Genomic DNA, 115,756 nt, shown 5'->3' with positions numbered 1-115,756 from the left:
GACTTTTGACCTTCACCAAACTATCCTCCAAAATTTCTTCCTTCCTGACTTTTGAAACACTACTTTTTATCAAGTTTTTCCCTAATCCATTGAAAAATCTTCCCTTGTTCCTTTTTTTGAACTCAAATGGGGCCCACTTTTCAAAATCTTTCCTCCATCTTTTTTCTCTATTTACTTTGTTCCTTGCAACAACGGCTCTGCAGGCTTTGATGATGAGCTCAAGTCTGACAACTTCCCTTCTAATTTCTCAATGTGGGGAAGAATTGTCCAAACACCCATCAGATAGAATTCAAGGCAATTTCATCTGATACTCAAAGGACAGGTACTCACGTAACACTTGGCCCTACACTTAATATAAATTAACACGGGTGCCCTGGTCATTTGGCTCAGTAGTAGAGCGTCCGCCTGGCGTGCAGGAGTCCCGGGTTCGATTTCCGGCCAGGGCACACAGGAGAAGCACCCATCTGCTTCTCCACCCCTTCCCCTCTCCTTCCTCTCTGTCTCTCTCTTCCCCTCCCTCAGCCAAGGCTCCATTGGAGCAAAGTTGGCCCGGGCACTGAGGATGGCTCCATGGCCTCTGCCTCAGGCGCTAGAATGGCTCTGGTTGTGACAGATCAACGCCCCAAATGGGCAGAGCATTGCCCCCTGGTGGGCATGCCGGGTGGATCCCAGTCGGGCGCATGCGGGAGTCTGACTGCCTCCCCATTTCCAGCTTCAGAAAAATACCAAAAAAAAAATTAACACTGGTACATTTCCTACCATGTTTGCCATTGTGCAGACCATGTTTTGCTCATTCACTTTTATTTAAGGGTCTACATTAAAATGTCCCTGGATACTAGGAACTTTTCTAGCTGAACAACAATGAACAAGACACAAGATTCCTGTTGCTATGGAACTTACCTTCCAGGAGTTGAGGGAAATAATATGTGTGGGAGGGAGTGTATGAGACATACTCTGCAAAATATTAGGGTGGCATGAGAGTACCTGGGTAGCTGCTTGAGATTGGGTAATCAGGGTATCTGAGGAAGTGACAGACATTAAGCTGATAACCAAATGCCAAGCAGACACACTGGCTTAAGTTGGTTAGAGCATTGGTTGGATATGCCATGGTTATGAATTCAATCCTCAGGGAACATACAGAAATCAATCAATAAATGCATGAAGAGGTGGAGCAACAGATCAATGTTTCTCTCTCTCTCTCCTCATAAATAAATTAAAAACAAAAACATGTCAAGCAGCCAGCTAGCCCAGGTAAAGGGCAGTCCAAGAATCTACAGCTAATACAAAAGGACTAACGCAGGAATAAGCTTGGGCATGATTGACTATCAGAAGGTCAGTATGACTGAAGCTGAATTGGCAAGGGGGAAATGGCACAAAAAGAGACAGACCGTCCAGATGATGCATTGATATTTCCTTTTAAGATGTTACAAGTCATTATTTTCCCTTACCTACACTAGATGTCTTCCTCTTCTAGTCCCCTTTTCATATTAATGGCCTCACTATCCATCTAATCATAGAAGTGGAAAAAAAAAAAGCAACCCACAAATAAAGTGACTGCTTCCTCTTGCTTAAACTACTTGACCACACTTTCTGTCTACCTCACAAACTAATAGCTACAAGACAGAAACTCCTTTCAGATTCCCAACACCAAATTTACAAACCTATCTGCATCTGAACACCTCTTCTACTTCCCTCCAGTTGTGCTCTGGATCCATCTCCTTGCAGCCTATTCAGGAATTTTAAGATTACATATTATCCCACTCTCTATTTCTTAAACCTTTACAAATACTTCCCATTCATATTGAAATACACAAATCTCTCCATTTTTAAAAAAGTCAAGAGGCAACCTCCTTTGGTCCCACCAGCTATTTATTATCTGATCTTTTCTCTTTTAAGGCTAACTTTAGCGTTATCTACATTAGCAAGCTTTAATTCCCTGCCTCCCATTCACTCTTCAATCACTTGCCTGGCTGCTCCATTCGACACACACTAAGGTAATTAAGGAAATCAGTGATCTATTGATACATGATGCTAATTTTAATAGACATCTCTTAGTCCTCATCTCAAACTCATTGCCATATAACAGTATCAATATTTCCTTTGGGAAATACTTTTGTCCCTTGTTTTTTTCTGACACCCACATTCTCCTGATGTTCTTATTTCATTCTCTTCAATACAACTTTTAAATGTTAGAGTTGAGTGTCTAGCTAAGTGCATAATCTCTCTAATAGAAATATTCTAAATAAAAGGAAAGTTCACTGAGGAATGGTCAGAATAAAAACAATCTTCATCCGTATGCATCATAGGTAGTGGCAAGCACTGTTTTGGTTAAAAAGAAAAAAAAAGATAGTGTTTCTGATCTCAGAGTTTACAGTGTAGTGGAAACAACAGACAAACAACTATAGAAAACAGTATCAGCCTGACCTGTGGTGGGCGCAGTGGATAAAGTGTCGACCTGGGAATGCTGAGGTTGCCAGTTCCAAATCCTGGGCTTGCCTGGCCAAGGCACATATGGGAGTTGATGCTTTCTGCTCCTCTCCCTTCTCTCTCTCTCTCTCTCTCTCTCTCTCTCTCAAAACTGAATAAAGTTAAAAAAAATAAAATATATAAAAAAATATCAGCCAGTGGTGAGTAATAGATACTATAAGGAAATATAAAGCAGAGTAAGTTATGGGAGTGATAGATATTTTAGAAAACCCAAGTCTGAGGAAGTGACATTAAGCAGGGACCTGAATGAAAGAGAAATAAGCCATACAAAGACCTAGACAAAGAACATTTCAGAGGAAACAGTAAGAGTAAAACCCCTTAGGTAGATAGGAGGCTGGCAGATTGAGAAATGACAAGAAATCCACTAGGTCTGTAGTTAAGTTAATGAGGTTGAATAGTAGTTGAAATAGTAGAGATAGCAGAGGCCATAACAGATAAGACCTTGTATAATATAAGCAGGGTAATGAGGCTTGACCTCTGGTGGCACAGTAGATAGATAAAGTGTTGACCTGGAATTTTGAGGTTGTTGGTTCAAAACCCTGGGCTTGCCTGGCCAAGGCACATAAGGGACTTGATGCTTCCTGCTCCTCTCCTCCTTTCTCTCTTTCTCCCTGTCTCTAAAAATAAATAAAATCTAAAAAAAAAAACAAACCCAGGATAGAGTGAGTTTGTTTTGAGGAATGCCAATGCCTAGGGTTTTGAAACAGCAACCTCAGCATTCCAGGTTGACGCTCTATCCACTGCGCCACCACAGGTCAGGCCAAGCAGAATTTATTTAAAAATCACTGAGTATTAAGTATAGAACACTTTCAAACACTTTCCAGGTTATCTTGTCAAACTAAAGTCTAAACAAAATAATCAAAACCTTTTACAATCCACAAAGGTTTTATTAAAGCAAATACTTCCCTTTCAAAGTTTAAGAATGTAGATGCTAAAATTAAAAGCTGTGGGAGTTAGATGATAATCAAAATACATCATCTACTTACAATATTGATTATCAATATTGCCTAGAACAGGAAATTCAAAGTTTTACTTTCTGCTTTTATAATACCACTGTGCATAATATTATGCCTAAAGATGAAAAATGAGAATACATATACCATTTTTGTCAATTTTTAAGTGAGTCTATATTTATCATTTACATTTTTATTATGAAAGTGATTTTCCCAATACTTTGTAATAGTACAAGTTATTTTACCTTAAATAAAACCATGAAACTGGCCTGACCTGTGGTGGCGCAGTGGATAAAGCGTCAACCTGGAAACACTGAGGTTGCCGGTTCAAAACCCTGGCTTGCCTGGTCAAGGCACATATGGGAGTTGATGCTTCCTGCTCCTCCCCCTTCTCTCTCTCTCTCTCTCTCTCTCTCTCTCTCTCCCTCCCTCCCTCTCTAAAATGAATTAAAAAAACCAAAAACCATGAAACTACTGTTTACTTAAATGTTCAACAAATGAAACACCTTTGCTATGCAATTTTCTTTTAAAGTCAAATTTCCCTCCTGGTGTTTATTAGAAAGTAAACCGAACCCACAGAATGAAATATACAAATGGTAGTAAAACCTCATTAATTGAAACTAAGGGAAGATCAATATGAATGGTAGAATGTTTAGAAAGAAATGCAATTTTGCTAACTTCTCAAACCTGGTAACTTCATTTAGCTTATTAAAATATTAAGAGTTAGTGCTTAGCACATAATCAGAGCTAAACAAATGTTCCTGCATTCATCAAAGTACAGAGGTACCTCGAGATACGAGCAGATCAAAATACAAATTTTTAAGATACGAGCTGAGACCCGGTCCATATTTTGTTCGAGATCTGAGCAAAATTCCAAGATACGAGTCGTGATTCGGGAAGCTGCCACTAGTTGGCGCATTGTCGCATGGGTACAGTATCGGCACCGCAACACCAGTATCTTGTTCTTTCTCACGTTACCCGCAGAATCACGCCAAATCTCGTGCGCTGTTCTCGTTCTTGCATCATTTTTGCATTTTTTACTAACTTTTTTTGTGTGCTATCATGGGGCCAAAGAAAGTGAGTGTAAAGGACAGTGGTGAGAAGAAGAGAATGATGTCGATAGAAGTAAAGCAAGAAATAATAGAAAAACATGAGCGTGGTATACGAGTGATTGAACTGGCAAGGCTGTATGACCGCAATACATCTATAATTTGTACCATCCTTAAAGGGATGCCATCAAAAGTGCAAATCCAGCAAAAGGAACTACAATTCTGTCCCAATTAAGGACAAATATCCATGAAGAAATGGAGAAGCTTCTGCTGGTGTGGGTGAAAGAGAAAGAGCTAGCAGGAGATACAGTGACAGAGACTGTAATATGTGAAAAGGCACGTATTATTTACGATGACTTGAAGAAGAGAGAACCATCAACCTCAAAAGAGGCAGCAGAAGATACATCTAAGGCAAGACACGGCTGGTTTGAAAATTTCAAGAGATCTGGCATCCACTCGGTGGTGAGGCATGGTGAAGCTGCGAGAGCTGACGTTAAGGCAGCTGAGGAGTACATTGCACATTTTGCTGCGCTTATCACAAAGGAAGGCTGCATCCCCCAACAAGTGTTCAACTGTGATGAAACAGGATTGTTTTGGGGAAAAAATGCCCCAGAGGACTTTCATCACTGCAGAGGAGAAGAAGCTGCCAGGCCATAAACCCATAAAGGACCATCTGACTCTTGCATTGTGTGCAAATGCTAGCTGTGACTGTAAAGTAAAGCCACTGCTACTATATCATTCCGAAAATCCTCGAGCCTTTAAGACTCACAAGATTCTTAAAGAAAAACTGCAGGTTATGTGGCACGCCAATGCTAGGGCATGGGTTACACAGCAGTTTTTTTATTAAATGGGTAAATCTCATCTTTGGTCCTGCAGTGAAGAAATATCTTCCAGAAAATAAACTCCCAATGAAAGCATTACTAATCCTTGATAATGCTACAGCCCACCCACCTGGTCTTAAGATGACATTCTCGGCCCTGGCCGGTTGGCTCAGCGGTAGAGTGTCGGCCTGGCGTGCAGGAGTCCCGGTTCGATTCCCGGCCAGGGCATACAGGAGAGGCGCCCATCTGCTTCTCCACCCCTCCCCCTCTCCTTCCTCTCTGTCTCTCTCTTCCCCTCCCGCAGTGAGGCTCCATTGGAGCAAAGATGGCCCGGGCGCTGGGGATGGCTCTGTAGCCTCTGCCTCAGGTGCTAGAATGGCTCTGGACGCAACAGAGCGACGCCCCAGAGGGGCAAAGCATTGCCCCCTGGTGGGCGTGCCGGGTGGATCCTGGTTGGGCGCATGCGGGAGTCTGTCTGACTTCCTCCCCGTTTCCAGCTTCGGAAAAATGAAAAAAAAAAAGAAAAAAAGATGACATTCTCGATGAGTTCAAATTCGTGAAAATCCTCTACCTCCCACCCAACACTACTTCAATCTTGCACCTATGGATCAGCAGGTTATTTCCAACTTTAAAAAGCTTTACACAAAGCACTTGTTCCGTCGCTGCTTTGAGGTGACTGAGAATATAAATCTAACCCTTCGAGAGTTTTGGAAAGATCACTACAATGTCGTGATATGTTTATGCATTATTGACTTGGCATGGCAAGAGGTTACAAGAAGAACCTTGAACTCGGCATGGAAAAAGTTATGGCCTGATATTGTTGCAGACAGGGACTTCAAAGGATTCGAACCAGACTGAGACCAAAGTAGAAGCGTTGGAGGAGATTGTGTCCCTCGGAAAGTCGATAGGTTTGGAGGTAGGTGAGGGTGATGTAAACAAGACATCGAGGAACATGAGGAGGAACTCTCAACTGAGGAGTTGAAGGAGCTACAGATGATGCAACATAGGAGCTTCTACAAGAGATTAGTAGTGAGGAGGAAGTCGAGTCGGAGGAAGTGATTTCTACAAGTGAAATTAAAGACATGCTGGGGCCCTGGCCGGTTGGCTCAGCGGTAGAGCGTCGGCCTGGCGTGCGGGGGACCTGGGTTCGGTTCCCGGCCAGGGCACATAGGAGAAGCTTCTCCATCCCCCCCTCCTTCCTCTCTGTCTCTCTCTTCCCCTCCTGCAGCCGAGGCTCCATTGAAGCAAAGATGGCCCGGGTGCTGGGAATGGCTCCTTGGCCTCTGCCCCAGGCGCTAGAGTGGCTCTGGTCACGGCAGAGCGATGCCCCGGAGGGGCAGAGCATCGCCCCCTGGTGGGCAGAGCGTCGCCCCTGGTGGGCGTGCCAGGTGGATCCTGGTCGGGCGCATGCAGGAGTCTGTCTGACTCTCTCCCCGTTTCCAGCTTCGGAAAAATACAATAAATAAATAAATAAATAAAAATAAAAAAGACCTGCTGGCAATGTGGGAGAAGCTTTCAAGTTTCATTGAAAAGAAACACCCAGAAAAAGTTTCAACTGGTCATGCTTCAGCACTTTTTTAAGATTTCTTTTTTTTTTTAATTTTTTTAAAAATTCATTTTAGAGAGGAAAGAGAAAGGGAGAGAGAGAAACAGAGAGGGAGAGAGAGGGGAGAGACAGAGAGAGAAGGTGGGGAAGAGCTGGAAGCATCAACTCCCATATGTGCCTTGATCAGGCAAGCCCAGGGTTTCGAACCGGCAACCTCAGCATTTCCAGGTCGACACTGTATCCACTGCACTTCAGCACTTTTTTTGTGTGTGTGTGTGTATTTTTCTGAAGCTGGAAACGGGGAGAGACAGTCAGACAGACTCCCGCATGCGCCTGACCAGGATCCACTCGGCACGCCCACCAGGGGCAACGCTCTACCCACCAGGGGGCGATGCTCTGCCCCTCCGGGGCGTCGCTCTGCCGCGACCAGAGCCACTCTAGCGCCTGGGGCAGAGGCCAAGGAGCCATCCCCAGCGTCCAGGCCATCTTTGCTCCAATGGAGCCTTGGCTGTGGGAGGGGAAGAGAGAGACAGAGAGGAAGGAGGGGGGGGTGGAGAAGCAAATGGGCGTTTCTCCTATGTGCCCTGGCCGGGAATCGAACCTGGGTCCCCCGCACGCCAGGCTGACGCTCTACCGCTGAGCCAACCGGCCAGGGCCACTTCAGCACTTTTTAATGACACTTGTCACATTTCCGTAACATTTTAAAACGCAGGCAAAAGCAAACCTCTTTGGATAGATTTTTATTCAAAAGTCCTGCAAGTGAAAGTGCCAAAAGTGCAGCCAAAAAGGCAAAAACAGGTGATGATTAAATGAAAAAATACATAATGTTATGCTTAGGTTAAGTTTAAAGTTAAGAAAGTGCACTTTTTTACAATTAAGTTTTTGTGGTTTCATTTTAAGTAAAGAAAGTGCAGTTTTAGTTTTGTTTAAAGAAAATGCAGTTTTAGTTTACGTTTAGTGTTAAGAAAGTGCAGTTTTAGTTTACGTGTCTACAGTGCCTGCATCCCTTCCTCCCTCTCTCCTCCTCCGCCATTCACCTCCGTTAGCCGCACTCGTCTGTCTCCAAGGTAAGAATACAGTACAGTACTAAATAACACTTTTTTCTTTTATTTCATATATTTTGTTATGCATTGGTAAAGTATCCATGTGTGTTTCTTACATCCACAGGATGGTCTGGGGATGTTTCACAGGGCTGGAATGGATTAAATCTATTTCAGTTATTTTAAATGGGAAAAATTTGTTTGATATACGAGTTGACTGACTTATGAGCTCGGTTACAGAGCGAATTAAACTTGTATTTCAAGGTACCACTTGTACCAAGTAAGCCTGACCAGGTGGTGATGCAGTGGATAGAGCACTGGACTGGGACACAGAAGACCCAGGTTTGAAACTCTGAGGTTGCTGGCTTCAGCGCAGGCTCATCTGGTTTGCTCACAGCTCACCAGCTTGAATCCAGGATTGCTGGCTTGAACAAGGGGTCACTTGCTCTGCTGTAGCCCCCCAGATCAAGGTGCATATGAGATGGCAATCAATGAACAACTAAGGTGCAGCAATGAAGAATTGATGCTTCTGATCTCTCTCCTTTCCTGTCTGTCTATCCCTATCTGTCCCTCTGACTCTCTGTCAAAAAGAAAAAAAAAGGTACCAAGTAATTAACTTCTATTGTAATTACACTGTTAGTAAGCAAACTACGTATTTTTTAAAGGCTTTCTTCTCTCTCTGAATTGGCTAGTTTCCCTGAAATCTTTTTTAAAACTATTTAATTTTTGTTTTTGCATGTTGTGAAACAGTGAAATGCTAATTAATGAAGTTTTGATTTTGGATACTGCTTTGACAACATCAAAATAATATGAATTCAAGCCCAACTAGGCAGTGGAGCAGTGGGTAGAGTGTCAGCGTGGGATGCAGAGGACTCAGGTTCAAAACCCAGAGGTCACCGGTTTGAGCGCGGGCTCACCAGTTTGAGCATGAGGTCACTGGCTTGAGCGTGGGCTTATACACATGACCCCAAGGTTGCTGGCTTGAAGCCCAAGGTCACTTGAGCAAGGAGTCACTGGCTTTGCTGGAGCCCCCCAGTTAAGGCACATATGAGAAAGCAATCAATGATAAGGTGCCGCAAACGAAGAATTCATACTTCTCTTCTCTCTCCCTTCCTGTCTGTCCCTCTCTCACGAAAATGTGTATATGTGTGTGTGTGTGTGTGTGTGTGTGTGTGTATATGAATTCAATACTAAAAACAGTATTTTCCCAGATATTTCCAGTTGATATTTCCAGATAAAATGTTCCCAAATTACAATGAAAGCTGTTATCTTGAAGTCAGAGGCTTTCAAAATTGCAATGCCCTTATTGTAAATGCTATCTAATTTTTGTAAAGTTAAATATACTCAAACCATTAACATTATATGAAGATCATCGAGGCAAAAGAAATCAGCAAAATCTATGACTATGTTTTGTGACTTCAGAAAACTATGTTAGTTATTGGAATCTTCTGATAGCACTTAAGTAAAACACAGAACTGGGATAAAAGGACTATAAAGTGAGAAATGTATATATTGATTAAAAATATATATATTTTTTTAGCAAGAGAGACAGAGAGAGGGACAGATAGGGACAGACAGGGAGAGAAATGAGAAGCATGAATTCTTTGTTGCGGCACCTTAATTCTTCACTGATTGCTTTCTCATATGTGCCTTGGGGTGGGGGGCTACAGCTGAGCCAGTGACCTCTTTCTCAAGGCTGCGACCTTGGGTTCAAGCTAGCAATCCTGGGGTCAAGCCAGCAACCTTTGGGGGTCATACCCATGAATCCACCCTCAAGCCACTGACTCCACGCTCAAGATGGTGACCAGTCAAGCCAGATGAGCCCACGCTCAAGCCAACGACCGCTGGGTTTCGAATCTGGGTCCTCAGCATCCCAGGTCAATGCTCTCTCTATCCACTATACCACTGCCTGGTCAGGCTGCTAAAGAAAAGAAAAGAAAAGAAAAAAAAAAAAAAAAAATATATATATATATAAAGTAGACAAAATGAAACACTATGTTAAATTTCACATTATGTTGAAGACTGTAGGAAAAGTTAATTTTTGAAAATATACTTGAACCAAAAGAAAAACTGTCTATACTGATTATGTGAATAACCCCATATTGTCTGTATAGAGTTTCAAGGGAAGATACAATATGATCTTTTAGCTGCCAGTACTGACAGTCATAAAGGGCTGAAGACCAAGTGCATACCTCAAAAGAGAAATTTGGCGAGGAAAAATTTATCACTTTTCTCTCCAAATGTGGTTAAATAAACCATATAACCCCAAAATAATGAAGATTCATTTTCAAGTAATTACTCTGTGTACAAGTTTTATTTACACAGTAATTGTTAATAGTGGTTTTTAGTAAATTTCTTGTATTTGCATTTTATATACACATTTATACTTGAAAAGTAAAGAAACTGTACAATAACAACAATGAGAAAAAGAAATACAGTAACTTACATCCAACTCAGGAAACAAATACACAAAAGGAAGATTAAACTCAGGCAGGTAGCTTAACCTCAATGAGATTACTACCAGGGTTTACATTTCCTCTATCGGGGTCACCTATATGAAGGAAGTAGTTACCAGAGTCAAAATGTTATTGTAAAACCTATTAAGACCCTGGGGGCTCCCTCAATATTTTATTATACTACTAGTTTTCACTAAGCAAGCTCCTGTAACAGGAGTTAACTTCTGAGAGTTCTACTAGTGGTCCCTAGGCTAGAATGACCCATGGGGTAAAAATTTATGGGCACATCTGGTCCCATAGTCTTAAAGAGGCAGTCACTACACTAACAAGGTTCTTAGGCTTGTTAGTTTGAAGACAATATACCACTAACAGAAAGAGTGTGTTTGAGTGTTGTTTCAAACCACACAGCAACATAAAAGCACATAATAAATCTAATTATTAATCAAATATTGTGTTATATAGATATCACTCATAATACTCAAGTGATTTATTTTAGGTTTAAGAATTAAACATATTATAATAAATTTAATGTCAATTTACCAATAACGAATAATTACTTTATCCTCTACCATCAAAGTTAGACTCATTAGAAAGTTCACTTTATCTTTTTCTTTTATTCTTATTTCCATTGATTAGAAAATTATGCACAGTATTTTACAAGTCATGGACTTGGCTGCACATTAAGGTTTAAAATTTCAAACAGAAATTAATAAATTTTATTTCTACAAACAGTGAAGGAATTTTAACTAAAAAATTTCAAGTCTTGCCAAGTAGCATGCTATTTAAGAACTGTCAGAATTCATACTTTTTACTCTTTACCAGTGAAAAACCTCATTTATATTTATGGACTTCCCAAATCAAGTCTTCAGTCCACTAAAGTGCAAAGAACTTTCCTTCTACCAGTTAGCTTTCTTAAATTATCAGATGAACAATTTTTTAAACTAGAAACAGAAAGGCTAAAATTCTTTTGAGTAACAGGAATTCCTTAAGGAGAAATAAATTTCCCTTCAGAAACAAATAGACATGATACTGTGGAAAAACACCTAAACATATGCAAATCAATTTCCCAAATATTTCCAGATAACCAAAATTTGCTTCAACCTGTGAATTGAAATAAATTCAGTAACTTAAATTTTACAACAAAGTTGCTAATTCTTGGTCTGTAATACCTTCAGAAGGACAAAACTAGCTATAGACAGTATCTGTACTAAGGTGTTTATTTAAAATAGTATTTTGGAAGTTAAAGTAGTATTTACAATCCTGCTCTGACCTCCAAAGTGTCTTTATGGTAACGGTTAAAAAAGAAAAGATGTTGTAAAAATTTGAAGTATCTTCAAAGCAGTTAAAAAATTTTATTGCATTACTGTTCACTCCAAATCGTGGAATTTAAACCTTTTCTTTTTTAAAATGACTTTCCCTACAAAATACTTTTTTATTAATACTGTCAATAGGTTCCTCATTTTACTTCAGCCATGGAATTCAAAATCAGCAGTTTTCCATGTCTTGATTCTTTTAGATTTCTTCATGCTTTTTATACAGGAAACAACTTTTATCAAAAAAAATTTATATTTCAATTAGCCTGTTAATTTTGAAGATTAGCTTTTCAGAGCAGGACTATTATTCTTCTCTCCTTCTTTAACATCCTTCATTACAGATGCAAAGACCTGAAATTATACGGAGTAAAGATTAAACCTCAAAAAACTATCACGCAGGTTAAAAAGATTTAACTAAGATATTTAAATAGTTTATTCACATGAAAAAGCTTTATATATGTTAAAACTCTGTCCCCAGAATTAAGTTTGAGACTGCCATTCTCAAATTCTTTTGTTCCAATCCAATTTTACAGTATATAATTAGACTCCAGTTTTTATCACTTGTTAAATATAAGGTAGGGCAAAAGCAGGTTCACAGTTATTCATATGGAAAATAATACAATAGTTAATAAATAATAAAATAAGAATAAACTCTGTGTTTTGAGAACTCAAAACTATAAATGTGCTTTTGCCCTACTCTGTATTCTTAAATTACTATTTGGTAACAGAACATTTTCTGGAACAATATTCTTACATTTCATTTTCATAAGCAATAAACCTATGAGCTTATTTATAATGCCTACTGCTTTTATTTCATGGAACAAATGATAATGCTATCTTTTATGTCAGTTAGACTGCCAATGTTTGCTTCCCTAATAAGACTAAGCATCTAAAAAGCCAGTGAGGCTCATATGTCATTGTCTTTCTATTACAAATCCTTAGTACACAGCACATGTTTAATATAATTGCTGTCTATTTGAAATACCAATGTAGACTATTCATCAGCTGAATATTCTAGGAAGGACCCAGCTCCTTTCCCTTGCCCCTCTTCTTCCCTTACAGGCATGCATCTCATAAACTCTAAGGCCCAAACTTTTTACACAGGTGACCAGTTCACTGTCTCTCAGACTGTTGGAGGGCCGGACTATAAAAAAAACTATGAACAAATCCCTATGCACACTGCACATCTTATTTTAAAGTAAAAAAACAAAACGGGAACAAATACAATATTTAAAATAAAGAACAAGTAAATTTAAATTAACAAACTGACCAATATTTCAATGGGAACTATGGGCCTGCTTTTGGCTAATGAGATGGTCAATATCCGGTTCCATATTTGTCACTGCTAGCCATAACAAGTGATATGACGCGCTTCCCGAGCCGTGATGGGTGCGTCCCACGTCACCGGAAGTAGTACTGTATGTGAGCGACACCACGCTTTGCTCCTCTCACTGACCACCAATGAAAGAGGTGCCCCTTCTGGAAGTGTGGCGGGGGCCGGATAAATGGCCGCAGGGGGGCGCATGCAGCCCACGGGCCGTAGTTTGGGGACCCCTGCTCTAAGGAACCCACCTAGACCTGCCACCAGGGGAGCAATGGGCAAGCGGCAGCTCATCCCAGGCTAAACCCCGAACCTGTTCTCAAGGACCCTTTTCTCTGCCTCTCCAGGGAGCTGACAGCAGCCCAGCCTTGGCTCACTTCTTCCTGTAACATCTCTGCTGAGCCAAAGCAGCCCGGCTAGGCTCTTATCAGGGTGCTTCTTCCATCTTAGGCCCTTCCTTGTTTCACTATCCCCAGCTTTAATAAACATATTCTAAAAAAAAAAAGGAAAAGGGAGGGAGTGAGGGAGGGAGGGAGGGAGGAAGAAGTACTAAAGTAATAATGTATTTGTTCTGGTTCACTATTACAGATTGTACTTCACTAAACTCATAAGGTATTAAAGAATTCACACAAAAATAAATCCATAGATTTGGATAGGTGGAAGAACAATTGATTTTAAACTCTTATTCTTTTAAAGAATTATTTTTAAAAGATTATTTTTAATTTAAGCACTAACATTTGAGAAATATGTAACTTTTTTTGAGATTATGCAACTTTTTAATAAAAAGTCAACAAATTGCTTTAACACATCTATTAGAAGTAGGAAAATGTCACCCTACCTGAGTCCATTTTTTGGTACTATTCTGCATCTGAATAGCTGCAATACAGCTGAACAGCTTTTCTGATGTTATATCTTCTGGTAATTTAGTTAGAAACTGTGCTATATGAATAAAATCCATCTGCAGGAGAATATCTTCATATAATCGAAGGATCCCCAATCCGGTCCTAAATAAAAATTCCTCCCCATCTCTGCAAAATACATCCCAGACTCGACATGCCAGATCAAGTGGTAGTGATTTGCTATACAAGGTGAAGATCCTAAAATCAGGGGAAAAAACAGTCATTGAAAATTTTCATTAAAAAAATAAATAAAGAAAGAAAGAAAGAAAGAAAGAAAATTTTCATTTATTTATTTATTCACTCATTAAACATTTCTATATAAAAATAGTGGTAAAAAGGAAAATTAGGGATTAAAGGCAAATAAAATATGGCCCCTTCCCTCAAAGAGCTAAAGTAATATAAAATTAAGTAATAAATAATGAAATTACATGAATCTACAACCTATGTAGAGACACGGTCCAACACAAACTAGAATGGTAGAACAGCCTAGTTTTTAAGGTATGACTCTGAAACCAAATGCCTGGGTTTGAACCTTAGATATGCAACTTATTACTGATGCTATTTTGAGCAAGATTATTTATTCTTGTTGTACCTCAGTTTCCTCATTAGTAAAGAATAGCTAATGCTACCTACCTCAGTATTGTTTGGAAAATAAAAGGCGTTAATAAACGTAAAGTGTTTTTAGAACAGTGACTGGCACATAAGAAATGATCAATAAAAGTTAGTTATTATTCTTACTATACATATAAGGAACCCAAGTATCATCTTTTAGTAATCTAAATACAAAATGATAGTCTTACTTTTCCCTTTTCTCTTCTCTTTCCACAAACATCCACTGTTTTTTTTTCCTTCCCCCTTAACCAAACTTTACTTGCTATTTCTTTTGGAGCATGTTAACACTCCAACAGAATCACCAAAATGGTTTATCCCCATCCTTGCTGACAATGTCTGATTAGATAATTCAATTTCCAGTGGTGCTTCAGGTGGTATTTGGTTGGGGAGGTTGCACTCGCAAAGAAAGTACCCAGTTTTTACATAGACTGTGTTTCTTTTAGGTTAGGGCTGATTTAAACTTGAGACAGGAAACTAAAAACTCTCCAACCAAAAAAAAAAAAAATACTCTTTAGCACTGCCACTTATTTATTCCTCTGTTTTCCTGCACAGTTGATTCTTGGATTTGTATATAATAATTCATAGAGGCAGTGAAACAAAAATCCATGTCTACTTTTTCGAGTAAAAACACATATTTAATGGCATAACAGAAAGAATACTCTTGGTGGTACAGAGAATACTAACATACTATTCAAAATGAGAAAGGGTAACAGCAGTGCCTAGGCAGTTTCTAATACACTGCTCACAAAAACTAGGGGATATTTCATAGCTTCATATTCATTTTGAAATATCCCCTAGTTTTTGTGAGCAGACATAGTAATCCCTCATTATCAGTTCTATCCTGCTCCATATATCAATTGTGATACTGATTTACCTCATGTTCACATTCCTCAAGACTGACAATTGAGTTATTTTACCCCCTTCTTTACATATTTAGTATTTGATGATATAATACTCATTACCTAGGGCCCTTCCCAGAGGAACTCGAGTGTTCCTAGTGGAAATGAAAGGAAAATACATTTAAAAATTACTTGTTTTTGCCCTGGTTGGTTAGCTCAGTGGTAGAACATCATCTTGGCATGTGGATGTCCTAGGTTCAATTCCGGATCAGGGCACATAGGAGAAGTGCCCATCTGCTTCTCCACTCTACCCCCTCTTGCTTCTCTCTCTCTCTTTGCTCCCACAACCATGGCTTAATTGGTTTGAGCACATCAGCCTCAGGCGCTGAGGATGACTCCATGAAGCCTCTGCCTCAGGCACTAAAAATAGCTCAGTTGTGAGCATGGCCCCAAATGGACAGAGTACTGGCACCAAATGGCACTGGGTGGATCCTGGTTGGGGCACATGCTGGAGTCTGTCTCTCTATCTCCCCTCCTCTCAATTGTAAAAGGAAAAAAAAAACTTGTTTTTTAAAATGCCTAAATAAAAGAGGCCCAAATTGGGAAGATCATATTTTACCAATGTCATTATTTATTTTTCTATATTAAAACTTACTAATGGATAAAGTATCAAACTGGAATGCTGAGGTCTCCAGTTCAAAACCCTGAACTTGCCTGGTAATGGCACATATGGGAGTTGATGTTTCCTGCTCCTCCCCCTTTTTCTCGTTCTCTCTCTCTCCTCTCTAAAATGAATAAATATAATCTTAAAAAAAACTTACATGAAACCCACTGATTTCAAATGATTAGGATTTAAGGTTTAAATGCTTCATATGTATTTTTATCCTACTCTTTCTGTTATGCCATGGAGATCAACTGCTCCATTCCTTTGGCAAAATTCACCTGCCACTCTATAATCAGTTGACTACTGCTTACCAGAGTCTTAGACAAGCCTTCCAAGTTAAAACATAAGAGCTAGAATTGTCAAGTTGTAAAAAGACATTAGCACCTAAATAAGGCATCATTCCTGTGTCAGAAAGCTGGACAAAGCCTTGAAAAAAAACAAAGCCCTTCATTAAAATAACTCTATCATAACTATCATAAGCCCTCATGTGTTAACTAAAGAAAGGGTTAGCAACTCTTTCTGAAAGCTTAGTATGTACAGGGCATTGAATGAGATAATTCATGTAAAATACCCTTACTAAAACTCAAAATATAGTAGTATTATTCCCATTTCATAGATAAGAAACTAAAACACAAATTGAGAGATTCTGATTTCAACCCAGAATCCATGCTCTTAACAAAATATCTCCTTACAAAAATGTGATTTACTTTATTTGAAAAGGAAGAGGATTTTATGTATATGTTCCCCATGCATGAGATTTAATCTAGTTCCAAAAAACACTCAAAAAGTTATATTCTGTTTCCTTCTAATTAGTATATTTTATGTTTGTTATGACTTACCAGTCTATCAAGTATATGTCTGGTGTAAGACTATAAGATTTGAAATGAAGAAATAGTTTGGAGAGATTTTCTTCAAAAAATACTTCAAATGTTGCAAAATATTTCAACATCTAAAGATAGAAATATCAACAAAATTATTAAAAAGTATGCTCTAGAAATAGAAAAATTAAATCTTCAATCAGGCCCTGGCCAAGTAGCTCAGTTGGTTAGAGCATCATCCCAATTTGCCAATGTTGTGGGTTTGATTCCTAGTCTGGGCACATATAAGAACCACCAATGAGGCCCTGGCCGGTTGGCTCAGTGGTAGAGCGTTGGCCTGGCGTGAAGGAGTCCCGGGTTTGATTCCCGGCCAGGGCACACAGGAGAAGCACCCATCTGCTTCTCCACCCCGCCCCCTCTCCTTCCTCTGTCTCTCTCTTCCCCTCCCGCAGCCAAGGCTCCATTGGCGCTGAGGATGGCTCTGTGGCCTCTGCCTCAGGCGCTAGAATGGCTCTGATTGCAGCAGAGCGATGCGCCAAGATGGGCAGAGCATCGCCCCCTGGTGGGCATGCCAGGTGGATCCCAGTTGGGCACATGCGGGAGTCTGTCTGACTGCCTCCCTGTTTCTAGCTTTGGAAAAATGCAAAAAAAAAAAAAAAAAAAAAAAAAAAGAACCACCAATGAATGCATAAATAAATGGAACAACAATCAGTATTTCTCTCTCTGTCTCAAATCAATCATTAAATAAAAAATTAAATCCTCAATCATTAGTTAACAGAAAATCTTGCTTAACACCTCTTTATGAGTCTTTTCATTAAGCATTATAAAAATATACTTAATCAATAAAAAGTTTATTTTAGATCAGATTAATTTAATCTTTTATTGTTTTCACTCTAAAAGGGCATTCAGACTACTGAAACTGACAGTCAATGAAAAACATGGTTCATTCCAAATGTCCATACCATGCTATGATCCACACGGAAGAAGGCCAATTGGCATGGCTTATTCAGTAGATTTGCAAATGCAATGAAAGCATCTGCCTCTTCCAAATTGAGAATGAGAACTGCTGCTATGAAGGACATCCCTTGCACCTTTTAAAGGGGAAAAAAAACAACAACAAAAATGGGCTTATAATAATAATTCTATATTTTATTGCATTCCTGAAAAATTACAAAGTGCTATTACAATGTAAAATTAACCAAAATTCACCCCCCCCCCGTCAGATACATATAGAGAACTCGATAATAATCTCCCTAATTTTAAATATCTTGATCACACAGTATGGTTTAAGAAGTATTAAGAGAACTTTTTGGAAAAAAGTATTAGCTTTTACTTGCTACACAATCTATCTCTCTGTGTACTACCTAGTTTATTTCCTCTTCATTTGAAGTTTTTCAGAGTACAGAATCACAGAATTTAATAAAAATCAGGTGATGTCTTGTTATAACACATTTGTCTGAGGTAGAAATTGAGGAGCAAAGAATAAAAGTGAACTATGGCCTGACCAGGCGGTGGTGCAGTGGATAGAGCATCAGCCTGGGATATTGAGAACCCAGGGTTGAAACCCCGACGTTGCCAGCTTGAGTGTGGGCTCACCGACTCGAGCATGGGATCACAGAAGTGACGCTATGGTCCTGACTTGAGCCCAAAGGTCGCTGGCCTGAGCAAGGGGTCAATGGCTTGGCTGCAGTACCCTCTCCTCCCATCAAGGCACATATGAGAAAGTAATCAATGAACAACTAAGGTGCCTCAATGAAGAACTGATGCTTCTCATTTCTCTCCCTTCCTGTCTCTGTTGTTGCTCCTCCTTTCTTTCTCTCTCTCTCAAAAAACAAAAAAAAGTACACCATGAGGCCCTGGCTAGGTAGTTCAGTTGGTTAGAGCATCATTCCAATATGCCTAGGTTGCAGGTTCGATCCCCGGTCAGGGTACATAGAAGAATCAACCAGTGAATGCCTAAGTGGAACAACAAATCAATCTCTCTCTCTCTCTCAAATCAATATATTAAAAGACAGAGAGACAGAGAACTATGAGAAGTGCTGATGAAACTCTAAAAAAAAAGTTGTAGAGGTTGAGATAGTAAGACCGGATATCTGAAAAGGAGGATAAAATAAAAATGCATTCTAAGACACATGAGTAAAGACATATAGAACCAGCCCAGTGGGAGCACAAGATTTATAATGGAAATAATGGGAGAAATTAGAAAAAGTAGGATATATTTACAAATAGGAAAAGACCTTAAGTAAAAGGCTATGCTATCTAATGTTTGCTTGTGAGTTATAAGGAACTACTGTACAGTCCTTAGCAGACAGATGATATGGAACTGCTATTATAAAAATACTCATTCTTTCATTTAAAAAGGTTTATCAAGCACTTCCTTCTGGCAGAGATTAGTATAACAGACTTACACAGAGAGGACACTAAGAAAATTTGAAATGCCTCTGTCTCTTTCAACTTTCTTAGCAACCTTTAAACTCTCTAGCCCACTTGAATCTGGATTCCCACTCCACTACTATACTATCTTGAAACTTCTCTTACCAGGGTGACCAATGATATTTATTATAAAAATGCCAATGGGCACTTTCCTACCCACTTAGCAGAATTCTCTTAGCTTCTGTGACCCAATATTTTTTTGTTCTCCTCCTACTTCTCTGGCTTCTTCTGTGACTGTTCTATATGCCATGTTTACCCAGAAGTCATAAAACCTTCATCTCCTTACTTTTGTTTTAAAATAAAGGAATTTTACAGCCTTCACAATAGGGTGGCTACCTGGAATAACTTACTGTATTTTGCTGCATGTTCATTTGCACATTAGTTCATTCATTTATTCATTTTCTTTCTTAAGTGAGAAGCAGGGAGGTAGAGAAACAGACTCCCGCATGCACCCCAACCCGGATCTACCCAGCAAGCCCCCTACTGGGTGATGCTCTGCCCATCTAGGGCCATTGCTCCATTGCTCGGCAATTGAGCTATTTTTAGCGCTTGAGGCCAGGCCAAGGAGCCATCCTCAGTGCCTAGGGCCAACTTGCTCCAACTAAGCCATGGCTGTGGGAGGAAATAAGAGACAGCTAAAGAGAGAAGGGGGAGGGGTAGAAAAGCAAATGGTTACTTCTGTGTGCTCTGAAAGGGAATCAAACTTAGGACATCCACACACTGGGCCAATGCTCTACCACTGAGCCAACCGTTCGTTCATTCATTCAACAAATATTATGTGCTTATTGCCATATGAAAGGCATTGTTCTATGTATTTGAGATACTTCAGTGAATAAAAGATTCTTACAGTTTAGAAGGAGACAGACAATAAACAACAAATTAAATCACATATTATATTAAAAGGTGATAAGCACTACGGAAAAAGTAAAGCAAGTAAAGAGAGAAAGTGCCAGATTTGGTGCTAGGGAAAGTTGTATCATGCCTTAATCTTTGTTTATGTATTCTCCCAGAGACCCCATCTTTCTCTCTCTACTCTCATCAACATTTTTCCTAATCAATTTGGAGAAAACAGAAACTTTTTTTTGCCTGTTATCGTAGTTTAGTAACTTTAGGTAAATTTATTCAACCAGCTCTGTTCTTTGAATGTAAAGCTGTTTGTCTCTTAGTCACTTTTCTTTCTATATTTGTTCTGCTTCTTAGAAAGCAAACAATTTTCTGTTGTCTGTAAGTAAAACTCTAAAAATAAACATGGCATTTTAGAGATTTTAATTTAACTAAACAGAGATTATTGAAATTAAAACATCTGCAGAGGAAAGAGCCAATAAGCAGTAAGCCAGGTCAGCTGCGAAATCTGGAAGACTCAGGAACTAAAGTTATCAGGTTTCTCTGAAACAGAGAGGTAGGACTAAAATTATAATTAGTTGAAATACTGTAAAAGGAGCAAATCCCCTTTCCTATCCTTCCCTCAACCTGGAGGCATAGTCAGGAAAACAAAGGTTAGGAAGAAGGTGGTAAGGCACTATATCAAAAGTAGTGGCAATAAATGAAAGTTTACAAAAAGAATGGTGAAATCCCCTGATGCTCCCCCAGAAAGATGGCAGCCAGTCTCATAACCCTCTAGTAGGAGACGGAAAGGTTCCTCTCTAGGTGAAGTTGATAGGCCCGAAGAAAAAAAGACATAGAGATACACACATTTGGGAGCTAATATATTTAGATGAGACAGATTAAATGTTTATATTAAAAAAAAAAACAGAAACAAATACTTACATAACCAACATCAGGTCTGTAACATGTATATGCCCCTAAAATACTATGTAAGACATCATGATATGGGCCACCCTTAGGAGAGAAAAATGAAATGTCAAACTATACAAATAATGGTCTCCAAGTTAATTCTCAAGTAACATATTAATAAACTTTAGCTCTTCCTAAATGCTACTTTGAGTACATTTATTCATTGTCAGAAACATTCTAAATGCACTCTGCCAAGATGTTTTCTAAAGAATTAATAAAAACAATTTGGGCCCTGGCCGGATAGCTCAGTTGGTTTAGAGCATCATTCCAATTCATCAGGTATGCAGGTTTGATCCCCAATCAGGGCACATACAAGAATCAACCAATGAATGTAGAAATAAATGAAACAACAAATAGTTGTTTCTCCCCCCCTCTCTCAAATCAGTAAATAAAAATTTAAAAATATTAATTCTGAACAACAAGACCATCTAACAAACTCACTCGAGGGATACAAGCTATATATACTCCTCACAAAAATTAGGGGTTATTTTATCACTTCATATTCAGCAATAAAATATCCCCTAATTTTTGTGAGCAGTACAGTTTATGTACAATTTTAAAGACTCCTGGATTTGGTACAATAAGATTACGAATAAAACCTTGTTTCATTTTATATAATACAATTTTAACAACAAAAAAAATACCATCAAGCCACACTAAGTTTACTAGTAATTTTTATCTTTTTTTGTGTGTGTGATAGAGACACAGAGAGAGAGACAAAGAAGAACAGATAGAGACCGACACACAGGAAGGGAGAGAGATGAGAAGCATCAATTCTTCCCCATGGCTCCTTAGTTGTTCATTGATTGCTTTCTCATATGTGCCTTGAACAGGGAGCTACAGCAGAGCAAGTGACCCCTTGCTCAAGCCAGCAACCATGGGGTCATGTCTATGATCCCACACTCAAGCCAGTGACCCTGAGCTTAAGCTGGATGGGTCCATGCTCAAGCTGGTGACTTCGGGGTTTCAAACCTGGGTCCTCTGCATCCCAAACCGACACTCTACCCACTGCACCACTGCCTGGTCAGGCAATTTTTATCTTAATAGTAAAAATTTTTATCACATTTTATAAATCTAAAGATGATAGAGAAAATTCAGTATGTAAGGATTTGAGTCAAATATAAAGTACCCATAAAATATAATACCTCTAAAATATAAGCAACTTAAATTTTTTTTTCTTTTCAATTACAGGTGACATTCAATATTATACTAGCTTCTGGTGTACAGCATAAGGGTTAGACATTTATATAACTTATAAAGTGATTCCTCACAATAAGTCTAGTACCCATCTGGTACCATACATAGTTATTACAATATTATTGACTATATTCCCTATGCTCTTCTTTATAGCTCTGTAAGAAACTTATTCTTAATAGCTTCTACACACAAAAAAATGTTTTTTTCTATTTAAATAGTAATTATTAAAAACTTTTAAGTTTGGGGACAAATTCCTTTATATTTAACAATTTTCTAGGCCAACTGTTAACATTTAAATATCTTACAGAATAAAAAGCAAAACAGGCCCTGACCGGTTGGCTCAGTGGTAGAGCATCAGCCTGGCGTGCGAAGTCCTGGGTTCGATTCCCGGCCAGGGCACACAGGAGAAGCGCCCATCTGCTTCTCCACCCCTCCCCCTCTCCTTCCTCTCTGTCTCTCTCTTCCCCTCCAGCAGCCAAGGCTCCATTGGAGCAAAGATGGCCCGGGCGCTGGGGATGGCTCCATGGCCTCTGCCTCAGGCGCTAGAGTGGCTCTGGTCACAACAGAGCGACACCCCAGATGGGCAGAGCATCCCCCCCTGGTGGGCGTGCTGGGTGGATCCCGGTAGGGCGCATGCGGGAGTCTGTCTGACTGCATCCCCATTTCCAGCTTCAGAAAAATACAAAAAACAAACAAACAGTCTGACTGCATCCCCGTTTCCAGCTTCAGAAAAATACAAAAAACAAACAAACAAAAAAAACAAAAAAAAAGCAAAACAAAAAAATCTACCTTAACAATAATTCATCAAGTAATTACTGCATAACATTATTATGTGCTATGCTAACTGCAGTGGAATAAAATAATAAATTTTTATACTAGTTTTACATTTCTTATATAAAATTCCCTGAGTTTTATAGTTTTGCCTTTTAATTAATAATAGCTATGAATTTAGAGGTTTGTTTACTTGGAATTTTTAAAAAATAGTAAAAACGGGTTAGAAACACTCACCTTCTGAAAAATGTAGAGAGAGGGAAATGTACGGGATATGTCCAACTTAATTAATTCCAGACTGGCCTCCCGATCAGCAACAGACACACCTGTAATTGCCAGGTAAATAAAGTTAATACAATTATTTGGCGATACCCAGATCAATCTTGTAAACACAGAATGATCATATAGCTTATATGTTTCTTAAGGAAAGCTAAATAATCAAGAAATTTAAAGAAAAACCACAAAGTTTCCATTGGAATGGAGCCTCTTCTGTGAAGAAAATACCTATAAATTTATCAGAAAGTTATATGGTGAAGGGTTTCTACTTCCAGTTTTCTTTTAGAAGGTATGGTTTTGTTTTTTCTTGTCCGCCCCCTATCCTCTGAGGTTGGGTAGATGATCACTCTCACAATAATAGAAAAAAACAAATAAATTTCAAGTATCAAAAAATTTTTAAAAGGCATAAGAGAGGCCCTGGCTGAATGGCTCAGTTGGCTGGGCATCATCCTTAAGCACAGAGGTTGCTGGTTCAATCTCTGGTCAGGGCACACACAGGAACAGATCGATGTTCTGTGTGTGTCTCTCTCTCCCTTTCTCTTGTTAAAATAAAAAAAAAACCAAAAAACATAATAGAGCTGTGTATACAGAAAGGTCCAGAGAATGTAAATCCCAGAAAGTGAAAAGCCTTTCCTAGGTGAGTGGATACCAGGGGTTGTTTTTCTTTCTATGGCCATCTGCCAAGTCTGGGAATGGGTTCAGGATTACACGTGCCATAGACAAAGGTACTTTGCTTGGGGAAAGAGAAACCAGAAAAGCTTTTCAAAGAATAAATAAGACTAATGTGATAAAGACTGAATGTCTGTTTGGTTTTTTCCAATGAGACTTTTGCTGAGTGCTAGCCTAGTATAGTGCAGAAAGCCAAGCTAGAAAGGCAGATTGAAATCACCCAAATGACATGGTCCTCGGGGAATATCTCATGTAGGGAGGAGCCTGTAATCAAAATAGGACAGTTCTTGCCATTAAGAAGTTGAAATCCAAGATGAACTACGTCTATCTAAAGCGGCAATTTTGCCCAAACCTAGCTCAGTTACCGAGTAAATGGAGGTGATAACCCAACTGCCTAACAACAACAAAAAAAGAACAAGCTCCTTTTGCAGAAGAAACATCAGCTTCAGTTTATACATTCTTTCTATATAAAACTGACATACAATTTAAAAATTTAAGATATGCATAGAAGCAGGAAAATATAACATAACTAAGGGGGAAACAAGTTAATATGTAGAAGCAGACCTGCTGATGATCTAGTATTAGAATTAACAAACAAAGACATTAATTGTTACATGTTAAAGAAAATAGATAAAAAAAAAAGATGGGGAGAACTGTATGAAATGAAAGGATAAAGAATTTTTTATTTTTTTTTTAATTTTTTTTTTTATTATTATTCATTTTTAGAGAGGAGAGGGAGAGACAGAGAGGAGAGACAGAGAGAGAGAAAGGGGGAGGAGCTGGAAGCATCAACTCCCATATGTGCCTTGACCAGGCAAGCCCAGGGTTTCGAACCGGCGACCTCAGCATTTCCAGGTCGACGCTTTATCCACTGCGCCACCACAGGTCAGGCAGGATAAAGAATTTTAACAGAGAAATAGAATAAGCAACAACAACAACAAAAAAAGCCCAAAAACATGTGAACAGTCTGACTGGTGGTAGTGCAGTGGATACAGCATCCACCTGAGATGCTAAGGTCCCAGGTTTGAAAACCTGAGGTTGCCAGATTGAGCACAGGGTCACTCACTGGCTTGGGTGAAGGATCATCAACGTGATTCCAAGGTCACTGGTTTGAGCCCAAGAAGATTGCTGCTTGAGTAAGGGGTCACTGGCTCAGTTTGAGTCCCCCAGTCAAGATACATATAAGAAGCAATGAGGCCCTGGCCGGTTGGCTCAGTGGTACAGCATCAGCCTGGCATGCAGGAGTCCCGGGTTCGATTCCCGGCCAGGGCACATAGGAGAGGCACCCACCTGCTTCTCCACCCCTCCCCCTCTCCTTCCTCTCTGTCTCTCTCTTCCCCTCCAGCAGCCAAGGCTCCATTGGAGCAAAGTTGGCCTGGGTGCTGAGGATGGTTCTGTGGTCTCTGCCTCAGGCGCTAGAATGGCTCTGGTTGCAACAGAGCAACACCCTAGATGGGCAGAGCATCGCCCCCTGGTGGGCATGCCGGGTGGATCCCGGTGGGTGCATGTGGGAGTCTGTCTGACTGCCTCCCCGCTTCCAACTTCAGAAAAATACAAAAGAAAAAAAGAAGCAATGAACAACTCAAGTGACACAACTACAAGTTGATACTTGTCTTTCTCCCTTCCTGTCTCTGTCTCTTTTGCGAAAACAAACAAAACAGGTGAGCATTCTAGAATTACAAAGTATAGTATCTGAAATTGAACAAATTTAAGAGAATAGATTTAGAAAAAAAGGTTAGAAAACAATTACATAGATCAATAAAATAATCTAAATTAACTCACAGAAAACAATTTTTTTAAGCATAAGAGACTTGTAGGATACTATAAAATTTTGACATACATGTAACTGAAGTCTTAGAAGGAAAGGAGAGATGGGCCAGAGGTAATATTTGAAAACATAATGGTTAAAAAAGTTTAATGACAACTGAAAATGATAAACACCAAGGAAATAAATCAGAAGTTTAAATAGAACATTGTTTCTCCTTGGTACAATCATTCATTTACATTCAATTAATTTCTACTAAAGTACAACTTTTCCCACTTTTTCATGACAAAATATCTCAGAAGCAAATGCTTAAAATTTTAGTTCTTACACTTTTAATACTTTATAAAAATAAGTATAAAAAGAATGATCAAACACCTGTATCTTGCATTTCTAGTTTCCCACAAATAGCTGATATAGCTAACAGGTCTCAAGACGATACTTACACAAACCCTTCTCAAAATCAAGTTTTGTCTAACTTTGTTTAGTCAATTTTCCCCTCCTTACTGTTTACTTTTTTTTTCTAATTACAGTTTACATTCAATATTATTTTGCATTAGTTTCAGGTATATTGTTCACTATTCTACAACGGAAAAAAAGGAATATTCAAGGAATTTAAGAGAGTTGTTTACACGTTAATACAAAACCACTATAAAATATACACCATCTCTCTATTCTAAGCCATGATTCATTTTTAGAGTTTTACTTATAAGTAAAAGAAGAAAATTTGCTTTTTACTAAGTAGGACAAATATAGAAAGAAAAGTGACTGGCAGACAAATGACTTCTCATTATTGAAGGACAAGAAGATGGTTGAATAAATTTACCTAAATTTAATAAACTATGATAACAGAAAAAATGATTTTCTCTAAAATGATTAGAAAAAAAATTGACAGTGGAAGAAAAGAAGGGGTGTTTGAGCAAAGTAAATGAACAAAGATTAGGTACAGTAAGAATTATAAATAATATATTAGGGAGAGAAAGTCAGCGAGAAGGAAGACAGGAGGCCACAAGTGAGGTGTGAAGATCATCTATTGTCAAGACTTAGCCTAAAAACACTTTCACCCCATTAGTCTTACTGTTGTGATTAAATCCTGGGCTCTGGAGTCCAAAAACCTAGATTACATCATGGCTTCACTGCTTAAAAGTTATTAATACTTTGAGTTTCTCCTTATATTATCCAGGATAATATAACCTAAAGGGTTATGCACATTAAAGGTGATAATATATGTAAAGCAATTACTATATAGTTCCTGACACATAGTAAAAATCACCTTCAGTGACTGCATTTTCATCTAGAAACTTTTTTTTTTTTACAGAGACAGAGAGAGAGTCAAGAGAGAGGGATAGACAGGGACAGACAGACAGGAACGGAGAGATGAGAAGCATCAATCATTAGTTTTCCATTGCTCATTGCGACACCTTAGTTGTTCATTGATTGCTTTCTCATATATGCCTTGACCACGGGCCTTCAGCAGACCAAGTAACCCCTTGCTCGAGCCAGCGACCTTGGGTCCAAGCTGGTGAGCTTTGCTCAAACCAGATGAGCTCGAGCTCAAGCTGGCGACCTCGGTGTCTCGAACCTGGGTCCTCGGCATCCCAGTCCGACGCTCTGTCACTGTGCCACTGCCTGGTCAGGGCTAGAAACTTTTGTTAACAAAAAATAATCACCCCCTTCCTCTTCATCAAGGCGGTGGAGCAGCCTCCCCAGCAGATGCAGAGATGCGGATCTTCGTGATGACTCTGACTGGCAAGACCTTCACCCTCGAGGTTGAGCCCTGTGACACCACTGGGAATGTCAAAGCTAAAATCCAAGACAAGGAGGGCATCTTGCTTGACCAGCAGTGTCTGATTTTTTGCAGGCAAAGAGCTAGAGGATGGCCATACTCTCCCAGACTACAATATTCAGAAAGAGTAAACCGTGCACTTGGTGCTTCACCTGCAGGATGGCATCACTGAGCCCTCCCTCTGCCAGCTTGCCTAGAAGTACAACTGTGACAAGATCTGCCATAAGTGTTATGCCCCCCTACACCCCCCCCATTGCCAACTGCCACAGGAAGAAGTGTGGCCACAAACACCAACAAGCTGCACCCCAAGAAGGTTAAATAAGTCCCTGCCACTGCCTCCCTGAGTCCGCAGAGCGGCCTTCCGCCCGAACCCCATGGCCCTGGGGCCTCAATCAAGTTTCCCTTTCAATGAAAATCATCATCATCATCATCACACCTTCTGTATCATTCTCTGAACTTGTTTCACTGAAGCTTTTCCACCGTTCTTTTGCTCTTGATAGGAAGATTTCATAAAGTTCTGGGGGGGGGGGGGGAGAAAAACATAAATTCATAAATAGTAGTAAAGAAATATATTTACATATTTTAATTTTTACTCTTAAAATAATAAAGATCCCATTATAAGTCAGGTCTCCCTTAAGTAGCTGGCATAAAAAATGTGGCAAATTGAAGTACTTGATTCTACCAGAACTATTTATTATACAACCAGAAAAACAGCAAATGAAAATACTCCAGAGCAGCCATCCAAAGAGGTACAATATAGAATGTACATAGAGGCAGGGAAGAGATGCTTCTGCTAAAGGAGTATCTTTGTGGAATAACAGAAACGTGATTTCTGGAGTCAGTCAGACTATATTCAAATTCTAGCTCTGCTACTTAGGACTTGGCTTTCTTCATCTGTAAACTAAGAAAATTAATACCTACTTATGGGGTTACTAATGATTAAACAAGGTCATTTATGTAGAGCTCCTGATATCTTACAGACCCTCAACAAATGCTGGTTCTTGCTTCCTTCTCTCTTGAAACTGGTTTCTCCATTATGATACTGCTATCTAAATCTATACAACTTTGCAGCCAAAGGGTCACATATAAAAATCTCTACCCCATCTTTACTTAAGTGCCCAATCACTTTTTGAGACCACACTCTACACGTTCATATGCAGAATCTCATTAAAATTTCAAAACCAGAAATACTGAAATTTTTTTCTCGATTCTAAAATTTTAATTATCTTTACTTTCTAACCATTACACATATTTTAATTATACTAAACTAAATTTCAATAACAAAAGAACAGCAAAATAAATATCTCTTGCCCAAACACCAAGATTTAAATACTGTCCCAAGTACCAAGAACATTTTTTGCTTCAATTAATCTTGTTTAAAATTTTGTTTTTAAAGGTAATACAGGTACAGAACTTAAAAAATCAAACATTATAAAACAGTATAGAATGAAAAATAAATTTACTTCCCTCAAATGCAACTATGCTTACCAGAGCTCTAAAGATGAAAATATGCATACATACATACACACGTTTCAGTTTTTGCAAAACAAAAACAAAAATACAAAACACAAAAGTAGCACCATATTAATTACAGCACTGATCTGCAACTTGCTTTACATAGTGGAGTAAGTCTGCTTTCCTTTATTGTTTCAACTGCCCAGTACTCCAATGTATGACTGTACCACAGTAAGTATTCTTACATCGCCAAGAATCAGATATTTATAAAATAACTTACTAGATAAATTTTAAACAGACTCTTATTATTTTGATCTCTTCTCCCTTCTGTTCACTCTTCATTATTATTAATGGTTTGGAAAAAAAAATTTTTAAAGCTCAAAATTTCTATTATTTGTGCCCCATTCCATTTGGTATAAGCGCTGGATAATTTTTAAATTTAAATATACAATGTTTTGCAGATATGAGAAAACCAAATTGAAGTTCACACTTTTTATTTCAAACTGCTTTCAAACCAGGTCCAGTTTAACTATTATATTCAAATTTTATAAAATTTTAAAGCTATCTTGGAAAAAGAAAGGCTCACCAAACAAATCTATCACCTCTGGAAGCTACAAAATTGATCCAATAGTAAAAATGTGGTAATGCATTTCAAAATATCAAAGGACTTCTCTCCAGGGCAGATTTATACTGTTTATCTAAAATAAGATGATCTGCATCTCAGTTCAATTCCTTGCTCGACTGAATATTACATTTATTTTATTTTACTTTATTACTTTTTTTTACAGAGACAGAGAGACCATCAGAGAGAGGGATAGATAGGGACAGACAGACAGGAACAGAGAGAGAGAGATGAGAAGCATCAATCATCAGTTTTTCATTGAGACACCTTAGTTGTTCATTGATTGCTTTCTCATATGCCTTGACCATGGGGCTTCAGCAGACCGAGTAACCCCTTGCTCAAGCCAGCGAGTTTGGGTCCAAGCTGGTGAGCTTTGCTCAAACCAGATGAGCCTGCGCTCAAGCTGGCGACCTTGGGGTCTCGAACGTGGGTCCTCTACATCCCAGTTCAACGCTCTATCCACTGCGCCATCGCCTGGTCAGACTGAATATTACATTTATTTTATTTTGAATCTACAAATGTAGAACTTGAAGCAGATTTAAAGATGTATCTCAGGAACAGATCAGCATATTTTCACTTTCTGATTTTCTGATAATGTTGATATTGTACATACTCTCGGCAAATTTCACTTTCTCTATAATTTTATACTCATTATCACACAAAAAAAGACAGAACAATTCTTTAAGATACCTAACAATCTTACCCTCATTTTACAGATGAAGAAAACTAAGACTTCTAGATGTTAAGTAATTTGCCCAAGGTCACAAGCCCAATATATAATAGAACCAAGATTTGAACCACATTTGACTAAAATCAGAACCCTTATTCTTTGCTACTATTCCCTAATGATCATAAGTTTATGATTAAAAAAATATAACAGGTGAGTCAAACTATTGTAGCCATTGAAAGTAAACAAGGTTATCAAAAGTAAATCTACTTCAAAATAATAATTTAGCTTCCTTCCCACCACTAATGAAATAGAGAATGATTATTGATTCTATTCCTAAATACCTAATTCTTTTTTAGAGAAAACCTAAAATTACTTTGAAAATAAATGGCCTAGTTATTTCAAGCTTTAAAAACATTTTCGAGTACAGTATCACAAAAAGTTAATACCAACTTAATCAATATTTCAATGTCTAAGTTATCAGGATACCTTAACATTATAAATCCAAAGTTCTCAAGAAAACAAGATTGTAAACACAATGAAATTTCAGTCACCAATACTTTATCACCTCATCTGTATACAAAACCAATCCCTAAAACTTTAAACAATTACATTATGTTCAACAATTCTTAATATTCAAGATTTTAATTATCTAATGTAAAGTTTTAACTGTAATGTAAAAACATTTCCTTTTAATCTGTTCAAAGCACAGAAAGCAAAAGAAACCTTTGCTTTACTTGGAAAGAAGAGCTAAGTCATGTAGAACCTATAACCTTTTCTAAGCTAAATAAAAAACTGTTAATTCTTCCTCTAAATTCTATTAAAAAAAAAAAAGTCCCGTTAAAAACACCATGTTCACCTGACCTGTGGTGACACAGTGGATAGAGCTGACCTAGAATGCTGAGGTCGCCAGTTTGAAACCCTGGGCTCGCACGGTCAAGGCACATACAGGAAGCAACTACAAGTTCATGCTTCCTGCTCCTCCCCTTCTCTCTCTCTCTCTCTCTTTCTCTCCTCTCTCTAAAAAATTAATAAAATCTTTAAAAAGAAATGTTCATTATAGGATTACTGTGAAAATCACTTTTAAAATCATATTATGGCCTGACCAGGTGGTGGCGCAGTGGATAGAGCGTTGGACTGGGAAGCGGAGGACCCAGGTTTGAGACCCCGAGGTCACCACCCTGAGCACGGGCTCATCTGGTTTGAGCAAAAGCTCACCAGCTTGGACCCAAGGTTGCTGCCTCGAGCAAAAAAAGGTTACTCGGTCTGCTGAAGGCCTACAGTCAAGGCACATATGAGAAAGCAGTCAATGAACAGCTACTCCGTTCCTGTCTGTCTGTCTTTATCTATCCCTCTCTCTGACTTTCTCTCTGTCCCTGTAAAAAAAAAAAAATCATATTATGATCCTGCTATTCAAAGTTGGCATCACTTTTAGAACTAAAGATTTTTGCTATAATCCTGTCCAGATATATATATATATACACATATATACATATATACATATATATATATATATATGATGCAGACTGCTGCAATGAACATCCTTACAGAAAAGCTTTTCCAAAATTAAAAAAAAAAAGAAAAGCTTTTCCACCCAATCCTGATTATCTCCTTAGATTCTTAGAGCTGGAATAAATAAGTCAAAGGTTATGTTTTTTTGTTTCTTTAAAAAGATTTTATTTATTGAATTGTAGCGAGAGAAGAGAAAAAGAGGAAAAGGAGGCAGAGTGGAAGAGCGGGAAGCACCAGTAGCTGCTTCTCGTGTGTGCCTTGATCGGGCAGGCCCAGGTGCCTGTCTATCCAGCAACCTCAGCATTCCAGGTCCATGTGTTACCCATTGCACCACCACAGGTCAGGCAAAGGTTATGGGGGTTTTTTTCAGGCTTTTGATAAACAATTCTAAATTATTTTCAGTCACAGTTGTATGCAGGTAATTCTCATTCCTTTTTATTTTCTTCAATTTTATTTATTCATTTTAGAGAGGTGGGAAGGGGGGGAGAGAGAAAGAGGGCAGGAAGCATCAACTCCCATATGTGCCTTGAGCAGGCAAGCCCAGGGTTTTGAACCAGAGACCTCAGTGTCCCAGGTTGATACTTCATCCACTGTGCCACCACAGGCCAGGCTCTCATTCTTTTTAATCACTTCTTATTTGAAAGGTAGCAAAGAGTTCTTTAATATTCTTTTAACATATATGTCACTGACTTATCACTAGGAAAATGGCTAAATTGATCACAGTGCAGCCAAACTGTGGAATACAGTGCAACTATAGTACCTCGTACATACTGACATGAAAAGATGTTCAGCAGAGATTTTAGACTGAAAGCTAGCCATAGAATAATCTCATGGCATAAACTCCTTTTTGTGTGAAAAATCTAATAAAAGAAAGATCAAGAGAAGGCCTAAAAATTATCTTATTTAGAAACCCACTATTTTTTATGTGTTCTAAAAAAAGATCTGGAAGGACATCCACCAAATTGCTTAAGTAGGATCAAAAGCCAGAATTTGGGTGGAAGAGGGTAAAGAAACATACAGTTTACACTTTATTGTTGCTTGACTTTTTTTCAATAAATCTTTAAATATATATTTTTAAATTTTATACATTTTTTAATTTTTTTTATTTATTAAGTTTAAAGAGAGAGAGTTAGAGAGTGAAAGAGAGAGGAACAATGATCTGTTCCTGTATGTGCCCTGACCAGGGATTGAACCAGCAACCTCTGTGCTTCGAGACAATGCTCTAACCAATTGTGCTAGGGCAAAATAAACATTTTAAGTAACATTATTTATACTATACTAAAGTACCTAAGTCTTTTTTTATAGACTTTATTTATTTATTTTAAAGAGTGGAGAAAGAGGGGGGAGTGGAAGGAGGGAGGGAGAGAGAGAGAGAGAGAGAGAGAGAGAGAGAAAGAGAAAGCCATGGGGGTAGAGCAAGAAGCATCAACTTATAGTTGCTTCTCGTATGTGCCTTGACCAGGCAAGCCTGGGGTTTCAAACCAGTGATGTCAGCGTTCCAGCTTGATGCTTTATCCACTGTGCCACGACAGGTCAAGCCTTAAGTCTTTTCTTTTAACAGATAAAAACCAAGAATAAACATTTTTATTGCTACAAGGTATAAGCAGAACACATAGGGAGGGATAAGGGGCAGGATATGCAATTAAATCCCATTCAGGGATAAAACCATCTTTGGCCATTGTGATTTCAGCATTGGTGAACCAATACAGTTCTTGGAAGATAAATTTCCCTTTCCAGAAGTGGCCGTGATATTTTTTTTATTGTGCCACAAAATATACAAAAATAAGTATATTTTGTATACTTATTTCAAACATTTGTTCAATTGAAGTTTCTTTCATTTTCTTATTGAATGTACTGGGATGATACTGGTTAATAAAAATATATAGGTCTCAGGTGTACAACTCTATAATATGTCATCAGTACTCTGTATTATGTGTTCACCATCCCTGGTTGCCTAAGTCTTTCTATGGTGCTACAGTCTAGCATCATCATTATCATTCAGATCTATTTAGTATTTTTTTTATTAACTATTTTACATTTCTCCCATTTGGTATTATCCTAATTTTAATTTTTTTAACTTCATCAAAACTACTCTGTATTTTTATTTATTATTATTATTTTTTTACAGAGACAGAGAGTCAGAGAGAGGGATACGTAGGGACAGACAGATAAGAATGGAGATGAGAAGTATCAATCATCAGTTTTTCACTGAGGCACCTTAGTTGTTCACTGATTGCTTTCTCATATGTGCCTTGACCACGGAGCTACAGCAGACCGAGTAACTCCTTGCTCAAGCCAGCGACCCTGGGTCCAAGCTGGTGAGTTTTTTGCTCAAACTAGATGAGCCCGCGCTCAAGCTGGCGACCTCAGGGTCTCAAACTTGGGTCCTCCACATCCCAGCCTAACGCGCTCTATCCACTGCGCCACCACCTGGTCAGGCAAAACTACTCTGTATTTTACTCCTCCAAAGTTTTAGGAAACTTAAAACAATTCCTTGAGCGTCTTGTTTTATTTAAACATTACAATTTTCAAATAAAAAAAAAAAATCTAGGACTTGAGTAGAGATTAGAAAAAAATTTTTTAGCGTTTTTTAGCCTTCCCCCAATATTTATGTTCTTTTTAAAATAAAAGGGAAACCTTGGCCCTGGCTGGTTGGCTCAGGAGTAGAGCATTGGCCTGTCATGTGGATGCCCCAGGTTTGGTTCCCAGCCAGGGCACACAGGAGAGGTGCCCATCTGCTTCTCCACCCCTCCCCCTCTCCCTTCTCTCTCTCTTTCTCTCCTCTCCTCCTGCAGTCAAGGCTCGATTAGAGCGAGTTGGCCCCCAGTGCTGAGGATGGCTCCATGGCCTCCACCTCAGGCATTAAAAAATGACTCGGGTTACAACAGAGCAAGGGTCCCAGATAGGCAAAGCATCGCCCACTAGTAGGCTTGCCAGGCGGATCCCAGTTGGGGTGCATGGCAGGAGTCTGTCTCTGCCTCCCCTTCTCTCATTAAAATTAAAAAAATTAAAAAATAAATAAGGGAAACTTTCTACAAGTAGACTTTTATTTTTCTTTATAATACAGGTATCCACTGCTTCCTAGAATCCCAGCAGTTTTTGCAGTTACCTCCAGTTAAGATATTTGATGCAAGGAATATTACTGATAGTTGTAAAGGAAAACCCACAAGTCTTATTTTGAGAATATGAGATATAGTAAACTTCTTAAATTATACCAGGTTTTAAAGGAAGATGGGAAATGAAGCATGCTCTTAAAATGACATTATATTTAAAAACGTCTTTTTAAATGGCCAATCTACTAATCTGCTTTGTAACTCTGGAGATGGCTATTTGTATGTGTGGGAGTAACTGAATATAGAATACAAACCAGGAGTGATATTTAGTTCATTTCCTACAGCTAGACTCCAAACTTTCCCACGAACACTAGGGGGCAATCCCTGCCACCACAATTCTCGAACTCTTCTCGTACTACGCCTAGAATTAAAGGGGGAGAAAAAAGGAGAAAGTTACTTTTTATACCAAAAAATACTAGTTGCATGATGGTTTACCTAGTCTATGGCCAAGTGACTGAATGATTTCTAAGAAAACAAAGTATGTGATGCACTCTTTCTGTTGTGTTCATGCTCGTAGGCCAAAAAGAAAAAGAGTATCCTAAAGAGAAACAATAGTAATTTAAAGGGACTGCCTTCTATCACTGTCATTTATACTGATAAAATGAAAGAATCAGAAATATATTGATAATTATGAAAAAACAGGATAAAAGGAACATAAAAATTTGTTGCCAATTCAGTACCCAAAAGAAATTCACAAAGTATTTACTATAGGTAAGACCCTAGTCATTGAGAGGCAGTGTAGTCTGCTTAAAGGGTGTGGACTTTACAGTCAGACCTGAGTTCAAATCTAGTTTAACCATTCATTAATTGTATAACCTTAGGCAAATCACTTAACCTGTCTGACCTTGAGCTTCCCTATAAGATAAGTGGGAGTAAAAGGTTGTGAGAATCAAATGCAATTACTTATGTAAAGAGCCTAATATAAAATCTGTCACAATGTCCAACAGTCAACAAATTCCCAATGCATATCTTATACTAGGCATTGCAGAAGACATCTCCTACCCTCCAGTCTAGAGGGAATATAAGCCGTGTACAAAAATATTACCAAAAAATAACAGGCAAAGTAAAGCAAGAAGTATATTAGTCTCAAAGTATAATGGGACATTACAGAAGGGAAACATCATAGTCTATGGTGTTTTTATATCTACATACATACCACATTCTCTTGATGAGAGAAGTATATTAAAAATCACTTTTCATATTTAACATTTAATAAATATATTACAATAAATGTACATACTTAATTTAGTATTTTCATTGCAAAAAACTGCTGTAACATGAACAGTGTATCTAAGAATAGATAATATGTTAAAATTAGGAAAATATGGTGACAAAGGAAAAATGAAAGGTATCATGAATCAACTAGCATTTCAAACTGGACTTAAAAGAGAGAAGATTCTGACAGGCATAGAGAGAGGGTGGTCAGTAAGGAAAGTAGGTATTAGAAATTGAAGGATTTATAAAAGCAAAGGCATGAATATAAGCATGAAATTTTCAGACACTGATTAACAGTATATAATTTAGCCAAAACATTAGCTATGCGGTAGAAGTCATAAAAATAGAGAATTGGAAACATGAGTTCTTTGGAGAAAGACTGGAATTCAGGAAAAGTCTGCTTACTTACATTACTTCCCAGTTGGGCAGTATTTCATTGTTCCAAATTACCATTGCATTTGCAATATTTTCTTCCTGTTTAAATCGTTCTTTCATTATTTTTTTCCTTTTATGTGCTTCTTTAATTTCTGTTTTAAACAAGTAAGAATTATTTCAATACAAAAGAGCTAGATCAAAACTCGTTTCTCCTTCTACTTAAACCTACAAAAGAGGCTTTCTCAAAAAGAATATTCTGATAACAGGAAGGAAGGAAAAGAGAGAGAAAAGGAAGGGAAGAAAGGGGGAGAGAAAAGCAGGAAGTAGATAAAAAGAGAAAGAAAACATAATTAATATAATTTTAAAATTAATATCTCCTATTCTATAATATAAAGGTCAGAAAAATCATTTAAACAGACTATGTTATCACATATTCTATTTATACTTACTTAATCAATGAACCGAAACATCATAAATTAACTATGTAAAAAATAAACAACTGTGAGCAACTAAACATACCTTTTCTTCATACAAAGGGTTAATGAATTGCTTACATAAAACCACATGACACTAAAAATTGAATATAATGATACACTTTACTGAAATTTAAAAATCCCCTTAATACACACACATGTACACAACACCCCCCTGAAAATCAGAAGTCACATTTTCATAAGAAGAAATGCCTCAAAAATAGAGAAGTGAAATATATATATATGCTAACTATACATGTATATAGTAATATATAATTTTAGAACCAGTGGGGACTTGAGAGATTAGCTAGCTAAAGTATTTTCTAAATTGTTTCACATATGCATCAGAAACTGTCTTTGTGGGGAGCAAGCAGGAGGCCAAGTAGGAAGCTTCACTTTTTAAAATTTGTTTTATACATTCAGATTCTATTTAAAATTTCTTTGGAGAGGATCCCACTGCTTTTAAAAAAAGTACTGACAGAGGGACTTGAAAGCCTGCATCTAGTTGAGCTGCCCACACCCTACTCCCCAAGCTTTACAGAGGAGGGACTAACATTAGGTCAATGAGTCAAGCAGGATTAAAGCTATGACCTTCTGATTTCCCAATTCAATGTTATTTTTATCATAGCATTTTCTTACTGATATGATACATACTGATAACTATCTTAAAAATTAAATATCAAAGTCAGAGTTGAGAGTCAATTAAAACTTGCTGAGTATCTTAGAAATATAGAAAAATAAACTTAATGTTTAAATAATTAGGCCTTTTAGGATCATATAATTGGCCTTGTAAGTTTACTACAACATTAAAGAATTAATTTCATTTCCAAAATAGTGCCACAAAATAGAATTGTATATTATAATATTCAATTCACTTAAGTCAAGGAAAGAACTATCAGTTCTTATAAAAGCATGTCTAAAAGTGTATACACACAAACACACACATATCTGTGTAATATTTTCTAAAAATATATGCTGAACTAACAGTGCTTACTAAATAAACACTGTTGGATTATCCTTCTGCTATACTTTTTGGTTGGAGGACAGAATGAATGAATGAATGTGTGAATTTATGGTCACAAGAGTATACATTCATGAATCTGTTCAAATGACAAATGGGAACTCTAGAGAGAACTTCATTAAGTCACAAAAGCACATTTTAATTTCAAATCATATTCTCGCAGCCATATAGGAAGTTATCTAAAAGTATTAAAATTATTAAATTAAAAGCCTAAAAACTGTACAAGTGAATTTCATGAATAAATTAGTATGTTCATTTATAAGTTAACAGTAACCCAAGGTTTATGACTATAATTATAAGACCTCTCATATAGTTTGCTGCTTTTCTCCTCCTATTACTTTTATAAAAGCATTTGCATAAAAACTATGATCCTAGTATGACATTTTATTTCTCTTTAAGAGCATATGTAAGCCCTGGCCAGTTGGCTCGGTGGTAGAGCGTCGGCCTGGCGTGCGGAAGTCCCGGGTTCGATTCCCGGCCAGGGCACACAGGAGAAGCAACCATCTGCTTCTCCACCCTTCCCCCTCTCCTTCCTCTCTGTCTCTCTCTTCCCCTCCCGCAGCCGAGGCTCCATTGGACCAAAAGATGGCCCAGGCGCTGGGGATGGCTCCTTGGCCTCTACCCCAGGAGCTAGAGTGGCTCTGGTCGCGACAGAGCAATGCCCCGGATGGGCAGAGCATCGCCCCCTGGTGGGCGTGCCGACTGGATCGCGGTCGGGCGCATGCAGGAGTCTGTCTGACTGCCTCCCCATTTCCAGCTTCAGGAAAAAAAAAAAAAAAGAGCATATGTAGTTATAAAAATAAAAAATCAGCATCATCATAAAGATAGACTTCATCAATTTCACCATCCACCTTCATGTTGAAATTAACCTATTAGAATCAGTAAATTAAATTTGCCAATTGGAGTTAAATTTTATACCTCGTTTTTTAGCCTCAGCCACCATCTCATCATATTCTTGTCGGTGACGTAAAGCTTCTTCCACAGATTTGGCAGGAAGATTCCTGGGGGAAATATAATTTTTTAAGTCATTCTTTAAAAGACTAACTTTTTAATTCTTTTTTTTTTTTTAATTTATTTTTTACAGGGACAGAGAGAGTCAGAGAGAGGGATAGACAGGGACAGACAGACAGGAATGGAGAGAGATGAGAGGCATCAATCATCAGTTTCTTGTTGCGACACCTTGGTTGTTCATTGATTGCTCTCCCATATGTGCCTTGACCGTGAGCCTTCAGTAGACCGAATGACCCCTTGCTCAACGACCTTAGGTCTGAGCTGGTGAGCTTTTTTTTGCTCAACCCAGATGAGCTCGTGCTCAAGCTGGCGACCTCGGGGTTTCGAACCTGGGTCTTCCGTATCCCAGTCCGATGCTCTATCCACTGCGCCACCACCTGGTCAGACTAAAAAGACTAACTTTTAAATGTATTAATTTCTTCCTTTTTATAAGCAGATGAAAAAAATTTCTCGGCCCTGGCCATATAGCTCAGTTGATTAGAACATCGTCCCGAAGCACAGAGGTTGCCAGTGTGATCCCCAGTCAGGGCACATACAGGAACAGATGGATGTTCCTGTCTCTCTCTTCCTCCCTCTAAAAGCAATAAAATAAACATTTTTAAAAAAGAAAAAGAAAAAGAATTTCTAACCTAACCTCATTTCATACATTAAGAAAGTAAAAGGTGGAAAAGAACTCTGCATTTTAGAAAAGAATCAGAATCCAGGTTGCTAATATTTGTTATATATGTTACATATATTTACTTGTCATGTATACATTAATTATTTTTATTTATTTATTTTTTTAATTTATTCATTTTAGAGAGGCGGGGGGAGAAAGAGAGAAAGAAGGGCGGGAGGAGGAGCAGGAAGCATCAACTCCCATATGTGCCTTGACCAGGCAAGCCCAGGGTTTTCCAAGGTTTTGAACCAGTGACCTCAGTGTTCCAGGTTGATGCTTTATCCACTGCGCCACCACAGGTCAGGCACATTAATTATTTTTGAATGTCAAATTCCAGCCAATATTTCTAGGTTATTTGTTAAACCCACATACTACAGTTTTCTGGTGTTCTTTTTTTAAAGATTTAATTTACTCAATTTTAAAGAGAGAAGAAGGTGGGGAGAGAGAGAAAAAAAAAGGGGGAGTGGGAAGCATGAACTCATATCTGCTTCCTATATGTGCCTTGACTAGGCAAGCCCAGGGTTGCGAAAGGGAGACCTCAGTGTTCCAGGATCCAGGTCAATGCTTTATCCATTGTGCCGCCACAGGTCAAGTGTTACAGTTTTAATATTTTTTTATTTATTGATTTTGCTGAGAGGTGATGGAGTGAGAAACATCAACTTATAGTTGCTTCATTTGAGTTGTTCATTGACTGCTTCCCGTATGTGCCTTGACCAGGAAAGCCCAGGGTTTCAAACTGGCAACCTCAGCGTTACAGGTTGACACTTTATCCACTGTGCCACCACAGGACAGGCCCAGGCAGTATTTTTTAAGTCAATTTTTTTGATGTATAATTTACATGTACTAAAACGAACTAACATATTGAAAGAGTAGTTTGATGAGTTTTTTTTTTGTTTTTTTTTCTAAAGTCTGGAGACTGACCTTTTTTTTTTTTAATTTTTTTTATTTTATTCATTTTTAGAGAGGAGAGAGAAAGACAGAGAGGGAGAGAGAGGAGAGAGAGAAGGTGGGGAGGAGCTGGAAGCATCAACTCCCATATGTGCCTTGACCAGGCAAGCCCAGGTTTCGAACCGGCGACCTCAGCATTTCCAGGTCGACGCTTTATCCACTGTGCCACCACAGGTCAGGCTAGTTTGATGAGTTTTGAGAACTGTATGTACCTTTGCAACTAACACACCAATCAAAATACAGAACATTTTCATCATTCCACAGAGTTTCCTTATGACCCTTTGCATTCAATACTTACCCACCACCTTTAGGAACCTTACGCAATAATATCTGTGATTTCTTTTTTTTTTTAAATTTTTTATTTATTCATTATTTTAGAGAGGAGAGGGAGAGACAGAGAGAGAGAGGAGAGACAGAGAGAGAGAAGGGGGGGAGGAGCTGGAAGCATCAACTCCCATATGTGCCTTGACCAGGCAAACCCAGGGTTTCAAACCGGCGACCTCAGCATTTCCAGGTCGACGCTTTATCCACTGCGCCACCACAGGTCAGGCTATCTGTGATTTCTATTACATCAATTGGTTGCCTTTTAAAAAGTTTAACGTGCCTGACCAGGCAGTGGCGCAGTGGATAGATTGTCAGACTGGGATGTGGAGGACCCAGGTTCCAGATCCCGAGGTCACCAGCTTGAGCGTGGGCTCATCTGGCTTGAGCAAAGCTCACCAGCTTGGACCCAAGGTCGCTGGCTTGAGCAAGGGGTTACTCGGTCTGCTGTAGCCTCCCAGTCAAGGCACATATGAGAAAGCAATCAATGAACAACTAAGGCATCGCAATGAAAAACTAATGATTGATGCTTTTCATCTCTCTCCGTTCCTGTCTGTCTGTCCCTATCTAATCCCTCTCTCTGATTCTCTCTGTAGATTAAAAAAAAAAAAAAAGTTTAAAATGGATTCTTTGTCTGGCTTCTTTTACTCAGCATATTTTTTAAAATTCATGCTATTCTGTTTGTTACTAAGGTATTTCTTTTAATTAGTGAGCAGTGTTCTATTTTATCCATACAAATGAATTATTTTATTTTATTTTCTCATAAAGATAAACAGTTAAGATTGTTTCCAGTTTGGAACCACCATGAATAAAGCTACTATAAATATTCATTTCAAGTTTTGTGTGGACACCTGCTTTCACTTCTCTTTGGGTAAATACCTAGGAGTAGAATTTTGGGTCACATGGTAAGTACAGGCATCCTTTTATAACAAACTCTGCTTTGTACTAATTTTAGAGCTTCCAGATAACATTATAAATAAAAATTTGATAATCACTCACATATATTATATTTTGGTTTGTAAAATTAATGGCTTCAGAGTGTCAGTGACTTAGATACAGACTACACAAAAGAAATACATTTTAAGTATACCACATATCCAAATGTGTCACCATAATGTCCGGTTTTTGGAGTCAGTTTTTAAAACTTTTTTCAACAGGTTATGGTAAGGAAAGGTATGTAACAAACTTTCAAATTATACATTGCTCCTCTTTCTCTCTTCTCAAGTTAGATTCCTCATGTATGTTGTAGCAGGAAGAAATAATGGTTAAGACTTCTGTTTTAACCCTGGCCAGGTAACTCAGTTGTTTAGATTGTCATCCCGATATGCCACGGTTGTGAATTCTATCCCCAGTCAGGGCAAATATAAAAATTAAACTATGAACGGCCCTGGCTGATGGTGCAGTGTCATATGGAGTGTCAAGGCCACTGACTTAATCCCAGAGTTGCTGGATTGAACCTGAGGTTGCCGGGTGGTTTGAGCCCTGGTCAGGGCATGCATGAGAAGCAATCAATGGGTGCACAACCAAGTGTAACAACGAGTTGATGCTTCCTTTTCTCTCTTCCTCTTTCTCTCCCTTCCCGCCTCCCTTCCTCTCTTGCTCTAAAAAAAAAACCCCACAAAAACCCCCACAAAAACCAATGAATGCAATAAATAAGTGGAACAACAAATTGATGTTTTTCTCTCTCTAAAACCAATTTTAAAGAAAAAACTTCTGCTTCAGACCATAATAGAATAAGAGGGACCAGGTTTACCCTCTCACCTTAAAATGAACTAATTATAAAAATGAATAAAATATATTAAACCACAGTGTTTAACCACTGGACAACAGGCAGCACAAAGCAATGACTGTATGAGAAAAGAAACAAACAAAGTAACCCTACAAGTGCCTGAGCTTATAACCTGGAGTTTCCAGGTCAGGGCTGGAAGGAAGTATGTAAACAGAGCCCACCAGTACTGCTGAGATGAGGAAACAGTTGGGAGTTGCAGAGTCCGAGACAGCTAGACTTTGCAGATGAGAGTACTAGAGAGAAGGAAGGTACAGAGGCTTCCTCTCAAGTCTTTGGCTGAGTACTGATCTATGCACGCATATGATTAAACTATGCTAGCCAGAGAAAGAAACACCAGAAAGACGTAAGTAGGACATTCTCAAATATCACATTGGACCAGTCAGAGTAGTTCTCCAAACTGTGCTGACCTAGCCTGAAAGAAGATTTCAAGAAAAAAAGGCTAGCACATAGCTAAGATACAGCTTTATATATTAGCACTAAATGATTTGCATAAAGGAATTAAACACTGTTCAGGAAACAGAACTTTTCAGGATCATCATGCATCAGGATTTTTATTGTGATTTCATCTTTTTGAAAATGAATACTTATAAACATACTTTAAAACAAAATAGTACAGCCTGACCAGGCAGTGGTACAGTGGATAGAGTGTTGGACTGGGACACAGAGGACCCAGGTTCAAAACCCCGAGGTTGCTGGCTTGAGCGCGGGTTCACCAGCTTGAGTGTGGGGTTGCTGGCTTGAGTGTGGCATCACAGACATGACACCACAGTTGCTGGCTTGAGCCCAAAGGTCACTGGCTTGAAGCCCAAAGTCACTGGCTTGAGCAAGGGGTCACTCATTCTGCTGTAGCCCCCTGGTCAAGGCACATATGAGAAAGCAATCAATGAATAACTAAGGTGCTGCAATGAAGAACTGATGCTTCTCATCTCTCTCCCTTCCTGTCTGTCTGTCCCTATCTGTCCCTCTCTCTGTCTCTCTGTCTCTGTCATAAAAAAAAAGTACATTAATAATAATTATTCTGGCCCTGGCCGGTTGGCTCAGCGGTAGAGCATCGGCCTGGCGTGCGGAGGACCGGGGTTCGATTCCCGGCCAGGGCACACAGGAGAAGCGCACATTTGCTTCTCCACCCCTCCGCCGCGCCTTCCTCTCTGTCTCTCTCTTCCCCTCCCGCAGCCAGGGCTCCATTGGAGCAAAGATGGCCCGGGCGCTGGGGATGGCTCTGTGGCCTCTGCCCCAGGCGCTAGAGTGGCTCTGGTCGCAACATGGCGACGCCCAGGATGGGCAGAGCATCGCCCCCTGGTGGGCAGAGCGTCGCCCCTGGTGGGCGTGCCGGGTGAATCCCGGTCGGGCGCATGCGGGAGTCTGTCTGACTGTCTCTCCTCCCTGTTTCCAGCTTCAGAAAAAATGCAAAAAAAAAAAAAAAAAAAAAAAATTATTCTATGTCTTCTTGTATCCTCTTCTTCAAATCATCATAAATGCAAAAAACTTGGTATATAGTAGGTATTCAATAATTATGGTCCAAAGCTGAATGATCCATATGGTAAATATCCTACCAATCTTTGACATTCTGAGGAAGAGCAGAGCTTCAGTACCATAATTGCTGAGTAACTATAGGCTGTATAGTAAATAAAGCATAAAAACAAATATGTATACAGACTTGTTTGGTGGGATTTCCCCCCCCTAAAATCACTAATTTTGCAGTCATTTGTCTGGAGAAGTAAATTTAAAAAAATCATCTTCTTCAGTCTTGAAACTCAAAAGCTTCATGAATACTATTGACCAAGAAATACTAAACACCTCATTCAGCACTTAATTACTATAAGAAAAAGATATGATTTATTCCTATCTCTAATGAAGTGTCAACTAGTTTTGTGGTCAAGGCAAGAAATCATTACATATTCATCCAAGATAGTGAATCAAGCTAAAACTCACGGTATGAACATTTGCTGTTATTTGAAGGTATTGCATAAAAAACCTATACTTTACGTTTTTGTCACCTTTCACTTATATCTTTAGCTGTTTCTACCATTTCATTTGATACTAGTATGAACAGTAATTCAGTGAAGAAGACAGAAAAGGAGGTAGCTCTATCCACTGGTGGTTTAAAAAAAAATAGCCCTGCCTTATCAGTGGTGGCACAATGGATACAGCGTCAACCCTGGATGTTGAGGTCCCAGAGGTCGCTTGAGCCCAAAGGTAGCTGACTTGAAGCCCAAGGTCACTGGCTTGAGCAAGGGGTCCTTGAGCCCATGGTTAAGGCATGTACAAGAAGCAATCAATGCCTGACCAGGCAGTGGTACAGTGGATAGAGGGTTATTAGCCTGGGACGCTGAGGACCCACGTTTGAAACCCCAAGGTTGCTGGCTTGAGCACAGGTGGCCGGCTTGAGTGTGGGATCATAGACATGACCCCATGGTCGGTGGTTTGAGCAAGTGGTCACTGGCTCTGCTGGAGTCCCCCAGTCAAGGTATATATGAGAAAGAAATCAATGAACAACTAAGGTGCCACAATAAAGAATTGATGCTTCTCATCTCTCCCTTCCTGTCTGTCTTTCCCTGTCTGTCTCTCTCACTGGAAAAAAAAAAAAGCAATCAATGCACAACTAAAGTGCAGCTACTACGAGTTGATGCTTTTTTTTCTCTCTCCCCCTCTTCCTTACTCTTAAAATAAAATCAATAAAAAAATAGCCCTATTAGCATAAATGACTTAAAAAATATGACACATCAACACAATCAGTTGTTATGAATGTTATCTTCCTGTCCAAGGCTGTCTTTATTATGAGGTGGACAGATTAAGATAGGAACAGGGAGAGAGAAAATTAACAAAAGGATAGAATAAAAAATTTATTTGTTCATTTTAAAGAGATGAGAAGAGAAGGAGAGAGGGTGGGAGAGAAGAAGAGAGGGAGTGAGAGGGATACAGAGGTAGAGAGAGAGGGAGACAGAGGCCGAGAGAGAGGGAGAGGGAGAGAGAGAGAGAGGAAGTGGGGGAGAGGGAGAGAGGGTGAAAGAGAAGGAGAATAGGGTGGGAAAAAGGATAAAATTATAGAAATTCCTATATTTGAAGTCCTGTTAGACTTCAGATGATTAAATACTTTAATTGCATCTATGTAAAAATGTTTCAACTATAAAAGCCTATGCTGTCAATGATTTTGGATGCTTCTCCAAATTAGAAGCTAAGAAAGGAAAGCAGCAGCAATTCAAACTGCCTCTGCAATGGGAAACTCCTCCTCTTCTCGTATTACTACCTTGACCTAGGAAGAGAACATTTCCAACATTAATTACAAATGAGGAAAAACTTCTGCCTTTTTCTGTACCTCACAGATGCCACCTCATGGTTGAAGTAGTAGTGTTAACAGAACCACAGAACCTGGCAGCATCCATAAACAGAAGAAACCTAAAAATTATACAAGTCTCTGCTCTAGCTTCTCAGCCTGTGAAGAAATGGATGTTAGCTGGTCCAAATCTGCTAGGAGAGTATCCAGGGGGAGATAAAGAGGAAGTGTCACATTCTCATAAATAAATTTCTGAAGAGCTATTTGTTTTTCCTCACCAATGGAAAAATAAAAATGAACATATTTACTAAATTTCTCTCTAAAAAAAAGCAATGAGATCATAATTCTTTAGCCTAAAGAAATATACAAGAATTAAAAAATAATGTCCTTTTATGTCCAGCCTTTATTCTCTCACAATGTCTAAAAAATATGCAATCTCTGCTCGTTTAGTTCCTTTTATTATGTTCCTCAGGATAATGAGTAGAAAAAGCTGCAGACTCAGAAACTGACTAAAAAGGTTAGGAATTATTACACTGGAAGGAAAGAGAAGTCTAGAAAAAGAAAAGAACAGATCCAGACAGCCCCAAGGGGAAAAGAAGTCAAGAACCATGAGATCTTGCTTTAGGGAAGGTGTGCTTTGTTTGATAACAAATGAGAGAAAATATTTTGAATAACAGCAACTGTGTGGACCACTGAGAAGGGAAGGGCAGAAATGGGAAGGGAAAAATTTAAGATGATTTGCTGGGTATTAATAATATATTCTTTTTTTTTTTTTTTCTTTTTTTCTGAAGCTGGAAACAGGGAGAGACAGTCAGACAGACTCCCGCATGCGCCCGACCGGGATCCACCCGGCACGCCCACCAGGGGCGATGCTCTGCCCACCAGGGGGCGATGCTCTGCCCATCCTGGGCGTCGCCATGTTGCGACCAGAGCCACTCTAGCGCCTGAGGCAGAGGCCACAGAGCCATGCCCAGCGCCCGGGCCATCTTTGCTCCAATGGAGCCTTGGCTGCGGGAGGGGAAGAGAGAGACAGAGAGGAAAGCGCGGCGGAGGGATGGAGAAGCAAATGGGCGCTTCTCCTGTGTGCCCTGGCCGGGAATCGAACCCGGGTCCTCCGCACGCCAGGCCGACGCTCTACCGCTGAGCCACCCGGCCAGGGCTAATAATATATTCTTAGTAACAGTAAACCTACTGGTTGAAAGTCAGTAGTTAACACTTCAAGTTCCAATTTCAAAAACTTTCCAAAAGGCAAGGACAAATACATCATAAATACATAGTAAATGTTAGTATAAGGCAGAGGAGGGTCAAAATAGAAACAGATATAAAAAACCAAGATTTTATGTCTCGAATATTAATTTGAGATTTCTAGCAAATATGCCTAAGGCTTGGACATCAACAATATATTCCTCCCCATTAGTTTTAGGAGGTATGACTGGGATTTTTTAAAGTTATTTTTAATTTAGCGGGGGGAGGGTGAGATGGAGAGAAATAAGTAGCACCAACTCATAGTTGTGGCACTTTAGTTGTTCACTGATTGTTTTGCATATGTGCCTTGACCTAGGGGGCTCCAACTGAGCCAGTGACCCCTTGCTCAAACCAGAGACCATGGGATCATGTTGATGATCCCACGCTCAATCTGGCTACCCCGTGCTCAAACTGGATGAGACCTCACTGAAGCCAGCCAACTAGCGGTTTCAAACCTGGGACCTCAGCGTCCCAGGTTGATGTTCTATCCACTGTGCCACTACTGGCCAGGCTGGGATTAAAATTAAAAAATAAATAAATAAAGCCATTTTTGCCTGACCTGTGATGGTGCAGAGGATAGAGCATCAACCTGGAATGCTGAGGCTGCCAGTCTGAAATCCTGAGCTTGCCCAGTCAAGGCATATGCGGGAAGCAACTACTATGGGTCAATGCCTCCTAGTCCTCTCCTGCCTTCCTCTCTCTCTCCTCTCTCTAAAATAAATAAAATTTTAAAAAATGAAAAAAATAAAGCCATTTATATATCTAGTTTCTTGGTATCTTTTGTGTGAAACAGTAAGCAAAATTAAAGCTTAAACTATCAACAGCATGCCTGATTAACACTAGACTACTCACGATGGTCGGTCCTCAAGAATCAGGGCAGTAGTAGAAAGTGGCTCAAATTCAAAATTCTTACGTCTTGAAGACTGAGGTGGTGGTTTACAGGTCCTCCCTGTTCGTGCTTCATATTCCTAGAGTAGATAAAAATATACATTATGCAGAGACTTTCCCAACTATCATAGCATACTAAAAATCTGTATCATTAAGGATATTATGCTATAAACGGGACATCTACAATTCATACATTAATCTGGTAAAAATATCAGTCAGTGAAAAAAAAGCTCACTTTTTTCTCCAGAAGCAAACTACATTATGAATTTATTGAAGTACAGTAGAGAGGGGAAGATAGGAATACACTAAAGAGATAAGGTTTTAAAGAGATGTTCTTGATTAGCCTTCTAAGTAACAGCTACATCCAAGTCCAGTTTTGAATAATCTACAAGCAAATAAACCAACTTTCTAAAACTTTTGCCAATCAATGATGGAATTGCTGACACAAAAAAATCCTATTGAAATGCTGTGAAGATCTCTTTTAAGGGTGTCATTGAACCTGTAATCAAATCTTGGTTTTGAATTCCAACCTACTTTGAATGTAACTACTATAAATCTACCTCCTTACACTAAATTTAAACAATTCACAACATATCTTATCCAATAATATGTCCAAGGACTGTTAAATACTTCACTAAAAGTAATAAACTGTTACTGACATAGTCCCTTCCTTATCTATAGTTTCACTTCTGTGGTTTCATTTAACCTCTGTCAACCGCAGACCAAAAATATTAAATGAAAAATTTCAAAAATAAACAAGGTTTTTAAAAAAGATTTTATTAATGTTAGAGAGAGAGGGGTGGGGGAGTGACTCATAGTTGCTTCCTTATGTGCCTTGACTGGGCAAGCCCTGGGTTTCGAACCAGGGACCTCATTGTTCCAGGTCAACGCTTGATTCACTGAACCACCACAGGTCAGGCACAAATAAGTTTTAAACTGAACGCAATTTGAATGGCATGATAAAATCTCAAGCCATTCCCGTGCAACATAAATCATCCCTTTTAGTCTTTTAGTAGTCCTGTAGGTTATCAGATTGCAGTCTCTTAGTAGCCTTCTGGATTATCACAAGGCAGTGCTTGTCAGAAAGTCAATAGTAGCCTAAGGTTATGTCACAACGCTTACATTATTCACTTCATCTCATCACATGAGCATTGTATCATCTTACATCTTCACAAAAAGGGTAAGTACAGACAAAATATTTTGAGACAGACCACACTCACATACTTTTATTACAATATATTGTCATAATTGTTATATTTCATTATTATTGTTGTTGATCTCTTACTGTGCCTAATTTATATATTAAACTATCATAGGTATATATATACGTGTAGGAAAAAACATAGTATACATACAGGGTTCTATACTATTCGTGGTTTCAGGCTTCCACTAGGGGTCATGGGTAAGGGGAGAACTACTATACAGTATTTTTCTAATTCATATGAACTGATAAGCCTATTAAAAGAAATGAAATTAATCTGACAAACATATGTTCTTGGTGGACACATTTAAATTTATTTGGGAGATTTTTTTTTCCTATTTTTTTTACAGAGACAGAGTCAGAGAGAGGGATAGACAGGAACAGACAGACAGGAATGGAGAGATGAGAAGCATCAATCATTAGTTTCTCATTGTGCATTGCGACACCTTAGTTGTTCATTGATTGCTTTCTCATATGTGCCTTGACCGCGGGCCTTCGGCAGACCGGGTAACCCCATGCTGGAGCCAGCGACCTTGGGTCCAAGCTGGTGAGCTTTGCTCAAATCAGATGAGCCCACGCTTAAGCTGGCGACCTCGGGGTCTCGAACCTGGGTCCTTCTGCATCCCAGTCCAACATTCTATCCACTGCGCCACTGCCTGGTCAGGCTATTTGGGAATTTTTTTCACAAATGTTCAAAAATTTCTACTAAAGTTTATTTCTAGAAATTTGCCAAAAATCAGTAACAAACTCTTGATGGCTTGTAATTTCTAGAACCCACATTTTTCCCTTTCTTAAAAAAGAAAAATTAAGCTAGTGCTTGCTCATCACCAGGTAACACATGCAGGGTGAGGCAAAAGTAGGTTTACAGTTGTTTGTATGGAAAATAATACAAGAATAAATAAATAATAATACAAGAATAAACTCTGTGTTTCGTGTACTCACAACTGTAGACCTACTTTTGCCCCAACCTGTATATTTTTCATGAAGTTCTCAAAAATTACTCAATGATTTTATGACTAGATTTACAAGCCCATTGGCAGCTAGGGAAAACATTAATTTAAATGAAAATAATTCAATATATTGAGAGTAGTCAGTACTTTCATTTATGGCTGCTTTCCTATCATGGATTATAATTCTTTTTATTTATTTATTTATTTTTTATTATAATTCTTTTTATTATTTACTTTTCCAACTCAAAAACTATTTCCCTACTAAATCAGACATTTGCAAAATATGAACTGATGGTTTCATCCCTCTTAAATATTTGATGATTTTGTTGAAGCATAATCTTGAGATATTATTTTTAAAAATAATTTATGTTGTCTTAAGCATTTTCTGTAAACCTCAGTTTACTTTATAGTTCCTGTTGCTGTTTATAAAGGTTTATAATTTTGTAATTGTCTTTAGTTCTGCATCTCCCCTTACATCTACTGCTCTGTTAATCGGCGAGTTCCTTTGTTTGCATAACTGCACTGGAATGTTAGAAACTGCTTTCTCAAGTTAAACAGAACTGTGTACATACTCATTTTTAACTCCCATCACAAGGAACTGAACAGCCTTTCAGAGTAAAAACTGATGGGGTCACTTATTTCTTTTACTCTTTTGCATTTTCTTTCCTAATAACTAGGATATACATAAAATCTTTCTCTTCATTACAAACAAAGTGTAACAAATCCCCTTCTCTGGTAATGTTATTAAAAATCATACACACACACCCTCTCTCCATTACCATTTATTTATTATTTTTTAAAGAGATATTTAATTTTTTTTTTTTATTGATTTTAGCAAGAGAGGAAGGCAGAGAGAGAGGGAGGGAAAGAGAGAGAAAGAGAGAGAGAGGAACATCGAAGTGTTCCTGTATATGCCCTAACTGGAGATTGAACCAGCAACCCCTGTGCTTCAGGACGATGCTGCAACCAAGCGAGCTATCTGGCCAGGGCTCTCTGTGTTATCAATTAAATGACACCGTTTTCTTACAATGTGAGCTTGACTCGTTGCCAGACAGACTATGATGGGTATTATCCAATAAAACATTTTCCATGCAAATAAATACCAGTGCATAAATGGCAAAATAAAATTTCTAAATCAATATATTAGTAACTAATATTTATGATACGTCCCATACTTGCTGTTTTAAACACTTAGAACATTTAATCCTTGAAACAACCTTGTCAGGCACTTAACTGACAGCAGAAAATACTGAGGCATAAAGATCATTTGCTGAAAGTCAAAAACATCAGGCAGTGTAGCTCTAGAGCCTGACCTTCTAACATCTACATGTTATCTTACTATGGTAACAGTTCAGTGACTATCTATGACAATTTAAAAAATGAGACAGATAAAATCATTCAGACAGAGGCTGATGGATAGATCAGGTTGACAATATCCCAGTCACAGATCCATCTAAACATCACATGAAAAGACAATCAGATAGTATGTTTCCTGTTATGTTGCAATAAGAAGTATAAATACTATTACTAAATTTTCTTGACTAAGGAAAAAGCAAAGTTAAATCTGTAAGACTCTAGAATTGTACTCTCCAATATGGTAGTGAAAAGAAGTGATAACCAAATAAGTCATATATGTTTAAATGTAGAGAGAAAAACATCAAGAAATCAGAACTATTAAGAGGTTCTTTTCTGGAGGGTTGGACTAGGAATAAAGAGCATTTGTTTTACTTTATTTAGTATTGCTGACTTTTCTTATAAAAAATAAAGTAGTGCCTAATCAGGCAGTGGCACAGCAGATAGAACATCAGATTGGGATGTGGAGGACTCAGATTCAAAACCCCAAGGTCGCGGGCTTAAGCACAGGCTCACCAGCTGGAGTCGCTCACTGGCTTGAAGCCCAAGGTCGCTGGCTTGAGCCCAAAGGTTGCCGGCTTGAGCCCAAAGGTCCCTGGCTTGAAGCCCTAGGTCGCTGGCTTGAGCCCAAAGTCGCTAGCTTGAGCAAGGGATCACTCGCTCTGCTGTAGCCCCCTCCCCCAAGGCACATATGAGAGAGCAAAAATTGAACCAAGGTGGCCCAATGAAGAACTGATGCTCTTATCTCTCTCCCTTCCTGTCTGTCTGTCCCTATCTGTACCTCTCTCTCTCTCTTTGTCTGTTAAAAAAAAAATAGTTAGTGAGATCACTTATAGTCATAGTGGATAACTGACAAAGATTTTACTAAAGAGGTCAAATCAGAACTGGGGCAAGAAAGATAGGTATTAGTTACATAGGCAGAAAAGACTGAAAAGAAGGAGCTAGGAGGAGCAAGCAAAGGCCTTGATCAGGGAAACATTAATCTCACTGAATAAGAAAAATGATGGGAAATAAGATTTGAGAGGTGTAGGCTAAATTATGGGGCCTTTCATTGGCAAAACTAGTATTTGTAAGTCATGATAACTAAAATGGAAAGCCATTGAAAGCTTGAATAAAATCTAGCTGTGATGAAAGTAGGCATTTTATTTATTTTTATTTATTTATTTTTCTTCTTTTTCCAAGTGAGAGGAGGGGAGACAGACAGACTCCTACACGCAACCCAACCGGGATGGGGCTGATGCTCTGCCCATTTGGGGCCAGGCTCACAATGAAACTATTTTTAGCACCTGAGGCGGAAGCTCCATTAGAACCATCCTCAGCACCTGGGCTGATGCACTGAAACCCATTGAACATGGCTGTGGGTGGGGGTGGGGAGAGAAGGGAGAAGGATGGAGAAGCAGATGGTCACTTCTCCTGTGTGCCCTGACCGGAAATCAAACCCAGATGTCCACATGCCAGGCTGACGCTCTATCACTGAGCCAACCAACCAGGGCCAGAAAGTAGTCTTTCATTAAAAAAAAATTACTTGAAAATGAAAACGTGCACACTTAATATAAGAGGTAATACAAAATGAGCTAAGTGTCATTTATCTCCCTTATGAATAAGCTTTATCTTTATAAAGAATTGTCACTCAAATATATTTCACATGAGAAAAAAGTTGTATTCTAGCATTTCCTATTACAGACACTTAGCATAAAAATGTTTTAAGTACGTAGAGGTTAATTTTAAAAAGCTTAAAAACATGGTATCAGTCCATTGTTATCTGAAAATAGTATACATACATTTTTGTGTGTGTGTGTGGGGGGGAGAGATAGAGACAGATGGACAGGAAGGAAGAGAGATGAGAAGCATCAATTCTTTGTTGTGGCTCCTTAGTTATTCACGTATTTGCCTTAACCAGGGGGCTTCAGCAGAGCAAGTGAGCCCTTGCTCAAGCCAGTGACCTTGGGCTCAAGCCCGTGACCTTGGGCTTCAAGCTAGCAACCTTTGGGCTCAAGCCAGCAACCATGGGGTCATGTCTATGATGAACCCACACTCAAGCCAGCGACCTCAGAGTTTTGAGCCTGGGTCCTCCATACCCCAGTCCAACGCTCTATCCACTGTGCCACCTCCTGGTCAGGCTAGACTTACATATCTTGAGTGACTCAAATATTTGCTGAATCAATTAAAGATGCTATTCTAATATCAATATGATGAAAACTACAAATTATACTAGAAATAGTAAAATATTAAATATCAGTACTTTCAAAATTGATCATAAGGTGATATTCTAACTATTAGTTAGGATGTTTATTATATACGGTCTACCGGAAAGTTCTGTCCGTTTTTGGAATAAAACTATATATATATATATATATAAAACAAAAAACTCAATTCAAAACAGGTTTAGTCAAATTTATCAGATCACTGAACTGAATATTTCATGCACTTAGCTGATTTTAGACTCTGACCACAAGGCTCAAAATATTAATTGGAGATTCCATTTCTCTACCATTCTCTCAGCTATGCCCTCCTCCATGTGTGGGCTTTATCCAGAGGCAGATTTAACGGTGGGCACACTGGGCACATGCCCTGGGCCCCAACTTCTGAAGGGCTCCTCAAACCCCAACTTTATACTGTTTTCTAATTTAAGGGGCCCAGTATTTTCTTCTGCACCCGGAGCCTCAACCGACCTTAATCTGCCTCTAGCTTTATCTGAACGGTAGCTTGCTGCTCGAAGAAATGACTGAAGCATGCCAGTTGTCACATCTTTGCAGCTTAACTTTCAAAGATCCTCCAGCAGCTATTCTAGTAACTCCCACAAAAAAAAAGAAAGCATTCTTTCAGGAAGTTCCCAGTAAATATCCATTCCACAAGCAATCACAATGACCTCAGAAATAAACTTTATAAATAAAGTCAATCAGGGCCTATCTCTGCAGCTGAGGCAAAATCACATGATTCTTAACTCTTGAGTTGAGGGCAGTAGACAGAGAGAGCAGGGCTCAAATTATTGAGAAGTTGTTGAAATACATAAGACTTCATTTAAAACTATAACCAAACAATAGCACTTGGGTGGAATTCCTGAAGTCAATTTCAATTTCATTTTAAATTTGTATGTATCATGTCATAAAAATCCCCATGTTTATTCTATATAAGTTTAGCAATGAACTAAATATTAATAATTTCATAGGTTATGAAACAAAAAAAAACTTTACAATATGAAAAAGTAACAAGAAAAATCACTGTCCAAGGAAATCAGTAAATAATTCTAGCCGTAATACATTTACTGTTTGAAAATACCTTATCAACAGTTTCTGCCAACAATGCTCAGTTCTATTTTTTGAGGGGGTTTCTGGGTGGTCTTTTTTTTGTATTTTTCTGAAGTTAGAAGCGGGGGTGCCTGACCAGGTGGTGGCGCAGTGGATAGAGCGTCGGACTGGGATGTGGAAGGACCCAGGTTCGAGACCCCAAGGTCGCCAGCTTGAGCGCGGGCTCATCTGGCTTGAGCAAAGAGCTCACCAGCTTAGACCCAAGGTCGCTGGCTCCAGCAGGGGGTTACTCGGTCTGCTGAAGGCCCGTGGTCAAGGCACATGTGAGAAAGCAATCAATGAACAACTAAGAAGTCGCAACGCGCAATGAGAAACTGATGGTTGATGCTTCTCATCTCTCTCCGTTCCTGTCTGTCTGTCCCTGTCTATCTCTGCCTCTGTAAAAAAAAAAAAAAAAAGAAGCTGGGAGGCAGTCAGATAGACTCCTGCATGCTCCCAACCGGGATCCACCCGGCACGCCCGCCAGGGGGTGATGCTCTGTCCATCTGGGGTGTTGCTCCATTGCAGCCAGAGCCATTCTAGCACCTGAGGTGGAGGTCATAGAGCTGTCCTCAGCGCCCGGGCCAACTTTGCTCCAATGGAGCCCTGGCTGTGGGAGGGGAAAAGAGAGAAAAAGAAGAAGGAGAGGGGGCAGGGTGGAGAAGCAGATGGGCTCTTCTCCTGTGTGGCTTGGCTGGAATCAAACCCGGGATTTCCACACGCCGGGCCGATGCTCTACCACTGAGCCAACTAGCCAGGGCCAACAAAGCTCAGTTTTAACTGACCTATTTTATGAGTAGTTGGGAGCTAGCTACATGCCAAATGTAAAAAAAGCAGCATTGTTTTTCTTTTAACATACGAATTGCATTTCTATGGAATACTGTAATGAAGCCTGTTTATTTATTTTTATTTTTTTATTTTTTCATTTTTCCGAAGCTGGAAATGGGGAGACAGTCATACAGACTCCTGCATGCGCCCAACTGGGATCCACCCAGCATGCCCACCAGGGGGCAATGCTCTGCCCCTCTGGGGCATTGCTCTGTTGCGTTCAGAGCCATTCTAGCACCTGGGGCAGAGGCCACAGAGCCATCCCCAGTAATATTTAAAGGGGCATCTTTGCTCTAATGGAGCCTTGCTGCGGGAGGGGAAGAGAGAAACAGAGAGGAAGGAGAGGGGGAGGGGTGGAGAGGCAAATGGGCACCTCTCCTGTGTGCCCTGGCCGGGAATCGAACCCGGGGCTCCTGCACACCAGGCCGACGCTCTACCACTGAGCCAACTGGCCAGGGCCAAGCCTGTTTATTTTTTAAATGTAAGTTAACCTTCATTTCCTACACAAAATATTCTATCCTATGAATATGTTTACTTTAATTGGGGTAACTAGAATAATAGATTAAACAAACTAGTGCTAGTAAGAGGCTGGCAATTATCTATAAGATAATTTATTCTACACCTACTATAGAAAAATTCAACCAAATAGGCAATTAATTCTAAGGCTGATCTAAAGATGGTATACAATTGTTGTCATCTTCATGAGTGTAAAATAAAAATAATGACAGTTCATAGGCAAAGAAATACTGTAAACACATAAAGAGAAAAGATGTTTTCCCTCAATCTCTCAGAAGAGTATGTACATTTGCTTAACATTTCTCACATTATATGTGCTTTTTCTATATTAATATTAATTTTTTTTTTTACTATTAGTTTTTTGTTTTGGGTTTCGTTTGTTTGCTGTTTGTTTTTTTACAGAGACAGAGAGAGTGTCAGAGAGAGGGATAGATAGGGACAGACAGGAACAGAGAGAGATGAGAAGCATCAATCATTAGTTTTTCATTGTGACACCTTAGTTGTTCATTGATTGCTTTCTCATATGTGCCTCGACCGTGGGCCTACAGCAGACCGAGTAACCCCTTGCTGTAGCCAGCAACCTTGGGTCCAAGCTGGTGAGCCTTGCTCACACCAAATGAGCCCACACTCAAACTAGCGACCTCGAGGTCTGGAACCTGGGTCTTCCACATCCCAGTCCAACGCTCTATCCACTGCGCCACTGCCTGGTCAGGCTCTATTAATATTAATTTTGAACAGCAAAGCACTATGTGGAGAAAATGTATTACCCTGAAATTATCTCAATTAAGTGCTAGTTTAGATGGTTGCTTTTTGATCAGTGGGGAATTTTTTGTTGTTGTTTGTTCTTTAATTGGCATGGGAGAAGAATAAACTGAACAAAAATAAGGACTCTCAGAAGTGTAGCCACCCAATTGTACACTATCATAAAAAACCTTTAAATATTACCTTAAAAAAACACGTAATAATATAGTCAATAATACTGCAATAATTATATATGTTGCCAGGTGGGCACTGAAAACATTGAGGAAAACACTTTGTAAAGTATGATTGCCTAATTAATATGCTGTATACCTGAAACAAATACAAAATAATATTGAAAGTAAGTTGTAATAAAAAAAATAATATAGTTAAGACTAGGTTGTAGAGAGATGGTAATTTTATACCTATAGGACAAATGAAAGAAAAAAATGTAATGCATTGGAAAATTTGTGGCTTGAGATAAAATTTCTTATCACAAGGTAATACAGTACATAGAATTTTAAAAGTACTGTATATCCTCATGTATAAGACACACCCTTTTCTAAAAATTTGGGGTCTAAAAACTGGGTGCATCTTAAAAAGTGGTTGTGGCATTTCAAATGCCATAGATGGAACTGAGGACAAGGCAATATATGAAGACAGTGATTTGTCATCAGACATAGATGAGGACAAGCTAATGGATGAGAGTTTTGATAGTGATGAGGAGTTGTATGAATTTTATGATGAATAAAACTTGAGTTCAATAACTTTATGTAATTCATTTTTTTTTCAAATTCCGGGCCCCAAAATTACGGTGCATCTTATACATGGGGAAATACAGTGCTATCTCCTACAACTTGGATTTGAAAGTAAAAAAGTATGTGCTCGGGTTAAAGACTACAAAACTGGTCACAGTCAATGAATATATTGACATCAAAGATGTATGCAATCAGTATTAAATAAAAAGGCACTATTTCTAAATATATTATTATTTTACATATGATTTAAATATCTAATTAGAAATTTAAATAAGTGTTTGATCTTCATCTAAATCCTTAAAAGGTATAGCTACATGTTGGCCAAAAAATTCTTCAGAAAGATAGAATAGATTTGCACTTGGTGGACTGGGTAATTCATACAATTTTTTTTTAATTTTTTTTTTTACAGAGACAGAGAGTCAGAGTGAGGGATAGACAGGGACAGACAGACAGGAACGGAGAGATGAGAAGCATCAATCATTAGTTTTTCGTTGTGCATTGCAACACCTTAGTTGTTCATTGATTGCTTTCTCATATGTGCCTTGACCATGGGCCTTCAGCAGACTGAGTAACCCCTTGCTTGAGCCAGAGACCTTGGGTCCAAGCTGGTGAGCTTTTTGCTCAAAGCAGATGAGCCCGCACTCAAGTTGGCAACTTCAGGGTCTCGAACCTGGGTCCTCAGCATCCCAGTCCAACGCTCTATCCACTGCGCCACCGCCTGGTCAGGTGATACTACTTTCTTGATGCAACCAAGCTCTGTAAGCTTTGACAAAGGGGAAATAAACAAGGTGAGCCTAATGATTATCCAGTGTTGTCCATAAAGGCAATTCTGGACATCAGTACAGGAAGGGGGGGGGGGCTCGAACAAAGCCTGGCTATTAGTTTGGAAAGGCCAAGGGGGGGGGGGGGAGGCAGAATATATGTGCCAAAGTAACCGAAAAGAAAGCACTCCATTGAGAAAGAACTACAGAAACTGAAATAGGAGTCCTCTTGAGTCTTGAACTGAACACTAATCTGCACATGTGCAAGACAACACGCTACAAAGCTGGGCAAAAACCAGCTTCCGAGGAAAGAACAATTATTGGGGAGTGGTAAGCAAAACAGTTCCCAGAGCTCACTCAGGGCTGAGTATTTAATCACATTCCCAACGACAAGAATGAAAAATCATCACTGAATACACAGGACATTCAGGAGAGACCTGAATGTTCAGATTCATCTAAGACTGTGCAAGTCAGATAACAATGGGAAAAATCTTTAAAATGCTAAAAGAAAAAAATGGGGGGGGGGTGGACCTGTTGATTTAGAATCCATTTTAGGTTTCAAAAATGGAATTACAATAAAATTTTTTCCAGACCACCAAAAGCTGAATCAGCAGACCTGTATTGTGAGCTAAAATTTTCAGGCAGAAAAAAATAGAACATAGAACATGAATATACAGGGTGGGGAAAAGTAGGTTTATAATTGTTTGTATAAAAAATAATAAATAATAATAAACTGTGTTTCATGTACTTACAACGGTAAACATACTTTTGGCCCACCCTGTACACCAGGGGTCCCCAAACTTTTTACACAGGGGGCCAGTTCACTGTCCCTCAGACCGTTGGAGGGCCGGACTATAAAAAAAAACAACTATGAATAAATCCCTATGCACACTGCACATATCTTATTTTAAAGTAAAAAATAAAAAACAAAAAACAAAACGGGAACAAATACAATATTTAAAATAAAGACCAAGTAAATTTAAATCAACAAACTGACCAGTATTTCAATGGGAACTATGCTCCTCTCACTGACCACCAATGAAAGAGGTGCCCCTTCCGGAAGTGCGGTGGGGGCCGGATAGATGGCCTCAGGGGGCCGCATGTGGCCCGCGGGCCTAGTTTGGGGACCCCTGCTGTACACAAAACAAATGAAAAGCACCAAAAATAGTAAATATGGATAAATATAAAACTTTATAAAAATATAAAAGTCATTTGAAAAAAAAATTTTTTTTTTTGTATTTTTCTGAAGCTGGAAACGGGGAGAGACAGTCAGACTCCCGCATGCACCCGACCGGGATCCACCCGGCACGCCCACCAGGGGCGATGCTCTGCCCACCAGGGGGCGATGCTCTGCCCCTCTGGGGCGTCGCTCTGCCTCGACCAGAGCCACTCTAGCGCCTGGGGCAGGGGCCAAGGAGCCATCCCCAGCGCCTGGGCCATCTTTGCTCCAATGGAGCCTTGGCTGCGGGAGGGGAAGAGAGAGACAGAGAGGAAGGGGGGGGGGGTGGAGAAGCAAATGGGTGCTTCTCCTATGTGCCCTGGCCGGGAATCGAACCCAGGTCCCCCGCACACCAGGCCGACGCTCTACTGCTGAGCCAACCGGCCAGGGCTATAAACTTTCTAATAAAAGAAAAATGAGGGGGAAGAGCTACAATGAAACAGTAAAAGGCCCCAGCTGGTGGCTCAGTGGACAGAGCATCAGCTCGGCTATATGGACATCCATGTTCAATTCCTAGGGCACACAGGAGAAGCAACCATCTGCTTCTTCCCATCTTCCCTCTCCTGCAGCCAGTGGCTCAACTGGTTCAAGTGTGGTTGCAGGCACTAAGGATAACTTGGTTGGTCTGAGCACATCAGCCTCAAGTGCTAAAAATATATAGCTCTGTACTTGAGCATCAGCCCCAAATGGGGTTGCTGGGTGGATCCTGGTCAGGGCACATATGAGAGTCTGTTTCACTATATGCCCCCTCTCACCTTAAAAAAAAAAGAAACAGTAAAAATTATTAATTATATTAAATGTAGACTTATGGGTAAACATCTTTTTAGTGTGCTATGTGTCAAAAGGAGAATTATACATAAGGAACTTCTGCTGTACACCGAAGTACAATGTTTGGCTAGACAAAAAGCATTTATGTAATTATCGGAGTGGTGAACTGGACAACCTTTTGATCATGGACACTATTTTTTTTTTAAAGAAATTTCAGTATATACACTTTAATTTTAATCAGTGCCACAGATTTTCCCGCTTTGTGTTTTTTTTTTTTAAATTTATTCATTTTAGAGAGGAGAGAGAGAGAGAGAGAGGAGAGACAGGGGGGAGGAGCTGGAAGCATCAACTCCCATATGTGTCTTGACCAGGCAAGCCCAGGGTTTCGAACCGGCGACCTCAGCATTTCCAGGTCGACGCTTTATCCACTGCGCCACCACAGGTCAGGCCATGGACATTATTTTTACTTAAAAGAAAAACTGACAGCAGACTATAGTTATTTGGACATGAGTAATGGAAGACATTTTCTCAAATTTAGACAAAATGGGCACTTCACCTCCATGGTATTTCTCCCAAAAGTCTCAGTCAAGTCATGGAGAAGTCATCAGACAAACCTAAAGAGAGTACATGACATAAGAAATATGTATTTGGGCCCTGGCCAGTTGGCTCAGTGGTAGAGCGTCGGCCTGGCATGCGGGAGTCCTGGCTTCGATTCCCCGCCAGGGCACAGAAGAAGCGCCCATCTGCTTCTCCACCCCTCCCCCTCTCCTTCCCCTCTGTCTCTCTCTTCCCCTCCCACAGCCAAGGCTCCATTGGAGCAAAGTTTAGCCAGGCGCTGAGGATGGCTCTTCGGCCTCTGCCTCAGGCGCTAGAATGACTCTGATTGCGGCAGAGCGACGCCCCCTGGTGGACAAGCCGGGTGGATCCTGGTTGGGCGCATGTGGGAGTCTGTCTGACTGCCTCCCCGTTTCCAACTTCGGAAAAAAAAAAAAAAGTATGTATTTGGTCTCTGCCTTGAAATGATAAGTGTCTTGACTGGTGGTGCAGACTACCAGATACCCTCAGGAGGGGGCTTGTTACAGGGAGACCAATACTATGATTGGAGGGCTGGCACTTTCAGCTCCACTCTCTGACCTCTGGAGAGGAGATAGGTGCTAGAGGTTGAGGTATTCACGGATAATCAATCAATTATGTTTAATGAAGCACTTCTAGGTTGGTGAACAACCAGAAGGGAAAACTGAATGAGTAGCACACAGGAACACTGTATTTTCTTTTCAACCTTTCCATAAATTGAAAGTTATTTCAACATAAAAAGTTTATTATAAAAACAAAAAAGGAGTGATTTATAAAAAAGCAATTAAAAGTAATTGTTTCCTGCCTGACCAGGTGGTGGCGCAGTGTATAGAGCGTTGGCCTGGGATGCAAAGGACCCAGATTAAAAATTCTGATGTTGCTGGCTTGAGTGCAGGCTCATCTGGCTTGAGCACAGGGTGACAGCTTGAGCATGGGATCATAGACAAGACCTCAGAGTCACACTGGCTTAAGCCCAAAGGTTGCTGGCTTGAAGTCTAAGGTTGCTGGCTTGAGCAAGGGGTCAGTTGCTCTTCTGGAGCCCCCTTGGTCGAGGCACATATGAAAAAGCAATCAATGAACAACTAAGATGACACAACAAAGAACTGATGCTTCTCATCTCTCTCCCTTCCGGCCTATCTATTCGTATTTGTCCCTTTCTCTCTGTCTCTCTCACTAAAAAAAAAAAAAAAAGTAATTGTTTCCAATAATAAAAAGTCAACTTTTCAAGTGAAAATTAAAGTCTGCAAAACCAGTAAAAGCCATCATATGTTTGAAAGTGTCCAATACTTAAACTTTTCAGCTAAAATTAGTGGTGATATTACTGCAACATGTTACATTTTAATAAGCTATATGTGGTGAACCAATATTTTCTAAATGATCAATGCAAAACCATGGAGGGATAAAATCATCCATTCAAAGTGCGAGAGACCAATGGATTTTAATATAACAAAGTTATAATATTTCAGATTCCATAGTATAACTTTTATGAGTTTTAGAGTGGTGTCAAAGAAGAATATCCACAATTATATATTTTAAAAGGCTATTAAAATGTCTTCCCTCTACTATCTACATTTTTTTTTTATAGAAATGACTCAATTAAGCCAGTGTGAGCATTATTTATTTATTTATTCATTTTAGAGGAGAGAGAGAGAGAAAGGGGGGAGGAGCAGGAAGCATCAACTCCCATATGTGCCTTGACCAGGCAGGCTCAGGGTTTTGAACCGGCGACCTCAGCATTCCAGGTCGACGCTTTATCCACTGCGCCACCACAGGTCAGGCTTTTTTTTTTTTAATTTTATTTATTATTTTTTTAGAGAGGAGAGAGAGACAGAGAAGGGGGGAGGAGCTGGAAGCATCAACTCCCATATGTGCCTTGACCAGGCAAGCCCAGGGTTTCGAACCGGCGACCTCAGCATTTCCAGGTCGACACTTTATCCACTGCGCCACCACAGGTCAGGCTACATATTTTAATGAGCCAAATTTTCTTCACATATTTAAATTAAAGCACTATGTAAAAAGAAAATGAATGCAGAGATACAATAATCCAAATTTCTTTTATTAAGCCAACCATTAAAGAAATATACAAAAATATAAAACAATGACACTGTTCCCACCAGTTTTTTTTTTTTAAGGTTTTTATTTATTCATTTTAGAGAAGGGGGGGAGAGGCAGGAAGCATCAACTCCCATATGTGCCTTAACTGGGCAAGCCCAGGATTTCGAACTGGCGACCTCAGCGTTCCAGGTCAACGCTTTATCCACTGCGCCACCACAGGTCAGGCCCCACCAGTTGTTTTTTTTAAATAGTTTTCTAAATATACTTAATAAATATACATACTACTTATACTAATATGTTATTATTTTATTTTTAGATTTTATTTATTCATTTTTAGAGATAGAGGAGAGAGAAAGAGAAAGAGAGAGAGAGAGAGAGAGAGAGAGAGGTGAGGAGCAGGAAGCATCAATTCCCATCTGTGCCTGACCAGGCGCAAGCCCAGGGTTTCCAACCAGCGACTTTGGAGTTTCAGGTCAATGCTTTATCCACTGCGCCACCACAGGTCAGGCTGATTTTATTATTTTAAATGAATAGTTCAATATTTTAGTTTTAGCTTGAGGTATAGTAATGATTAATAATTACCATAAAAAGTTCTCCGAGGTCCTTAATAATAGCTAAGATCCAAAGGAGTTGTGAAAGTACACATTTGAGAACTATTGACCAAGAGCAACCACTAAAATCTAAAACAGGGGTCCCCAAACTTTTACACAGGGGGCCAGTTCACTGTCCCTCAGACCGCTGGAGGGCTGGACTATAAAAAAAAAAACTATGAACAAATCCCTATGCACACTGCACATATCTTATTTTAAAGTAAAAAAACAAAACCGGAACAAATACAATACTTAAAATAAAAAACAAGTAAATTTAAATCAACAAACTGACCAGTATTTCAATGGGAACTATGGGCCTGCTTTTGGCTAATGAGATGGTCAATGTCCGGTTCCATATTTGTCACTGCTAGCCGTAACAAGTGATATGACGCATTTCCGGAGCCAGGACGCGTGCTTCCCGCGTCACCGGAAGTAGTACTGTACGTGAGCGATGCCGCGCTTTGCGGATGCATCCTGTGCTCCTCTCACTGACCACCAGTGAAAGAGGTGCCCCTTTCGGAAGTGCGGCGGGGGCCAGATAAATGGCCTCAGAGGGCCACATGCGGCCCGCGGGCCGTAGTTTGGGGACCCCTGATCTAAAACAAAGAATATCTAATAAGCTAATAGTAGAGATAAAATAGAGTGCTAAAAATACTCATTTAATCCAAACGAAGTCAGGAAAAAAAAAAAAAAAAGACCAGATGGAACAATTTGAAAAGGAATAGCAAGATGGTAAAAAAAAAAAAAATTTTTTTTTGGAGACAGACACAGAGAGGGACAGACAGGAAGGAAGAAAGGTGAGAAGAGCAACTGACCCCTTGCTCAAGCCAGTAACCTTGGGCTCAAGCCAGTGACTTCATGCTCAAGCTGATGTACTCGCACTCATGCCAAATGAGCCTGCACTCAAGCCAGCGACCACGGGGTTTCAAACCTGTGTCCTCTGTGTCCTAGTCTGATGCTCTATCCACTGGGCCACCACTTGGTCAGGTGCAAGATGGTAAATTTAAATGGAGTCACATTGATAATGACAGCAGAGGGTATTAAGCTGCATACCAAAGACCCAAATATATGCTGTATACAAAAAAAACCTACCGTACTTTAAATATAAAGACTAATAAAAAGTAAAGGAAGAAAAAAAAAACAATTATCATGCAAACAATAAGAGAAAGCAAGCTGCAGTGGCTAAATTAAAGTCAGACAACTTCATAATAAGAATTATTACCAGAGCACCTGACCAGTGGCAATGCAGCGGATAGAGCATTGACCTGGGATGCTGTAGACCCATGTTTGAAACCCAGCTTGAGTGCAGGCTCATCTGGCTTGAGTACAAGCTCACCAGCTTGAGAGCTGGGTCGCCAGCATGAGTGTAGGTTCATCAACATGACTCCAGGGTCGCTGGCTTGAGCCCAAAGGTTGCTGGCTTAAAGTCCAAGTTCACCATTTGAGTCCAAGGTCATTGGTTTGAGCAAAGGGTCACTGGCTCAGCTGGAGTCCCATGGTCAAGGCACATATGAGAAAGCAATCAATGAACAACTAAAGTCCCACAACTACAAGTTGATGCTTCTCATATCTCTCTCTTCCTGTCTGTCTCTCTCACCTTCACTAAAAAAAAAAAAAAAAGAATAAGGCAAGAATGGCCCCTCCTACCAATGCCTGTCAACATCCTATAGGAAGTCCTAGCTGATATAATAAGAGAAAGGAATATAAAAGGAAATAAAAGTTATAGTGATTGAGAAGGAAGAAATAAAACTGTTTGCAAATGCCATGGTTGTCTCTGCAGAAAATCCAAAAGAATAGACAAAACAAACAGAAATTCCTGGAATGAATAAGCAATTACTGTATTCCTCCATGTATAAGATGCTCCCATGTATAAGAAGCACCTTAATTTTGGGGCCCAAAATTTGAAGGAAAAAAAAAAAGTATTACATAAAGTTATTGAACTAAAGTTTTATTTATCATAAAATTCATACAACTCCTCATCTGAGTGAAAAAGCAAGTAAAAACATCTACAACCACTGTACAAGACGCACTCAGTTTTTAGACCCTCAATTTTTTGGGAAAGGGTGCATCTTATACATGGGGAAATATGGTATAGCAAGGTTGCATGACACAAGGAAAGTCAATCACTTTCCTACATATCAGCAATGAACAAATGGAATTTGAAATTTAAAACCAATTAATATTTACATTAGTATCCAAAAGAAATACTAAAGTATAAATGTAATACAGTATGAACAAGATCTACATGAGGAAAATGATAAAACTCTAACAAAAGATATCAAAGAAGAGCCCCTGGCTGGGTGGCTCAATGGATAGAGTTATCCCTGAGCACCAAGGTCATGGGTTCAATCCCAAGTCAGGGTATATATGAGAAGTGACCAATGAGTATACAACTAAATAGAACTAAGTGGAACGAGTTGATGCTTCTCTTTCTCTCTTTTTCTCTTCTCCCCCCTCCCTTCCTCTCTCTTTCCCTCTCAAATCAATGGGGGAAAAAAGATATCAAAGAACTAAATAAATGAAAGATATTCCATGTTCGTGGACAGAGTCAGTACTGCCAAGATGTCAGTTCTTCCCAAATTTATCTACAACTTCAACACAATCCCAATCAAAATCCCAGCAAGTTATTTTGTGGATACTGACAAAATGATTCTAAAATTTATATGCAGCCTGGCCTGTGGTGGCACAGAGCTTTGACCTGGAACACTGAGGTCTCTAATTCGAAACCATAGCCTTGCCCAGTCAAGGCACATATGACAAGCAAGCAATGGACAACTAAAGTGAAGCAATTATGAGTTGATACTTTTCACCCATACCTCCTCTTTCTGTAAAAATCAATAAATAAAATCTTAAAAAAATAAGTAGGCTCTGGCTGGTTGGCTCAGTGGTAGAGCGTCGGCCTGGCGTGCAGGAATCCCGGATTCGATTCCCAGCCAGGGCACACAGGAGAAGCGCCCATCTGCTTCTCCACCCCTCCCCCTCTCCTTCCTCTCGGTCTTTCTCTTCCCCTCCTGCAGCCGAGGCTCCATTGGAACAAAGTTGGCCTGAGCACTGAGGATGGCTCCATGGCTTCTGCCTCACAGGCGCTAGAATGGCTCTGGATGCAACAGAGTGACGCCCCAGATGGACAGAGCATCGCCCCCTGGTGGGCATGCCGGGTGGATCCCGGTCGAGTGCATGCAGGAGTCTGTCTGACTGCCTCCCCGTTTCCAGCTTCAGAAAAATGGAAAAAAAAAAAAAAAAAGTAAAAAAAATAGAATAAAATTTATATGCAGAGAAAAAAGACCCAGAATAACAAACCCAAAACTTAAGGAGAATAAAGTTGGAAGACAAACATTACCTGGTATTAATACTTACTATAAAACTACAGTAATTAAGACAGTGTGGTATTAAATAAAGACAGTGCAGTATTGATAAAACAGATCAATAGAACAGAATAGACAGCCCATAAATAGGCCCACACAAATATAGTCAAATTGATCTTTGATAAAAAAGCAAAAGCAACAGGACGGATCAAAGACAATCTTTTCAACAAATGGTGGTGCTGAATGCTGAACATCTACATAGAAAAAAATAAATCTAGACAGATCTTACACTCTTGATGAAAATTAACTCAACAATTGAAATGTAAAATAAAAAAACCTATACTAGAAAATAAGATAGGAGAAAATTTAGATGACCTATGGTATGATAATGAATGCATTTAGATATAACACCAAAGGCATTATCCATGAAAGAAATAATTGAGAAGCAGGACTTTATTAAAATTAAAAACTTCAGCTCTGGCCCTGGCCAGTTGGCTCAGTGGTAGAGCGTTGGCCTGGAGTGCAGGAGTCCCAGGTTCAATTCCCGGCCAGGGCACACAGGAGAAGCAACCATCTGCTTCTCCACCCCTCCCCCTCTCCTTCCTCTCTGTCTCTCTCTTCTCCTCCCGCAGCCAAGGCTCCATTGGAGCAAAGTTGGCCCGGGCGCTGAGGATGGCTCCATGGCCTCTGCCTCAGGTGCTAGAATGGCCCTGGTTGCAACAGAGCAACACCACAGATGGGCAGAGCATCGCCCCCTGGTGGGCATGCCGGTGGATCCCAGTTGGGTGCCTGTGGGAGTCTGTCTGACTGCTTCCCCATTTCCAACTTCAGAAAAAGACAAAAAAAAAAAAAAAACTCCACAAAACTTCAGCTCTATGAAAGACACTTAAGAGAATGAAAGGACAAGCCACAAAGTGGGAGGAAATACCTGCAAGTATACATTGATAAAGGACTGCTATATAAGTTATACAAAGAACTCCTAAAAGTCTATTGAGTCGTTCTTATTGTTATAGGAAAATAAACAATCTAATTAAAAAATGGCAAAAGATCTGAAGAGATATCTCACTAAAGAAGATATATAGATGACAAGTAAATATATGAAACATATGAAAAGATGTTCTGAACTTCATATGTTAACAGGAAATTGCAAATTAAAACAATGAGACACTACTTCATATCTATTAGAATGGTCAAATCCCAAACACCAAATGCTGGTCAGGATGTGGAACAACAGGGACTCTTACACATTGCTGGTGGAAATGCAAAATGGTACAGCCACTTTGAAAAAGAGTTTGGCTGTTTCTTACAAAACTAAAACATCCTCTTACCATCTGATCCAGTAATCAGACTCGTTGGTATTTATCCAAGAGAAATAAAAGCTTGTATGACAAGAAAACCTGCATATGAATGTCTGTAGCAGATATTTATTTATTTTAAAGTATTTCTTGATTTTACAGAGATGGGAGGGATGAGAAGTATCAATTCATAGTTGCTTCACTTTAGTTGTTCATTGATCATTTGTATGTACCTTGACTGGCCAAGCCCAGGGCTTCAAACCAGCAACCTCTGCATTACAGGTCTACAATCTATACACTGCCCCACCACAGACCAGGCCAGATTTATTCAAAACTTAGAAGCAACCAAGATGTACTTCAGGATGTGAATGGATAAATGAACTGTGGTACATCAAAACATTAAAATATTACTCAATACTAAAAAGAAATGAGCTACCAAGCCATAAAAAGACAGAAAGGAAACAAATGCATATTGCTGCATATTGCTAAGTGGAAAAAGCCAATATGAAAAGGCTATATACTATATTATTCCAACTACTTAACATTCTGGAAAAGGCAAAACTATATGGAACCAGTAAAAAGATAATTGGTTGCCTTGGATTATGGGTGTAGGGAAGGATAAATAGGTGGAGCAGATAGGATTTTTAGGGTAATGAAATGATTCTATGATACTATAATGGTAGATACATATCATTATACATTCATCAAAACCCCATAGAACGTACAGCACAAAGAGTGAACTCTTCTGTAAACTATGGATTCTGGGTGATAATGATGTAACAATGTAGGTTCTCTGATTGTAACAAATGTACCACACTGTGTGGAGGAGGTTGTGGGAGTGTGGGGACAACGGGTATATAGAAACTCTGTACTTTCTGCTCAATTTTGCTGTGAATCTAGAACTTCCCTAAAAATAAAGTTCATTAATTTAAATAGACACACATGCAAATTGAAACCATCAACATTCAACATGGATAATAATGACAATTAAATGGAATTTATCCCAGGAATGTAAAGTTGGTTTAAAAATCAAAAAGACTTTTACAACTTAGTAAGAAAAATGGCTAAAACAGAGATTATCTGAGCTTTGCTTCATCTGGATAGGTGAAAAACTGATATAACTAGTGCCAATCAGGGACCTAAGAGATACAAATTCAAATCTCTGAAGGATGGCATCACCTTAGCCTTCAAATTGTTTTTTACACATGCAAGCAAAGGTAACTAGACACATGCAGAGACAAAACATCATCTGCTAACAAAAACTATCATAAATAATATTCGATATAAAGAGACCTACAGAATTTCCAGACACTGAAATGATCAGACACAGGCTAGGAAACAACTATACTTACTATGTTTTAAGAAGACAAAGGCCAAGCTTGAAATTTCAGCAGGGAACTGTAAACTGTAAAAAGTGATATAGTAGATTTGAAAAAGAACCAACTAGAAACATAAGAATTGAAAAACACACAATTGACAATAAGAACCCAACGTGGTATATGACCAAGGGATCTGTATACTTAACACATTCCCTAAGTAATCCACTGTGTTTGGGAACCAGAATCAGACTACTACAATAAATCTTAATGTCCTCACATGCAAACTCACCCTTTTCTAATATAGCTTGTATAATGCCTCCAGAATTACCTTTCTAATATATAAATTTAATGTCACACTGCCTTATTTTATAGTATTTCCTATAAAACCCACCTCTCTAATTCTTGTGGCTAATAACCCCTTGACCATCTACTCTACATCTCTGAAATGTTAGCTTACTAACTACATAAATCTTGTGCATTTCTGGATTGTTCATTCAATTTCCTCTTTCTGGAATGATTTTCCCCACTTTATCTACTTGGTGAACTACTACTTAGTGCACTTCACAACATAAGTCACATGTCATATCCAAACAGAATTAATCATTCATCTGTACTTTCATACTTTGTCCAAAACTCAACTACAGCACTCACCACATTAATTAAAATTATATATGAACCTCTCCACCTCTCCTCTACACACAATCATAATGAAATAATTCAAAGGCTAGTACTCATATTTATTTATATCCCAAGAACCTGAACCATGACTACTGTATTATACACAGGAAATGTATGTTGAGCCTGTGGTGGCGCAGTGGATCAGGTGTCAACCTGGAATGCTGAGGTCGCCAGTTCAAAACCCCGGGCTTGCCTGGTCAAGGAACATACAATAAGCAACTACTACAAGATGATGCTTCCTGCTCCCCTGACCCTTTCTCTCTCTTCTCTCTAAAATCTATAAATAAAATCTTTATTTAATGTTTTATTCATTTTAGAGAAAGGAAGGGAGAGAGCAGGAAAGAGACAAGAACCTTGACTGGGGATCAAACCAGCATCCTCTGTGCTTTGGGACAATGCTCCAACCAACCAAGCTATCTGGCCAGGGCAATAAATAAAATCTTAAAAGTAAAATTAATATATGCTGAACAAATTATACACTCATTGAAATGAAAGCCAGACGATCTTAGAGGAGAATCTAGGGTCAATTCAAGCATTTTGTCTTTCAATTTCTGCTAGAGAAAAGGCATCAAGTTTGTTACCACATTCTGAAGCCTTGTGGTCTGCAGCTAAAGAGATCTACCAGAAAAATGTACTATAAAGGAAAGGGAGAAAGATCAAACTATGGGTTCACCCCTGGCCGTGTAGCTCAGTCGATCAGTGTTGTCCTGTAACACCAAGGTTGTGAGTTTGATCCCCAGTCAGGGCACATACAGGAATGCACTAAGTGGAACACAAATGAGTGCCTCTCTCTCTCTCTCTGTCCCTCCCTTCCTCTGTCTCTGTAAAATTAATCAATAAATTAAAAACAAACAAACAGAAAACCATTATGGGTTCAAAGGGAGGGTGGCAGGAGTCTTTGAATATCTTCTGAAAGAAGTGAAATAAAACTGAGGAGAATAAAGAATAGAATAGGAGTTTCTCTTCCAATAATAATATGAAAACCAAAATAGCCTGATATACATACAGTGACTCAAGTTTTAGTTTCAGTGGACACTGAGAACACTCCTCCGAAAGGAGTTAATGTTAAACCCACAATTATTAATTAAACTCTCATATTTTTAAATGCTGTAAACAGTTTATAGACAGAATAATATTTCAGGAGTCAAAGAACTCCACATGTGGACATTTCTACCACCTCAAGACAGTGTCTGCTCATGATAAAGAGGTTCTCTTCTTTAACTTGATCCAAGAACCAGAGAAACCATTATGCTTGCAGTAGAGGGGGGTTAACCGAATTATGATATCTTTATCAATTCTAAATTTTCTTCCAGGATCAGTGAATTAGGAGAAAAAACCATCCGATAATTCAATCTTCATCGAAACCTTGAGGCAAAGAATTTCATACCCCTCTGGCATACAGAAGTGTATATAGCAAACTTACAGCAAAGTTATTAGCACAATTTTGTTCAGTCTAATTTGAAGCCTAACATAATATATAAGTCTGACATAAAGATAGAATGAATACAACTTTTACTATGACTTTGATACTCAAACCATATTTATGGAATCAAATAATGGGTACTTAGAGTATTTTCAAACTGCAACTTTCCAACTCTGTCTCTGATAACAGAAAAAAAAAATTTCCCCCCAAATCCTACCCTATTCAATTTAAGAACTTTTTACTCTTTTAGTTTAACTAATTTAAGTTTCTCTCTTAAGGTTTGTACTTCTTCCCTCTCCCAGAAGCTCAGGCCCAAAGATGTTATGAATTTCTCCCTCAATCTCCAGAACTCACAAATTAACTTTTCTAAAATCAATTTATTCTCACAAAGACAGTAATATATCATGAATTACAAATAAAGAACACATGCAGCTGCAAAGGTAGTTACTCACTACCCTTTCAAGGTCACAATATATTAGGTAAATAAAGGTGAAAATAAACATGCAAGGGTGTAACATTTTTAGACTTTTCAAAAATAAATTCTGGGCTCTGGCTGGTTGGCTCAGTGGCTAGAGCATCGCCTGGGCACGCAGAAATCTGGGGTTCAATCTCTGGTCAGAGCACACATGAGAAGTGACAATCTGCTTCTCTCCCCCTTCTTCCTCCCCTTATCTCTCTTTCCCTCTCACCAGCCAGTAGTTCGACTGGTTCGAGTGACTGGTTCAAGCATCAGCCCCAGGCGCTGAGGACAGCTCAGGTGATTTGAGCATCAGCCCCAGATGGGGGCTGCCGGGTGGATCCTGATCAGGGCGCATACACGAGTCAGTCTCTCTACCTCCCCTCCTCTCACTTAAAAAAATATAAATAAGCCCTGGCCGGTTGGCTCAGCGGTAGAGCGTCGGCCTAGCGTGCGGAGGACCCGGGTTCGATTCCCGGCCAGGGCACATAGGAGAAGCGCCCATTTGCTTCTCCACCCCTCCGCCGCGCTTTCCTCTCTGTCTCTCTCTTCCCCTCCCGCAGCCAAGGCTCCATTGGAGCAAAGATGGCCAGGGCGCTGGGCATGGCTCTGTGGCCTCTGCCTCAGGCGCTAGAGTGGCTCTGGTCGCAATATGGTGACGCCCAGGATGGGCAGAGCATCGCCCCCTGGGGGGCAGAGCACCGCCCCTGGTGGGCGTGCCGGGTGGATCCCGGTCGGGCGCATGCAGGAGTCTGTCTGACTGTCTCTCCCTGTTTCCAGCTTCAGAAAAATGAAAAAAAAAAAAAAAAAAAAAAAAAAAAAAAAAAAAATATATATATATATATATATATATATAAATAAAAATATAAATTCTGGGCACTGGCCGGTTGGCTCAGTGGTAGAGCGTCAGCGTGCAGAAGTCCCAAGTTTGATTCCCGGCCAGGGCACACAGGAGAAGTGCCCATCTGCTTCTCCACCCCTCCCCCTCTCCTTCCTCTCTGTCTCTCTCTTCCCCTCCCACAGCCAAGGCTCCATTGGAGCAAAGTTGGCCCCGGCGCTGAGGATGGCTCCATGGCCTCTGCCTCAGGCGCTAGACTGGCCCCGGATGGGCAGAGCATCGCCCCCTGGTGGGCGTGCCGGGTGGATCCCAGTCGGGCGCGTGCGGGAGTCTATCTGACTGCCTCCCCGTTTCCAGCTTCAGAAAAAAAAAAAAAATACACACACACACACACACACGTATATATATAAATTCTGAACATAGTATATATAGCCCTCTACAATTTAACAACAATGAAGGGAGTTAATTTTTTTTTGCAGTATTCAGTCAAATTTTACAACAAAGATATCTATATTTAAGCCTAAGCTGCCAAAGTTCTAATGCTACACTATCAATAAAGTTAGTAACCAAAAAATTAAGCTTTAATACTTTCAACATATATATTTTGTTAATGTTTACAAAGCACATGTATTCATGTCCTTTCTATGTTATTGTTCCTATAGAAAAATTTCTAAAGCAAAGTTATTTGAAGAGAGTGACCTATTCAACTGTTATACAAGTTAAAGTGCTCAGATTAAGAAATCAGTTTAGCGTCTTAAAACAATTTTTCCTTGCTTGTCAAAAGTTATATGAAAGTGATTCAGTAACTGAAGTTTTTAAAACTTCACTCAGAAAAAAACATGAATAATGAAAAACTTGAAACACCATCTAAGTACTGCAATCTCATTTTCTCACTAAAGATGCCAATATAAAAACAGTGCCTAGTCAAAAAAAAAAAAGATTATTTTGGTTGTCAGTTTGACATTAATAAGGCATATATAGTCAATCTGTGGTATGCAATCCTGTTACAATTATACATAACATGGTTCATTTGTAACTATTCTCACTTGCATTTTGGAGGTCATAGGTCAAACTATATATAGCTATATTCAAGTATAAGCCTATTAATTTAGAAAAAACAAAAATTTAGGTCAATTGAACTATAATATAACTGAAATACTATTTATAAATAGATACAATTTTTAACATGGCTCACCAACTGGTTCAAAAGGCCACAAGCAGGAATTTCACACCTGCAAGAGAACACATGTAATAATTCTCATAAAATAACATTATGAATATTCATTCATGTGATTTGGGAAATGTCAAGTGAGATGCCAAACTTCAATCAGTTTGACTTTTATACTAAAATGATTTGTTTCTTTACTGTTAACATAGAGCTAAAATTGATTAAATCTTTAATAAAATTTACTATAAGAATACAATTTAAAAAATATTTAACCTACAAATTACCTTTCACTTATGAACATCATGTATCTCTGAAAAGCTATAGGTGCACATGTAAAGTAAAATAAAGCAAAACAAAAAAATTATATATACACATTTTCTTTTTGAAATGTTACAGAAAAATGTATCATATATATAAAAACATACACATGTAAAAATAATTGTGTTTTCCACACAAAAAATAAAATTTAAAAGACCTAAAAATAATGTGAAGGAAAAATGAAATGAAATATATCTTCCTATAATGTTTTATGTTTTATAGAGAGAATATAATGTTATTTGTTTAATAATTAATAGAGAAAAAAGTTTATAAATCAAACCTTACTTTCCTATATAATTAGATTATAACCTTATGGATATCTTTTCATTAAAAAAAAAGCCTGGACCAACAACATAATTATACTCATACTTAAAAATATGGCAACTACTTTCTGAATATCTGCTTTAAAAAATAATAATCCTAAAAAATAACAGTAGTACTCTACACTCCTAATAAAGCTTACTGTTTTGTCACTCAAAAACCAAGGAAGGACCTGACCTGTGGTGGCGCAGTGGATAAAGCGTCGACCTGGAAATGCTGAGGTCACCGGTTTGAAACCCTGGGCTTTGCCTGGTCAAGGCACATATGGGAGTTGATGCTTCCAGCTCCTCCCCCCCTTCTCTCTCTCTCTGTCTCTCTCTCCTTGCTCTCTCTCTGTCTCTCTCTCTCCTCTCTAAAACAAACAAACAAAAAAAGAATAAATTAAAAAAAACAAACAAGGAAGGCATGTTTAGAAAGCTCAAAGGATTTTCTTTTTCCACAGTACTTTTAGCACTGCTCACTATTTTTTATTTTAGAAGACAGGGAGAGGGAAGAAGGGAGAGTGGTAGAAGGAGAGAGGGGGAGGGCAGAGGGGAGGGTGGGGATGAAGCATTCATTTTGTTGTTCCACTTAGTTGTGCATTCATTGGTTGCTTCCCATATGTGTCCTGACCAAAGATTGAACCCACAACCTTGTTGTTTTAGGATGATGCTCCAACCAACTGAGCTAACAGGCCAGGGCTAGCACTGCTCATTTACAGTGAGCACAGGCAGATTTATACTAGAATTACTAGCTACCTTCATTTTCTACAGCCTTAATAACTTAAGACCCTACCTTAAAATATGACAGATGTGTCCTAACGTTCTTCAAGGCTTTACTGGAAATATCTTCATTTTTTAAATTTCTGACTCCAAATATACATTTGAAATGGGTATGTGGTAAAGGATCTCAAAAACAGTTTTATATTCATGATATTTTAGTTTAAAAGTCAGGTCTGTTAAAAAAATGTTGCTGGTGGAAACAGAGACACAAAGTTGTAAATGTACTATTACTAATAAAAGAAAATCATGCCCTCCTTGAAAATGACAACCGCAAGGAAGAGGACAGCAAAGTTAGACAAATGGGGAGCAGAGGACACCCAGGGAAGTAGGGAAAGAGAAAGCAGAAAGGGAGAGGCAGAAACATGTCCCATCACATAATGAAAGAGATGCATATTTTAAAGGTAGGAAAGGGTCAGAGGAACAATTTCACCATCCATCACACCTCCCCCAAAGACTCATGAAAAAGACACCAAAATACACTAGTATCTACACACAACTGGGAAGTTCAAAAATTAAAAGTAGTAGCTGGGAGAAATCACCACCTATAAAAAAACAGAGAAGGGGCTGTAGAGGACAGCAACTGCATTTCAACTCTACTCCTTCTTCCCTTATCAAAATAAGAACTGTCCTTTTTTTTTTTTGTATTTTTCTGAAGCTGGAAATGGGGAGAGACAGTCAGACAGACTCCCGCATGCGCCCGACCGGGATCCACCCGGCACGCCCACCAGGGGCAACGCTCTGCCCACCAGGGGGCGATGCTCTGCCCCTCCGGAGCATCGCTCTGCCGCAACCAGAGCCACTCTAGCGCCTGGGGCAGAGGCCAAGGAGCCATCCCCAGCGCCCGGGCCATCTTTGCTCCAATGGAGCCTTGGCTGTGGGAGGGGAAGAGAGAGACAGAGAGGAAGGAAGGGGGGGGGGGAGTGGAGAAGCAAATGGGCGCTTCTCCTATGTGCCCTGGCCGGGAATCGAACCCGGGTCCCCCGCACGCCAGGCCGACGCTCTACCGCTGAGCCAACCAGCCAGGGCAGAACTGTCCTTTTCTTGACAAGTCATCATATTTTCACACAATATATATAAAAAAGAAAGAGAATCTGGCTTTCCAAAAGAAAAACAGCAGATTAAAGGTATACAAATATCAATAAACAGGTAATTATCTACCTAGTAATTTATTTAGATACTTATGGTAAGATATTGCAAAATGTTGGTTTATAAAGATATATATAGTTTACATAAAGATATATGCACATGCATATTTAAGGTAAACTACCACAGAGTAGGAATACAAATCTTTAATAGCAAGATCACTGTTTTGCCTCTAGAGGGCGAACTTGGTCTTCTGGAAAACTCTAGACAGGAGACATTCCTTTCAAACTTTACCAAAAAAAATAGTTAAAACTTAAGATGCTGAGATAGCAAAAATTCCCAAGCTTTCTCAGTTAGCAGTGGCATTAGTATCTCAGTAATTTTTCCATTGTGCCCCCCAAATCAACAAAAATACCTAATCGTTCTGTTTATTTAATAACTACAGTAGTTATATCCAACAATTTAATAGGGCTTATGTCCTAACACTAAGCAGGCATTTGAAAAAACAATATACATAAAAAAGTTTTATTTCACTCTTAAATAGCTATAATGAATTACTAATTGGGCGTGTATACCTGTTGTGCGTTGTACAATTTCACAAAATCTGAAATCAGATTGGACACCACCACCCTCTTTTACTGTTTCACACTGATTTTAGGGCAGTACCTGATTTTTAACAGAACAACCTAGAAAAACCAGACTCACAAAGATATGATACCACAGAACACAAAGATATGATACCACAGAAAAGAATACAGTGCCATGTCATTGAAATTGCATACTCCACAAGCTCACAGTGTGTACCATAACTGACAGATGTGCAGTATCACTGAGTTTCCGTGGTCCCCCCCAATTAGCTGCAGCACATGGGGTACCTGAGCCCACAGCCTGGGACTCAGCATAGTTTTAACTACCAACAACTATTTAAACTAGTCAATATTTTAATTACAAATCAGTTTTTCTTCTGAGCAATAAAAAGAAAAAAAATACTACTAAATCCTTAAAGGAAGATATATTTTTCCAATTTGAATAATGATCATTGCCTTAATGTGATTATTTTCATGATGCTGGTTGTGTTAAACCTGATAAACTACAACTGGGAAGCAGAGAAACAGAAAATTTATTTTATACCTCCCTCTGAGCAATAAGTTCTCCTAACTTGAAAATGCTACAAATTGATCAACTCTTGCTTATCAGTCTCACTGATCTACAGAGATCAGATGAGGTTGGGCGTTTTCAGCATGGTATGGTCGTAGACCTCACTGATCTACAACTACTGACAAGTTCAGGAGCCAAATAAGATCTGAAATTCCTTAAAACCTCAAATTAGAAGAATTAGCTCCTAAATTACTAAAACAGATTATATACCCACCCATCTCACAAAATTCTTGGTTTAGGCAGAACATCAGAAAAGTAACCAAGGAAAGAGTCAACCTCAAAATCTACTCAGTTTTTGCTTTTTACTGTTTCATAAATTCACAACTACCCATATCCATTAAATATGTGCCACTGGCAAATGAGTGGCACGTGTTACCATGTTCAATTATAAGTCCAAGTATGTGGTGAGAGTTAACAACAAAAGAGCTACCCAAAGAATAACTAAGAAACAAAAATCAATGTTCTACCGTATTTCCCCATGTATAAGACAATCCCATGTATAAGACACCTTAATTTTGGGGTCCGAAATTTGAAAACAAATGTATTACATAAAGTTATTGAACTCAAGTTTATTTCATCATAAAATTCATACAACTCATCACTGTCAAAACTCCCATCCAGGCCATGGCCGGATGGCTCAGTGGTAGAGCATCGGCCTGGCGTGCAGGAGTCCCAGGTTCGATTCCCGGCCAGGGCACATAAGAGAAGCGCCCATTTGCTTCTCTACCCCTCCCCTCTCCTTCCTCTCTGTCTCTCTCTTCTCCTCTCGCAGCTGGGGCTCCACTGGAGCAAGGTTGGCCCGGGCGCTGGGGATGGTTCTGTGGCCTCTGCCTCAGGCGCTAGAATGGCTCTGATTGTGGCAGAGTGACGCCCCAGATGGGCAGAGCCTTGCCCCCTGGTGGGCATGCCAGGTGGATCCCGATCGGGCGCATGCAGTCTGTCTGACTGCCTCCCCGTTTCCGGCTTCGGAAAGGTACAAAACAAAAACAAACCAAAAAAAATCCCATCCATTAGCTTGTCCTCATCTGTGTCTGATGACAAATCACTGTCTTCAACAACGAGCATAAAAACAAGCGTGAAAAAGCAGGAAATGCAAGTAAAAAAATCTACAACCACTGTATGATGCATCCAGTTTTTAGACACCAAATTTTTCAGATAAAAGTGTGTCTTACACATGGGGAAATACAGTATTTAAAAATTTTCACAGCATAAAAGATAACTAAAAATATATGTCATGTTTTTAAAAAATAGGTTAAGATTACTACAAACATCTATAATCTCAAAATTTTATATGTTCAAAAATATGAATGAAAGTAGGATATGGTTAAGTTTCAAGAAATAAAAGTATTTGACAAGCTAAGACAAACCACATTGCTATATTAGTACTTACCTGCTGAATAATTTTGGAAGTTTTCTGAAGATTCTCTCTGGGAGGGACTTTACCAAATAATTTCCAACCAGGAGCACTATGGACAACTGATTTGAGTTCCTTTGTCCTTTTTGGAAAAAGGTTTCTGAAACACAGAAAAGTTACATGAATTGTGTTTTGGCTACTCAGAAAACTACTTAATAATTATTTATTTTATTTTTGTGTGTGTGACAGAGACAGAGAGAGGGACAGATAGGGACAAACAGGAAGGGAGAGAGATGAGAAGCATCAACTCATGGTTGAGGCACTTTAGCTGTTCATTGATTGCTTTCTCATATGTGCCCTGAGGGGCTACAGCAGACCAAATGACCCCTTGCTCAGGGCAGCAACCTTGGGCTCAAGCCGGTGAGCCTTGCTCAAAGCAGATGAGCCTGCACTCAAGCTGGCGACCTCCGGGTTTCAAACCTGGGTCCTCCGCATCCAAGTCCGACGCTCTATCCATGTGTCACCGCCTGGTCAGGCAATAATAATTTTTAAAGTATGTTTATTTCTAAGACAAACACAAAATTCATTCATTTATTTATTTAATTATTTATTTAAGAGTAGGGGAGATAGAGAGACAGACTCCCACATGCACTCCAATCAGGATCCACCCAGGAAGCCTCCTACTGGCAATGTTCTGCCCATTTGGGGTCCATGCTTGCAACCAAGCTATTTTTAGCACCTGAGGCAAAAGCTCCAGGGAGCCATCCTCAGCACCCAGGACCAACTTGCTCAAACCAATCAAGCCATGGCTGCAGGAGAGAAAGAGACAGAGACAGAGAGAAGTGAGATGGGGACAGATGGAAAAGCAGATGGGGGCTTCTCCTGTGTGCCTGACTGGGGATCAAACCCGGGACATCCACATGCTAGGCCGATTCTCTACCACTAAGCCAACCAGCCAGAGCCGTAACAGCAAATGACTTTTTTTTTTTGTATTTTTTTGAAGTGAAAAGCAGGAGTGGGGAAGGGGTGGGGGACAGACAGCCTCCCACATGCGCCCGACCAGGATCCACTTGGCATGCCCACTAGGGGGTGATGCTCAGCTCCTCTAGGGCGCTGCTCCGCTGCTATTGAAGCCATTCTATCACCTGAGGCAGAGGCCATGGAGCCATCCTCAGTGCCTGGGCCAACTTTGCTCCAATGGAGCTTTTGGTTGTGGGAGGGGAAGAGAGAGATAGAGAGGAAGGAGAGGAGGAAGGGTGGAGAAGCAGATGGACGGTTCTCCTGTGTGCCCTGGCCAGGAACCGAACCCAGGACTTTCACACGCCAGGCCGATGCTCTACCGCTGAGCCAACCAGCCAGGGCTACATAAAATGATTTAAAATGAAATTATTTCTACTACTAATACAACTTACTGTTAGACTAACAAGATTCAAATAGAATAAATGGTTATAAATGGTAGAAGAGTCATCAAAAGAGACATTAGAGAGATAAATAAACTGGAAAGACAGCTATAAATAAAATGTAAATATACTGCTCACAAAAATTAGAGGATATTTCAAAATGCACTTTCAAGATCAGGGAATGTGCAAATACTCCAGTACTTTCAGCCTTTTGTATAGTGCATTTTCACCAATGAAGTAAAAGTTGGTTTTGCACCTCATTTGCATAACCAAACAACTTCCTTTGACTTGTCATTTGCTTTTATGATGTTATTTTTTAATAAAGCAAATCAAATGCTTCTTTCTTTTATCACTTCATATTCATTTTGAAATATCCCCTAATTTTTGTGAGCAGTATATTTGCTTTGAATGAATCAGCTACAAAGTGACTGGAATTGACAGATGTGTGCGCACACCCACGCACAGGCGCGCACACACATACACTTCCCTTTTTCCTATTCTCCAAGATATTCAAATCTCTTAAATTTAAATCAACACTAAAGGCTTCTTAAGCAAAATAAACCAAATGTCTTCAAGCAACCAAACACGAAAGAAGACAATTCTTTTCTCCTGGATTCCAAAGGTAGAGCTTTGATTATATGAATGAGATGTATATGGCAATGCTGGGGGAGAGCGTCATTCTTACTCTGCATTCTTCTAGTTCTGAGGGAGGGGCAAAAGGGAACAACACTCCTAGTTTCTCTCTGCCCCCTTATTCATCTCCACTTGTGGAGCTGAAATTTAGTGACAGATACTGCTAACAGCAGAGAGAATTCAGTTTGTTCTGCTTTCCTAACATCAGGCTAAATTAGCTTCCTCTGTACCCCTGTCCCTGATTCCCACAGGAAAGGCCTTGCTGTGCTAGAAATTAGCTGGATAAATTTAAATCAGGTGAAGCATTAGGAGGTCCACTGCTGCCAAAGGATGTCTTTCAATCCAGATTTCATCAGTATTAAGGCTGATATTCTGAAGTCCCATTTGTCTGTATCCCATGCTTTTCTTCCTACTAATTCTAAACTCAGATGATCAAGAGGTGTTATTTTATTTATTTAGTTATTTTTTACAGAGGCAAGAGAGAGGGATAGACAGGGACAGACAGACAGGAACGGAGAGATGAGAAGCATCAATCATTAGTATTTTGTTGCACATTGCGACACCTTAGTTGTTCATTGATTGATTTCTCATATGTGCCTTGACCACGGGCCTTCAGCAGACCGAGTAACTCCTTGCTCAAGATAGTGACCTTGGGTCTAAGCTAGTGAGCTTTTGCTCAAACCAGATGAGCCCGCGCTCAAGCTGGAGACCTCGGGGTCTCGAACCTGGGTCCTTGGAATCCCAGTCCAACACTCTATCCACTGCATCACTGCCTGGTCAGGTAGGAGGTGTTATTTACTGGTTGTCCTAAACCCCAATAGTTAAGTTTTTTGTAAGCTGTAAAGTATCTTATTGTTTCAGATATGCTGGAAATATTTAAAAATGTGTTGTCTAGTTTGGGTTTGTTTTCCCTTTCTCATTCTGTAACTCATTTTGTCAGTAAATATAATATATAGAAAACAGGGATTGGCAATGGTAATCCATTTTTCCTCCATTAAATTTATTCTATGTTCAGAATACACAACTATCTATACATGACATGCATAGAGACAAAAGGCACCATCTTCCATTCTCTCCACTACTTTATGTCCACTCTTTTTTAGCAAAAAGTAATAAAGAAAATCTGTTGCAGCAGCTGAGAACAGCAGTTCAATGTTTCTATATTGCTGAAACATATAAAAGAAAAAGGCACACCAAGCAAAAACTGATGTGGGGACTAAGAGAAAAAAGGGAGGAGAAAATATGCCCTAGCCTTCTCCTTTAGTGGACTCTCTAATATTAAAGTTTGATGAATGAATGACTCTTGATTGTTACTACCTGTTAATATTTGCTTCACATTCTGGGTGTTTCTTTTTGGCAATTAAAAAAAAATTCAATTTCTTAATTTTAGTGAGAAAGAAAGGGGGAGAGAAGGGGTGAGAACGGGGTGTAGAGACGGGGAGAGAGGGGAGAAATAGAGGGGGGGAGAGAGAGAGAGAGACAGAAACATCTATCTATTCCTATATGTGCCCTGACTGGGAATTGAACCGGCAACCTCTGCACTTTGGGACAGTGCTCTAACCAACCAAACTATCTGGCCAGGACTCTAAGATTTCTTTTATCACACAGAGTTATATAAGATATAAGTGAGTCAGACTACCTGTCTACTGTACTTGACTCAAGGATAAAGCTAACCTAAAGCGGCAAAATTTATTTACACCATGTAAGCTCTCTGTTCATGATTTCTAACATAGCTGAATCTCCAATGGTTGGGACTTTAAGAACTGGCAAACCCACTTAAAAACCAAGACAAAGCCATGTAAATTCCATAGTTCCTCAGACTGTAATTTGACACTATAGAAAACTGGCTGCATAATTCTGATTCTTCTTACTGCCAACAATCTCAGCTCTAGCCAAAGACAAAACATAACAGTTTTTGCCTAACGTTTACATCTTGACTACATTTTTAGATTCATTAGATAAATTCTGATCATCACTTAAATGGAACTGTATTGTACATTAAAAAGGAGGTCAGAATAACTTTTCAAATAGGAAAAAAAAATCGTACTTCAATCAAGAGTAAAATCGGTTTTAAAAAAAAGAGAAATTATGACCTGATCTTCAAACTGTCTCAGAAGTTGGGATTGTTGAAAACACATCAACTTCCTGAACTTTGTACTAAGTTCCCCAAAGTATAAGAAAAGGCCAAAGAGAAAACATTATCTAGTGATCATGGAATGTCATAGTTGACTACATAATTAATTCAAAGAAGTATTGTTTCTTTAAAATGCAGTACTTTGGCTACTCTTGAGTAATCTGGATTAAAGATCTGGCATAAAGATTACTAACATTTTTTCCAAACCTCAATCATTTTTTACTTGAAAAAGACTTCCAGCTGACTATACACACACACAAAAAAAAATCCACTTTTTTTGCAGATAAGTTTTTTTTAATTTTAAGAATTTTCTTTTTCAGGCTTTTTTTTTTTTTTTTGCTTATTTTTTTTAAGACTTTATTCATTTGAGAAAGAGGAGAGAAAGGGAGGGGAGGAGAGAGAGAGAGAGAAGTGGGGAGAGGAGCAGGAAGCATCAACTTCCATATGTGCCTTGGCTAGGCAAGCCCAGGGTTTCAAACCTGCAACCTTAGTGTTACAGGTCAATGCTTTTCCACTGTACCACCCCAGGTCAGGCTTTTTCTGGGTTTTTTTTGTTTGTTTGTTTTGGTGATAGAGACAGAGAGAGAGGGACAGGCAGGGATAGACAGACAGGAAGGGAGAGAGATGAGAAGCATCAATTCTTTGTTGCAGCATCCTAGTTCACTGATTGCTTTCTCATATGTGCCTTGACCAGGGGCTACAGAAACTGAGTGACCCCTTGCTCAAGCCAGCGACCTTGGGTTCAAGCTGGTAAACTGTGCTCCAAACAGATGAGCCAGCTCTCAATCCAGCGACCTTGGGGTTTCGAACCTGGGTCCTTCACGTCCCAGTCTGACACTCCATCCACTGTGCCACCGCCTGGTCAGGCCAGGCTATTTCTGGCTCTTCTCTCTTTTTTTTTTTTTTTTTACAGAGACAGAGAGAGAGTCAGAGAGAGGGACAGACAGATAGGAATGGAGAGAGATGAGAAGCATCAATCATCAGTTTTTTGTTGCAACACTTTAGTTGCTCATTGATTGCTTTCTCATATGTACCTTGACCACGGGCCTTCAGCAGACCAAGTAACCTCTTACTCAAGCCAGCAACCTTGGGTCCAAGACAGTGAGCTTTGCTCAAACCAGATGAGCCCGCGCTCAAGCTGGTGACCTCGGGGTCTCGAACCTGGGTCCTCCACATCCCAGTCCTATGCTCTATCCACTGCGCCACAGCCTGGGTCTAGCTCTGGCTCTTTTCTTTGTCATTATTAAAAATCCTAATAATTAAAAAATAATATAGATATTTACTTATATATACTACTCGACTAACATAAGTATTTTCATATATCAAAACTATCAAAAAAGGACAGAATTAAGTATCATTTACTCTTTTTTTTTTTTTTTTTTTTTTTTTTTACAGAGAGAGAGTGAGTCACACAAGGGATAGACAGGGACAGACAGACAGGAATGGAGAGAGATGAGAGGCATCAATCATTAGTTTTTCATTGTGCATTGCAACACCTTAGTTATTCATTGATTGCTTTCTCATATGTGCATCGACCACGGGCCTTCAGCAGACCGAGTACCCCTTGTTGGAGCCAGCGATCTTGGGTCCAAGCTGGTGAGCTTTTGCTCAAACCAGATGAGCCCGCACTCAAGCTGGCGACCTCGGGGTCTCAAACCTGGGTCCTCTGCATCCCAATCCGACGCTCTATCCACTGCGCCACCGCCTGGCTAGGCAAGTATCATTTACTCTTTATCAAAAAACAGAATTTCAATGCTGAAAGTAAAGGTTATATTTTTTGAAAAGTATTTTAGAGCTGCCAGGAACTTTAGAGGGCAACCAGGTCAAAGGTCCTTCATCAACAATCAACAAACCTACATGAATGGGCTAGTGGAGGTCCATAAGCCTCCTCAAACTATAGGCACATTGTGAATTAAAAAGTGTGTTTATAAACATTTTTCTTAGGTAGCTATCTAGAGCTTTCATCAAATTCTCCAAGGATTTAATGTGCCACCCCACTGCTGCCAAGAAAAGTTCATGAACCACTTCCCAAGGTCATACCACTAACTCAGTGTTTGAGCAGTTCCTTTTTCTCCCAATCACACTTATCTTGTTCATGTCCTCCACAGAACAATCAAGATGTAAGAGCTTCACAACTATCCATTTTCTTTCATCCTACACATTGCCAAAAGGCCTCTTGATAGTGTTCATTTAAACACTTCAAAAATATAATGTATTTCTTCTTCCTCCTATGTTCATGTCAGCAAGTATGTCTTACCAGTTATAGCAGTGGTTCTCAACCTTTCTAATGCCGTGACCCCGCAATACAGTTCCTCTTGTTGCGGTGACCCCAAACCAAAAAATAATTTTGGTGGCTACTTCATAACTGTAATTTTGCTACAGTTATGATTTGGAATGTAAATACCTGATATGCATTACGTATTCTCATTGCTACAAATCAAACATAATTTAAACATAGTGATTAATCACAAAACAATATTTAATTATATATTGAGAAATATTTATTACTAATGGACCTCCTTACCTAGTGTATTGGGGCTACCATTCCGTAAATAGCTGTTTAACTACTGGATCTGTTTTTTCCAGATTAGTGGCAAGTTGTCTATATAGAACAGTGTGAACTCCGTCATAGGATACACTGCAGTTTCTGCACAGCATGGTATCTTTCAGGGCTCTTTCACACTATAAAGCAGCGGTTTCTGCGGTGGAATCCACATCTCATTTACTTCAATGGGAGACCCGTGGATTCCACAGAAGAGAGATCCCCTGTACGGCAGAAATGCAGTTCCGACACATTTCTTCCTCCCCTATTCAAGTTAATAGGAGGCCGCAGCAGATTCCGCTCAAATATAGAGCATGTTGCTTAATTTTTTCCACGCTAGAAGTTTTCCTAGAGCAGAAAAATTCCAAAGGTGGAATCCGCCACCCCCCATAGACTGAAAGAGGCCTCACACTGAGGAATCTGCTGTGCGGATTCTGCAGTGTAAAAGATCTGCCTCCTATAGAAGTCTATTGTCTGACTGCCTCCCTGTTTCCAACTTCAGAAAAATACACACAAAAAAAGCTTTATCAAAGAGAATCTTTGTTGTTTTAAGCCCAATGTTGTATCTAAAACATTAAGAGAGAAGATAGAAGGATTGCTGGGTCATAAGGTAGTTCTATTTTCAGTTTTTTTGAGGAACCACCATACTTTCTTCCATAATGGTTGTACTACTTTACATTTCCACCAACAGTGAATGAGGGTTCCTTTTTCTCCACAGCCTCTCCAACATTGATCTTATGACCCAGCAATCCCTCTACTGGGTATATAACCCAAAACCTCAGAAACATTGATACGTAAAGACACATGCAGTGGTCAAGACATGGAAACAACCAAAAAGCCCTTCAATAGATGACTGGATAAAGAATATGTGGCACATATACACTATGGAATACTACTCAGCCATAAGAAATGATGACATCAGATCATTTACAACAAAATGGTGGAATCTTGATAATATTATACGGAGTGAAATAAGTAAATCAGAAAAAAACAAGAACTGTATTATTCCATACGTAAGTGGGACATAAAAACGAGACTAAGAGACATGGACAAGAGTGTGGTGGTTATGGGGGGGGAGGGGGAGGGGAACAAAGAAAACTAGATAGAAGATGACGAAGGACAATCTGACTTTGGGTGATGGGTATGCAACATAATTGAATGACAAGATAATCTGGACATGTTTTCTTTGAACATATGTACCCTGATTTATTGGTGTCATCCCATTAAAATTAATAAAAAAAAAATTTTTTTTTAAAAGAGGGAAGATAGAAACCACCAGAAAACCACCAGAAGAATAAAAGAGCCAAAATGTAGGAAAGAACTTTCAGGACAAGAACATACACCAGGGGTCTCCAAACTACGGCCCGGGCTGCATGCAGCCCCCTGAGGCCATTTATCCGGCCCCGCTGCACTTCCAGAAGGTGCACCTCTTCCATTGGTGGTCAGTGAGAGGAGCATAGGTCCCACTGAAATACTGGTCAGTTTTTGTTGATTTAAATTTACTTGTTCTTTATTTTAAATATTGTATTTGTTCCCGTTTTGTTTTTTTACTTTAAAATAAGATATGTGCAGTGTGCATAGGGATTTGTTCATAGTTTTTTTTTATAGTCCGGCCCTCCAACGGTCTGAGGGTCAGTGAACTGGCCCCTGTGTAAAAAGTTTGGGGACCCCTGACATACACAGTAACAAGGAACAACACGAAAAACATGAGTAAAATATTCCAGCCACTAGGACGTAAGCTATCTTTTAGCCCTTAGAGTAGTGGTTGTCAACCTGGTCCCTACCACCCACTAGTGGGCATTCCAGCTTTCATCGTGGGCGGTAGTGGAGCAACCAAAGTATAAATAAAAAGATAGATTTAACTATAATAAGTTGTTTTATAAAGATTTATTCTGCCAAACTTAGCAAAAATCCAATATAAAGTACTTGGTAAGTAATTATTATTATATGTATATGCTTTAACTTGCTGTGCTTTATAAATTTTATAAAGTAAAGTTACTTCCCTACTTTATAAATCACCATTACTGTGGAACCGGTGGGCGATTAGAAAATGTTACTACTAACAGAGATTCAAAAATGGGTGGTAGGTATAAAAAGGTTGACTACCCCTGCCTTAGAGGAAGTTGGGAAATAACGGCAAGATATTGACTGATAATGATGAAAAGAACCAAGTATGTGAGTACTTTCCCCTTTATACTTCTTGTATAAATAAAACAGAAAATACATTAGTATTTTTGTAGTACATAAAATAGTCTAACATATATTTAATTTTCATAATGGGTACAGGTTATTTTCCTGAAATAATAAATATATTCTAAACCTAACTGTGGTAATGGATATATAAACCTGAACACACTAAAAACTACTAAACTCTACACTTTAAATATATGAGTTGTATAGTACTGTAAATTATATCTCAATGAAGCTGTTATTTAAGTGACAAAAATTAAACAGTGACAGTATGTGAAAAGAAAAACAATACCAAGGAGGGTATATCCCAGGAATGCAAGACTCATTCAATATTCAAAAGTCAATCAATGTAATTTGCTGTACTAACAGTCTAAAGAAGGAAAAATCACATGATCATATAAATTGATGCATTTGATAATATCATAAATCCATCCCTGATTTTTTTTTTTTTTTTTTTTGCATTTTTCCGAAGCTGGAAACGGGGAGGCAGTCAGACAGACTCCCGCATGCGCCCGACCGGGATCCACCCGGCATGCCCACCAGGGGGCGATGCTCTGCCCCTCTGGGGCATCGCTCTGTTGCATCCAGAGCCATTCTAGCGCCTGAGGCAGAGGCCACAGAGCCATCCTCAGCGCCCCGGCAAACTTTTGCTCCAATGGAGCCTCGGCTGCGGGAGGGGAAGAGAAAGACAGAGAGGAAGAAGAGGGGGAGGGGTGGAGAAGCAGATGGGCGCTTCTCCTGTGTGCCCTGGCCGGGAATCGAACCCGGGACTCCCGCACGCCAGGCTGACGCTCTACCACTGAGCCAACCGGCCAGGGCCCATTCCTGATTTTAAAAAACAGAAACCTTGCCTGACCTGTGGTGGCGCAGTGGATAAAGTGTCAACCTGGAAACACTGAGGTTGCCGGTTCAAAACCCTGAGCTTGCCTGGTCAAGGCACATATGGGAGTTGATGCTTTCTGCTCCTCTCCCCTTCTCTCTCTCTCTCTCTCTGCCCTGTCTATAATGAATAAATAAAAATAAAATCTTTAAAAAAAAAAAAAAACAAACAAAACAGAAACCTTGGCCTAACCAGGTGGTGGCGCAGTGGATAGAGTACTGGACTGGGACATGGAGGACTCAGGTTCGAAACCCTGAGGTCGTTGGCTTGAGTGCAGGCTCATCCTGCTGCAGCACAGGCTCGCCAGCTTGAGTGTGGGGTTGCGGCTTGAGCGTGGGATCACAGTTATGACCCCATGGTCTCTGGCTTGAGCCCACAGGTTGCTGGCTTGAAGCCCAAGGTTGCTGGCTTGAGCAAGAGGTCACTCACTGTGCTGTATCTACCCCCCGCCCAGTCAAGGCACATATTAGAAAGCAATCAATGAACAACTAAGGTGCTGCAAAGAAGAACAAATGCTTCTCATCTCTCTCCCTTCCTGTCTGTCCCTATCAGCCCCTTTATCTGTCTCTCACTTAAAAAAAAAAAAGTTCAACAATTCTTTTATAACATTGTCAGTTACAGATGCTGTATTAAGGATTTTACCACAATCTATGCAAGTTAGTCCTTTAAATATGGACTGTTCTGCAAATACGCTGGTAATAAAAGAGTTGTTTTTTTTTTTAATAGTTTTAGGCTTCACTGAAATTAAACTTATACAGCTAGATCCACCTAAAAGTTGTCAAATTTAGTGGTAGCAGACCTCAAGCCTTTGACTTTATTCCTTAAAAAGAGTACCAGCCTGACCTGTGGTGGCGCAGTGGATAAAGCATCGACCTGGAAATGCTAAGGTCGCCGGTTCGAAACCCTGGGCTTGCCTGGTCAAGGCACATACGGGAGTTGATGCTTCCAGCTCCTCCCCCCGTCTCTGTCTCTCTCTCCCTCTCTCTCTCCTCTCTAAAATGAATATATAAAATAAAAATTAAAAAAAAAAAAAAGAGTACCAAAGGTGAAATCATTTATGCCTGTTTGTACAAACTTCAACTATTTACATATTAGGCCTAACTATTTGCCTGGGGATGACTTTATTATACCTAGAATATTACTTATTACAGTTAATATACAGGTAAACTTGCTTAGTTGCCTTTCTGATGTATTTCAGCTGTGATTCCCCTTCAATGTTCAATTCTTCAGTTATCTCTTACATTGGTACAACTGATTTCGATGGAAACATCTTCCAAAGACAGATATCAGATATACTTTGAGAAATGATACCATTAAAGTAATAAGTGGAAAGCCTCCCAAAGTGACCACTTCAAAGGTTCCAATCATTTAGCTATATAAAGTCTAGTACCTTTTCAAGAGTTTTTAATCCAATAAATTTGTGTTCCTATTATATATCAACGCTATGTCTCTATGAAGAGACAAAAAAGATACATTCCCTATCTCCAGGGAGTTTGTACATATGCGTACAAGTAATTATGGAAGTCTCAAACTTGTCTTTACTTCATTCAACCCTCAAAAAATGGCTGATGGGTACACTCCCACCATCTATTTTTATGAAGCAATGTATAGAGCTTGTGCATTGGGTATAAAGACTTGATTTTACAACTTGACACCATCAGAGTTTTCCCTGAAGTTGTTTCCTTTCTGATGATCCATGACACCAAAACAACTACCCTAACAGCCATTCTGGCTGTCATCTCCCTCATCAAGTTCCTTCCAAAACATGGTAGATATAATTTTCCACATGACTTTCCATTTTCATTTCATCCCACTTCCCTCAAAACTAAAATCAGATTCAAAGTTTATCTTCATTAAAGGTTCACAAAAAAGGCTACTGGTATAAGCATATGTCACTCAAATTGTTAGCTATCCCTTCCGGCAGGGATTGAATTTAATGTTATTTAGTATTTTCTAAAGATTTTATTTATTGATTTTACAGAGAGAGGAGAGAGGAAAAGGGGTGGGGAAGCAAAAGTATCAACTCATAGTTGCTTCACTTCAGTTGTTCACTGATTGTCATGTGTGCCCTGACCAGACAAGCCCAGGGTTTTAAACCAGCAACCTCAGCATTCCAGGTCACACTTTATCCACTGCTCCACCACAGGTCAGGAAAATTTAATGTTATTTAACTCAAATAAAGAGAATAAAAAGCACCCGTCAACTACCACAAATGTATCCAAGCCCATTTCTTAAGTCTCAAATCATGTACCAAGAGTGCTTGCTCTTTTTTTTTTTTTAAGATTTATTTTTTTATTTTAGACAGAGGACAGTGAGGTGGTGCAGGAGGAGCAGGATGCATCAACTTGTACCATATTTTTCACTCCCATAAGATGCACTTTTCCCCCCCCAAAATGGAGGAAAAAATGCCTGTGCATCTTATGAAGCGAAAAATATGGTATTTTATTAAATATTTTAACACACCATTTGGTTCAGAATACTTTTTTCTCATTTTCCTCTTTAAAACCCTAGGTGTGTCTTATGGAGTGAAAAATGCGGTAGTAGCTGCTTCTCATATGTGCCCTGACCGGGCAAGCCCAGGGTCTCCAACCAGCAACCTCAGCAATCCAGGTTGACTCTTTATCCACTGCACCATCACAGGTCAGGCAACAATAACTGTTGTAAAACACAATTCAAAGCATGTTGCCCATGTTTTTAAAAAAAATCAATGGTCCTATTCACTGCTGCGCCTCATGGAATCAATTCAAATTGCTTAGTTCTATCACACAAGCTCCATAATTTAGCCCTAACCTTTTTTGCCTCAGTTATTGAAGCTATACCTCACCTGCCTAAAGACAGACATGTCAATGAACATCTGCAGTCCCAAAAGTACTGTGCTATTTCATGTATAAATTCTGCATATGCTTTTGTGTGCCTGTCCTGTCCTCAGCCTCATTCCAATCCAAACTCTCACTTGTAAAAGACTGAGCATTCATGTTTAATCTCAGTGAAGAGTTCTCTAACTTCCCATCCCAAAGGTAATCACTCCTTCAGTGCTGTGGTGGGATTCAAATAATTTAACAACTGGTTCTCTGCCCTAATGACTGTTTTAAGTATAAAAACATATATATTGAAAGGTAGTTTATTATGTCATGCATTTAATACCTAAATAAGAATAAAAGAGGTAAAAAACTAGATTATAAGAGTTTTAAAATATTAATGAAAAAACAATACAAGTTGTCACCCCCAGTTGTTTGATACTTTCTAGGTTATATGTTTGTTTACTGAAGTAACAAACACGAGGGAATTATTTTTTATTTTTCGAGGGAATTAAAATATAGAATTTCATCAAAGGGATAATGAGTTTTATGAAATGAATAAATATTACAAGCATAGTTCCATCAAATTTTTTTCACCTTTGGATAGAATGAACATTACTATGGTTGCGTAGAAGACACTATTGTGAAGATGACTGTTAAAAAACAGTAGGAATGTAAATTTGTGATTTCCACATTGGGTGGCTGCCCAGGCTCCCACCTTAGAGAGAACCCTGGTTACAAGTGTCATTTTAACAACTGGTTCACCAAACTCAACAAAAAATTAGGCATCAGTTATGCCAAACCAGTGCGAATCAGCTGATTCTCACCACTGCCTCAGTGCTACCGATGCATCCTTGTAGCTTCTTTGACAACACTAATCAGGTAATATTTTGAGTATGGATTTATATGATTCCCCGTCTTAAGTTTGTTAATATCCTGTTTACCTAATATACTTAGTGCTTCATTTACATAATAAGGCTCAACAACATTGTGAATGAGTAAATGATAAGAAAATTGCAAACTAACTCATAGGAACTGTGTATGTTTAGCTCGAGGTTCCAAAAACAATAAAACGGTTCAGCAGCAATCTTCATATTTCTGAAATTATGTAAAAGACTTGACTTGTTCTTTGTGGCTCTAAAGGGCAAATTAGGACCAGGAACACTACAAAGAGATACACTGTGCTTCTACATAAAGGACCTTCTAACAATTAAACCCCAACAGGCTGTCTTGAGGAAACTGAGCTCCTTGTTAGTGAAAGAATTTAGAGGCTTAACAACACCCATCAGGTGCCTAAAAACTACAGGCACTATCTAAAAATAAAGAGGCAGAAACATAGCTCTAAGATTGATATTGTTACTTTGTTTTGTTGACATTTTGCACATGTCTAATCTAGAAGAACTTCCTGAACTGATAATAGAACCTATGACAACCTATGTTATATCCTATATTCCAGTAGCAAAATTGAAAATTTCTCCTGACCAAGGCAATTGTCTTTTTCTACAGGTATTATGATGTTTCCACCAAATGTATAACTAAACAAAAACAGTGTATTTTGGTGGTCTCATATAAGGCCAAAACAAACATCTCCTCATTAAAACATGTACCTAGTTATTATTTTTTACTGCATCAATGTGCTTCTGGGAATAGATCACAAAGTTGGACATCATCCTCTGGTTATGCATTCAATTGTTATTATATAATAATTATCTATCAAAAATTGTATTGGCCCTGGCCGGTTGGTTCAGTGGCAGAGCGTTGGCCTGGTGTGCAGGAGTCCTGGGTTCAATTTCTGGCGAGGGCACACAGGAGAAGCACCCATCTGCTTCTCCATCCCTCCCCCTCTCCTTTCTCTCTATCTCTCTCTTCTCCTCCCGCAGCCAAGGCTCCATTGAAGCAAAAGTTGGCCAGAGCGCTGAGGATGGCTCTATGGCCTCTGCCTCAGGCACTAGAATGGCTCTGGTTGCAACAGAGCAATGCCCCAGATGGGTAGAGCATCGCCCCCTGGTGGGCATGCGGGGTGGGTCCCGGTCGGGCGCATGCAGGAGTCTGTCTGACTGCCTCCCTGTTTCCAACTTCAGAAAAATACAAAAAAAAAAAAATTGTATTAGTCTTTAGTTAACAAATTTTGTTGCTCAACACCTAATTCTGAATCACAACAAATACTTTGTTTTCTAACAACACATAATAATTATCAATCTCTTTAATTCTAAATAATACCAATGAAGTTAAAGTCAGTCCAACAGGGATGGGGTATGAGTGTCAAGGGCCATGTAACCAGAACACAAACAAAACAAAAAAACAAACTTAATATTATCACTTTTCAAAAACACAGAAACTAATTACTAAGTTGAAATCTTTTACAAATTTAGAAGTTATGTAACTTCAGAACTTATAATTTTATTAATTTTTTTTTTCTAAGAAAGAAGAAAGAAAGAAGGGAGAGGGGAGGAGGAACGGGAAGCATTAATTCATAGTTGCTTCTTTATGTGCCTTGACCAGGCAAGCCTAGTGTTTCGAACTGGTGACCTCAGCACTTCAGGTCGATGTTCTATCACTGTGCCACCACAGGTCAGGCAGAACTTAAATGTTTACAAAGCATTCCTTCCTGGTAATAAACAATTAATTTTTTCTTCATGGATGAGAGCCTTTAATTCTGTTTGCTGGATTTACCATAGTTTTTGTAAGAAAAATTTTCCTTTTAGCAGTGGAATTTAAGTAAGAAAACACTGTGTAAAAGTGCATATTGCATTTATTTTACCCTTTGATACATGTGGGTTTTTTTGTTTTTTTGTTTTGTTTTTGTATTTTTCTGAAGCTGGAAATGGGGAGAGACAGACAGACTCCTGCATGCGCCCAACCGGGATCCACCCGGCACGCCCACCAGGGGTGATGCTCTGCCCACCAGGGGGCGATGCTCTGCCCCTCTGGGGCGTCGCTCTGCCGCAACCAGAGCCACTCTAGCGCCTGGGGCAGAGGCCAAGGAGCCATCCCCAGCGCCCAGGCCATCTTTGCTCCAATGGAGCCTTGGCTGCGGGAAGGGAAGAGAGAGACAGAGAGGAGGGAGGGGGAGGGAGTGGAGAAGCAAATGGGCGCTTCTCCTATGTGCCCTGGCTGGGAATCGAACCCGGGTCCCCCGCACGCCAGGCTGACACTCTACCACTGAGCCAACCGGCCAGGGTGATACATGTGTTTTAATAATACCCTAATCTATCATACTAACAACCTTAAATTTTAAAGTCTAAATTAAACATTAAAAAAATTTTTTTATTTATTTATTCATTTTAGAGAGGAGAGGGAGAGACAGAGAGAGAGAGAGAGAGGAGAGACAGAGAGAGAGAGAAGGGGGGAGGAGCTGGAAGCATCAACTCCTATATGTGCCTTGACCAGACAAGCCTAGGGTTTTGAACTGGCAACCTCAGCATTTGCAGGTTGACGCTTTATCCACTGCGCCACCACAGGTCAGGCCTAAATTAAACATTTTATATACAACTTTTCATTAAAAAATATTTTGCTTGCACGATATAGCCATGAGGGGATGAGGACATCAGGAAGTTAAGAAGGAAAGGCATAGCAGAAATCTTTAAGGAGAGAAGTTGCCAGAAACATCCATAAAGGCATTGAGGTAAGCAGAGCAGAAAAATAAATATAGAGATAATCTGTGGCTATGCTCTGAAGGCCACAGGCCAAAGTACAGAGCTAACTTCCAGCTAGCAATTATTCTCTCTAGCAATTCTTTTCCGCACAAATCTCTTCAAACTCATTCTCTAACAGTTTCTCCTGTCTCTAAACATACCTCCCTAAACTCCAATTTTCTTTATCTTGTTACCATCTTAACTGGAATAGCATAAAAACAAAGTATTTATTTTTACTTTTATTTTATATTTCCTGTACTGCTTTTCAACCCCCCCCCCAATATGAGTAATTTGGTTTTTTGTTCTTTTTTTTAGCAAAAAATTAAAACCGTTGTAGTCTTTGAAAAATTTTTTCCTGGGACAATAAAAAAGTATATCCCCTATGTGACTAGAAGACGACTACCAATGGTCTAGATAAAAACCAGATTTGGCAATTCTAAATAATTCCCAATGTATGATGGGTAGTTTGTATATTACAGTTTGGGGGAAAATATGAGAAAATAGCACATAATTTGATTTCAAAACTATCATGTTCAGTTCCAAACATAAAATGTTTTAAGCTGAGTGGGGTTAGAGACAGGCAGATGGAAATATTTTTTAATCAAGCCCTGGCCAGTTGGCTCAGTGGTAGAGTGTCAGCCTGGCGTGCAGGAGTCCCGGGTTCGATTTCCGGCCAGGGTATACAGGAGAAACACCCATCTGCTTCTCCACCCCTCCCCCTCTCCTTCCTCTCTGTCTCTCTCTTCCCCTCCTACAGCCAAGGCTCCATTGGAGCAAAATGGCTCTGGTTGTAACAGAGCGATGCCCCAGAATGGCAGAGCATTGCTCCCTGGTGGGCATGCTGGGTGGATCCTGGTCGGGCACATGCGGGAGTCTGACTGCCTCCCCGTTTCCAACTTCAGAAAAATACAAAAAAAAAAAAAAAAAAAAAAAAAAAGAAAGAAAGAAATATTTTTTAACCAAGAAATGCATTCCAAAATAAAATTAAAATTAAGAAGAAACTAACAACTAAATTCAAAGGAAAATTAAACACATTATTACCAAGTTCAGTCAAAATAGCTCTAAGGAGGTGCATAACTTGTAGCTTGGTTTCCTAAGGTAAACTTCTCTTAATTGCAGGAAAGAGCGTGCAGAAAACCCAGACAGTCACATGGGTTTCCCTCTCTTTCTTCTTTTGGCCACAGAAGTAAGTGCAAGAAAGGCTGAAGCAGCAAATTCTAAAGGAGAATAAGCCGTGTGTAATGTGCAGGAGTTTTTCTTAAAGGCATGGAATAGAATTATAAAAGGCAGCAGTAGGAAGGAAAATTAACACCCTTTTTGATAAGCTTTAAATAAGGAGGAAAAGCTATGATTCCACAATAAAGACACCTGAGTAATGTTTTGCGACCTAAAGCTAAACAACAGGCAAGCATGGCATAAAATCTAACCAGCATGAAACAAAAGTCAAAGATGCTTTCCACTAATAAAAAGGAAGTTAAGATTTAATTAGGCAGAGATAATTTTCCAACTAGCAAAAGTTAAGAAAATATTTCTCTCTCTCTCTCTCTCTCTCTCTCTCTCTCTCTCTCTCTCTCTCTCTCTCTCTCTTTGCGAGAGAAAGAGACAGACAGAAAGGGAGAGAGAGATGAGAAGCCTCAACTTGTAGTTGCAGCATTTTACTTGTTCATTGACTGCTTCTCATACATCTCTTGACTGGGGTGTTTCAGATGAACCGGTGACCCTTTGCTCAAGCCAGCGACCATGGGATCATGTCAATGATCCCACACTCAAGCCAATGACTCCACACTCCAGCAACCTTGGGGTTTCGAAACTAGGACCTTGGTGTTTCAGGTTGATGCTCTATCCACTGCACCACTACCAGTCAGGAAGAAAAATATTTCCACATTTGTATTTATATCTGTTCTCTATTGTATCTCTATTTATATTCATCAGAGTTTACATAAATATGACCCAATTCAAAATAAATAAAACAATCAGAGCTATATATAAATACAGTGTGTCCGTAAAGTCATGGTGCACTTTTGACGGGTCACAGGAAAGCAACAAAAGACGACAGAAATGTGAAATATGCATCAAATAAAAAGAAAACTCTCCCAGTTTCATACCTATTCAGTGCAGTTCGATGTGGGCTCCATTTGTTGCCGCAATTTGTACTCCGTAAAAGAGAGACGTTTCCTTAACACCTTATGAACTGTGGTCTTGCTTAGGTGTAATTGTCAAGCACATGCATGCACAGATTTTTTAGAGCTCCTTAGGTAACTATCCCGTATAGCCTCTACAGACTCGTCACTGACTGATGGCCTACCAGAACAGGGTTTCTCCACTAAACTGCCGGTTTCCTTCAACTGCTTACCCCACCAAGTAATGTTATTCCTATGTGGTGGCACTTCATTATAAATGCGCCGATATTCACACTGCACTTTGGTCACGGATTCGAATTTAACAAGCCACAGAACACACTGAACTTTCCTCTGTACCGTCCACATCTCGACTGGCATGGCCGTGGCTGCTCTGCAGTATACACGGTGTTACGTCATCATCTGCGCATGCGCACATGGCCACATCATCCTACAGAAACTGGGAGGGTTTTCCTTTTATTTGGTGCAGATTTCATATTTCTATTGTCTTTTGTTGCTTTCCTGTGACCGGTCAAAAGTGCACCATGACTTTACAGACACACTGTATATGCTGTAACTTCTTTCAATTATTACCTGAGGATACCTATCAACTATTATTCCAGTAACAATAGTCTGGGAACTATCTGTATCAAAATTATTTGAGACTACTACTACTTGGTAAATATTTGGATTTCTGCTGGGCCCCACCCAAGATCTACTGAATCAAAGAGGGGGAAGTTATCTGTATTTCTAACACTCCCCCTCCCCCGCTTTAAAAAAATTAAAATTTAAGAATTACTGTAGTAGGGTCCAAGCAACTATCAACCAGAACTACCTGGGGACAACTCTTAGTGTAGCTAACAGAGTTCCTAGGAAGAAATACACAGCTTCAAAAAGGACTGATTTTCCCTTTCTGGATAATACATTTAGAGATGGCTAACAGATGTAACACCTCAAAAGCTCCAAATGTTTCCATTCTTCCCCAAAGGTTTCCTACCCCTACATACCAAGTATGAAATGTATGAGTAAGCCAAGTTAAACATTTCATGAACTTAAAACTTGAAAACTGGCTTTGCCTGTCTATGAGAGGTCATTAAAACAATAAAAAAGATACAAATACTTTATCTTTCTCAACATTCCTTCCTTTTAGGTCATTCTGAGCATTGTTTTAGTCAAATCTTTAAGACTTCTGGAAATTTTATATCACTACACCAAGAGTCCATTTTAACACCCATCCAATACCAAAACAAATTATGTTTTAAAATACACAACCCCTCCCCCAAATCTAATATACAAATTGTATAATGTCTCTTCAGGTAGTACAGATAAAACTCATTCCAGTCTCTTCCCTTCTTTAAGTGGATGGGATTGGGGAAGGGACTGAAGTGGTTTGGCATGATAATTCTGAGGCAGACTTAGATCTTTACTGAAATGTAAAGAAATACTCAAGATAGAATTTAGAGTTGCTTTCTGAGTTGTGACGAATGTACCACATTAATACAACGACGACAATACGGGAACAGGGTGAGTGGTAAGGAAGAACTCTCTGTATGTAATATCTGTAATTTTTCTGCAAATCTAAAACTGTTCTAAAATCAAACGTATTTAAAAAAATAACAAGTAAATATCTATGACCATTTTGAAAAATTTAGAAAATTTCTACCAAACAAGTAATTCCAACTTAATTTTGGATTAACAGTCTGCTTTCTTACTTGGGTATAGTGTTAAAATATTAACTTAGTTTAACAATTCAAAATATGTTTCACGGCTTAAAATTAACTTAGTCCCACAAAAAAATGCAATTTCCCAATACATTCTACCAAATGTATATTCACATTATCACATCACATCTCTAACTACCAACCTTAAAACCATGACTTAGCTTGACCTGTGGTGGTGCAGTGGATAAAGCGTCGACCTGGAATGCTGAGGTCGCCGGTTCGAAACCCTGGGCTTGACTGGTCAAGGCACATATGGGAGTTGATGCTTCCAGCTCCTACCCCCCTTCTCTCTCTCTCTCTCTCTCTCTCTCTCTCCCTCTCCCCTCTAAAATGAATAAATTAAAAAAATAAAATAAATAACTAAAAATGCTGTCGAGAGACTCAAAAAAAAAACCAAACAAACAAAAAAAAAACCATGACTGAATTCCTTGAACCAATGCTGGACTTCTAATGGTTTAGTAAATTCCTATTCCCTACAGTGTTTTGTGATTGGTTGTCTTTTTCTTTTTTTTAAGAAAATACTGAATGTTCTCGCCCTGGCCGGTTGGCTCAGTGGTAGAGTGTCGGCCTGGTGTTCGATTCCCAGCCAGGGCACACAGGAGAAGCGCCCATCTGCTTCTCCACCCTTCCCCCTCTCCTTCCTCTCTGTCTCTCTCTTCCCCTCCCACAGCAAGGCTCCATTGGAACAAAGATGGCCCAGGTGCTGGGGATGGCTCCTTGGCCTCTGCCCCAGGCGCTAGAGTGGCTCTGGTCGCAACAGAGCGATGCCCTGGAGGGGCAGAGCATCGCCCCCTGGTGGACAGAGCATTGCCCCCTGGTGGGCGTGCTGGGTGGATCCCGGTCGGGGGCATGCGGGAGTCTGTCTGACTGTCTCTCCCCGTTTCCAGCTTCGGAAAAATACAAAAAAAAAAAAGAAAAGAAAATACTGAATCTTCATTATTTGGGGGGAGTTTAGACTCAAGAAAAAAATACAAAAGGCTCTTGAGCCATTAGCTCCCCTATCTAATATTATAATGGGTAGCTTCACAACACTAAAATCTTCATTAACTCTTATTTTTATTCTAGAGCAATTAATCACAATTTCTTTTCAGCTTTTCTAAAATTTTAAACATTATATGAATATGTAAATAATGCTCAAGGAAGTTCCATTACTGACACAGAAGAATACTCTGCATTTATTTTTAATCCTATAGCAATAAAAATTTAATATTTAGAACAAGATAATTCTTCATTTTCCTTATATTTATACCACACCTGTATTTAAAATGTGCTTGCTATGGAGAATAAAAATTTTAAAAAAGTTATGAGAATTTGATATTTTGCCTTGACTCAGTGAAGATGTTGAAGAAGGAATTTTTTTTTAAGTAAGAGGAAGAGAGCCTGACCTGTGGTGGTGCAGTTGGTAAAGCATCGACCTGGAAATGCTGAGGTCACTGGTTCAAAACCCTGGGCTTGCCAGCAAGGCACATAAAGGAAGCAACTACTACGAGTTGATGCTTCCTGCTTTTCTCCTTCCCCATCTTTCTCTGTCTCTCTTTCCCCTCTCTTTAAAAGTCAATAAATAAAATAAATTAAAAAAAAAAAAAAAGAGGAGGGGAGATTGACTGCTACATGTGCCCCAACAGGGATCCACCCGGCAACTCCTATCTATGACCAACGCTCAAATCAACCGAGCTATCCTCAGTGCCTGGGGCCTATGCTGGAACCAATTAAGCCACTGGCTGTGAAAAGGGAAAGGAGAGCCTGACCAGGTGGTGGCGCAGTGGATAGAGCGTCGGACTGGGATGTGGAGGACCCAGGTTTAAGATCCCACGGTTGCCAGCTTGAGCATGGGCTCATATGGTTTGAGCAAGGCTCACCAGCTTGAGCCCAAGGTCACTGGCTCGAGCAAGGGGTCACTCGGTCTGCTGTAGCCCCCTGGTCAAGGCACATAAGAGAAATCAATCAACTAACAACTAAGGAACCGCAACGAAGAATCGATGTTTCTCATCTCTCTCCCTTCCTGTCTGCCTGTCCCTATCTATCCCTTTCTCTGACTATCTCTGTCTCTGCCACAAAAAAAATAAAAAATAATAAAAATTTTAAAAATAAAAATAAAGGGAAAGGAGAGATAAGGAGGAAACAAAAGGGAAGAAAAGCAGATGGTTGCTTCTCATATGTGTTCTGACAAAAAATCAAACCAGGGACTTCCGCATGCTGGGCTGATGCTCTCTATCCACTGAGCAAACCGGCCAGGGCCAAAAGAGGATTTTTTTTTTTTTTTCAGAGCAAGAGAGACAGACAGGAAGGGAGAGAGATGAGACATACCAATTCTTCATTGCTTCACCTTAGTTGTTCATTGATTGCTCTGTCATATGTGCCTTGACCAGGGGGCTCCAGTTGAGCCAGTGACTCTTTGCTCAACCCAGTGACCGTGGGATCAGCCAGTGACCTTGGGCTTCAAGCCAGTGACCTTTGGGCTCAAGCTAGCAGCCATGGATTATATCTATGATCCCACGCTCAAGCTGGTGACCCATGATAAGCTGGTGAACTCAGGGTTTCGAACCTGGGTCCTCAGTATGCCAGGCTGGCACTCTATCCATTGCACCACTGCCTGGTCAGGAATTTTTTTTTAAGACACTGGTTTTGAAAGGAAGCCCTCTCTGACAGGGTCTATGATGGCTCATTAAGATGAATTATAATTTAGTCAACTAGTATAAATTTTAGAGGAAAAGAGAATATGGTTGACTTTGTTGTTTCTGAAAAATCTTAAATTAAGAAAAACTATAGGCCCTGGCCAGTTGGCTCAGTTGTAGTGTTAGCCCAGCGTGTGGATGTCTGGGTTCGATTTCTGGTCAGGGCACAAAGGAGAAACAACCATCTGCTTCTCCACTCTTCCTCCTCCCCCTTCTCTCTCTCTCTCTTCTCCTCCAGCAGCCATAGCTCGATTGGTTCCACTGCACTGGCTCTGGGCACTGAGGACGGCTGGTGGAGCCTCCACCTCAGGTGCTAAAAATCGCTTGGTTTTGAGTATGGCCCCTATGGGCAGAGCATCAGCCCCAGAAAGGGGGTAGCTAGGTGGATTCCAGTTGGGGTGCATGCCAGGCTCTGTCTCTGTCTCTCCTCCTCTTACTTGGAAAAAGCAGAAAAAAATTCTAACTGTAGAAATTCAAAAATTTTAATATCATAATTAACAAAAAAGAGTATGTTTTCAACAACTTTCATATTGGGGAGAATAAAAACTACCTAGATGTGAAAAAAAAGTCAATAAAAGAACTTTTAGTCTTCCCTATGCAGCCTAATAAAAAGAGCTCTGTGGCCCTGGCCGGTTGGCTCAGCGGTAGAGCGTCGGCCTGGCGTGCGGAGGACCCGGGGTCGATTCCCGGCCAGGGCACACAGGAGAAGCGCCCATTTGCTTCTCCACCCCTCCGCCGCGCTTTCCTCTCTGTCTCTCTCTTCCCCTCCCGCAGCCAAGGCTCCATTGGAGCAGAGATGGCCCGGGCGCTGGGCATGGCTCTGTGGCCTCTGCCTCAGGCGCTAGAGTGGCTCTGGTCGCAATATGGCGACGCCCAGGATGGAAAGAGCATCGCCCCCTGGGGGGCAGAGCACCGCCCCTGGTGGGCGGGCAGGGTGGATCCCGGTCGGGCGCATGCGGGAGTCTGTCTGACTGTCTCTCCCTGTTTCCAGCTTCAGAAAAATGAAAAGAAAAAAAAGAAAAAAAAAGAGCTCTGTGGCCAGACCAGTGGTGGCACAGTAGATAAGAGCATCAACCTGAGATACTGAGGGCCCAGCTTTAAAACCCCAATGTAACTGGCTTGAGCGTGGGATCACAGATATGACCCAACGGTTTCTGGCTTGAGCCCAAGGTCGCTGACTTGAAGCCTAAGGTCGCTGACCTGAGCCCAAGGTCTCTGGCTTGAGCAAGGGGTCAGGACACTGGCTCAGCTGGAGTCCTACTCCAAGTACATGTCAGGAGCAATCAATGAACAATTGCTGCTGCAATTAGGAGTTGATGCTTCTCATTTCTTTTCCTTCCTGTCTCTCTCTCTCTGTCTCCCTCTCCTGGTTAAAAAAAAAAAAAAGTAATGAATGACTTTAAAAAATATACCTAGGCCCTGGCCGGTTGGCTCAGTGGTAGAGCGTCGGCTTGGCGTGCGGAAGTCCTGGGTTTGATTCCCGGCCAAGGCACACAGGAGAGGCGTCCATCTGCTTCTCTACCCCTCCCCCTCTCCTTCCTCTCTGTCTCTCTCTTCCCCTCCCGCAGCCGAGGCTCCATTGGAGCAAAGATGGTCCAGGCGCTGGGGATGGGTCCTTGGCCTCTGCCCCAGGCGCTAGAGTGGCTCTGGTCGCGACAGAGCGACGCCCGGATGGGCAGAGCATCGCCCCCTGGTGGGCGTGCCAGGTGGATCCCGGTCGGGCGCATGCGGGAGTCTGTCTGACTGTCTCTCCCCGTTTCCAGCTTCAGAAAAAAAAAAGAAAAAAATATATATATAAAGAATGTATCAACTGCATTGGCAGGGCAGCTCAGTTGGTTAGCATGTTGCCCCAACATGCCAAAATTGCAGGTTTGATCCTGGTAAAAGCACATATAAGAAACAACCAGTGAATGCATAAATAAATGGCGCAACAAATCGATGTTTCCCATTTTCTCTGTCTCTCTCACTTCCTCTCTCTAAAATCAATAAATTAAAAGAAGTTGTAGAGGCCCTGGCTGGTTGGCTCAGTAGTAGAGTGTTGGCCTGGCGTGCGGGAGTCCCAGGTTCAATTCCCGGCCAGGGCACACAGGAGAAGCACCCATCTGCTTCTCCACCCCTCCCCCTCTCCTTCCTCTCTGTCTCTCTCTTCCCCTCCCGCAGCCAAGGCTCCACTGGAGCAAAGTTGGCTCAGGCGCTGACGATGGCTCTATGGCCTCTGCCTCAGGCGCAAGAATGGCTCTGGATGCAACAGAGCAACGCCCCAGATGGGCAGAGCATTGCCCCCTGGTGGGCATGCCGGGTGGATCCTGGTCGGGCGCATGCGGGAGTCTGTCTGACTGCCTCCCCGTTTCCAACTTCAGAAAAATACAAAAAAAAAAAAAGTTGTAGAAACTATTATATACTTGCCTGACCAGGCAGTGGCACAGTGGGTAGAGTGGTGGTCTGGGACACAGATGATCCAGGTTTGAAACCCCGAGGTTGCTGGCTGGACTGTGGGCTAATCCAGCTTGAGCATGGGCTCACCAGCTTGAGTGCAAAGTTGCTGACTTGAGCATGGGATCATAGACATAACCCCATGGTCACTGGTTTGAGCTTGAAGGTCACTGGCTTGAAGCCCAAGGTCGCTGACTCAGTTGGAGCTGCTCCCCATCCCCCATCAAGGTACAAATGAGAAAGCAATCAATGAACAACTAAGGTGACACAACGAAGAATTGGTGCTTCTCATCTCTCTCCCTTCCTGTGTCCCTCTCTCTGTCTTACTCTCTCTGGCTTATAAGAAAAAAAAAACACGAATAAATAAATCATTTTTTTTTTCCCCGAAGTTAGACGCGAGGAGGCAGTCAGACAGACTCTCCCATGTGCCCAATAGGGATCCACCCAGCATGCCCACCAGGGGGCGATGCTCAGCCCCTCTGGGGCATTGCTTCACTGCAATCAGAGCCTTTCTAGAGCCTGAGGCAGAGGACATGGAGCCATCCTCAGCACCCGGGCCAACTTTACTCCAATGGAGCCTTGGCTGTGGGAGGGGAAGAGAGAGAGAGAGAAAGGAGAGGGAGAAGGATGGAGAAGCAGATGGGCATTTCTCCTATGTGCCCTGACCAGGAATCGGACCCAGGACTTCCACACACCAGGTCGATGATCTACCACTAAGCCAACTGGCCAGGGCCAAAAATAAAACATTCTTGTTTAAAGACTATTAAGACATAAATTTGCTTGAAGGACCAAAAAAACGGTTTAAAGGTACTTTAATTTTTTTTATTTATTTATTCATTTTTTAGAGAGGAGAGAGAGAGGGAGAGAGAAAGGGAGAGAGGGAGAGAAAGGAGAGAGAAGGGGGGAGGAGCTGGAAGCATCAACTCCCATATGTGCCTTGAACAGGCAAGCCCAGGGTTTCAAACTGGCGACCTCAGCATTTCCAGGTCGATGCTTTATCCACTGCACCACCACAGGTCAGGCAGGTACTTTATTTTATTTTATTTTTTTTTTTTTTATTTATTTATTAATTCATTTTAGAGAGGAGAGAGAGTGAGACAGAGAGAAAGAGAGAGAGAGGAAGGGGGGAGGAGCTGGAAGCATCAACTCCCATATGTGCCTTGACCAGGCAAGCCCAGGGTTTTGAACTGGCGACCTCAGCATTTCCAGGTCGACGCTTTATCCACTGCGCCACCACAGGTCAGGCCTTTATTTTTAAAACAATAATAAATAGATTCTTTTTTTTTTTTTTTGTATTTTTCTGAAGCTGAAAACGGGGAGAGACAGTCAGACAGGCTCCCACATGCGCCCAACCAGGATCCACCCGGCACACCCACCAGGGGCGACGCTCTGCCCACCAGGGGGCGATGCTCTGCCCCTCTGGGGCGTCGCTCTGCCGCGACCAGAGCCACTCTAGCGCCTGGGGCAGAGGCCAAGGAGCCATCCCCAGCGCCCGGGCCATCTTTGCTCCAATGAAGCCTTGGCTGCGGGAGGGGAAAAGAGAGACAGAGAGGAAGGAGGGGGGGTGGAGAAGCAAATGGGCGCTTCTCCTGTGTGCCCTGGCCAGGAATTGAACCCGGGTCCCCCGCACGCCAGGCCGATGCTCTACCACTGAGCCAACCGGCCAGGGCCAATAAAAGATTCTTGAGGAACAAAGACTAACCGGGAAAATGAGATTTTAAATTTTTTATTTTATTTTATTATTTTATTATTAAGTGAGAGGCAGGGAGGCAGACAGATAGGCTCCCACATGCACCCTGACTGGGATCCACCCAGCAAGCCCCCTATGGGGCGATGCTCTGCCCATCTGGGGCCACTGCTCTGTTGCTCAGACAACTGAGTTATTTTAGCACCTGAGGTGAGGCAATGGAGACATCCTCAGTGCCCAGGGCCAACTTGCTTGAACCATTAGAGCCATGGCTGTGGGAAGAGTAAAAAGAGAGAAAGAGAAAGGGGAGAGGGAGGGGGAGAGAAGCAGATGGTCACTTCTCCTGTGTGCCCTGACTGGGAATCGAACCCGGGACTTCCACAGGCCAGGCCAACACTATACCACTGAGCAAACCGGCCAGGGCAAGATTTTAAGTTTTCATCTCCTCCTCACTGCTGAATTGGTGACAGTGGGGTAGTAGTACCCACCTAGCATTTCAAAACTTACATAGAAAGGAAAGGGCTAAGGATCTGAGACAATGTTATTTCTAGGGCTCCCATCAATTAAGTCACCATAAACAGATGGCCCGGTGAAGCTGAGGCAAGCCCCCAGTGGGGACATAACTATAATTTACCTCATCAAAAGGGAGAGAAAGCTGGAGATCCTGACAGTGGTACCATCCTGGGCCAAATTCCTTTCTCTCCCTTAAGACTCCTACCCCAGTCAATGAAGCTCCTGCCAATGATGTATCTTACTTGAGCCTAACTTTATAGTAATAGATATATATTTATATATTGCTCTAAAATGTTCCCCTCTCTTTACTTAAGACAAACCTGAAACTATTCTTTAAAAGTATTTCTATTATAGATTTTTACCCAGGGAAGGGAAAGGGAGTAAGCAGAAAGAAAAAAAAGATGGGGATAATCAGGTGGGAGAGAAAAGAGCCACAGGTGAACAGAAATTGTGATGGAATGTAAACCTAGACGAAATATTAGAATCCTGGTTTCTAATCCCAACTCTGCCATTTGCTAACTAAACTATGTTCTTTATACAGTGAGCTTCCTCATCAAAAAAATGAAGTGGAGGTAGGGGTTGCACCCAAGAACAAGAATATATCCTAGAACAAGATATGCCCAGAGGGAGCCCTGGCACAGAGCTTCAGAGTCAAGAATGACAACTGTACAGAGGAAAGAAAAAAAACCTCTTAGGTAGCAGGAACAAGAAAATTTTCTGATTATTCTGCCTGGGGATGGAAGATTGTTCAAAATTACTGGGTACAAATTACCACCTAGAGAACAGTAAAGAGAGAGTCCATGTAAATTGCTAATTCAACAGATTCTGAGTGGGGTTCTTTATACCAACACTAGACACTATAGATACAGAAATGAATGTCATAGTCTCTGCCTTTAAAGTGTTCAGAATCCAGTTAAGGTTTTGACTAAATGCTATGAGAAAAATTGTGCCTCTGTCTGATTCTGTACTTTCTCACCAATATTATATTGAAGCAGTGACACCTAGAATCTTCACATTCAGATCTCATTTAAGAAAAATGAGACTTACCGAGAAATTAACTTTAGGGCACCCAAGTTTTTTAACTTCAAACCAACTGATCTGATACACATGATTAGTGTGGCCATATGAATTTCAACTAGCTATATTAATTAAAATCCTATTAACCTACAGGATAAAGAAAAAAAATTTATCCTATGAGTAACACAAAATTGGGATTTCTCGATCTTGATTTAAACAACTTTATAATTTATTTGTAAATTTCTACAAGCAGTTCATGTTAACCAAGATCACCCTAATAAATTCAACTTAAAAAATTTCTACAATGCCTGACCTGTGGTGGCACAGTGGATAAAGCGTCGACCTGGAAATGCTGAGGTCACCGGTTCAAAACCCTGGACTTGCCTGGTCAAGGCACATATGGGAGTTGATGCTTCCAGTTCCTCCTCCCTTCTCTCTCTCTGTCTCTCCTCTCTCTCTCTCTCTCTCTCTGTCTCTCCCTCTCCTCTCTAAAATGAATAAAAAAAATATATATATATAAATTTTTCTACAAGCAGGAAAAATAAGGAATAAAGTAAAAAAAATGAGATATTAATTACAATCAGAAAATTATGACTGTGTTTACAATGCACACTAATTGTATAATCCCCTAAAATTTGAGCTGCAGAATTTGTTTATTTCTGGGTTTTGTGAAGATCCCTGAAAAAAGAACAAAAACACAGAAGAGATAACTTTTCTAAAAGTGAGAGTTTTACAAGTTTTGAATACTTCCCTATTTGCCTACAGCTTTTTAAAAAAAAGAGAGTAAAAATCTGACTCAAAAGAGACTTTTTTCTTTTCATTAATGTGCATTAAGGGGAGTATTTTTTTGACTACTTACTTATCCCTGACAATCCAACAAAGACCCATTCTGAAATCTAAAATGGCCAGCACCATAATTTAATTTCAAGAATAGCAGGTAAATTGATATAAATAATACCATAAAAGAAAAACTAAAAATAAGCTACAGAAAAAAGTGGAGGCCTATCTGGCAGAAATAGAGAAGAGGGATTTCCTAGATAAACCGCCATAGTAATTTGGCTTTAAAGACTAGGATCAAATTCTAAACACCAAACTGCATTTGAATAAAGGCCACTAGTGGGAAGGGGGGGGGGGTTAAATACTGTGAAACACAACCTCTTCTAAAATTCAAGAATTCCCAAACTGTTTGAGTGGCTTTGACTCCACGAAGACAGCTCTGCAAAATGACTTCGGTTTCCCTTTCACAACCACAGTCCTACATACACCGCCCCCGCCCCCCACCCATTCTTTGTAGTCCAGTTAAAAGGGGGGTGGGGGTGGGGGCTGGCTGCTTTTCCAGAAGAGGCAAAACTGTAGGTAGGGCACTAGCAGGCTGCCAGGACCCGAATACACAGAAACCAGGTGTGCAAGGCAGGTACAACCTCCAGCCGACAGGAGAACAGAAAGACTCGCCCCCCACAGGGCTCACAACTTCCACAGCTGGCACAGTGCAGACCCAGTTCCTCTTCCCCCGGTGACAAATCAAAGCTAAGTCCTGACGCCAGCGAGCCCCGCGCGGAAGAGGCCCCCACACCGCTCTCGGCCCGAACCCGCCCCGAGCCCCGGCGCAGCCAGCGCTGTACCTGGCGAAGAAGTCGGCGAAGCCGCCGCTCCGTCGAGCCCGGGCCGAGGTCCCCGCGGGGCCCTGCTCCGCGGCAGCCGAGGGCACCGGCGACCCCGCCGGGGCCAGGTGGTCGCGGGCGCTCTGGCGGCGGCTCACCTCGAACGTGTTCCGAGAGTTCAAGTGAACGTCGGAGAAGCAGAGGCACGGCTCGGCGCCCGCGCCCCCGCTAGTCCTCCCGGCCGGGGAGGAGGGGACCGTGCCCTCCTCGGGACCCCGGGCTCCGGCGCCGGCTCCGGGCTGCTCCGAGTCCTCGCTGCCGCCGCCGCCGCCCCCGCCGGCCGGCCGGTCCCCCGCGCCGCCGCCCGCGCCCTCGGGCTTCGTCGTGTCCACCCCCGCCAGGCAGCAGCTCCGCAGCGGGTCCTCGAGCGGTGCGGCCCAGTCGGACCGGCTGCCCCCGCCGTCCGCGCCCTCGTCGTCAGGGCCCTCCGGGCGGAGGCGGCGGTGGCGCGGATCCCAGCCGCGGGCGCGGGCCAGCCCGTGAGTCTCCCCCAGGTCGCGACAGTCCCGGCCCGGCAGGAAGCCCGAGTCCCCGTTGGTCATGCCTCCGTGCCGCTGCGCGCTGGCACCCGCCGCCTCCGCGCCTCGGAGCTTGGAGCCGGAGTCCCGCGGGCGGGCGGCCGAGCGCGGGGCTGCGGAGGGCGGCGAGGCGCGGGGCTGGCCGGCGGGGAGCGGACAGTAGCACAGCGCCGGCTCCAGCTGGCCCCCGGTCGCCGCGAGGTAACACCGGAGGAGCTGCTGAGGCGGCGTCTCCTCCTCCCCCTCCGCCTCCTCTTCCTCCTCCTCCGGCGGCTCCACAGCGCCGACGCCTCCGCCAAAGCCGCCCGTGGCCCGGATCAGCTTCCCGTCCTGGCCCGCCGACTCGGGCGCCGGCAAAGGGAGCAACTTGGGGTTTCTTCCCGGGCAGGCTCCAGCATCCTCGGGACCTACCATCTGGGCCGGGCCGGCGCTGCCCAAGGAGGCGGCGGAGGACTCCTCGGGTACGGTGCTAGGTGGTGTGGCCGCGGCGGCGGCCGCCGCAACCTTCCCAGACCCACCCCTCCCACAGGGGCTTCGGGCAGTTGCGGGAGGCGGGCCAGTGCCTGGGCCTGCGCACGCGCAAAAGCCGGACGGGTCAAGCCTGGACCTGGAGATTCCGCGAACCATAGAGACGGCAGCTAGAGGGACCCGCTCCTTAACACTCAGGCGGCCAATCTGGGATCCGCCGTCTGGATGGAGGAGGTTGGTTGGTCCACTCCGAGTATGACAGTTATTACAGAAGCATAGGTATGGCTCGCTTAGCAAAAATTCACTAGCTGTCCTTAATTAATAAGAGTAGAATACATAATGTTATATGTAAGTCCTTCCAGCTCTAATTGGTCGCCAGTCCACTTGACCCTTTTACATCCATCTTCTCCATCACCGCCGCCACAATTTAGGGCTTCATCTCCTTCTGTCAACACCTTCCTTTCTCTTCATCTTCCACTATACTACTGAAGTTATCTTTCTTATCTAGCACCACACATCATTACGTCACTCTTCTTAAAGATTTCCTTTATCATTCAAGGACGGAAAGGAAGTAGAGTCAGGCAGAGAAGGGCTATTGAAATAATTCCAGCACCCAGTGAAAATGAATTAAAATGGGGGTGATAACCATTGAGTGGAAATAAAGTGTTTTTAAAGTAGAAATCACAAGACATAATATCATTTGTTAAAAAGATTGAAGAGGGAGGGACCAGCAATTACTATAAGACTTAAGATTGAAACTGATGTGATTTGAAGAAATGGAAATTGGAAAAACCTGTTTAATAGAAGAAATATATCTGATAAAGTAAAAGACTAGGATGTCTGGCATATAATTATAGGTCTAAAACTTGGGTTAGAATTTAGATGGGGATGCAAACTTAAGTCATCTGCATAATGCTGCTAGGTGAGTCATGAGTGATATCAGCTGGGAAGAAAGAATAAAGACAGGTGTGAGGGCCTGACCTGTGGTGGCGCATTGCATGCAGGCCTCCCCAAACTACGGGCCCGCGGGCTGCAAGCGGCCCCCTAAGGCCATTTATTCGCCCCCACCCCGCACTTCCGGAAGGGGCACCTCTTTCATTGGTGGTCAGTGAGAGGAGCACTGTATGTGGCAGCCCTCCAAAGGTATGAGGAACAGTGAACTGGCCCCCTATGTAAAAAGTTTGGGGACCCCTGTAAAAAGTGTTGACCTGGAATGCTGAGGTTGTGGGTTCAAAACCCTAGGTTTGCCTAAACAAGGCACACATGGGAGTTGATGCTTCCTGCTACTCCCCCCCTTTTCTTTCTCTCTCTCTAAAAATGAATAATTTTTTTAAAAAAGACGGACTTGAAGCAGAGACTCAAAAATGTCATTATTTCCGGATAGACAGTTGTGTTGTGAGGGATTAAAGAGGTGCTACTTGTGGATAAACTGAAGCAATAAATATAGACCACTCATTCTAGAAGTATGTCAATAAATGAGAGAATAGGCAGAAATAGGGGAATGAAGTAGGAGAGGAAGCACTATTGTCAACCTTTACAATTTTTTGCTTATGCATATATGTATGTATACACAAGAGTGAATATAACCTGTATATGAGTGATAATAATGTATGCTTTTTAAAAATGGACATCCATGTACCCAGTACCCAGTTTAAGAATCATCAAATGTTTCCAGTGGGGTCAGAGTAAATGCTGGCATCTTGTCAAATGAAGCTCCTCAAATTCCAGGCAACATAGGCTTTAGGGTATTTACTGTTTTGCCACAGATAGGAATGATTTCCAGGGGAACTTGATCCTTAACTTGGAACCTTTAACTACAAAAGTTGGGCAGCTCAGGAATTTGAGTGACGCTGTAGCCAGGGCTGCAACCAAATAGATTCATGGAATCCAGGCTGTACTTGAACCTTCCAAAAACAGCACCTCAACCTGTGTCTATTACAAGACTTACCCTGATGGCAGCTGATGTTTTTTTGTTTTGTTTTGGGTTTTGTTTTTGTTTGTTTTTGGGGGGGTTTTGGTATTTTTCTGAAGCTGGAAACGGGGAGAGACAGTCAGACAGACTCCCGCATGCGCCCGACCAGGATCCACCAGGCACGCCCACCAGGGGGGCGATGCTCTGCCCCTCCGGGGCGTCGCTCTGTTGTGACCAGAGCCAGTCCAGCGCCTGGGGCAGAGGTCAAGGAGCCATCCCCAGTGCCCGGGCCATCTTTGCTCCAATGGAGCTTCGGCTGCGGTAGGGGAAGAGAGAGACAGAGAGGAAGGAGAGGGGGAGGGGTGGAGAAGCAGATGGGCGCTTCTCCTGTGTGCCCTGGCCGGAATCGAACCCGGGACTTCCACACGCCAGTCCGACGCTCTACCACTGAGCCAACCGGCCAGGGCCAGCTGATGTTTGATTCATATAAACTCCATCCCTTCTCTACGTGATTTTCTTTTCTTGGCTGAATCCATTCAGAACTCCATTCTCTGGTCAGCAGACTTCAACTGAAGTGTTGTCCTCTGTTCTGTGTCAAGTTCTGTACGTGGTTCCCAAGTTTCTGCGGGGGGTGATCTTTGCTCTTGTCTTGAGGAATAACCTAAATGGTATTTTTAACAATTATTTGAAATAAAGACAGCAAACACTCCCCCCAAAATGAATTTCTGCATATGAATCTTATTGGCTTTATTATAAAATTGAAGAAGTGTTTTTCAGGGAATATATTTTATTTTATCTGTCTAAAATTCTTTGAAAATCACACATAAGTAATATTATCATTTCCTGATTAAAAAATACTCTGAACACTAATGTAAAATGACTAGAACAATTTATATCCTTAATAATTGATAATGGTCTTAATATTATGAATTATATAATAGCTAACACTTATATAACATTTACATGTCACATTCTCCAAGCACTTTATATATTCATATTGATCCTCACAATAAGCCCATGAACTATGTACAATTATCATCTCCATTTTACAGGTGAAGAATATTGCTCAATGTCAACTGAGCTAGAACTGGTTAGGTTGAGACTAGCTAGAATCTAGGTACTTTGGGGTTCCAGAGTTTATCGTCTTAGCAACTATATCATTTCACTTCTCTGTAAACAGTTTAATTTTGCATAATAAAATGGCTTTGAAAGGTCAACAACAAAAGAGATTCATCAAATGTCTTTTATAACGATCATTTTTGAAGACCCTAAGGAAGGACTAAGTGGCATGGACATAGTTAGCAATGCATTTATTGTTGAGATCTTCCAGAAGACAAATGACTTACAGGACACAGGTGGAAAAGTTAATGTAAGAAGAAAGAAAACGGCCTGACCTGTGGTGGCGCAGTGGATAAGGTGTCAACCTGGAAATGCTGAAGTTGCCGGTTCAAATCTCTGGGCTTGCCTAGTCAAGGCACATATGGGAGTTGATGCTTTCTGCTCCTCCCCCCTTCTCCCTCTCGCTCTCTCTCTCTCTCGCACTCTCTCTCTCTCCCCCCTCTCTATAATGAATAAATAAAATCTTTAAAAAAAAAAGAAGAAAGAAAATATTTGAAAATCATATATCTGATAAGGGTCTAGTTTCCAGAATATATAAACAACTCATACAACTCTACGACAGGAAAAAAAAACCCAATTATAAAACGGGTAAAGGACTTAGACATTCCTCCAAGAAGATAAGCTAATAGCTATTAATAAGTATATGAAATGAGGCTCAATATCAGTAGTCACTAGAGAAATGCAAATCAAAACCACAATGAGATAGTACTCACACCTACTAAGATGGCTATATCCAAAAAGTGGAAAATAACGAGTGTTGTAGAGAATGCAGAAGAACTGGAACACTCATACATAGCTGAAAGAAATGTAGAACAACAGTGCAGCTGCTGTGAAAAATTACTCAATGAGTTAAACATAGAATCACCATACAACACAGCAATTCACTACTAGGCGAATACCCAAAAGAGTTGAAAGGTGTTCAAACAAAAATTTGTACATATATGTTCACAGCAGCACTAATCATAAAAACCAAAAGATGGAAACCAAAAAATGTCTATCGCCAGAGGCATGGGTAAAAAATGTGGTACATCCATACAATGGACTATTAGCCACAAAAAGAAATGAAGTCCTGATACATGGTACGAAGTGGATGAATCTCAGAAACTTTATCCTAAGTGAAAGAAGCCAGACACAAAAGGTGACATATTGTATAACTCCATTTATATGAACTGTCCAGAATAGGTAAACCCATAGAGAAAGAAAGCAGACTGGTGATTGCCAATGGCTGGGGAATAAGCAAATGAGGGAGTGACTGACTAATGTATATGAGGTTTTCTTTTGGGGTAATGAAAATGTTTTTGAACTAGATACAGGTGGTAATTTCATGACATTGTGGATGTTCTGAATTGTACCTTTTTAAATGACTTCATTTTATGTGAATTTCACTTCAATTAAAAAATTTTAAGTCATATAGGAGATGTCTAGATGTAAGTATAGTTATGTGATGGTAAAACTAAGAACTATATGAAGAAATATAGGTGGGACATAAAAATGAGACTCAGATACATGGACAAGAGTGTGGTGGTTACTGGGGGGGCGGGGGGGAGGAGAGGGAGGAAGTTGAGGGAGGGGAGGGGCACAAAGAAAACCAGTTAGAAGATGACAGAAGACAATTAGACTTTGGGTGATGGGAATGCAGCATAATCAAATGTCAAAATAACCTAGAGATGTTTTCTCTGAACATATGTACCCTGATTTATCAATGTCACCCCATTAAAATTAATAAAAATAAAAATAGTCTGACCTGTGGTGGCGCAGTGGATAAAGCGTTGACCTGGAATGCTGAGGTCACCGGTTCAAAACCCTGGGCTTGCCTGGCCAAGGCATATATGGGAGTTGATGCTTCCTGCTCCTCCCCCCTTTCTCTCTCTCTCTCTCTCTCTCTCACTCTAACTCTCTCTCCTCTCTAAAATGAATAAATAAATAAAATTAAAATGATAATACTTAAAATAAATAAATAAATAAATAAAGGTAGCTGAGAATCTGTCTAATCTTAATCTTTTGTCTTTTCAACCTTTTCCCTCTCTGCCTAAGGGATTTATCTTCGTATGTTTTTTTCCTACTGTCAAACCTTTCCTAATTAACTTGTTAACATTCTTTTTAGCTACCACTCTATTTCTTTATTTATGAAATTATAGTATTTTTAATCTTCAGTTTCTCCAAATGGTTTTGTTCATCTCCTTCCCCTCCCATGGTCAATAGGAGCAAAGGTTTTATGAACCATACTAGCCCATAGGGCTCTACTATTTTCTCAGTGCAGACTTCAAAACGAAAACACATTTATATTTTGCAACTTTGTCTACAATGATATGTTGCATAATACTAAATTATGTTAGTGGTTCTTGTTAGTGGTTAGTGGTTTTATTTTCCACTTTCAATGATACAAGTTTCTGTCTGATAAGTAATATCGTATCTTACTTTACAAAGAAAATAATCTACTTCCCAGTGTAGCATATCCTTTTACACAGTGTTCATTGTAAAATATTAATTAACTTAGCTAAAATATGAAAAATTATTGGTTTACTTGGATTCTTA

General features: G+C 40.3%; 1 protein-coding gene and 1 pseudogene across 3 annotated transcripts; one reads left to right on the top strand and one right to left on the bottom strand.

The window, feature by feature from the left end:
• Window positions 1-10,206: 10,206 nt before the first annotated feature.
• TBC1D12 (TBC1 domain family member 12) lies at window positions 10,207-110,265 on the bottom strand. Of its 3 annotated transcripts, XM_066238791.1 has the most exons (14): window positions 109,166-109,296; window positions 79,205-79,328; window positions 74,201-74,237; window positions 48,058-48,173; window positions 38,878-38,960; window positions 36,500-36,617; window positions 35,130-35,236; window positions 27,943-28,023; window positions 23,251-23,339; window positions 21,019-21,090; window positions 17,781-17,909; window positions 16,840-16,949; window positions 13,825-14,083; window positions 10,207-12,016 (listed from the first exon to the last, which is right to left on the bottom strand). In XM_066238791.1, exons 5-14 carry the CDS (start codon window positions 38,900-38,902, stop codon window positions 11,948-11,950), a joined length of 1,059 nt encoding a protein of 352 aa, XP_066094888.1. In that variant the 5' UTR covers window positions 38,903-38,960; window positions 48,058-48,173; window positions 74,201-74,237; window positions 79,205-79,328; window positions 109,166-109,296; the 3' UTR covers window positions 10,207-11,947. The 3 variants fall into 3 exon arrangements, with proteins under 3 accessions (XP_066094888.1, XP_066094887.1, XP_066094886.1); XM_066238789.1 differs by lacking the exon at window positions 74,201-74,237 and having other exon boundaries at window positions 10,208-12,016; window positions 109,166-110,265; XM_066238790.1 differs by lacking the exons at window positions 21,019-21,090; window positions 74,201-74,237 and having other exon boundaries at window positions 109,166-110,265.
• Window positions 27,437-27,828, top strand: LOC136310333 (ubiquitin-ribosomal protein eL40 fusion protein-like; annotated as a pseudogene).
• Window positions 110,266-115,756: the final 5,491 nt, after the last annotated feature.

This window comes from Saccopteryx bilineata, chromosome 7, assembly GCF_036850765.1.
Source record: "Saccopteryx bilineata isolate mSacBil1 chromosome 7, mSacBil1_pri_phased_curated, whole genome shotgun sequence".
Lineage (NCBI taxonomy): Eukaryota > Metazoa > Chordata > Mammalia > Chiroptera > Emballonuridae > Saccopteryx > Saccopteryx bilineata.
Note: the sequence above shows the minus strand (reverse complement) of the source record. Positions and strands in the feature narration are given on the sequence as shown.

Bases quoted from the DNA above. Each gene is read 5' to 3' on its own strand.
- TBC1D12 (XM_066238789.1), bottom strand. From the start codon at position 110,136: ATGGTAGGTCCCGAGGATGCTGGAGCCTGCCCGGGAAGAAACCCCAAG. The intron at 16,950-17,780 runs GTATGGACATTT...TTCTATCTTTAG, and splicing joins TCCGTGTGGATCATAGCATG to ATGTTGAAATATTTTGCAAC. The intron at 14,084-16,839 runs GTAAGTCATAAC...CCCTGATTTTAG, and splicing joins GACATATACTTGATAGACTG to GATCTTCACCTTGTATAGCA.